Source organism: Schistocerca gregaria, chromosome 4 (assembly GCF_023897955.1).
Source record: "Schistocerca gregaria isolate iqSchGreg1 chromosome 4, iqSchGreg1.2, whole genome shotgun sequence".
NCBI lineage: Eukaryota > Metazoa > Arthropoda > Insecta > Orthoptera > Acrididae > Schistocerca > Schistocerca gregaria.
In genome coordinates, this window is record NC_064923.1 from 101,647,830 (window position 1) to 101,792,008 (window position 144,179).

The window sequence follows — 144,179 nt, forward strand, 5'->3', positions numbered from 1 at the left end:
TTATTGAATTAATGACTGCTGATTGCGGTGGTTTCGTCCCCGAGCGGTGTGTTTTATACAACTGCCATGGCCTCGTAGCTGTCGTTTCTCCATCTCGAATAGAACTGCAGGGCGATCGGTTCATTAAACCTGTCTATAATAGTCCTCACTGTACTGGTAGGTCTGCGAACGGCTTCTCCGAGTGTTTGTCTCGAAAAGCTTTTCGTTTTCCAAACAACCTGACGCAGATTTCTCCCTCGTCTTTTGTAGTTTGGCAACGTTTTGGACCTAATTTAATGAAATATCACTCGATGACTTTGGACAGGAAGAGACCGTCGTGAGGGACACCTGGGATCTTGTTTTATTAGAAGAATACTTGTTTGACACTCAATGGGGCATTATTTTACATAATGTGGATTTGTTCACAAATTAAGCAACACGTGAACTGAAACAGCGTTTCATTTCTAGCCATAGGGACTGTATTAGCCGGTGTAAGGAAACGGTTTTTGTTCGTTTCTTAGGTAGATTTTTATCATTGTGCTTGTCATATTCTGTGCGCTGCGACTGGGCGAATACTTTTTGGAGTCTCTGTACCTCGACGACACAACGGGTGTGGGACTCGAACAAATAGTAAGAGGGTAATAACGCCGCCAACCGCTGCAGCGTCCCCTATGTACTAAATACACTACTGGTCATTTAAATTGCTACACCAAGAAGAAAAGCACAGATGATAAACGGGTATTCATTGGACAAATATATTATACTAGAACTGACATGTGATTCCATTTTCACGCAGTTTGAGTGCATAGATCTTGAGGAATCAGTGCCTAAAACGACCACCTCTCGCCGTAATAACGGCCTTGATACGCCTGGTCATTGAGTCAAACAGAACTTGGGTGGCGTGCACAGGTACAGCTGCCTATGCAGCTTCAATACGTCGTCGAACCGTTCGTGCAGATGGTTGTTGTCTTGCAAACGTCCCCATCTGTTGACTCAGGGATCGAGACGTGGTTGTACGATCCGTTACAGCCGTGCGGATAAGCTGCCTGTCATCTCGACTGCTAGTGATACAAGGCCATTGGGATCCAGCACGGCGTTCCGTATCACCCTCCTGAATCCACCGATTCCATAGTCTGCTAACAGTCATTGGATCTCGACCAACGCGAGCAGCAATGTCGCGATACGAAAAGCCGCAATCGCGATAGGCTACAATCCGACCTTTATCAAAGTCAGAAACGTGATGGTACGCAGTTCTCCTCCTTACACGAGGCATCGCAACAACGTTTCATCAGGCAACGCCGGGCAACTGCTGTTTGTGTATGAGATATCGGTTGGAAACTTTCCTAATGTCAGCCCGTTATAGGTGTCGCCACCGGCGCCAACCTTGTGTGAATGCTCTGAAAAGCTAATCATTTGCATATCACAGCATCTTCTTCCTGTCAGTTAAATTTCGCGCCTGTAGCACATCTTCGAGGTGTAGCAATTTTAATGGCCATTCGTGTACAAGCAGAAGCGTGTAGCTCTGTCCCGGTTCCGGAGTTCATTATTATGAATGTCCTTTTAAGCACTCCAAATGTTCACCGTGAACATTGATAATCAGTACAAAGCGACAGCGGACAGACCATAGTTCCACAGCACGCTGAATTATGTGGACATACCAGAGCAACGGCCAGCGTTTCTGGGAATCGCCGGTGTTTCCTCGTAGACCTCGTCTTTCAATTTTCCTCACAGGTAAAAGCCCAGAGATGTTGGGGCTAGTAAACTTGCAAAATATTTTGTGTTCCCTGAACGCCCGTTACAACTATCTGTGAGTGCTCTACTTAGACAGTCTGCAGTTACTTGTGAGACTGTACGGGCAGCCGTCATATTGGCACCACGTGACCTGCCTTATGTACAGTAACACGTCTTCTGAAACTTCCTGGCAGATTAAAACTGTGTGCCCGACCGAGACTCGAACTCGGGACCTTTGCCTTTTGCGGGCAAGTGCTCTACCATCTGAGCTACCGAAGCACGACTCACGCCCGGTACTCACAGCTTTACTTCTGCCAGTAACTCGTCTCCTACCTTCCAAACTTTACAGAAGCTCTCCTGCGAACCTTGCAGAACTAGCACTCCTGAAAGAAAGGATATAGCGGAGACATGGCTTAGCCACGGCCTGGGGGATGTTTCCAGAATGAGATTTTCACTCTGCAGCGGAGTGTGCGCTGATATGAAACTTCCTGGCAGATTAAAACAGTGTGCACGACAGTTTTAATCTGCCAGGAAGTTTCATATCAGCGCACACTCCGCTGCAGAGTGAAAATCTCATTCTTAGATAAAGGCTGTTTTATCATTCTCACTATTTCACTAAACATTAAGGTCATTCTTACTTGATCGCTGTTTCTACTCAGTAGCCCCACCGTCGGCGGCCACTCTTACTGTCCAGCGAGCGGTGCGAAGAGGGATCTTTTTATTAGAGTGGGTTATGTGGATTCCAACATCTATGCAGAGTCCAAATTCAGAGTCGTGCCACGAGCATTCCATTTTATCCTTCTGATTTTGTGGGTAACGGTTCGAATTCTCATTGCGTTCTTAATTAACGTTGTAAATAGTCGCGTAGTTATAGAGCCTAAACGTATGTGTACTCTTTTTTCTCAGCAATTAAGCTGCGAGTTAGCCGATTTTTGCCTGTCAATTGTTCAGCTTCTTCCTGTAGTAGGAAGCTGCATTAATTCATATGTTCGAAGCCATGCGTTAATAACTGACGACAACCTGTCAGCAGAAGTAGAGCAGCCGGGTGCTTCATGCATTGTAGCTCTTTAATTACTTGCCGAAACCTGGACTGAAACATAACCAATTCTATACGTCTACGTCTATGTCTACGTGATTACTTTGCTATTCGCAATAAAGCGCCTGGCAGAGGACTGAGTGAAACACCTTCAAGCTGTCTCTCTACCATTCCACTCTCGAACGGCAAGCGGGAAAAACGAGCACTTAAATTTTTCTGTGAGAGCCCTGATTTCTCTTATTTGATCGTGATGATCATTTCTCCCTATGTAGATGGGTGTCAACAGAATGTTTTTGCAATCGGAGGAGAAAACTGGTGACTGAAATTTCATGAGAAGATCCCGTCGCAACGAAAAAAGCCTTTGTTTTAATGATTGCCACTCCAATTCACGTATCACGTCTGTGGCACTATCTCCCCTATATCGGGACAATAAAAAACGAGCTGTCCTTCTTTGTAATTTTCGATGTCATCAGTCAGTCCCACCTGATGCGGATCCCACACCGCCCAGCAACACTGCAGAATAGGGCGGACAAGCGTGGTGTAAGCAGTCTATTTAGTAGACCTGTTGCACCTTCTAAGTGTTCCGCCAATGAATCGCAGTCTTTGGTTTGCTCTACCCATAACATTATGTATGTGATCGTTCCAATTTAGGTTATTTGTAATTGAAATCCCTAAGTATTTAGTTGAATTTACAACCTTCGGATTTGTGTGACATATCGCGTAATCGAAAATTAGTGGATTTCTTGTAGTACTCATGTGAATAACTTCACACATTTCTTTGTTCAGAGTCAATTGCCATTTTTCGCACCATACAGATATCTTATCTATACCATTTTGTAATTCGTTTCGATCGTCTGATCGCTTTACAAGACGATAAATTACAGCATCATCTGCAAACAATCTAAGACGGCCACTGAGATTGTCTCCTGCGTCTTTACTACAGATCAGGAACAATAGAGGGCCTGTAACATTTCATTGGGTTACGCCAGATATTCATTTTGTTTTACTCGATGATTTTCCGTCTATAACTACGAACTGTGACGAACTGACAGAAGTAATGAATCCAGTCGCACAACTGAGGGGATATTCCATAGGCAAGCAGTTTGGTTAGAAGACGCTTGTGAGGAACGGTGTCGAAAGCCTTCTGGAAATCTAAAAATATGGAATCAATTTGACATCCCCTGTCGATATCACTTATTACTTCATGAGCATTAAGAGCTAGTTGTGTTTCACAAGAACGATATTTTCTGAAACCGTGCTGACTATGTGTCAATAAATCGTTTTCTTCGAGGTACTTCATAATTTTCGAATACAGTATATGTTCCAGAATCCTACCGCAAATCGACGTTAGTGATATGGGCCTGTAATTCAACGGATTACTCCTACTTTCCTTTTTGGGTATTGGTGTGACTTGAGCAATTTTCCAGTCTTTAGGTACGTATCTTTCTATGAGTGAGTGGTTGTATGTAATTGCTAAATATGGAGGTATTTTATCGGCATACTCTGAGAGGAACCTGACTGGTATACCATCTGGACCGGAGGCCTTGAATTTTTTTAAGTGATTTAAGCTGCTTTACGACACCGAGGATATCTACTTCTATGTTTCTCATCTTTGCAGTTGTTATTGATTGGAATTCAGGAATATTTACTTCGTCTTCTTTGGTGAAGGAGTTTCGAAAAACCGTGTTTAATATCCTTGCTTTAGTGACACTGTCATCAGCGACTTCACCGTTGTTAGCGCGCAGTGAAGGTATTAATTGCATTTTGCCACTTGTGTGCTTTATGTATGACCAGAATCCCTTTGGGTTTTCTGCCAGATTTCGAGATAGAGTTTCGCTGTGGAAATTATTAAAAGCATCTCGCATTGAAGTACGAGCTATATTTCGAACTTCTGCAAAACTTTGCCTGTCTTGGGGATTTTTCGCTATTTCAAATTTAGCATGCTGTTTTCGCTGTTTCTTCAACTGCGATCCGACCCGTTTTGTGTGCCGTGGGGGATAACTACCACCACTTATTAATTTATGTAGTATATATCTCTCAATTGCTGTCGATACCATCTCTCTGAAATCATTCCACAGGTTTCCCACGCTTACATGATCAGATCGGAAGGAGTGAAAACTGTCTCTTAAAACGGCGTTAAGAGCATTTTATTCACCTGCAGCAAATTCTCCTTCTCTAGAATACATCAGTCAAGCATTAAATCGTTCCTCGTAACAGCTCTATCTCAATCGATCACTCCGTCCACTCTCTGTTATCCGTTAACTCAGATGCAAGTAAGTTTAAAGTTGAATCGTTCTCTGCTCCTCCTGAAAAACATCAAATGCAGTAGTCAACTCGCGTGTATCGCTGGTACCTCAATAGACACAGAGTATAATACTGCCTCGATGGGAAAAAAATTGACTGCCTCCCTGATTCCGTTCGTTTCGATGCCGACGTTTTATAGGATTCGTCCTGTTGCTGCATACTTGTCCGCATGTACAAATTGTTAAGCGCGAACCAGAAGATACGCAAGTACTCCTTCAATTTCCCTGCATTTTTATATAGTCATGTGACATCAGTATAAGGTTGAGAACGTTGTTTGATGCGCTTGCGACGATCGCCCCCGTCTGTGCTTAGACAGTGATCTATTCCCAAACAAGGAGAATCCTCTTATGGTTTAAGGGTGTTTTCGCAAGCGTGGACGAGCGCGCAGGCCACCTTGGAGCAACTGCACTTTGAAAATAGGTCTTCTCTCCCCTGTGATAGCGGTATCAACGGCGCCTAGGTGACCACGTATTTGGATAGGAATTTCTCAGGTGTGTCTAGTAAGATGGGGATGCAGCCACCTCATACGTGCAGGGCCCGAACAGACGTCTGTGTGTGGTTTGACAGCTGACAGCGGGGTGGCCCATGGACACCAGGGCGATGCTGTGGCGGCCGTGGCCTGGTTGGGATCTCGGCCGGGTGCGATGGTGCCCATGTGTTCCGTTACAATTGCGGGCAGATTTCTATTGCAATATTTGTGACATGATTATGCATGCCACACATGCACGTCACGAGCAGTGGAACAGCGCAGTCTGTGGTAGAGAGAAAGCGTTCGAAAAGATGACAGGGATGGTAGTGCCCTGAGGTGCCGGTACAGTGTACAAGCTCAGTTAGCTCAGTTGGGGAATGGAACTGGTGGCGAACACACCGAATGACAGTAGTGGCTCAAATTGTTTAAATAAAGACTGGTGCATCATTTCGACAAGTGGTGATTAGCAAGAATGTTTGCAGAGTCTTTTAGTGGTTCACGTGTCTGTAGGCTGTGTGACGAGACCACAAGCATGTCAGATCATGTGTTTTGTATCAGTGTGATAAATGTACTCCATCCCTAAATAAAATGCTCTAAAATAATTAGAGTGCACTCCTTCCTTAGTCTCCCCAGCAGCCCAGCGCGGGCTGACTCATTTTCGCGCCATTTTCCCCCTACAGACAACCATCTGGGATTACGTCATAGGAGGGATGACAGTACCCTATGGTGGCAGTAATGTGTACTGGGTCAGTTGGAGTCTAGACCTCGTGGTGGAGATATAGCTTGCAAAATAAAAACGTATGTCCATTATAGGCAGGGTCGTTTTCCCGCCATTTCTCCCCACCATCTTGGATTATGTCATGCACTATGTCACTTGTATGGTCACAATTCCCATAATATATTCTCCAACTGATGTTTTGCATTGAAAATGACGACCCAATTCGTTGAAATCGGTAATATAATACCTTTTTTTAAGAAAAAATTTATGTACTGTGACTATGGGCCGGCCGGTGTGGCCGTGCGGTTCTAGGCGCTTCAGTCTAGAACCGCTTGACCACTACGGTCGCAGGTTCGAATCCTGCCTCGGGCATGGATGTGTGTGATGTCCTTAGGTTAGTTAGGTTTAAGTAGTTCTAAGTTCTAGGGGATTGATGACCACAGATGTTAAGTCCCATAGTGCTCAGAGCCATTTGAACCATTTTTGAACCTAGATATGATCACAACATTTAAAGCTGTGGGTAGGTATGAGTGGTTCAGAAATAAGTGCATTATATAGTCACAAAATTCTCTATTGATTTTCCCAACAATATAAAATGTCTGATGGGTTGCAACGCAAAATTTTAAATCCTTGGTGCAATCATGTCTTCGGGACAACGCGCTCCACTCCATTAATTAAACCGATGCCAGAAGTACTATAGTAGAAAAATATGTTAATTTGTTTAAGAAGCCTACATTTAACTTGTAACATGGGTAGTTAATTAAAGTTACTGTACAGTTTAGTGCTCTGTGGATGGCCAGCGTACATCAGAACACCACAAACTGTTCAGAAATACAAAGCTTTCAACTGTCTCGTTTCCATCAGTTTGACAGAAATTGCGTAAATGGTCTACTGAATATGTGGCTATCTTCTCACTGTGTGCTTAAGTAACGTAGGAGAGAGCGGCTAGTTACTGCGAAACGATCATAAATCGCGGAAGTTGCCGCCCTGCCCATTCGCTGAAGTCTCCCGGCAGCAGGATGCTGCCCCACCGTGTGGAACCACAGACTCAGTATCCGCGAAGTTCCGGAGAAGGTCCGGCTCCTGGACGAGAGTGGTGGAAAGAGGGGGGGGGGGCAGGAGGGGGGGGGGCAGTTCGGTGTAAGTGAAAGTGGTGCGCGGCACGGTGGCCGCCTCCGCCGCCGTCGCTGCCGTCTCAGGCACTCGCAACAGCTCGCCCGTGCGAGATGGTCACCCCGAAACCAAGCAGGTGGGCAGCCCGCCCGCAACAGCTGCTGCTGCCATCGCTCGCCGTCTTCACCGCCGCCGCCTCCGTGCTAACTGCTGCCGCTGGTGCAGGTATGTGCGAGACGTATGCCAGCTTGCAACCTGCGACATAGGGCGCTCTGGAGCAAAAATCTTGAATGTCTGGAGTTCTGCAAGACATCATCACCTCCTGCACTTTTGTACTACGGATTTTCGTATCCTATCGTACCAACGTAGGCATGGTTGTAGTTGGACTTCTAGATGCACGTCAAGCTCAATATCATACCCACTGTAAGTAGACTTACGTTTCTGCTATTGTACACAGTTGCTATGTTGTAGAAACTGATGTACACGCAGTTGTTTGTTTCTCTGTATCAAATGCCGCTGACGATGGGTTATAATCCCGAATACTGGTTTGGCTGATAAATATTTCAAGTGCAGCTCCTGGTGTGTAGAAGATGTCCTTCAATTACTCTGGAGTGTTGTCGATTCTTCATTCAAACAGTCGGGACGAGTTTTAATATTTATGGACATCTAACCCTGTGGCAATTGTAGACAAATTAATGAGCATCGTGAATCTCATAGAAAAGGCATCAGAATACATCTCCTACTGACGGATGTGTTTATTCCAGATACATGAGTTAATAACTCAAGCACAGTACGGATCAGCAACATTAAAAACAAACAAACGAGAGATATGGATTATTATGTACATTAAATAAATACGTCAGACACCAGATAAATGAGATTTAGCAACTTCCAAACAATGCTATCACAAACAGTCATAAAGGAAGCATAATTAGCCGCGTGGTCAGATTACGAAACTGAACACACTGGAATCCGAAGTAACAGAGATTCTTTAAAGGTAATCATGGTCCCCCTTGGTTGTAAAAATATTTATTCATAAAATAAAATGTTATGAGTACATACTTTTACTTTCTGTGGTGACAATGATGTCCTCTAAAACTGCTTACATGATAGTGAACCAGATGTTAATATACAGGGTGGTTGGACATTCCCGTTACAAACTTCTAGGACTTGTAGTGGGGAGTGAGTACATAATATTTTGAATAGGAATACATGTCCGGAAACGTACCATTTTCGTGCTACAGCCGTTTGGAAACATACACTCCTGGAAATTGAAATAAGAACACCGTGAATTCATTGTCCCAGGAAGGGGAAACTTTATTGACACATTCCTGGGGTCAGATACATCACATGATCACACTGACAGAACCACAGGCACATAGACACGGGCAACAGAGCATGCACAATGTCGGCACTAGTACAGTGTATATCCACCTTTCGCAGCAATGCAGGCTGCTATTCTCCCATGGAGACGATCGTAGAGATGCTGGATGTAGTCCTGTGGAACGGCTTGCCATGCCATTTCCACCTGGCGCCTCAGTTGGACCAGCGTTCGTGCTGGACGTGCAGACAGCGTCAGACGACGCTTCATCCAGTCCCAAACATGCTCAATGGGGGACAAATCCGGAGATCTTGCTGGCCAGGGTAGTTGACTTACACCTTCTAGAGCACGTTGGGTGGCACGGGATACATGCGGACGTGCATTGTCCTCTTGGAACAGCAAGTTCCCTTGCCGGTCTAGGAATGGTAGAACGATGGGTTCGATGACGGTTTGGATGTACCGTGCACTATTCAGTGTCCCCTCAACGATCACCAGAGGTGTACGGCCAGTGTAGGAGATCGCTCCCCACACCATGATGCCGGGTGTTGGCCCTGTGTGCCTCGGTCGTATGCAGTCCTGATTATGGCGCTCACCTGCACGGCGCCAAACACGCATACGACCATCATTGGCACCAAGGCAGAAGCGACTCTCATCGCTGAAGACGACACGTCTCCATTCGTCCCTCCATTCACGCCTGTCGCGACACCACTGTAGGCGGGCTGCACGATGTTGGGGCGTGAGCGGAAGACGGCCTAACGGAGTGTGGGACCGTAGCCCAGCTTCATGGAGACGGTTGCGAATGGTCCTCGCCGATACCCCAGGAGCAACAGTGTCCCTAATTTGCTGGGAAGTGGCGGTGCGGTCCCCTACGGCACTCCGTAGGATCCTACGGTCTTGGCGTGCATCCGTGCGTCGCTGCGGTCCGGTCCCAGATCGACGGGCACGTGCACCTTCCGCCGACCACTGGCGACAACATCGATGTACTGTGGAGACCTCACGCCCCACGTGTTGAGCAATTCGGCGGTACGTCCACCCGGCCTCCCGCATGCCCACTATACGCCCTCGCTCAAAGTCCGTCAACTGCACATACGGTTCACGTCCACGCTGTCGCGGCATGCTAGCAGTGTTAAAGACTGCGATGGAGCTCCGTATGCCACGGCAAACTGGCTGACACTGACGGCGGCGGTGCACAAATGCTGCGCAGCTAGCTCCATTCGACGGCCAACACCGCGGTTCCTGGTGTGTCCGCTGTGCCGTGCGTGTGATCATTGCTTGTACAGCCCTCTCGCAGTGTCCGGAGCAAGTATGGTGCGTCTGACACACCGGTGTCAATGTGTTCTTTTTTCGATTTCCAGGAGTGTATTTGCTAGGTAGGTTTGCAACAGGATAGTCATAGTGACGGGTGCTTACGTCAGATCGGCTGATGTCATTTAACATCCTATCCTACCTCACTGACGTGGTTGAGCCTCATTCACGCGTCTGTCAGTGGTTGAGTACAAGTTGGCAGAAAACACCGACATGATCTTCCTGAATGGCGAAGCTCACGGCAATGCAAGAGCTGCTCGTCTCCTTTATCAAGATGGTTCTCCACAACTTCAGACTACATCGCGTACCTTTTTCGTCACAATGACGCAGCGGTTTCGAGACAGGGTATCTTCACCAGCAGCAGGCGTGACTGTGGCGCTCCAGGGAGGCCCCAAACGCCCGGACTGGAAGGGGCGTTAGTGCATCACGTTGATGAGAACCCGTCAGCAAGTACACGATCAGCCTCATTGTCTATTAATGAGTGGAACTGTAAAACAAGTGATTTACTGGATCACGCCCAGTCAATTACCTGTGAAAATGATAGCATAAGCAACACGTTTTCAAATGGTCGTACCGCGGAAATAGTAAGTTTCTGAACATGGGTTCCTATTCAAAATGTTATGTACTCATTCCCCATTACAAGTCGTAGAAGTTTGTAACGGGAATTTCCGACCACCCTGTAGATTCAACTGGAGATCCTACGATCCAGTGAGAGATGAAGCTTGGCATGACCTAGTGGAGGGTGAAGGGGTGCGGGACGTTCAGCTAAAACTTGTACGGCTCCTTTTTGACGGCGCCTCACTATGCGGTGCGGTCGGCGCTAATTGGTATCGAGTTACAAGTCGCTCCTTCCAAACACCGTACCCGAGGGAGCTGGACCATTGATGTCCGGCACTGAAAAAGAAATGTAGCGTTCGCGACGCGGAAGAAGCACTGTGTTTCGTCGCCCACTCTCTCAAGGAATTTCGTAAGACGTTCTCACCGAGCGAGATCGGTGCAGAGGATAGCACGCTGGGCTCTCATACGACAGGACGACGGTACAAACCCGGGTCGGCCCATCCTGGTTTATATTTTCCGTGGTTTCCCTAAATCTCTCCAGGCAAACGCCGGGATGGATCCTATGGAAGGGCATGGCCGATTTCCTTTCCCATCCTTGACACGAATGACCTCGATATCGAAAAGACGTTAAAACCAGTCTTCCTTCCTTCAAGAAGTGCTCCTCTGTTAAATCAGTTGACCGATACGAACGGCACGACTTCTTCTTCAGCTAGCCTACCCTGGGTAGTCCTAGGTACTGAAACGGTTGCCATTATTGAGACAGTCCGTGAAAACTGGACAAGAAGGCTGTCTTGAATGAAATGTTCGTTGTAACTTTTAATTAATGGTGATTGCTGTCTGTAATTATTACGTATACATGCCCGTCGTGAAATATTACGCCCAGTTTTCTTAAATATGGTTGTCTATGTATCCTTCGTACTTGGTTAGCTAGGCAATTAAAATCAAACAAATCGTATTAATGAATTTTAGTACAAAAAGTAAATGACAATACCTAACTTTTACAATCACACAGATGTGTCGCAAGCAAAGGGCGACGTACAAAATAAGCAATCGTCTTCGGTATAAACAATCACAAGTCTGAGCTACATAGACAGTACAAGCGAAGCAACGAGGTTTGACGCTTCTCTGCAAGTCGCTAGTCTTCAAGTCAACTTAATTGAGGAGTCGCCTCTTCACATAGGGGCCGCTGCTGCCGCGTTGTCGTCCTGGAGATGGGTCGGTCAGCGAGCGATTGGCTGACGTCTTCTCACAGCCGTCTCTTCTCTATTGTTTCCGACTGGTGTACCGGCGCTTGACTTTACACCGTGACACTGATAACGTTACTAACTCTCCTTGCTCTGGCAGTGTATATAAATCAGAGATAACAATTAAACGTAATTACTTCATAAAAATTCTAACTACTACGAAATTTCTCATTGCATCAGTACATTAGAATTATATGTCGCAAGCCATCTGGAACATCCCAGTCTTTGGCCTGAGCATAAGTGGTGATATGACAATACCGAGCTAAATGACGCAATCATTAAGACACTGGCCTAGTTTGAGGGAGGATAGGTTTCCACATCTCCTGGCCCAAGAGTTCCGTGATTTTCCCAGACCACTTTATCTCATTCTTGGTTGTACCTTAAAAAGGCGGTAATCAATCTACCTTTCATATAATTTTTATATACACTACTGGCCATTAAAATTGCTACACCACGTAGATGACGTGCTACAGACGCGAAATTTAACCGACAGGAAGAAGATGCTGTGATATTCAAATGATTAGCTTTTCAGAACATTCACACAAGGTTGGCACCGGCGGCGACACCTACAACGTGCTGACACGAGGAAAGTTTCCAACCGATTCCTCATACATAAACAGCAGTTACCGGCGTCGCCTGGCGAAACTTTGTTGTGATGCCTCGTGTAAGGAGGACAAATGCGTTCCATCACGTTTCCGACTTTAATAAAGGTCGGATTGTAGCATATCACGGTTGCGGTTTGTCGTATCGCGACATTGCTGCTCGCACGTCGAGTTCCAATGACTGTTAGCAGAATATGGAATCGGTGGGTTCAGGAGAGTAATACGGAACGCCGTGCTGTATCCCAACGGCCTCGTATCACTAGCAGTCGAGATTATAGGCATCTTATACGCATGGCTGTAACGGATCGTGCAGCCACGTCTCGATCCCTGAGTCAACAGATGGGGACGTTTGGAAGACAACAACATTCTGCACGAACAGTTCGACGACGTTTGCAGCAGCATGGACTATCAGCTCGGAGACCATAGCTGCGGTTACCCTTGATGCTGCATCACAAACAGGAGCGCCTGCGATGGTGTACTCAATGACGAACCTGGGTGCACGAATGGCAAAACGTCAGTTTTTCGGATGAATCCAGGTTCTGTTTACAGAATCATGATGGTCGCATCCGTCTTTGGTGACATCGCGGTGAACGCACATTGGAAGCGTGTATTCATCATCGCCATACTGGCGTATCACCCGGCGTGATGGTACGTAGTGCCATTGGTTACACGTCTCGGTCACCTCTTGTTCGCATTGACGGCACTTTGAACAGTGGACGTTACATTTCAGATGTATTACGACCCGTGGTTCTACCCTTCATTCGATCCCTGCGAAACCCTACATTTCTGCAGGATAATGCACGACCACATGTTTCAGGTCCTGTACGGGTCTTTCTGGATACAGAAAATGTTCGACTGCTGCCCTGGCCAGCACATTCTCCAGATCTGTCACCAATTGAAAACGTCTGGTCAATGGTGGCCCAGCAAGTGGCTCGTCACAACACGCCAGTTATTACTCTTGATGAACTGTGGTATCGTGTTGAAGCTCCACTGGCAGCTGTACCTGTACACGCCATCCAAGCTCTGACTCAATGCCCCGGCTTATCAAGGCCGTTATTACGACCAGAGATGGTCGTTCTGGGTACTGATTTCTCAGGATCTAAGCACCCAAATTGCGTGAAAATGTAATCATATGGCAGTTCTAGTATATTTGTCCAATGAATACCCGTTTATCAACTGCTTTTCTTCTTGGTGTAGCAATTTTAACGGCCAGTAGTGTAATTTCGTGGTTTTATCAGGTCGGCAGAGCGTCTTTCCTCTGCCTGCGTTCTCTCATATTTTTACGTGCCAGATAGGAAGACGGCGCTAAGAATCGAAATTGAGTGCGTTTTATTCTCTTTTTTACGACGTTTTATGTTCAACACACCATGTACCTGTAACCACCTGTCTTAAGCGTGCTCGATTGTTAGAGTGAATGAATGTGGGTGCGATTACAAAGACGTGCAGCAGAAGCTTGGGGAAGCTGTTTGGGTGTAGCCCCGGAAGCCGGCCCGTCGCGCCGGTCGGTCGCTGCCTTCGATCGCCCAAGCGAAAGGCACAAACCACGCCGTGACCTGCTCAGTGAGCGTGGGCGGCAAATCAGAGCCGGCGGACGAAGCGCTTGGCCGTGGTTGCGGTTCAGACAACGCTTCAACGCGCTGGCGGTTGGTTGCGCTTTGGGCACCACTCCTATCCTTCGTTCATCGTAAGAATAAACCTGATGTAAGAAAAACACAAACGCGATGATTCGTCAGCAGCCGTAGAACACGTACACTAGTGTCAGCCCCAGATCTACCGGGGCAATAAACTGATAGTGGCGACGCCCCTCTCGAAGGTTTGAGATAGGACTTAAAATTTTAAACATGTCAATATTTCAAAAAATTAACTTCTCATGGATTAACTTCTCATTGTTGGGATCCACAGTCATCCAATATTTCTTAAAAGACATCACAGTCGCCGTTGACATTATGAAATATTTATTATTATTTATTTATTTCTGAAGGTGACAGGGGTAAAATACAGAGAGCGAAAGGCTATTTACAATTTGTACAGAAACCAGAAGGCAATTATAAGAGTCGAGGGACATGAAAGGGAAGCAGTGGTTGGGAAGGGAGTGAGACAGGGTTGTAGCCTCTCCGCGATGATATTCAGTCTGTATATTGAGCAAGCAGTGAAGGAAACAAAAGAAAAGTTCGGAGTAAGTATTAAAGTCCATGGAGAAGAAATAAAAACTTTGAGGTTCACCGATGACATTGTAATTCTGTCAGAGACAGCAAAGGACTTGGAAGAGCAGTTGAACGGAATGGATAGTGTCTTGAAAGGAGGATATAAGATGAATATCAACAAAAGCAAAACGAGGATAATGGAATGTAGTCGAATTAAGTCGGGTGATGTTGAGGGTATTAGATTAGGAAATGAGACACTTGAAGTAGTAAAGGAGTATTGCTATTTGGGGAGCAAAATAACTGATGATGGTCGAAGTAGAGAGGATATAATATGTAGACTCGCAATGCCAAGGAAAGCGTTTCTGAAGAAGAGAAATTTACCTACGTCGAGTATAGATTTAAATGTCAGGAAGTCGTTTCTGAAAGTATGGAGTGTATGGAAGTGAAACATGGATGATAAATAGTTTGGACAAGAAGACGATAGAAGCTTTCGAAATGTGGTGCTACAGAAGAATGCTGAAGATTAGATGGGTAGATCACATAACTAATGAGGAGGTATTGAATAGAATTGGGGAGAAGAGAAATCTGTGGCACAACTTGACTAGAAGAAGGGCTCGGTTGGTAGGACATGTTCTGAAGCATCAAGGGATCATCAGTTTAGTAATGGAGGGCAGCGAGGAGGGCAAAACTCGTAGAGGGAGACCAAGAGATGAATACACTAAGCAGATTCAGAAGGATGTGGGTTTGCAATAAGTACTGGGAGATGAAGTAGCTTGTACAGGATAGAGTAGCATGGAGAGCTGCATCAAACCAGTCTCTGTACTGAAGACAACAACAACAACAACAATAGGAAACTTTGTCAAATGTCGCCTTTCGTCAAAGAAATATGATCATATCTAGGTTCAAAAATGGTTCAAATGGCTCTGAGCACTATGGGACTTAACATCTGTGGCCATCAGTCCCCTAGAACTTAGAACTAATTAAACCTAACTAACCTAAGGACATCACACACATCCATGCCTGAGGCAGGATTCGAACCTGCGACCGTAGCAGTCGTGCGGTTGCGGACTGAGCGCCTGAACCGCTAGACCACCGCGACCGGCGATCATATCTAGGGGTTTGCCGTAGATTTGGTCATAAAAGTCATTCGCCTTCTGTTCACAACAGTGTGAAATGTAATCACTTGGAGCGCTGGCATCGCTACAGCTATTTGACGTCTGTAGTGTGTTTGTAAACATGGCTGCAAAGTTTAGTTGTGTGTCCCTTGGACTCCTTATAATAACCTTGTTTTGACAGGGTTGAGGGAGTGAGCAAGGGACACAATGTATGCTACTAATCGTGTGCTGGAGGGTTATGTTGCATGTGACTGTAATTCCACAATCACAGCTACAGCCATCAACCTCTGCATCGGGAAACACCAATGCAGTTTTTCAGGAAGCCGGAATAGAGGACGACACGCTACAATAAAAATTTCTTAGCTCTCCATTTCCCTTTGTTTATTTTTGAACTCTGGATGCCTTACGGCAAGTTGAAAAAGAGATAGTGAGAGAGGGTGTATTTACACGTACGTATCATAAACCTTTTATCTCAAAAATATTCCTCTCATTCCTATTATTCAACAAATTAATGAACTGCGTATTTCTGCAATTACAATGACACTGTTCTCAGCTACACGTCCATATTACCACACATTGCTAATAGTCTTAACCTGACACCGACTGCTGCAGACAACATGTCCTTCCTCCGTGGCTTTCGATCCAGCTCTGATCTTACAGCCGAACCACTTCGCCCGTCATCCAAGTTAGACGCGATCCGAAGATCACCGAAGTGTTTCGTCTGGCTTTTTGTTTAGCAGTTGTTTATTATTCTGCTGGTTGTTAATATTTGTGAAATAATGTAATGATAGCACACTACTGAGAGATGTTGTAACTTGAAATGCAAGCAAATACGCTGTTTAGTATGTCTAATATTAATAACAGAGGATTATCATTTTGGCGAGGAACTTCCGAATGCAGCAGCCAATCGCGGAGAAGGACCACAGTTAGGTGGGCTTTCTTACGATACTCGTACCTAGCAAAACTTCGGTACCTCACACCACATTACGTCCTCTTGCAACCGCTGCCTTCTCAACTGCTCTAAGAAGACCTTCTTGTACCTGAATATTATGGCTGCAAATCCAGAAATATTAAAGACACAGGTTAGAAAGTGTTTCACCCCTTTCGTACTTCTCATTAATTTTGTAATAGTTGGAACACTAATTTTATTAATTCCATATTCAAAAACAGAAATAGTTGTCAACGCACATATAGTGCACTAAACATTCATTTATCTTCAGATATTCCTCCTCCAGTGCTTTATAAATCGCTTGGCTCGTTTCTAGAATTATTTTGGTTGATGTGCGCTGTGGTATTCGAGTGCTGTATAGTAATTTAGAGAACCTCTCTCCTGTAGCAAGAAATCACAGTGTTGTTGTGAATCCGTCTTCTGCACTTGTAGGATCACTCAAGCGAGTTTTCTGCTTTGTAATATTAGGAGCCACTTTACTGAGAAAATACTGAAATGCAGTCTCTTTCATTCGTGAGTGATTTATACAAGACGACGTCCTCCACTTGCAGCTCTCGTAACACATTTTTATAAATGCCTTTATTATCTCGACGTAAGACCCACGACTTCACCCAAGTATGTTTTCCCTTTTTTTCCGCCGCTTCTCTTCCAAATGCAAACATAATGCAATTGTGGTAGACGCAACTGCAGCGAATAATAACCAGTCATTGTGGTCCGCCATCTTGAACTTGACGAAAGATGTGACGACAGTTTAACATCCCTTTTTAGCGCCACGTCAAAGATCTTTGTCGTAGAAATTTGACGAATATTTGATCATATTTTTACGGGCCTAAGGCCCGGGCCGTAGAGAGGTGCACGCACAACGTGAGGACGCAGCAGAAGAGCAGGCCGTCGAGTGCGGCAGAAGCTGAGCATCTCACTCACTCACTCTGTTAACAGCTACAAGATTCTCCTCCACACGTAGCGCACCTGTTGTCCGCATTCTCGTCGTGTGTCAGCTGTTGCCTCAGACTGCTCCCTGCATCTACTGAGCTTCCAAAAGGAATGCGCGCGTGAGGCCTCCGTTCACTTTCCTTGTTCGCGTAAAACCGTTTAATGATAATGATTCAGTTAAGTGTAACCTAACGCTTTATGATACCGGTCATCTGGACTACGTGGGAGTAAGTATAAGAAAGAAATAAGGAAGAAGATAAACGAATCGCATTACACAAAGTTAGTCATTATTATATGTATTTATTTCGTATGTATCTTCACTATAAACTTTGAACATAAACGATGTAATTTGTTCATCACTTCAATACCGACCTGTTTGTAAAGGCGCTAGCTGCCACTGAACAGAGCCTTCTACGGAACTAAAACACTCCTTTAATATTTCTTTCGTAAGAAAATATTCGTTCCTCTGCACCTACATGTAGCAGACGAGACAAGCTGGTTAGTAATTCGTGGTCCCATGTCCTCCTCAGCGAGATCACTATGTAATGTTTCCAGTTCCCGAATAACTACGCAGTAGACATATAGGCGCAGCTATTGCATCTTCAGCCCCAGTTTAAAGGATCTCTTGAACACATGAAACCTGTATGTCTGCACACTAAATGCCTTGTCTGACGAGCACGAGAAAGTCTTTCTTTTCCTCATGGCCAGTGACTTTACGAAGGTACGAATCTGGGGGGAGGGGGGGAGGTGAAATCGGGGGTGGCAACCTCAAGGGGCACGGAATTCATATTCTTGAAGAAAAAAACCTTGTTTCACAAAGCGCCTAGCATCCAACACACATTGGTCTGTCGATTATTTATATGATTTTAAACGCATCCCTGTTGGGTTTTTAATATTTTTGAACACATTATAAGTTAATTTCTGAACGAATCTTAAGTCGATTTTTGACTGTGTGCATAGTGTACGTGATGCGTCTGCCAGGGGACTCCCCGTTCCGCCGTTCCGGAAAGACTTTATGGCCTATGAAAACGTAAAGAGTTCAAACTCGCTTCAAAGGAAGTGCTTCACGTTGCAGGATACGTAGAATCATCCCAATCCGTTTTTTCATAATACTGAATTTGACAAAAATGTTTGGTCTCAGTGTATCTGTCATCGAACCCACGTTTATAGAAAGAAAGACATCTATAATGTGTAATACAGCCATTAACACTGGCGAGCTGTGCTCTTTATAATTGATATAACGGAACAGATTATTCTCACTGTGACGTGTTTCCCACCAACAGCGCCAACGTCACTGTAATTCTGCCGTTTCCCTTCAAACTCTTTGAGTGCAGCGCCACGCGCTTAACTGCGGAGACCCTGCTGCTCTGTCTGCGGCGTGCGGTGTGTCGTTCCTCCCCCTCCAAGCAATTTAATAAATAAAATAATTTAAAAAATAGAAATAAAAACCAAGAAAAGGCGACACAATCAATCAGAGCAGACGCGCGAAAGGTATGCGTTCCTGTTCCCGCCCCGGTCCAGCATGAAGTCTAACCTAGTAGGAAAAATCAGAGCTTTGTTTTTTTATATATAGCATCGCAGAAATAGCTGCCACAAAACGCATTTGTCAACATCGTCAGTGGTCTACAGTACTTACTACCGAACGCTTTCTGTTTCCAGTGGAAAACGTAAGGGGAGCACGTGTCGAAGAAAGTTAAAATTTTGAAACGGATTATTGCGTTTGAGAATATTAACTTCTTCTTCAGCATTAGGAAACGGAGCGTTAGGCTCATAAATATTCCATAATATTAAAGTCCGTATAATAGAAAAGTCACTGAATGTGGAACATACACAAATAAACTCACCCAAGGGATACACTTCGAGTTTGATCACCTTTGAATATGTTGTAGTGTAGAGTAAAATAAGAAACTTTTTTTACGTACGCATACGGCCTTTAAGAGGCGAAACAGCCACTTGAAAAAAATGAGTTCAATACACTAAGGCAAGAAAACGACGCACCAAGAAGGAGTTATGCAAATTGGTCACAAATTGATATTCATACACTTAACGTTGGAAAAAGCAAAACTATAACTTTGCCTGCAAAGGGATCGATGTGTGACGCTGCAGCACAATTTCACCACGCGGATGCGTGTACAGCTATATTTCTTGCTTATTTGTGACAAACACATGTTTTGAATATCACTTCGTAATATATGGCTGAATTAGGTGTTAAGGATGCTACGTATTTTGCTATTAGTCACCTGTAGAAATGAAAAGTAAAATAAAGGGAGGGAGAGGGGATTTCGAAAAAAACATACTTTTCGACAAATCTGGATGCACCGTTGCAGAGTACATTAAAAGCCACAGAACTTCCATTTGAAGCTTTTATTAATATGTTACCGCTTCAATGTTATTCATTCAGAAATGTGGGACTCAGTTTTTTTTGAAGGAGTGTTACACCATCTTATCGACCGTATGGGCATATATAAAAAAAATGTGTCTTATTTCGCACTCCACTGCACCATATTCAAAGCCGGTCAAAATAAAAGTGCATCCCTTGAGTAGATTTACTAGTTAGTGTTAGCATTTTATTTCTATTTATTTTGGGGGGTTCGTCGAAACATAGTCCTATTTGCTTGAACTTCGCGCGGGCGGCGCCTGCGCGTGTATGCACGCACGCACGCACGCACACACACACACACACACACACACACACACACACACACATCCACGCGCGCGCACACACACACACACACACACACACACACACACACACATTGTCCTTACCCTTCTCCGCCCATGCAGCACCTCCATTCTTTTTCCCGTAGTCAGTAAATTTATGGACCCTGGTACTTCAGCTGTGTTGATAGGTCAGCTTCGTCAGTCAACGCCATAGGATGGGCACTAGAGAATCGCCGAGTTGATCTAAACCGCACATTCTCATAGTGCCAGCGGCAATGCGACCTGTAGGTAGCTCTGTGCAACTACGCAGGTTTAAACGTCCAGCGGTTCGCTGGAATCAACTCTAGGCTCGCAGCAACAAATAACCAATCCAACAGAATAATACCCTCATGGGCACTATACGAGACTAACTTGCGCACATAACTGAACGTATTCCTCAGGAGAGCTCGCCTACAGCGCGCTACCTGTAACCTCATACTTTTTTTATGTTCACATACACCACATATGCTGTGTGGTGTTGGCTAATCCGTTGTGTATGCACAAGACACCGATAAGAAAAGAAATCATCGTGCCATTCTAGACCATAGATAATAGAGACCACACATGACATCACTATATTGTGACGAACATCTGTATCAGCATCCATTAGAGGCGAATTTCGGAGCATCGTTCAGCTTATCTTTCTCTTAATTGTAAACATTTCTTTATTACATTGCTGTTATAATATTTTGCTAGCACCGAAATATTTTTGAAAGGAAATGATATTACGTTCCACAGACAATGTTGTTTAAAAATCCAGATTAGGTCAGTGATTTTACAGGCTAAAGCTACGGAATGGCCTTCTGTTAGAGTACTAATTCGGGCCCAAATAATAAGAATTTAATGATAAGAGTCATTACACATCTCGCACATAGTTGGTCCTTTGCCCTGAAGCCGGCCGTTGTGGCCGAGCGGTTCTAAGCGCTTCCGAGCTTCTGCTGCGGTCGCAGGTTCTAATCCTGCCTTGGGCATGGATGTGTGTGATGTTCTTAGGTTAATTAGGGTTAATTAGTTCTAAGTCTAGGGGACTGATGACCTCGAATGTTAAGTCCCATAGTGCTTAGAGCCTTCTGAACCATTTTTTGACCTGAAACTCTTTGATTAACGAAGAACTGAAACGACAGACTGTTAATATCGAACTGACTGCATGACTTTCCTTTATAATCATTTTCCAATGTATTATGCTTCTTACTTCAACATTATTTCGCTATTGGATTATTAAGCAAAAGTCATTTTCATAAACGCCAAAACACAAACCCCTATTTTGTGCACAAACCGAACATTACGAATAAAAATGGATGTTACTTTTCGTAACTGTATAATAAATGATTCCACACGTACTGTTGGGGAATGGTAAGAAAACTTAACACTTCCTGCCGAACTGATATTTCGTATTTTCCTCTTCTGGAAGCGATGAACTAAATGACTCACAATGAAGCGAAAACAGCAGTTCCCTAAGAATACTGTCGTCTGTACAAAGGAACAACTCTCATACGATGTTACAAACTATTTGTCACCCTTTCGCCTGGCCAAATGACAAAAACGACCACCGTCCTATTAATGTCACGCGTTTCGAAGAAATAAGGTTAAGTGTACAATTACGTATCTCATACTAATATTAAAAGTTGTTCAGTTGTTAAAATCAATGCATCATATCAGTCACACATGAGAAAAATTGTAAATGACAGCTCAGAAATCGGCATTTTGCGCTCCGTCACCAGACTTAGACTTCGGTTTCAGACTTCAACACAGCAGATAGGCCTGTGCTTTCTGCATGTATATGTTCTGGCCTGTCATCCGCCTGAGGTGGTGTGGTCGAATCAAGGGAACTTTGAAACAGTATGGCTGCGCGGGAAACGAAGGGTCTCCGCATTCATTCCAAGGCCATTGTTTCATTGCTGAGTTCATCTTCGTGACAACATAAGCTAAATGGCGTTTTGTTAGGTGCTCTTCTTTCACTAGGGGTATCGTGGTGTTATATTTTGCAGCAAAAAGTTAAACATTTAGCAGTCGCATTAGAGACATACCTGACTACCATCGAATACTAAACATGATTCATTAATTATCCTCTGAACCGCATTACTGTAGAAAAAGAATCAGTGTTTACATGTAGGCAGTTTTATCGTATTTTACGCAAATTCTTTAAGAGTCCGTCGGACTGTCTCCACAGCGTGTTCACTATTATACGTACAAACGAAAGGGGCGCGAGTAGAGAAAAATTAAACGAGTAAACAGATCCGTTAAACAGATTCTGCAAGAAATGGTTAGCCCGTTACGACGTATTACAATTGAATACATGAGAAACTTACGAGTCCTCGAGGATCGAAACTGCAGATACACTGATCAGCCAGAACATTACAACCACCGACCCACTGGTTTCATTGTGCTGTACCCGTTTCATTTGTACCTATAATAGTGGGACAACCTGCAGAAGTGAGGAAGATTTCGCATTGTTTGCTTTCGTTCTGTCCAGCGGATCACACAAACTGCTCGAAGTCTGACCCAAAAGAGGGCCTGCGTGAGGTTAGCAAGCGCGCAGCGCTGGCGCCTGGTTTTTTGGATGCGTCACGTCCGCAGAACGGGACTCGATCATCGCTGTGCACCACCTAGCGTCGTGTCAAAGCTCATATGTCAAATATTTATGCCAAAGAAATCTGACGGTGTAATAGAGAACTTTGTCAAATTTACGCCACCTTTCTTCCACCGATTCCCATACACGTTCCCCGACCACATCTGTTAAAATTTGTTACGGGCCATACCGACCCGTTTCGATCCTAGCATAGCGTTTCCAAATTCTTTCGATGCCTGTCGTCAGGTCTGCTTGGTAAGGATAGCGAGCACATTTTTATCGCCGCTTTTTGGCCGATAGTAAACAGTCTAGTAGTTCAAACTTAATTTACGAATTTCGGGTACAGTCCGTCGTCAGAACAGCAGATAAGAGAACTTGTAGCAGAGTATTGTGTCAAATTATTTCAATCTTATCAGTTCAGAACTAATGTTAAGACTGAAAACATTTGACGTGAATTGTTTTAAGTCCTTTTCTCTGATTTTCTGAAAATGCACTGCGCTCGAAAGGAGCAGAAAAAAGTTTGAGCAACAAGTGAACTCTTTGTTATTAGCTCCCAAAAGACAGCGATAGAGAAGTACTCAGTATTCATAGTATGATGGTCGTCGGGCACCTATGAGATCTCACGTTCAAGTTAAAATGCACTTGACAGGACTACAAACGTTGTAACAATACTCTGAAACTGGTCTTACGACTGTTATGAACGCAGTTTCTGTTGCAGATCATCTTCTCTTTCACAGAACCCTTCAAAAAAAAAAAAAACTAGTTCTTGTGTTCGCATTACCAAATACTGAATTTACTTCGTCATCCAACTTTGTTTCGCTATTTGGTATTATCCCTGAACACCTAAACAATGTGGCGTCCTCATAATGCTCATCAGCAGTCTCCTAATAGGACAGTGTAGGACACATTTGCTGTCGTCATTACGTAGCATCTACCCAGCTGTCATTAATACCACCGAATGAGACTCTTACGCAAGGCTTTTCTGCATTTCCTTAAGGTCACCCGACGACGCCAGTTTTCTGCTGACGGCAGCACCGTTAGCGACCTGCTGATCAATTAATTTTGTTTCTGGAGAACACCCGCCGCGCAGTATATCGTACTGTACTCTACCAGCTGCGAGACCGCTCACATGTACCCGTGAGGTCACTAAAGCTCCTTTCGCGGCAAACGTAAATGCTGCCCGTTGTGATCTCTAAGGCCCCAAAAGTGGCAATTTGCTGAATCGCCGTACAAGACTTTTGTTTCATCAAACACAAATTTACTTTTATTTTCGACTATCTATATCCACATACATACTCGGCAAATCACATTTAAGTGCTTGGCAGAGGGTTAATCGAACCACCTCCACAATTCTCAGATATTCCTATCTGGTATAGCGCGCGGAAACTCGCTTCCGTTTTACCTTGTCGTCGGTGGGAGCTAATCTACCGTACACGATGGCTGCACCAACATTCCCCTTGGGCTCACCTTCCTCGTCACTAGCCTTTCGCTGCTTTCTGGTTTTTTTTCCGTAGCAGACGGAAGTACTGAGTTCCACTGCCGAGACGTCCGACCGCGCACAACCATTGCGGGGCAGGCAATGTGGCCGCGTAACGTAGTGTGGCCAACGATCTCGGAGCAACCTGGGAAGAAAGTTAGCGCGCCTGGTTTGGTAAGAAACGTGATATGGCGCAAGAAGCAGAGAGGCAGTGCGATCGGTACTGCAGTCTGAATCGTACTTCTAATAGCATGTTCCTAATTCCTTGGCAAGAATAAATATATCTGAACTTGATGTAAAAAAGGGGAAATTTTGTTGCGAATAAGACTCTAGTGAAGAAATCAATACTGCTTGCTTTCGCTGTAGATGTCTATCTCTTTCACTTCGTGTCATCTTACAAGATATTTTTCTGTAATGATGCATTGGAAATCGATGAATTATTTATTCCGCAGCAATTTCTTCCAATAATGCTATTAAGGCTAACGATACGATTTTCGCCCGCATCTCGTGGTCGTGCGGTAGCGTTCTCGCTTCCCACGCCCAGGTTCCCGGGTTCGATTCCCGGCAGAGTCAGGGATTTTCTCTACCTCGTGAAGGCTGGGTGTTGTGTGATGTCCTTAGGTTAGTTAGGTTTAAGTAGTTCTAAGTTCTAGGGGACTGATGACCTAAGATGTTAAGTCCCATAGTGCTCAGAGCCATTTTTTTATACGATTTTCACGTTACACATTTACACGCATGTACAGGGTGTTACAAAAAGGTACTGCCAAACTTTCAGGAAACATTCCTCACACACAAATAAAGAAAAGATGTTATCTGGACATGTGTCCGGAAAAGCTTAGTTTCCATGTTAGAGCTCATTTTAGTTCAGTATGTACTGTACTTCCTCGATTCACCACCAGTTGGCCCAATTGAAGGAAGGTAATGTTGACTTCGGTGCTTGTGTTGTAATGCGACTCATTGCTCTATACCACTAGCATCAAGCACATCAGTACGTAGCATCAACAGGTTAGTGTCCATAACGAACGTGGTTTTGCAGTCAGTGCTATGTTTACAAATGTGGAGTTGGCAGATGCCCATTTGATGTATGGATTAGCACGGGGCAATAGCTGTGGGGCGGTACGTTTGTATCGAGACAGATTTCCAAAACGAAGGTGTCCCGACAGGAAGACGTTCGAAGCAATTGATCGGCGTGTTAGGGAGCACGGAACATTCCAGCGTATGACTCGCGACTGGCGAAGACCTAGAACGACGAGGACACCTGCAACGGACGAGGCAATTCTTCGTGCAGTTGACGATAACCCTAATGTCAGCGTCAAAGAAGTTACTGTTGCACAAGGTAACGTTGACCAAGTCACTGTATGGAGAGTGCTACGTGAGAACCAGTTGTTTCCGTACCATGTACAGCGTGTGCAGGCACTATCAGCAGCTGATTGGCCTCCACGGGTATACTTCTGTGAATGGTTCATCCAACAATGTGTCAATCCTCATTTCAGTGCAAATGTTCTCTTTACGGATGAGGCTTCATTCCAACGTGATCAAATAGTAAATTTTCACAATCAACATGTGTGGGCTGACAAGAAAGCGGGGCGTGCCGGCCGGTAGTTGTATGACGTAAAAACCGCGGCCACGCAGCTGCAGGCGCCACGGTGTGGGCATTGACTATACCACAATAGGTTTGTGTAAGCACCAGAAAAGCCATTGCAAATGTGAAATGCTGGTACTTCTAACCGGTGTAACCGCCAGAATGTTTAATACAAGCATCCAAACGTGCATGCATTATGTCGTACAAGTGCCGGATATCAGTTTGTAGGATGGAGTTCCATGCCTGTTGCAGGTGATCCGTCAATACACAGGGCCGGGTGGCCGCAACGGTCGCAGGTTCGAATCCTGCCTCGGGCATGGACGTGAGTGATGTCTTTAGGTTAGTTAGGTTTAAGTAGTTCTAAGTTCTAGGAGACTGATGACCTCAGATGTTAAGTCCCATAGTGCTCACAGCCATCTGAACCATTTTTGAATACACAGGGACGGTCTGCGCTGTTTGTGTATGACGCTGGAGTTTTCAGCCGATGGTGTCCATATGTATTCGATTGGAGACAGATGTGGTGATCCTGCAGCCCTAGGCAACATGTCGACACTCTTTAAAGCATGCTGAGGAACAACAGCAGTATATGAATGAGCGTTGTCCGGTTGCAAAATACCCAGTGGAATGGTGTTCACGAATGGCAGCACAACAGATCTAAACACCAGATTGAGGTACAAGTTTTTAGTCAGGGTGCGTGGCATAACCACGAGAGTGCTCCCGCTGTCACACGAAATCGCACCCCAGACCGTAACTCCAGATGTAGGTCGAGTGTGTCTAGCTCGCAGACAGGCTGGTTGCAGGCCCTCGAATGGCCTCCTTCTAATCAACACACGGCCGTCACTGGCACCGAGGCAGAGCCAGCGTTCATGAGAAAACACAACAAACCTCCACCGTGCCAACCAATGATCTCTACATCTACACCTACATCCATACTCCGCAAGCCATCTGACGGTGTGTGGCGGAGGGTACTTTGAGTACCTCTAACGGTTCTCCCTTCTATTCCAGACTCGTATTGTTCGTGGAAAGGAGGATTGTCGGTATTCCTCTGTGTGGGCTCTAATCTCTCTGATTTTATCCTCATGGTCTCTTTGCGAGGAGGGAACAATATACTGCTTGACTCCTCGGTAAAGGTATGTTCTCGAAACTTCATCAAAAGCCCGTACCGAGCTATTGAGCGTCTCTCCTGCAGAGTCTTCCACCGGCGTTTATCTATCATCTCCGTAACGCTTTCGGGATTACTAAATCATCCTGTAACGAAGCGCGCTGCTCTCCGTGGATCTTCTCTATCTCTTCTATCAACCTTATCTGGTACGGATCCCACACTGCTGAGCAGTATTCAAGCAGTGGGCGAACAAGCGTACTGTAACCTACTTCCTTTGTTTTCGGATTGCATTTCCTTAGGATTCTTCCAATGAATCTCGGTCTAGCATCTGCCTTGCCGACGATCAACTTTATATGATAATTCCATTTTAAATCAATCCTAATGCGTACTCCTAGATAATTTATGGAATTAACTGCCTCCAGTTGCTGGCCTGTTATATTATAGCTAAATGATAAGGGATCTTTCTTTCTACGTATTCGCAGCACATTACATTTGTCTACATTTAGATTCAATTGCCATTCCCTGTACCATGCGTCAATTCGTTGCAGTTCCTTCTGAATTTCAGTACAATTTTGCATTGTTACAACCTCTCGATATACTACAGCATCATCCGCAAACAGCCTCACTAAGCTTCCGATGTTATCCACAAGGTCATTTACATATATTGTGAATAGCAACGGTCCTACGACACTCCCCTGCGGCACACCTGAAATCACTCTTACTTCGGAAGACTTCTCTCCATTGAGAATGACATGCTGCGTTCTGTTATCTAGGAACTCTTCAATCCAATCACACAATTGGTCTGATAGTCCATATGCTCTTACTTTGTTCATTAAACGACTGTGGGGAACTGTATCGAACGCCTTGCGGAAGTCAAGAAACACGGCATCTACCTGGGAACCCGTGCCTATGGCCCTCTGAGTCTCGTGGACGAAGAGCGCGAGCTGGGTTTCACCGATCGTCTTTTTCGAAACCCATGCTGATTCCTACAGAGTAGATTCCTAGTCTCCAGAAAAGTCATTATACTCGTACATAATACGTGTTCCAAAATTCTGCAACTGATAGACGTTAGAGACATAGGTCTATAGTTCTGCACATCTGTTCGACGTCCCATCTTAAGAACGGGGATGACCTGTACCCTTTTCCAATCCTTTGGAACGCTATGCTCTTCTAGAGACCTATGGTACATCGCTGCAAGAAGGGGGGCAAGTTCCTTCACGTACTCTGTATAAAATCGAACTGGTATCCCATCAGGTCCAGCGGCCTTTCCTCTTTTGAGCTATTTTAATTGTTTCTCTATCCCTCTGTCGTCTATTTCGATATCTCCCATTTTGTCATCTGTGCGACAATCTAGAGAAGGAACTACAATGCAGTCTTCCTTTGTAAAACAGCTTTGGAAAAAGACATTTAGTATTTCGGCCTTTAGTCTGTCATCCTCTGTTTCAGTACCATTTTGGTCACAGAGTGTCTGGACATTTTGTTTTGGCCGCTTTGACATAAGACCAAAATGATCTCTCGCTTGACACCACTGTAACAGCAAGTGGTGGTGGTTTGGGTCAGTGAAGTGCACGCTGCATGGCGTCTGGCTCGCAGCAGTCCTTGAAGTGCTCAATTTGTAACATTTCGTCGAGTCACTGTGTTGCCAACTGCTGCTGCAGATGCCGGAGCGATACGCCGAATATGAACGCGGCCGTTCTTGCAACCATACATTCCCGTGACCACTGCTACCAGCAGCCATGTACAGAAGATACATTCCTTCCATGTCTTTCTGCAGCACACTAGAAGGAACATCCAGCTTCTCGTAGCCTAACGATGTCGTTCAAATTCAGTGAGGTGTTGATTAATTAATGAGCCTGTGGCATTGGTGGCCGGGAGACCCCTCGCGGGACGGTTCGGCCGCCGCTCCACAAGTTCTTTAACGCCACTACGGCGACTTGCGAGTGAATGAGGATGAAAGAAACAAAACACCCAGTCATCTCGAGGCAGGGAAAATCCCTCAACCCGCCGTGTATCGAACCCGGGACCCCGTGCGCGGGAAGCGAGACGCTACCGCAAGACCACGAGCCGCGGACGAAGTGCTGGTAATGGCGGATTTGTCGCCTTAAAGGTATTGTTGACTAACAACTCTCAGCGTCCAATCTCAAAGGCAGCTAACGCTCACACCCGATACAGCGTGTATTTAAAGCAAACCTGATCTGCATCCTCACAATGGCGTTGATGGCCGCACTCTTGTACTCTCTGGTGTTGCGATTCTTTTCCTTCAGTGTATTATACATATTATGTCAATATTGTTTCGGTATCTTTACTCTCTTTCAAATTCTGAAGGTGGCAGGGGTTTTCCAATTTGTACAGAAACCAGATGGCAGTTATAAGAGTCGCCGGACATGAAAGGAAAGCAGTGGTAGGGAAGGGAGTGAGACAGGGTCGTAGCCTCTCAACGATGCTATTCAATCTGTATATTGAGCAAGCAGTACAGGAAACAAAAGAAAAGTTCGGAGTAGGTATTAAAATCCATGGAGAAGAAATAAAAACTTTGAGGTTCGCCGATGACATTTTAATTCTGTCAGAGACACCAAAGGACTTGGAAGAGCAGTTGAACGGAATGGACACTGTTTTAAAAGGAGGGTATAAGATCAACATCAACAGAAGCAAAACGAGGATAATGGAATGTAGTCGAATTAAGTCACGTGATGCTGAGGGAATTAGATTAGGAAATGAGACACTTCAAGTAGTAAAGGAGTTTTGCTATTTGGGGGGCAAAATAGCTGATGATCCAAAGTAGAGAGGATATAAAATGTAGACTGGCAATGGCAAGGAAAGCGTTTCTAAAGAAGAGAAATTTGTTAACGTCGAGTACTGCTTTAAGTGTCAGAAAGTGGTTTCCGAAAGTATTTGTATGGAGTGTAGCCATGTATGGAAGTGAAACATGGACGATAAATAGTTTAGACAAGAAGAGAATAGAAGCTTTCGAAATGTGGTGCTACAGAAGAATGCTGAAGATCTAATGGTTAGATCATATAACTAATTAGGAGGTATTGAATAGAATTGGGGAGAAGAGGAGTTTGTGGCACAACTTGACAAGAAGAAGGGATCGGTTGGTAGGACATGTTCTGAGGCATCAAGGGATCACCAATTTAGTACTGGACGGCAGCGTGGAGGGTAAAAATCGTAGAAGGAGACCAAGAGAGAATACACTAAGCAGATTCAGAAGTACGTAGGCTGCAGTAGGTACTGGAAGATGAAGAGGCTTGTGCAGGATAATCATGGAGAGCTGCATCAAACCAGTCTCAGGACTGAAGACCACAACAACAACATCTTTACTGAACAAAAGGCATGAAATTTAAGTACTTGTTTTGAATAAAACAAGGCATTGCGCACAGAAATGGATATCATTTCTAACAAAAGCTAATTAAAAATTTCGCACGTATTCTTGAGGAAGCGTCGGAAAATTCAGCCTCTCTTGTCTCACTGGTATTTCGTTTTCTTCTACTGTGGAAGCAGTGAGCTAAATGACTTGCAGAGCGACAGAAACAGGAATTCAGTCGGGGACTGTAATTCCGTCGTCTGTAAAAGGAAAAAAGTGTCAGTACAGTGTTTCAAAATATTTGTTACCATTTCAACAGGACAAAAAGTCTCTGTCGGTCTGTTTGAAAAAAAAATGGTTCAAATGGGACTTAAGTTCTAAGGTGATCAGTCCCGTAAAACTTAGGACTACTGAAACCTAACTAACCTAAGGATATCACACACATCCATGCCCGAGGCAGGATTCCAACCTGCGACCGTAGCGGTCTCGCGGCTTCCAGACTGTAGCGCCTAGAACCGGTCGGGCACCCCGGCCGGCTGGTCTGTTTGAAATTAAGGATAATTTACTAATTTCTAGTGTAAACTTCACGTTATTAACTACAAATGCAACAGTTCAAATACGAGAAACGTTACAGGATTTATTTATCTCACAATCGAGATTTCGACGTGTGAACCATTCTCAAGTTATAAGTCGACATAAACAGCTTCACTGTGGGAAGAACAACGTCACCGAATCGAGCCATATTTACATTTGTCGGTTCTCGCGTAGCCGGGCGCGGTAGCATAGCGATACAGAAAGTGCCTGACGAATCCCAGCGGGCCACGGGTTTATCAGTCTGCCTTTAAACAAACCTTCCCGTCTCAGTGAGTTGGGGATTCGCCACGAACGACACATGGTTCGCGTTGGACATCAATCTGCAGTTCCACTTTCCTCATAACAATAACTGGGGTACCTTAGGGCGACCCCAATTGAAAGACCTGTGCCAAGCCTCTGAAGCAGACGGAGTTGTTATTACTGTACTTCATCTGTACAATAATGAACAGGGTTCCTGTTCGCTCGTATTTCACAGCGCTCACACGGTACTTCCTGCAGACTTCATGGTAAACAGTGCAGCCTCGTTAGCAGGGCGCCTGCGTCACCTGTAAAGAAGCCCAGTAACCTTCGTGGTGTCACGGTACATGCTGCCGTTTCCGAAACACTGTACCGCCAGGGGCCCGAGTGGCCACAAAATAAGTAGAGTAATTCCTTCCTGTTTATAAGCTAAGAATTTTACCTTACCTGTCACGGTTTGGTTCCTACAAATGGTAGCAAAAAATCACGACTATATTATTAAATTAAAAGTGTGAAGCCACATTTACTATGTACGAGGTGTGATAGTAAGAATTTGTAGACTGCCAAATAACATTGCAAATTCAATTAAAGTTCATCCGTCGGCCGTTGTGGCCGAGCGGTTCTAGGCGCTTCAGTCTGGAACGGCGCGACCTCCACGGTCGCAGGTTCGAATCCTGCCTCGGGCATGGATGTGTTTGGTGTCCTTGGGTTAGTTAGGTTTAAGTAGTTCTAAGTTCTAGGGGACTGATGACCTCAGATGTTAAGTCCCATAGTACTCAGAGCCATTTGAACCATTTTTTTTAAAAAGTTCATCCGATTACACGTATTTTTCCCATTATATCAACTGTAATATAAATAGCAAAGAAATTGTGCTAGAAATGAAAAAAACTGACGAACGGGATTCGATCAATCGACCCACCGGTCCCGGGGACCTGAACGCTAACCACTTTGCTGCCGCAGCTTCTTACTAAAAGTGGCCTCGCACAGGTATATATACACTCCTGGAAATGGAAAAAAGAACACATTGACACCGGTGTGTCAGACCCACCATACTTGCACCGGACACTGCGAGAAGGCTGTACAAGCAATGATCACACGCACGGCACAGCGGACACACCAGGAACCGCGGTGTTGGCCGTCGAATGGCGCCAGCTGCGCACCATTTGTGCACCGCCGCCGTCAGTGTCAGCCAGTTTGCCGTGGCATACGGAGCTCCATCGTAGTCATTAACACTGGTAGCATGACGCGACAGCGTGGACGTGAACCGTATGTGCAGTTGACGGACTTTGAGCGAGGGCGTATAGTGGGCATGCGGGAGGCCGGGTGGACGTACCGCCGAATTGCTCAACACGTGGGGCGTGAGGTCTCCACAGTACATCGATGTTGTCGCCAGTGGTCGGCGGAAGGTGCACGTGCCCGCCGACCTGGGACTGGACCGCAGCGACGCACGGATGCGTGCCAAGACCGTAGGATCCTACGGAGTGCCGTAGGGGACCGCACCACCACTTCCCAGCAAATTAGGGACACTGTTGCTCCTGGGGTATCGGCGAGGACCATTCGCAACCGTCTCCATGAAGCTGGGCTACGGTCCCGCACACCGTTAGGCCGTCTTCCGCTCACGCCCCAACATCGTGCAGCCCGCCTCCAGTGGTGTCGCGACAGGCGTGAATGGAGGGACAAATGGAGACGTGTCGTCTTCAGCGATGAGAGTCGCTTCTGCCTTGGTGCCAATGATGGTCGTATGCGTGTTTGGCGCCGTGCAGGTGAGCGCCACAATCAGGACTGCATACGACCGAGGCACACAGGGCCAACACCCGGCATCATGGTGTGGGGAGCGATCTCCTACACTGGCCGTACACCTCTGGTGATCGTCGAGGGGACAGTGAATAATGCACGGTACATCCAAACCGTCATCGAACCCATCGTTCTACCATTCCTCGACCGCCAAGGGAACTTGCTGTTCCAACAGGACAATGCACGTCCGCATGTATCCCGTGCCACCCAACGTGCTCTAGAAGGTGTAAGTCAACTACCCTGGCCAACAAGATCTCCGAATCTGTCCCCCATTGAGCATGTTTGAGACTGGATGAATATATATATATATTTGACGACCGAAATTATCTTGCGACTTTCTCAGTAACGCTTGAGAAGTACGAGCTGCTGCTTACACATTTTGCTGTCCTCATGGAGTACTGCGACTGTACGAAGTTTGCAGTAAATCCGAGTTCCAATCGTTGTGACTTCCCCTTGTGAGTCCGCTTAAGGGGGTAGGACGTCAAACAGGCCGACTTGAACCGGGAGAGGCATCACAGGACAATTTAATTTACACTGTCTATAATTTTACAAATAAATTCATAAAACTTTGTCAGCAACACCAGGAAGGATTCAGGATTCACACTCATTGCAGTGGAAGTTCGAAAACATAACAAAATCATTTTTTTTTACGTGCGAAATTTCATCATTTTTTCACTTACTGATAATGGCTGCATTTGTTGCTATAGGTACCCTTTTCTTCATAAGTAAGAGAGATTCTTCGATGAATTTTGCACAGCATACATACCATACTCACAGGTGTATAAAACTCTAGAATTTATTTAATTTATGAAAAACGAATAAACTGCTGTATTTTAAACTTCATGTTTAGAAAAAAACAAATTTTTTAATTAATTACCTCAGTTTTTACCACAGTTTTTAATAGAATTAGAAAATTCCTGAGTTTCATACACCTTTAAGTATGTTTTGTATGCTGTGCAAAATTCATAGAAGAATCTCTCTTACTTACGAAGAAAAGTGTACCTATAGCAACAAATACTGTCATAGGTAAGTGAAAAAAATTATGAAATTTCACATGTAAAAAAAATCATTTCGTTATGTTTTCGAACTTCCACTCCTATGAGTGTGAATTCTGAAGCCTTCCTAGTCATGCTGACAAAGTTTTATGAATTTATTTGTAAAAGTATAGACAGTGGAAATGAAAAGGTCCTGTGGTGCCTCTCCTGCTCCAAGTCGGTCCGTTTGACGTCCTAACCCCCTTAAGGAGTGTTACCCCAGTACCTTATTAATTTGTCGTCATCGGAAGCAGTATATCTGGGCATCTACATCTACATCTACATCTACATCTACATGGATACTCTGCAAATCACATTTAAATGCCTGGCAGAGAGTTCATCGAACCACCTTCACAATTCTCTATTATTCCAATCTCGTATAGCGAACGGAAAGAATGAACACCTATATCTTTCCCTACGAGCTCTGATTTCCCTTATTTTATCGTAGTGATCGTCAACGTTCAGGAGGCGTCCCCGTGCTTCGGGGCGCTCGGCTTTGACAGTTACACCTGTTTATTGGTTTGGCTAATACAGCATCTAATTTTGGTTTCTGTGCTGACATTAGAGACGTTGTCTGCCACGATAGTGGAATGAATGGGCAAAGAGTAAGTAAAAATAAGGCGGAAATAGTTTTCTACTCAACCTGACAAAGTCACGAGATTACACTCAAGTTTTGATATGTCGCCGTTTGACACTGTTTCTTGTCTGGTAACAATGTCTAAGTGAAAAGATCTTTGGTCGGTATGGTCAGACAGCTGTAAATTGAGACCCAGTTGAAGTAGAGGTGCCGGCCGCTGTGGCCGAGCGGTTCTAGGCGCTTCAGTCCGGAACCGCGCTGGTGCTCCGGTCGCATTTTCGAATCCTGCCTCGGGCATGGATGTGTGTGATGTCCTTAGATTAGTTAGGTTTAAGTAGTTCTAGGGGACTGATGACCTCAGTCCTATAGTGCTCAGAGCCATTTGAACCATTTGAAGTAGAGGTCTGTTCGGAATGCGATCGTCCTCACAGAGACGGCTCAGTAACATGTTTGTCCAAGTGCCAGCGAAGTTCACGTAGTGTGTCGAAAGTGTCGCGACAGCGTCACAGGGCCGCCCTCAGAAACCCGTCCTGCCATCCTGCTCTTTCTTGCTGCTGCTGCTGTCTCCAGATGCGACCGCGTTGTGCAAGCGGCAGGTAGGCTCTGCGGTAATGTCGCCGCGGTCATTTCACAACTGCCGCAAACTCGCAACAGCAGAACGGGAAGACGCACCATATAGTTTTCTTTTCGCCGCCGTAACATGCTATCGTTTGTGACAGTTGCAGCGTGAAGAAGGGCACACGCAAACAGAAATGGGCTCCGTCCTGTACCGCACACATCCAACTGCCCCGACCGGTATCTCCCGACTCAAATATGCTGTTTAGACTACTCGAGTCTTATTCATAGATGCGTCCATACACTGCGGCGTGCACCCACTGAACGTCACTACAGGTATTCGTATTTAGGTTTTGACATGTTCGATCTGCCTGCCATTATTGGCGATGTTTTGGCGCAGACGAATAGCGAAATTCTCCATGATCCGCTGAAGTGTCGGAGCATCGATGCTGTCAATGATCTTGTGAGTATCTGTTTTCACCTCAGCAATGGTTCAAATGGCTCTGAGCACTATGGAACTTAACATCTGAGGTCATCAGTCCCCTAGACTTAGAACTACTTAAATCTAACTAACCTAAGAACAGCACACACATCCATGTCCGAGGCAGGATTCGAACCTGCGACCGTAGCGGTCCCCCGGTTCTGGACTGAAGCGCCTAGAACCGCTCGGCCACAACAGCCGGCTCAGCAATGGTGTTGGGGTCATTGCTGTACACTTTCTCTTTAATACAGCCCCACAAAAAGGAGTCTCGTGCGTTCATATCCGGCTAGTATGGTGGCCAATGAAGAGCCATGCCAGTGGCCTGTGGGTACCCCAGAGCCAGAACGCGGTCCCCAAAGTGCTCCTCCAGGACATCAAACACTCTCCTGCTTCGATGGGGTAGCGCACCGATTATTCTGTGACTCGGCATTGCACACCACACAGGCAGCCGTTGAGGGTGAAGAGATTCTCGATCGTGAAATGCGGATCCTCAGTCCCCCAAATGCGCGAATTTTGCTTATTGACGAACCTATCCCAAAGAAAGTGGGCTTCGTCACTAAACCATATTCACATCAAAGTCCCGGTCGTCAATTCTGCGGACAATAGTCTTGTCGAAACAAAAACGACGTCCCATGGCCCTGGGGCTTAATGGCTGATGGGTTTGAATTTTGCGTGGGAAGAGATGCAGTTCTTCAACAACAATTTGTCGCAGTGTCTCCTGGTTGATTCCCATCTGTTGTGCAGCTCACCTGATCCATTTGCTGCGGCTGGTTTGAAACACAGCGCTTGTATTCTCGATGTTTTCAGGCGTTTCCACCCTTTTTGGATGACCGACATTGCCAACACTCATCATGAACACAGGTTCTCTCTAACTTGCGAATCAACTTCTTAATTGTCAGCACTCTTGAACCGCTTGTCTTCATGCTGCTGTCTCCAGATGCGGCCGCGTTGTGCAAGCGACAGGCAGGCTCTGCGGTTGAACTCCTGTCGCAAAGGCCCTTTGAGCCGCAGTCGGGCTGTTATTGCTCGCACAGTAGTCCTTCATAAGCGTTATATGCTCAGGCACGCTGTACCGTTACATTTTTACGTGCAGATGTCCGACAACAAGGTGCGTGTGTGTGTTCATAGTAATTTCCATCATGCATTCGGACACGGATACATACGTCCAAAGGAACAGGCGAGTTCAGGTTGTAGATGTATGTCCGAAGGAAAAGGTGAGTACAGGTTGCAGACACATGGTTGGTGACATATGGAAATTTCGCTCTGGCCGTGAGTCTGCTCGGACAGCACAAAGGCTGAACGTGTTTGAAAAAACTGCCAAGCAAGACAGTACACGTTCAAAGAACGTTTGTCAGTTTAAACTCACTTTGAAGCAGACGCGTGCGTCTTCGTAAATATTTTGAAAGTAGTGATAACGGCCACAAATTCAGACAAACGAGTCGTTGCATTAACATTGGCATTCTGTTTAAAGAAGAACGATTCAAGACTCTGGTCCAGGGAAAAGCTTAAAGTGAGAGATTTGCCCATGAATATCTGCTAAATGAAATATTATCCTCAATTGATTGCATCAACTTTCTTCAAATGGGCAATGAACTTTTTTGAAACTTGTTTAGGCCCTCCTAAAGGAGCAAACTTGTCTGTCGAGTGTGCTGTTATCTAGCCACGAATGTGTCTAACAAGCCCGTACGCTTGTTGATTTAACAATACTTTTGAAGAAGAAGCTTTTCGTGTATGCTGTATTTTGGTACTAGTGGGAATAGCCACAATTGCAGATCAAGCATTTTTAGCAGCATGCAGAGCTGTATCAAACCACTCGCCAAACAACACTGATTCTATCTTGGTGTTTAAAGAAGAAGAAAGCGAAGCGATGGTCGGAGAAACGGTTTAAAATGAGAGAGAAATATACAACTGAAAACATATTAATGGAAATGTTACATTCAGAACCTGATGATTACGTCAACTTTCTGCAGATGTCCAGTGAACTTGTTTAGCGCTACTTCGCCCGCAGACTGAAAGGGAAAACACAAGTATTCGAAAATTTATTGTCTTGTACTTATTCCTGTAAGACACTTCATTAAAATATCACAGTATACGAACGTGTAGCCCACATCGTACACGGAAGAACCGCAGAACTTCGATTTCCTTATTTCATTCCACTTCCGGTTGTTTGTGACTGTACGCGCAAAATATTGATTTTTTCATAACCTTTTCACGCACAATATTTACATCTGCATCTACATGGATACTCTGCAAATCACATTTAAGTGCCTGGCAGAGGTTTCATTTCGTACAGCGCGCGGAAAGAATGAACACCTATATCTTTCCGTACGAGCTCTGATTTCCCTTATTTTATCTTGGAGATCGTTCCTCCCTATGTAAGTCGGTGTCAACAAAATATTTTCAAATTCGGTGGAGAAAGTTGGTAATTGAAATTTCGTGAGAAGATTCCGTCGCAATGAAAAACACCTTTCTTTTAATGATGTCCATCCCAAATCCTGTATCATTTCTGTGACACTCTCTCCCATATTTCGTGATAACACAAAAAGTGCTGCCTTTCTTTGAACTTTTTCGATGTACTCCCTCAGTCCTATCTTGTAAGGATCCCACACCACGCAGCATAGCTCTAAAAAACGACAGACAAGCGTAGTGTAGGCAGTCTCTTTAGTAGGTCTGTTAGATTTTCTAAGTGTCCTGCCAATAAAACACAGTCTTTGGTTTGCCTTCCCCACAACATTTCCTATGTGTTCCTTCCAGTTTAAGTTGTTCGTAATAGTAATACTTAAGTATTTAGTCTAATTTACGGCTTTTAGATTAATTGATTTATCGTGTAACCGAAGTTTAACGCGTTCCTTTTAGTACTCATGTGGATGACCTCACACTTTTCGTTATTTAAGATCAACTGCCACTTTTCGCACCATTCCGATATTTCTTCTAAATATATGGCTGGAAAATATGTTGTACCTCTACTATTTTGGTGATTGTCAGTGCTAGTTTGTTTTTATACCTGACCGCATTTTCCATAACGTTCGCCATCTTGTCAAACTTTCCGTCATTCAGAATTTCTGTCATACACGTCAAACAGCACCGTAGCGGTCAAATATTTGGCAAGGATAGTTAAGTCTGACAAAGTCTTTAATCGTTTCCGACTGCCGTAATGGTAAGGCGACCACTCGCGATAAGCGGAAAATCCGGGTTCGAGGCCCGCTGCGGCACAAATACTCATTCCATTACACAGCTCATGGTTTCCCATATTTTCAAATGCGAATACATTTCATGTATTTCGTAACGACTGTATTCGCAGCAGTGCCTGTTCCTTTGGACGTGCGTGCATGTTTGAAGGAACATTGCTTCAAAATTCGGAACAACGTGGACCTGGCAATATCGTATCATTGCGAAAGGCCATGGTGTTTCTGGCATTGCCGTTATGTGCTGCTGAGAGATGACGCTCGTAACAGGGCACACTATCGGAAACCTCTGCCGAGTTTACCAAAAGCTGCCGAGACCAGGAGTAGCAGAAAGGCGTCCGGGGTTGTGTTTCTGCACCGCGTCGACGCCCCAGCTCATTCTGACGCTAAACAGCCGCACAGCTGCTTGCCCAGGCTGTCACTGTTCCTCGGCCCTGCATCCCACTGGACAGGTGTGCTCTCACTTGTTGTTCGTCCCTGAAATGGACAAACCATAGTGAGGGGCAGGCTTTACCAGAACGACAGAGAGGTGATTTTCAGGGTAGAATGTTCCCTTAACACCTAAAATGTTTCTACAACCACGATCATCTCGTGAATGCAGCCGGACCTTTTTTTTTTTTCGAGGCGACGCACAGAGCTCTGTCTGAGTGGCGCTCACAGCAGCTGACTAGTTGTGCCTCGTCCAGTGCCACTCCAGACTGTCGCCCTCCCCCTGTTCTCCGCCATGCCGCTCAACAGTGTGGGCTCAACACACACGTCCAAGATTTCTCGAGTAATAGAACCCAGTATTTTATCCTCGGCTGCGAATGCCCGTCGGAGACGAGGGTACCGTGAGGAGTGTCCCGAGATACAACTGCTATTGACCTCTATATACACAAACCATCTGCCGGATAGGCTGAACAACAATCTATGACTGTTTGCCGATGGCGCTGTAGTGTACTGGAAGGTATTTTCGTTGAGTGGCTGTAGGAGAATACAGGTTGATGATGGTGGGTTTGTGGGGCGCTCACCTGTGCGGTAATCAGCGTCCGTACAAAGTCCCAATCTTTACAAAGTCCCATCTTTACACATTTCAATCTATCCACTGTCACGAATGATGAGGACAATTGCATTGTATGAAACTTCTTGGCAGATTAAAACTGTGTGCCGGACCGAGACTCGAACTCGGGACCTCTGCCTGTCGCGGGCAAGTGCTCTACCGACTGAGCTACCCAAGCGCGACTCACGCACCGTCCTCACAGCTTTAATTCTGCCAGGACCTCGTCTCCTACCTTGCAATCTTCACAGAAGCTCTCCTCCGAACCCTGCAGAACTAGCACTCCTGGAAGAAAGGCAAAAGTCCCGAGTTCGAGTCTCGGTCCGGCACACAGTTTTAATCTGCCAGAAAGTTTCACATCAGCGCACACTCCGCTGTAGAGTGAAAATTTCATTCTAGAAGCAATTGTATTGTATGTTAACCGGGGACCTAGAAACGACGGAGAGGCTCCGCCCCCGCCGCAGCCGCAGTGGACCACAACCCCACGACGACTACCGCAGTCCACCCCTCCGGCACGCCACACCGAACCCAGGGTTACTGTACAGTTCGGCCCCCGGTGGACCCCCCAGGGAACGTTTCACACCAAATGAGTGTAACCCCTTTGTTTGTGTGGTAGAATAATTGTGGTGTACGCGTACGTGGAGAGCTTGTTTGCGCAGCAATCGCCGACATAGTGTAGCTGAGGCGGAATAAGGGGAACTAGCCCGCCTTCGCCGAGGCAGATGGAAAACCGCCTAAAAACCATCCACAGACTGGCCGGCTCACCGGACTTCGACACAAGTCCGCCGAGCGGATTCGTGCCGGGGACCAGGCGCTCCTACCACTCCGGAAAGCCGTGCGTTAGAGCGTTCGGCTAACCATTAGGACAATACAGACACCCAGTCCCCGGGCAGAGAAAATCCCCAACCTGTCCGGGAATCGAACTCGGGACCCTGTGATCCAGAGGCAGCAACGCTAGCCACGAGACCACGAGCTACGGACAGGATACAGGATGTCTTGGAATGTTTATTTCGTGCCATGAATCGCAACTTACTCTAAAGTAAAGAAAAGTGTGCTCGAATGCAGATAAATAGGACAGATAATGCTGTAATGTTCAAACACAGAGTTAGAGATATGCTGATTCAGACGGCCATGTACATTAAATATCGAGGCGTAACTTTGCAAAGCGATATCCAATGGAATGACTACGTCCACGCAATAGCGCAGGGAAGGCGAACAGTTGAGTTCGCTTAATTGGGATAATATTAAGAGAGTGTAGCTCATGTATGAAGAAGAACGCTATTGCGACCCGTTCTTCAGCACTGCTCCACTGTTTAGGATCCGGACCATAATCTCACTAAAGAAAGCCAACTCAGATTTATTAGCCGTAGGTTCTATCAATGCACGAGTGTTACAGATATGCTTGGGGAAATCAAATGGAAATCCTGAGAGGGTAGACGGCGTTCTTTACGCGAAACAGAACTTGAAAAGATTTAGAGGACAGACATTTGTGATTGACTGCAGAATGATTCTACTGTAGTCAATGTAGATTTCGCTTAAGGACCAAGGAGATAACAATAATTAGGGCTGGTACGGAGCTGTAGAGACACTTGTTTATCCCTCGCTCTATCTGTGAGTGCAAGGTAGTGACTATACTTCGTCCATCATAAGAATAAACCTCATGTGAACTGTTATTTGGCAGAAGAGCCAACACCGTGTTACTAGTGGAGGCCGAAATGCACTCGTTTTAGCTCACTCAGGCTGGCGTGAGGAGGGAAAGGCTATACTGACGTGATGTCTGGGACATGACAAGGAATTAGAATTCAGAAAGCGGACGTAATTAGTTTGATATTTAACTTTAATCCATAAATGCTGAACGTCGCTCTTGAAGGTACATGATTCACAATATTATCTGTTCAGAACACATTCATAGTAACTGGATATGGCGCCTTGCTAGGTCGTAGCAAATGTCGTCTCTGCAAATGAGAGCGTATGTAGACAGTGAACCATCGCTAGCAAAGTCGGCTGTTCAGCTGGGACGAGTGCTAGAGAGTCTCTCTAGACTAGACCTGCCGTGTGGCGGCGCTCGGTCTGCATCACTGATAGTGGCGACACGCGGGTCCGACGTATACTAACGGACCGCGGCCGATTTAAAGGCTACCACCTAGCAAGTGTGGTATCTGGCGGTGACACCACATAAACATTACACTATGTATTCTTCCGCGGTTGCTGGAACCTCATTGGTTTTCGTTTCACGTGGAGCAAAATCAAAGGTGTCCTGAATACAGTCAAGTACGATAATGAGGATACGTTTTATACTGTGCGTTGCGCGTCCATTGACTCAGGGATAATACGGGACAACATCTGTACCGGCGCATTTAACTTGGAAAGCAATGGCCAGTCACTTGGTCCAACTAACCTGCAGTGATGTGAACAGTTGTAATACCGAAGCAAAAAGAGACTCATAGAGAACAATGTTGCCTTGAATGTCATCTAATTTTTGAATGGAAGGAAACAATGGTAAAACTCAGGCGATACGCTTCTTAGGTGATATTCTGGAAAACATAACATGCTGTCGATCTTAGCTAACATAGTAGTACAATTAGAAACGAGAATGATGAAAGTTCCTGACTTTAACAAGGGTAATTTTTCTGCATGAGCTATATGCGGCGAAAAGCTGCGCTGCTGTGATTTCAACCTGTAGTTAAATATTGAAGCCACTGAAGTATTAGTCAGTCGTCTGTTAACATCCGAGCTTCTTCCATATCGGACTCCGTGGAATACAGTACATTTCAACGCTGCTACTTTGACAACGAGGCGATTAGCAATAGAACGTCAAGAGACGAAAAAGTCCACATTTTCTCCTCCTCTTTTATGACATGTTGTTCTGCAATTCGCCATCGCTTGGCAGTGACGTGACAGCAAGCTTCGTGTATTATTTTCAGTAAGTTTGGCAGCTTAAATGTCTTGTTATTTCTGGCGATGGCAGCTGACATGTCGTCATTTCTGGTGACATATCCCTTAACTTGGCTCCAGATCAACTCTCTTGGATTCGTATTGCGGTGTTAAGGTGACAACTGTAAAAATCCAACATTTATACCGTGTGCTTTCGCGGTACATATGATTAGCGGGACAATCACAGGAAAAGTAGCGCTTACGGAGACTGTGACTATACGCGACCTTTGAACTAAAAACTACGTAGCTAATGTATGATTAAGAAAAACGTTGATGGCTGTTAATACATCAGAAAGTGAAACATGGACGATAAACAGTTTGGACAAGAAGAGAATAGAAGCTTTCGAAATGTGGCGCTACAGAAGAATGCTGAAAATTAGATGAGTAAATCACATAACTATTGAGGAGGTATTGAACAGAATTGGGGAGAGTTTGTGGCACAACTTAACTAGAAGAAGGGATCGGTTGGTAGGACATGTTCTGAGGCATCAATGGATCACCAATTTAGTACTGGAGGGCAGCGTGGAGGGTAAAAATCGTAGAGGGAGACCAAGAGATGAATACACTACGCAGATTCAGAAGGATGTAGGGTGCAGTACGTACTGGGAGATGAAGCAGCTTGCAAAGGATAGAGTAGCATGGAGAGCTGCATCAAACCAGTCTCAGGACTGAAGACCACAACAACAACAATACATCAGAATGGCATAATTATAAGGTATCTAATACGAAGTTGAACCTACTTCCAAGAGCACAACAACACCAGTGTACAAGAGTTACGGCTGCTGACTAATCACCGCGTTTGTGTTTGTTTACATCAGGTTTATTCTTATGATGAACGGAGTATAGTAGAGGTACAAGGTATCCTCCTCCATGGACTCAGCCACTCGACAGGCTCAGCTACGAAGCTACAGTAGCAGTAATTACAAGTTTCTCTGGATAACGAAGATACAGGCGTGTGAAATCTGCATGCGGCTTGAGACCCAGTGACTAAAGCGTTAGCGTTTACAGTAACAGCTGAAGGACGAGGCCCTCCGCGGACGGAGAAAGCTGACCCGTGGTGCGGCACGCAGCTGCGGAGGGAATTCCGAGACGCGATTCGTTGCGTCACGTCGCTACGGCATTGCCTTAACGAGCCGCGAGGCGCTCAAGAAACGAGGTTATGACGCGGTCTCTTTTAAAGGGCAGCGTTAACAGTTAATTGCTACAGAATAACAGCGACTCTTTGCGTGTTTTCGCATTTCTTTCTTTCACTGCCGTATCTCACAGAACTATTGTTGCAGTGCGCAATTGTTGAGGCTCTCGTGACCAGTTAGTTGTTGACGACGTGGAATGACTGCGCAGTTACCAGTTTTCGTCCAAAGCGCTGGGCGAGTTTATTCGTTTGTTCGGAAGAGGGGTCCGGCAGTTCTGGTCTCTTTCGGCTAGTCGACAATTGTAATATTTCTGGGTTTGCAGTCATTATATTCGGCTACAAGAAACTCTTCTTAGAGCAGTTGAGATGCAGGCTGTGGAAAGATGACGTAATGTGGTGTGAGTTACCGATGACAAATGATTTGTTCGCTACGGGTAACGTGAGAAAGACCGCCTAAATTGTGGTCCATCTGAGCGATTGGCTGCTAAGTTCGAAAGTTGCACGCCAAAATGGTGGTCTATTATTAATATCTGAAGAATTAAACAGCGTATTTACTTGAATTTCAGATTAAAGCACCTCTAAATAGCGTGCTATCATTCCGTTATTTCACAAGTATTAATAACCAGCAGAATAATAAACTGCAAAACGAAAACACAGGCGAAGCTCTTCGGTGATCTTCGGATCGCGCTTAACTTAGATGGCAAGCGAAGTTGTTCGGCTGTAATATTAGAGCTCGTTCGGCAGTCTCGGAGAACGGACATGTCCGCCGCGGTATCAGTTAAAACTTAATTAACTTGCAATTTCTAGTTGAGAACAGTGTGACTGTAATTACAGCATTAGGCAGTTAATTATTTTGTTGAAGAATTGAAAGTATTTGTTACTCTAAAGTGGAATGTAGTTTTGCAGTTTATCGTGTTCCGCCAATAAAAAAGCGAGTAGCATCCCGTACAAACAAACTGATCGGAATGTTAATGATTTCTAAAACAAAAGTTCCTCGCTAAGAGTTTCTTGCAGCCTCAAGATTATGGATTCACGACCTACGTGCTGTTTTCTGCGGTGAACCTTTATTAGAACTTCTGTATTCCACTCTGGCCGGTGGAAGCAAAAGAGACCTTGCGTGTACTGCAATCTTAGTACAAATGAGATCAGAGACGCGTCATCTCTGGTAACGCAGAGGAGGCATGAAGTAGAGAAATGCTTTTGAAGGAAGGGATTTATCACAAACACGTACACATCACTTCTCCCTCACTGTCTCTTTTTCAACTTGCCGCACAATGACGGAATCGAGGCGCACGCCTTGAAATCGTTCTCAAACGATTTTACAGAAACTATTTAGTAAAAAAATAATGTTTGCTTTACTTGTAGCTTTATAGGTCAGTTTCATAACGACTTGCCCATCATTTCGTTAATGGTCACAGATATTGTGATATTTGCATGGAAGTAAGAACTGAGCGAAAGTCGAAAAAATTGGCATGAAAATTAGCGGTCGCCATGAATTTGCATTTGGTGCATATTACATAATATGCTGCTGTGTATGAAATTTTGCTAACGTGTCGAATTTTTCTTTAATCTTGGGTGCAGGTCCTCTATCTATCACCAATCTCTAGAAAACTGATCTGTTGGAGCACGCTCACTTGCGATCGCGCGCCCCAGCGATAAGGCCAGAATGAAATTTCCACAATAGTCCTCACATTTTGCCACATGGTTATTATGAAAAACTTGGTTATCGATCGTGTCAGTCCAGTAACTACAGACTACTTCGATGAAAGAATGTTATTATAAGGGCCATCGACAACTGGTGAAACAAGAAATGATGTGGGTTTTGTAACAACGTAAGTGAAGATATTTATTTTTGTCCGGAGGATTTTTTTTTTTCGTAAGCTATTGACTTAACTTCGCCTCAGTTCCTCACTTAATAAACTTTTTTTAAATTTCACTGTTTCAGAAATCTCTCGCAGTTATATCTGCACAATGTGATAAGCCGTCACCACACGGGACGAACTAGCTGACGCTGACGTGCAGGATGACGCGATATTCGAAGTCACGAGACATCGGCAGGAGGCGCGAGCTGGTTGACGTGATTTTTTTCCTCGGAAACCCTACAGTTTGTTCACAAAGATGGACGCGCCTAGAATTCCTGCGTTAGCTCTAACAAAATGAACATATCCTTCCCTAACCACGTGATTATCAAGTTGCTCTGTGTGGTATACTTAAAAACTTCAAGATCCGTGATCGTGTAACGTGACAAAAATGAAAGACACATGTCCACTCAGTAAAGACATCACCGTATAACAGTTTACCAAATCAAACAAACTCATTCCTGACAGAGAGCACCCTTATACTTACGTAATGTCAAATATTACATAAATTAATTCCATACGAAACTACCAAAACCTTTTGGAAACAACGAAAGTGAAAAAAAAAAATTGTGACACTGCGGCGCGAAACAATTCCCAACATATGCACGATCTCATATCACCTGCCTCAACAAACTACACCATGCCGTTCCACGAAGTTCAGTAACTGCGTTTTCTGCACTTAATCCGTAAGATGATATTCACATTTAATTAAGTAACAAATCCTAATAAGAAAGACACGTTTTCATGAATCTTAAATGGGTCGTTGTCTTAAAACGGCTTGCTCTCATTGCACGCGAGTTTTAAAGCGAAAATAACTAATACGCAAATTCTTTAACCACCAACATGACGTTCCCTGTCATTATAACAAATCATACGTATAACGATTCGTTCTCCAGACATTCAACTCGCTCGTGCTTAGAAACAGCCTCTAATCATGGCATGTAATATATAAAACGCATCCAATATGAGCCTCTGCTGAACATGACAATTCAGTACAGCGTCTTCCTTTCGGCTTGTGACGTAGGGAGCGTTCTTGCTTCCTGTTGGGTCTACTTTACGTGGTACGTTGCCGAAATATCGCGGGACGTATTTTGTGTTTCACGTGATGGAATGGCCTCTGAACGAGAAATAGCAGGAAGTGACGTGACAAAACTCGTAGGGCGTGACGTCAACGCTAGCTAACTCGTTCCGCGTGCCGACGGCTTTAGTGAGAACTCCGCTGTGTTTTGGCCAAAGAAGCAAATTTTAGCATGGCCACAAGAAAAACGAGTAGGTTTTACTGGAAATTCACCACGCATGATGCTTCTCTGGAAGCTTACAAATGGTTAACAGGCCATGAAAAATAAAACGCTGCTTTCGTTGCATGTTCAGTGGAATTATTTTTAGATACTAATAGAAACAGAGGTGACAGACCTTTTTGAATGGTCACCATGCAAGTGTGGGTGTGGAGGGGACCCACTTAATATGTACAAAAAATGGTAGAACAGGCTTCAGTTTGGAATGGCACCACCCCTACTGCACTCGGCATTTCCCCCTACAGCGCCGGACCGTAGCAACCACGACCACTACTTCTCCCCCCTCGTGTCTTACCGATTGCGCATGTACCGGTCACGTTATTCTGCACGGACTCAACTGCTTGTTGGCTTTCGTCCCATGATCTTTGTCTGACGCTTTGCCCGTACAAATGGCTGGCATTGTCAAGGGTTCATCCCCCATTGCTGGCGGCATATTTACTGACGAAGCGCCAGAAAAATTATTAAACGAACGTCGCCAAACATTGGAGGCGAGAGCCAACAGACATTACGACGCAAAGATGAATGAAATAAAAACGATGCTGCAAACGTATTTTCATTCTAAATACAGTACTAAACATCTGTTGCTAAGTGCTCAGTTCGCTCAGTTACTTTGTAGTGTTCTTAGATTCAGGCAAGGTGAAACGACTGCAGAACAGCGGTGGGGGGGGGGGGGGGGGGGGAGGGGACGCTCAGATGCCAGACTGACGAGTAGCGACTCCTAGGGTGACGGCGTGCTCGCTCCTTGGCCCTCCACATTGCTTCACAACGACGTCACGGCACGGTGGCCAGTCAGTATTGTCTGACTGTTTTTTTTTTTCCTTTTAAGCATCCTATTGCCTGAACGATAAAATGGTTTAGTTCTTTCAGGATAGCAATCGACTTATCCGATTATCTGAAGAAAAGCTACTATTTGGGCAACCCATATAACGGCGTCTGTACACAGATCTGCTAGAACATATTGTTGTGGTTGGCAGGAGAGACAACACCGTGTTACTGAAGGAGGCCGAAAAGCACGCGTTTTTGCTCAGGCAGGCTGGCGTGAGATCTGGAACATGACAAGGGAATTAGAATTGAGAAAAACGGACGTAGCTGGTGGAATACTTAATTTTAATCCATTAATGATGCACGTCGCTCGTGACAGTACATGATTCACAATATCAATGGTAACTGAATATGGCGCCTTGCTAGGTCGTAGCAAATAACGTAGCTGAAGGCTGTGCTAACTATCGTCTCGGCAAATGAGTGCGTATTTTGTCATTGAACCATCGCTAGCAAAGTCGGCTGTACAACTGGAGCGAGTGCTAGGAAGTCTCTCTAGACCTGCCGTGTGGCGGCGCTCGGTCTGCAATCACTGATAGTGGCGACACACGGGTCCGACGTATACTAACGGACCGAGGCCAATTTAAAGGGTACCACCTAGCAAGTGTGGTGTCTGGCGGTGACACGACACATATCACCACCTATCTAATAGCCGGTATGTCCACCTCTGGCAGAAATAACAGATGCGATGCGTCGTGGTATGGAAGCAGTGAGGCCTTGGTTGGTCGCTGGAAGGAGTTAACACCACATCTGTATGCGTAAGCCAGCTCCCGTAAATTCCGGGAAGGAGGCCCATGAGCTCTGACGCCACGTCCAATCACATCCCAGATGTCTCGAATGAAAAACAGCCCACAGTTACACTAAATTATGTTTATTTTAAAACTTGACCATGGTTTCTGCGGCACACTTGACGACCTCGCGCCCAGTATAACAGAGGTAGTGCCAGAGGGCGTACGGTCCATATGTAATTTTACTTAAGTTCGAAACAGGCTTACGTCTGTTGAAGTTATTTAATTGGTCTTGACGCAGCCACTGGGCTAAGACATTTTTCATTTATTCGTATGTTTGTACGTAATATGTTATCACTTACGTTATTTTGAAGTTTATGTGTAAATTGTATCACTGGTGTAGATGTTATTTTGATCATTTTTTACGACTTTTGAAAAAGGCTATATTATTATAGCAGAAACCATGGCCAAGGTTTAAAATAAACATAATTTAGTGCAACTGTGGGCTGTTTTTCATTCGAGGCAATTTCGTAACGGTTGCTGTTGTCGCTGCCATAATGAAAATAGTGACATCCCAGATGTGTTCGATTCGGTTCAGCCGTGAGGGATTAGCCGAGCGGTCTGGGGCGCTGCAGTCGTGGACTGTGCGGCTGGTCCCGGCGGAGGTTCGAGTCCTCACTCGGGCATGGGTGTGTGTGTTTGTTCTTAGGATAATTTAGGTCAAGTAGTGTGTAAGCTTAGGAACTGATGACCTTAGCAGTTAAGTCCTGTAAGATTTCACACACATTTGAACATTTTTTATTCGGTTCAGATCTGGCGAACTCACCACTGTGTTCCTCGAACCACTACATCACATTCCTGCCCTTGTGACATGGCGCATTGTCTTTCTGAAAAATGCCGCTGCCGTTGGGAAACATGACCGTCACGAAGGAGTATAAGATGCTCCTTAGCCGTCATGGTGCCTCGCACAAGCTCCACTGGACCCATTGATTCCCATGTGAATGTTCCCCAGAGCATAATGGACCCACTCCCAGCTTGTCTCCATCCCGCAGTACAGGTGCCAAGGAGTTGTTCCCTTGGAAGACGACGGAATCGCGCTCTCCCGCCTGCACAATGAAGAAGGTACCGGGATTCATCAAACCATGCAACTCTCTGCCAGTACCGATGGTCACGTGTCCCTTCCAGTGTTAGTCGCCAATGCCGTAGTGTTAACATTGGCACATGCATGGCTCGTCAGTTGCAATGCCCCTTCGTTAGGAGTGTTCGCTGCACTGTGTGTTCAGACACGCTTGTAATCTGCCCAACATTAAAGTGTTCCGCCACAGTTCGCCACCTGTCCTGTTTCACCAGTCTGCCCAGCCTACGACGTCTGACATCTGTAATGAGGTATGGCCGCACAACTTCACGACGTTTCGGCTTGGTTTCACCTTGGTTTCGCGAAATGTACAAGACACTCACCACAGCACTCCTGGAACACACGACAGCTCGACAAAAGATCCGTACCTAAAAACTAGAAAGTAGCACACGTCACATCGATACTCAAGAAACGAAATAGGTGTAATCTGATGAATTATAGACCCATGTCATTGACGTCAATTTCCTGTAGGATTTTGGAACATATACTGTGTCGGAATATTATGAATGCCCTCAAGGAAAACGATTTGTTGACACACAGTCAGCACGGATTCAGAAAATACCGGGTGATCAAAAAGTCAGTATAAAATTGAAAACTTAATAAAACACGGAATAATGAAGATAGAGAAGTAAAAATTGACACACATGCTTGGAATGACATGGGGTTTTATTGGAAGCAAAAAAAAAAAAAGTATAGCTAGACCCGTGCAAGATCTCTTGCGAGCGTCGTTTGGTGATGACCGTGCGCTCAGCCGGCACTTACGTCATGCTTGCCCTCCCGAGTCCCCAGACCTCAGTTCGTGCGATTATTGGCTTTGGAGTTACCTGAAGTCGCAAGTATATCGTTATCGACCGACATCTCTAGCGAAACTGAAAGACAACACCCGACGCCAATGCCTCACCATAACTCCGGATAAGCTTTACAGTGCTGCTCATAACATTATTCCTCGGCTACAAAAAAAAAAAAAAAAAAAAAAAAAAAAAAAATAGTTCAAATGGCTCTGAGCACTATGGGACTTAACATCTGTGGTCATCAGTCCCCTAGAACTTAGAACTACTTAAACCTAACTAACCTAAGGACATCACACAACACCCAGGCATCACGAGGCAGAGAAAATCCCTAAACCCGCCGGGAATCGAGCCCGGGAACCCGGGCGTGGGAAGCGAGAACGCTACCTCACGACCACGAGATGCGGGCCTCGGCTACAGCTATTGTTGAGGAATGATGGTGAACATATTGAGCATTTCCTGTAAAGAACATCATCTTTGCTTTGTCTTATTTTGTTATGCTAATTATTGCTATTCTGATCAAATGAAGCGCCATCTGTCGGACATTTTTGAACGTTTATATTTTTTTGGTTCTAATAAAACCCCATGTCATTCCAAGCATGTGTGTCAATTTGTACCTCTCTATCTACATTATTCCGTGATTTCTTCAGTTTTCAAATTTATATATATATATATATATATATATATATATATATATATATATATATATATATATATTTACATATTTTTCAAATTTATACCTGGTATACTCTGTGTGAAACAACTATTCTCACGAAGAGAACCTTGTCGGTGGGGCAACCTTAGCTATGAGTATTCATCTTGGGTATTGACAACCGCTTCAGCTGTATTTAGTTCTTTATTATTGGATCACTGCCGGTTTCTTGGCACTAAAAGCCACATCATCAGGTGGACGTCTGTATAAAAATAAATCCAGAAGGAATAACAACCGTGATACGTACACTGGTATTGTAAATTATTTTAAGATTTTCAGTTTTTTAAAAAAAAATATAAAAAACTTTTACATGAGGTTATCAAAACATTAGAATGGAAAAGCCGTGGGAACCTTTTTGCCCAAAATTCGATGTCCATCAAAACAGAACACCACTAAAGACGGCATTTCATAGGAAAAAACAGTCAGATTCCTACACACTGGATGAGTCCTAAACAAATCGTACCATAGTGATCTATTAGTAAGGAGAAAACAAATGAAAACTATTAAGACCTATTTATGAGCCAGAATGAGAAAACCAAGAAGTGGTTGCCACACAATGGAGGGATGTTCTACCTCGACAAAACCGTCAAGTAAACAGCTTTTGGCGGAAAAGCAGAGCCTGAAAAGCGCACTTACCGCTACTCCGATCCATGTACAGGTGACACGGCCGCATGCTGTGAAGTACTGACGGCAAGAAAGTAAACAGCTTGCTTGTGGACGGTTCGCTCATGCGCTGATGATGCGCGAGCTCGGCCGAGTGATTGGTGGCCTTTTGGGGATTATACGAATGGTGAATGAGAACAATGAATATTGGGACAAAAAGTACAAATCTTTTTTGAAAAACAATTTGTAGAATATCAGTGTGATAGTGACAGATGACCTTTTCATTAATAACGCCCATAAGATGTGCGAAAGCTAGAGCGCAGAAGAGGAACATCGTGTAATGGCCCGACTTACGGTGGTAAATATCGATACTGGTGTCCGTTCATCAGAATTCACAGTCGACAACGGCTTACGACTGAGTGACATGCCAACTTTATTGTTTCCAACGGAATAACATCACAGGATTGCTCAATTTGCTCTCTAAGATCATCCAGTGTGTGTGGTCTCGTAGCGTAAACAGTGTTCTTGAGAGAACCAGGCAGAAAGAAGTCTAGAGGATTTAAATCTGGAGATCGAGTGGGATACTCTACACTCCCTCTTCGTCCTATCCATCTGTCAGGGAATGTACGATTGAAAAATGCCCTCACATCCAGGTGAAATTGAGGTGGCGCCCCACCGTGTTGAAAGTAATAATCTTCATTTCCAAACACAACGCATAGACTAGGAGTTATCATTTCTAACATTTCCAAGTACAAGTCGCCCGTGACAGTGTTGTCAAAGAAGTATGGGCCGATTAACCTTCTAGAAGACTGGTGGATTAACATGCCTTTGCTCGATTTCGTATGGATTCTCCCTGGCCCAGTACAAGCTGGCCCAGTACAAGCAATTATGGCGGTTCCATCAAGTTTAAACGTCGCTTCATCTGACCAAATAATTCGATCTTGGAAACGTTGCTCCTTCTTCACATCTGTTAGTGAACTACTCACAAAATTCGCTTGGCCTATCAGGATCATCCTCGTTAAGAGCATGGAGAAGTCCTGAAATGTAAGGCTTTAAGTTCTGAGACCGCAAAATTCTATGAACACTGCCTCTGCAGATCCCAGTCTCACAAGAGCATCGCCTCACAGATTTCTTCGGGGATCGAGTGTGTACCTGGATTTACTGCATCAACGCTCTCATTGTCTGTTGAACTTCTCTTTCGTCCGCTATGTCCCTTCTTCATATCGTGCACCGTTCCTTCGACTTCAAACGTATCTCTGATTCTTGTAATTGTTACTCTTGACGGTGGTGCTGTTCCAAATTCAGCTCTCCAAAGTCGGCGTACCGCACTCACATTCTCTGTTTTACAGTAACACTGTATCACCCATTCCCGTTGTTCAAACGATAACGCCATGTATGCTGACACTCCTGAAACCAAAGAAAGCATTGTTATGTTTTTTCTTCGTAAAAATTCGTTAAAAAATTCTTCAGTTTCATAGATGAGACAATCCAAGCCTTTGTGAATTTTGATACTTATTAACAGTAGATAAAATTTAAGGAAATTTACAAAAACTTTAAAAAGATACTTGAAACGAAAACGCGAAAAACCTAAGATAAGACAGATGCATAGGAGGTGGGGAGGTGAGGAGAGGAAAATGGAAAGGCCGAGGGGGAACAGAGCTGGACTCAGTGAAGACAGTACAGAGTACTAACTTAGGTCGAATTTTGCCAAAATGCTACGGTGTCTCAACTCCGTTTATCCATTCAGGATTTTGTGTGGAAAACGACTAATTGATCTCATAATTTCTGCCTCCTCCATAATGCTTAAAGTGTGTCCCTTATTTTCTCGATGTAAAATTCTTAAGTTACTAGTGAGATCGGTAGCGGAACTCCTCTGCTCACGAAGGTGGCTACTCAATGCAGATTCTGAGCTGGAAACCCTAAGATGTTCTCTAAGCCTAGTGCTAAGGCTCCTGCCTGCATTACATTTGGCCTACCAGTGTGGCCGAGCGGTTCTAGGCGCTTCAGTCTGGAACCGCGCTGCCGCTACAGTCGCAGGTTCGAATCCTGCCTCGGGCATGGATGTGTGTGATGTCCTTAGGTTAGTTTGGCTTAAGTAGTTCTAAGTTCTAGGGCAGGGGTCTCGAAACTTTTTAGTCCGTGGGACACATTGACTCCTCCACGAAGTCAAAAGCGCCAACATCTTCCTAGTGGGATTAAAGCACCCTAGCACTCCATGATCACCGTAATGTAAGGCTAAAGGAAAGATGAAATCGCAGAAATCTAAGGTTGTGGGAATAGCTAGCACTGAAACGAACTACGATTTTTATTTAATTGCATAATTTTGATTGGTGGACGTACCTGACCGCAATTCTGGAGTATTTTATTCTGGCGAATTTCACAGACAAAAAAGTATGTCACTGCATATTCTTCACGAATGCGTCCTCAAAAGTTAACGAAATCTCAGAATCATTGTTAGCAACAATATTACTGCAAGACGTAACATAGGTAGAGTATGTCAACGCATTGTTATTTCAAGCGGCGCAACAATAAGTTTAGTTATGTAGTCTTGTAGCGAGTAGCAGAGCAAATGTCGCGATGTATTGGTCGCGATAGGCCTCGAAACTCAACTGCTGGCAGTGTAGGTACCACCTCAAATATTTGGCGGGCCGGATAGCGGGGATGTCCGGCCAGCTAACGCGGGCCGGTTTGCCGGCACTCGCGGGCCGGTTTCGGCCCGCGGGCCGTAGCTTGGAGACCCCTGTTCTAGGGGACTGATGACCTCAGATGTTAAGTCCCATAGTACTCAGAGCCATTTGAGCCATTTTGCGTTCCATTTGGGACAAGTGGCATGTTCTTTGTGCCTGTACCTTGTGCCAATGTTGCTGGGGATGAAGAAAGCCTGTTCAGTATTTTCAGACGTTAACTGTCTGCCGATCCTTTCGGAAATATTGCCGAAATATGGAATTTTATTCCAATTCTAAAGGTGGCAGGGGTAAAATACAGGGAGCGAAAGGCTATTTGCAAGTTGTACAGAAACCAGACGGCAGTTATAAGAGTCGAGGGGCATGAAAGGGAAGCAGTGGTTGGGAAGGGAGTGAGACAGGGTTGTAGCCTCTCCCCGATGTTATTGAATCTGTATATTGAGCAAGCAGTAAAGGAAACAAAAGAAAAATTCGGAGTAGGTATTAAAATCCATGGAGAAGAAATGAAAACTTTGAGGTTTGCTGATGACATTGTAATTATGTCAGAGACAGCAAAGGACTTGGAAGAGCAGCTGAAGGGAATGGACAGTGTCTTGAAAGGAGGATATAAGATGAACATCAACAAAAGCAAAACGAGGATAATGGAATGTGGTCGAATTAAGTCGGGTGATGCTGAAGGAATTAGATTAGGAAATGAGACACTTCAAGTAGTAAAGTAGTTTCGTTATTTGGGGAGCAAAATAACTGATGATGGTCGAAGTAGAGAAGATATAAAATGTAGGCTGGCAATGGCAAGGAAAGCGTTTCTGAAGAAGAGAAATTTGTTAACATCGTTTCTGAAAATATTTGTATGGAGTGTAGCCATGTATGCAAGTGAAACATGGATGATAAATAATTGGGACAAGAAGAGAAGAAAAGCTTTCGAAATGTGGTGCTACAGAAGAATGCTGAAGATTAGATGGGTAGATCACATCACTAATGAGGAGGTATTGAATAGAATTGGGGAGAAGAGGAGCTTGTGGCACAACTTGACAAGAAGAAGGGATCGGTTGGTAGGACGTGTTCTGAGGCCTCAAGGGATCACAAATTTAGCATTGGAGGGCAGCGCGGAGGGTAAAAATCGTAGAGGGAGACCAAGAGATGAATACACTAAGCAGATTCAGAAGGATGTGGGTTACAGTAAGTACTGGGAGATGAAGAAGCTTGCACAGGATAGGGTAGCATGGAGAGCTGCATCAAACCAGCCTCTGGTCTGAAGACCACAACAACAACAACAATGATACGTGATACGAATGGCCTTCCGACTATCGCCTATGGGCAATGATGCTGCTGTGGTTTTTCTTGTCTTTCTTAGTATACTCAGATTTATACCACTGACAAACTCACTGTCATAACCGCTTTTGTAGGCCATGGAGTGAATGATTCAAAACTCTCCACCAAAAGTCCTTTGAGAACTGCACACGATGGAGCCTATATGGAAACGACCTGAAGGTCGACAATTTGTACTTGATAGGGTGATTGCAGGAGCTATGAATCACTACATTGGTGTTGGTTGCTTTTCTGTAAATATAGAATCCGACTTTAGTACCACATAAGGTAATTTAAAGTCCAGTTGCGGTAACGTCCCCCCATCGTTGTGATGAGCATAAAATTGTATGCTCTCGTGTAAGCCATTTAACTCGCCCACGAACTGACAACATTCCTTCCGTGTCCCATTGAAAAGAAAGCCAATGTCATCTACATATCTATACCAATTTACGAGCTTGCTAGCATATATTGGAAACTGAGTCATAGCATCCGACTCAAAAGGTGTCATGAATATATCGGCAAGACAGTATAACAAGTGGTATCCCATTGCATGACTTTGTTTTTGTAAAAAGATATCGTCCCCAAATCTGAAGTAATTGAACCTTAGAACCAATTCCGATAACTTGAATACGTCATTGATTTCGTTGCTGCGTCGTCCGCCATACGCTCTTAAATTATGAGCCACAATACCCTGAACCTGATCTGTTGGACTATTGGTGTACACGTTCTTGACCTCCAGGGAGACTTCCTGAGGGGATGGTTAAGCTAGAAAGTTTTTCAATTGGTTGTCTCCTATCGCGGATGTTGAAGCATACAGGGTGGCGGCAGTGCCGGTCGAGGTACTTTACAATCAACTTCTCAGTGTCGCAGCCAACCCCACTACGTACGTTAACAGTTAGACGAGTTAGAAAGTCGTCCTTATGTAGGTTGGAGTCTTCATGCTGCTGGGTTCATAGGAACAGTGTTTTTCTTTTTGAACGGATTTGGAAAGGTAGTGGTCGTATTAATGGTCTTTTCTACAATAGCCAAATATCTATTCGTAGGGTCTACATTAGACTTAACAGTTCCATTATCTACAAAGAGGGATTGCACTTTATTCGCATACTGATCTTCATTTAAGATAACGGCGATTTTTCCCTTGTTCGACAGGACAATTAGCGCTTTATGTTCATCGACTTTTTTTGTTAATAGTGTTCAAAACAGCCTTGTCACTATGAAGTCGTTCCTTGACTAAACGAGACCCACCGTAGGCTGTACGGCCTAGCTCGATTTTTATTGACGGCAATATCTATATCACTGCCTTGGTTAGGTTGGCACCATCTAGCGCAGAGACGGTGTGGGACAGCAACGAACTAATCTGTTGTTGATTGGCCACATGATTGATGCTGTATGATAATCGTTTCTCTAAAATGATGTTTCTGTCTCATTAAAAGTGATATCAGAAAGGTTGCGCAGCGTACGATAAAAGTCAAGACAACGTTCTATGACATCCTGAGGAACAATCTGGTGGCCCTTATGATGTAACCTACTTACTTTATCTTGATGTATAGCACTAATACGATCACGAAACTGTCCCACGGTATTCTCAAGGTGCTCGTGGTCCCAGTCACATTGCTGCTGGCTTACTAACCTAGAAAACACTAGTTGGGCTAAATACAGTCCCTTATTTACGTGACCCTATTTTGCATACAAACAACGTATTTCACATCGGATCAATATGTCATAACTTTGCGAACATAGTGTTCAGCATATCCACTTCTTGTCGAAACAAAGTTTTATGTAATTTGGAACTCAACCATTCTTGAGACTCATCATATTGAACTGGACATGTGTTTTAACTTTAACTAAGGCTTTACTCTTATCTGAAAGTCTAAAGAAGGCTCTTTTCGCCTCGCTTGGCATGCTTCCACAGACAACCTTGTAGGTGGGGCAACCACAGCTTTGAGTATTCATCTTGGGTATTGATAACCGCTTCAGATGTATTTAGACCTTTATTATTGGATCGCTACCGGTTTCGTGGCACTAAAAGTCACATCTTCAGGTGAACATCTGTTTAACAATAAATCCACCAGGAATAACAACCCTGAGACGTAGACTGGCTTGATAAATTATTTTAAGATTTTAAAAAAGATTTTTTAACACTTTCGCATGAGAATATCCAAAAAGTTTTTACTCACATGACTAAAACAATAGAGCAGAAAAGTACGTCCCAGTTTAAATTTTCATCGATTATTAACCCAAGGAATTTTGTGTATTTGGAATTTTCTACTAGGCACCTATCTACACAAATGTTGATATCTTCAATGTGTTGGTTTTTTTAGTCAGAAATTTAAACAAAGTGTTTTAGCAATGCTGTTATGCAGATTTATTTCAGCAAAGCTTTGGAAATATTACTTATTTCCAAGTTGACTTTTATTTCCAGATTTTCTGTGGTTTTTTCTTGAGTAGCAGAGTTATATCATCTGCATAAGTAATTATATTTCCATAATTTACAGTATTTGGGATGTGATTTGTGTATAAAATGAAGAGCAATGGTCCAGTATGGATCCTTAAGGGACAGAGAAGTGTAAAATTCTTGCTTCAGTTGAGATGGCAAGTGTTTTTTCTGTACCAAAATACTTGAAGTAGTAAGAGTGCTGTGTTCGTTATTTTCTGTGTGTTCTTGTAGCTAGAATACATTGGCAATGAGTAGAGTCGTTTTTTACGTGTTACGAGTGTAGTTGTTTTTTGCTATCGGTTGTCCCATTTTTCTTCTTATGACATGGAAGCACTCTTCAAACTTTGGCGCAACAGACAGGCTGTGTCGGTGTCGCTCTCTTCCCCTGCGTCTCCGTCTACGTTTCCTCCTCGGTTTGCGACGTTTGACGAGCGGCGGAAGACTGAGAGGCTTACGGACACCTCCTATGGCAACATTCCCGTGTCATCCACGTGACGGATGTGGAGGTATGTCGTGCACTGTTTTTGTCCTGTATCTTCCCGCCTCACATCGGTGTTGCGGCAGGTGGCCCGTTACAGGAACCTTCTTCGTTGTCTTTTGATAATTTACGCTCATTGTTGTCCTCGTATTATCTCCGCCACACACACGTTGTGGCCGCTAGGGTAGAATTCTACCAATGCGAGAAGCAGCCTCATCAGTGTTATCCCGCCTAGGTGGCGACTCTCCACGGCCTTAGCCGCAAGTGCCGTTTCGTCACGTCCAAGTCAAAAGGATCGTATGTCGACCTCACTGTCTGCGATGTTATCATCCGCTCTACACCGTATAAGGAAGTCCGGCAATGGTCGCAGCGGCGCGAGCCAGCCGATCCGCCGGTTTCCCCGCAGCACGTAAACACTGTTACAGCCATGATAGATCAGAGTGTCCCCAGTGGTGCCGTATCAGGCGTCCGACAGACGTTTCAGCGAGGTTTCGGGTCTCTCGGGGCAGCCGGTGGACATCGGCGCGGCAGTTTCGGTGCTCAGTGCCCGAACATATTCAGACCTCTGGTCTCCTCTGCTGTTGCCAGTAAACAGGCGCCTACGGGGATATGATTAACAGCAAATTCCCTTGCTCAGTCAGTCCACAGCTGATGTTACCTACAGGTCACTAACTCGGCCTATTACCTTTGTTGTTCTTCATAATGCTAGTTCAGCAAACCTTTTCGGATTTGATTCCTTTCAGGCCTTTGGATTTTCCTCACAAACTTCGAGATATTCTTTCGGAAGTCCTACGGTGCGCTGCAGACTTTAAAGCCTACATAACCTTGAAGCAGTCGGCTCGGCAGATTCCAATAGCCCTCTGCTCCCAAACCGAAGCAGAGTTTGTTTGACTCGCATCTCTCGGGGTCGTGGTTCCTCTTTAACTTGTTATCGTTATTCAACCCTAAGGTAAACTGCGACTTTGCGGTCATTTTAAGGTCACCGTGAATTCACTGTCCACACTCGACATGTACCCTTTGACACATGCCGCATCCACAAGAGCTGTTCACATGGTTAGCAGTGGATCAGTTCTTCTCCAAACTCAGGGACCACCGTCGCCCATCGGACTGCAGCCGGCTTGGCCCAGCCGCTGGCGTTTTCATCCAAAACTCCGAATCCAGCACAGATCTGCTAGTCTCAGGTCAAGAAGAAAGCTTTGGCCATTGTGTATAGCCACCTAATTTCACATTCATACGGCGCCAGATTCCAACTCATTAAGGACCACAAGCTGCTACTTTCGTTATTAAGTATGTCCACCCATGTCTCCGGTAAGGTGGCCCATAGGATGCAGTGCTAGGCATTATTCCTCTCCAAATATCAATAAACTATTTTCGCCCACCTCATGCTTGCCAATGTGGACACCTTATCCAGGCTGCCTGTGGGTTCAAACTGTGAGTTTGATAGAGAGGAGCTTGTGTGTTTGTGTGTTCCCATCTGGATGCAGCCTCCTACCAGATGGTAGACAGCTTTCTGATCACTAGTACCCAAGTCACCAGGGCCACAGCTTCTGCCTCGACCTCAATCAAGTCATCCACTTCGTCCAGCAGGGTTGGCCATTTTGTCCTCCGGGAACGCTTCTGATTCGTTTTGTAACTATTTTGTCATGCACGATCGTGTCTCGTTCTTGGACAGGATTCTCCTCTTCTCCACAGACAACATAGCTCCCAGAGTTGTCATTGCCAGGAGTTTGTAGCTAGAGGTCATACAGCTGTTGTATTAGACCTTTCCCAATCAAAACCCTGGCTTGCAGATATGTATACTGCCCAGCATTGACCAACAGCAGGAGAATTTTGTGGCTGTGTGTCCCCAGTGTGCTACTCAGCTGGTGACTCCTAAGGCTCTGCTTTCCCCACGGGCTTCAGCAACCCATCCCTGGGAACACATCCATGGGGAATTTACAGACCTATTTCTGAATGTGTTTTGACTGATTGTCACTGATGTGTTTTCACATTTTCCATGTTTGGTCCAGTGATCCTTGGCCATTAAGAAGATTACTATCCAGGCTCTTTCAAAAAAATTTCTGTGGACAGTCTTCCAGTTACTCTCATTTCTGACAACAGGTCTTAGTTCCTGTCCCAGACATTCTGTGATTTCTGTGTGTATTTGGGCATTCACCATGTTCGCTCCCCTCCCTTTCACCCAATCTAATGGGGAGGCTGAGCACATAGTTCACAAACTTTAAGACCCAAATAATAAAATATCTGCAGGACTTTCTCCCCGAGGAGGAGCTACTGTTTTTTCTGATGGTGGCCTGCAAAAGATCTCACATTCACAATCAGGTCGTGCAGCTGTAAAGCACACCATATAAGCTGCAAGACTCCAGCACCAGCAGAAGCCCCCCACTCTCTGATGCACACGTGCCCTCTCTGTAGTGCAATCTACTGGCTAGCTGGTGGCTTATAGAGTCAGGTCAGGCCACCCTCGCCCTCAGTCTGATGTTCGATTAAGCTCATGTGACTAGGGGTTGTTGAGCAGCCACTCAGTGGCAAGTGTTTTTACTGTACCAAAGTACGTGAAGCAATAAATTGTTGTGTTCATGTGACATGGGCCCCCCTGCCCTCTGGACATGGGTACCCTTAGAATCACTAAATGTGAAAAATTGAAGGTAAATTAGGAGAAAAGCAGTTTCATTATAGGATGTATGATGGCACTCAAAAAACAGTTTAGCACGCTATTAACGACAGAGAGCAAATTTGTGGAGAACAAGGAAATGTATTCTGAATTTGTAGATTTGGAGAAGGCTTGTCATAAAGTCAGCTAGAATTTTAATTCTTAGGTAGTGTAGAAGGGTAGGCCACTTTCTTTCTCGAATATAGACAGAACTAGTCAATATTGATGCAATAAATACAAAAGGCCAAAATCAGAAAATATGTGATGACAGGCAGGGCAGATTATGGTCATGGTCACCATTATCCCTTAATTTCTTAACAGATGAGGCAATGAGGGAAGTAAAGGACTGTCTTAATAATCCCTAAACAGGCAGCATGCACACATGTTGTTGTTGTTATGGTCTTCAGTCCTGAGATTGGTTTGATGCACCTCTCCATGCTACTCTACCCTGTGCAAGGTTCTTCATCTCCCAGTACCTACTACAACCTACATCCTTCTGAATCTGCTTAGTGTATTCATCTCTTGGTCTCCCTCTACGATTTTTACCCTCAACGCTGCCCTCCAGTACTAAATTGGTGATCCCTTGATGCCTCAGAACATGTCCTACCAACCGATCCCGTCTTCTGGTCAAGTTGTGCCACAAACTTCTCTTCTCCCCAATCCTATTCAATACTTCCTCATTAGTTATGTGATCCACCCATCTAATCTTCAGCATTCTTCTGTAGCACCACATTTCGAAAGCTTCTATTGTCTTCTTGTCCAAACTATTTATAATCCATGTTTCACTTCCATACATGGCTACAGTCCATACAAATATTTTCAGAAACGACTTCCTGACACTTAAATCTATACTCGACATTAAGAAATTTGTCTTCTTCAGAAACGCTTTCCGTGCTATTGCCAGTCTACATTTTATATCCTCTCTACTTCTACCATTATCAGTTATTTTGCTCCCCAAATAGCAAAACTCCTAATCTAATACCCTCAGCATCTCCTGACTTAGTTTGACTACATTGCATTATCCTCGTTTTGCTTTTGTTGATGTTCATCTTATATCCTCCTTTCAAGATGCTATCCATTCCGTTCCACTGCTCTTCCAAGTCCTTTGCTGTCTCTGACAGAATTACAATGTCATCAGGAAACCTCAAGGATTTTATTTCTTCTCCATGAAATTTAATACCTACTCTGAATTTTTCTTTTGATTCCTTCAGTGCTTGCTCAATATACAGATTGAATAACATCAGGGAGAGGCTACAACCCTGTCTCATTCCCTTCCCAACCACTGCTTGCCTTTCATGCCCCTCAACTCTTATAACTGCCATTCAGTTTCTGTGCAAATTGTAAATAGCCTTTTGCCCTCTGTATTTTACACCTGCCACCATCAGAATCTGAAAGAGAGTATTTCAGTCAACACTGTCAAAAGGTTTCTCTAAGTATACAAATGCTAGAAATGTAGTTTGCCTTTCCTTAAACTAGCTTCCAAAATAGTCGTAGGGTCAGTATTGCCTCACGTGTTCCAATATTTCTATGGAATCCAAACTGATCTTCCCCGAGGTCAGCTTCTACTAGTTTTTCCATTCGTCTGTAGAGAATTCGCGTTAGTATTTTGCAGACGTGACTTATTAAACTGATAGTTTGGTAATTTTCACATCTGTCAACACCTGCTTTCTTTGGGATTGGAATTATTATATTCTTCTTGAAGTCTGAAGGTATTTCACCTGTCTCATACATCTTGCTCACCAAATGGTAGATTTCTGTCAGGACTGGCTCACCCAAGGCTGTCAGTAGTTCTAATGGAATGTTATCTACTCCCGGGGACTTGTTTCGACTCAGGTCTTTCAGTGCTCTGTCAAACTCTTCACGCAGTATCATATCTCCCATTTCATCTTCATCTACATCCTCTTCCATTTCCATAATATTGTCCTCAAATACATCGCCCTTGTATAGACCCTCTATGTATTCCTTCCACCTTTCTGCTTTCCCTTTTTTGCTTAGAATTGGGTTTCCATCTGAGCTCTTGATATTCATACAAGTGGTTCTTTTTATCCAAAGGTCTCTTTAATTTTCCTGTAGGCAGTATCTATCTTACCCCCAGTGAGATAAGCCACTACATCCTTACATTTGTCATCTAGCCACCCCTGCTTAGCCATTTTGCACTTCCTGTCAATCTCATTTTTGAGATGTTTGTATTCCTTTTTGCCTGCTTCATTTACTGCATTTTTATATTTTCTCCTTCCATCAATCAAATTCAATATTTCTTCTGCTACCCAAGGATTTCTACTACCCCTCATATTTTTACCTACTTAATCCTCTGCTGCCTTCACTACTTCATCCCTCAAAGCTACCCATTCTTCTTCTACTGTATTTCTTTCCCCCATTGCTGTCAATTATTCGCTTATGCTCTCCCTGAAACTCTGTACAACCTCTGTTTTAGTCAGTTTATCCAGGTTCCATCTCCTTAAATTCCCACCTTTTTGCAGTTTCTTCAGTTTTAATCTACAGTTCATAACCAATAGATTGTGGTCAGAGTCCACATCTGCCCCTGGAAATGTCTTACAATTTAAAACCTGGTTCTTAAATCTCTGTCTTACCATTATATAGTCTATCTGAAACCTGTCAGTATCTCCAGGCTTCTTCCATGTATACAATCTTCTTTTATCATTCTTGAACCAAGTGTTAGCTATGATTAAGTTATGCTCTGTGCAAAATTCTACAAGGCAGCTTCCTCTTTCATTTCTTATCCCCAATCCATATTCACCTACTACGTTTCCTTCTCTTCCTTTTCCTACCACCGAATTCCAGTCACCCATGACTATTAAATTTTCGTCTCCTTTCTCTATCTGAATAATTTCTTTTATTTCATCATACACTTCTAAAATTTCTTCATCATCTACAGAGCTAATTGGCATATAAACTTGTACTACTGTAGTAGGCATGGGCTTCATGTCTATCTTGGCCACAATAATGCGTTCACTATGCTGTTTGTAGTAGCTTACCCGCATTCCTATTTTCCTATTGATTATTAAATCTACTCCTGCATTACCCCTATTTGACTTTGTATTTATAACCCTGTATTCACCTGACCAAAAGTCTTGTTCCTCCTGCCACCGAACTTCACTAATTCCCACTATATCTAAATTTAACTTATCCATTTCCCTTTTTAAATGTTCTAACCTACCTCCCCGATTAAGGGATCTGACATTCCACACTCCGATCCGTAGAATGCCAGTTTTCTTTCTCCAGATAACATCATCCTCTTGAGTAGTCCCCACCCAGAGATCCGAATGGGGGACTATTTTACCTCCGGAATATTTTACCCAAGAGGACGCCATCATCATTAACCATACAGTAACCATACATGCCCTCGGCTGTAGTTTCTCCTTGCTTTCAACTGTTTGCAGTACCAGCACAGCAAGGCCGTTTTGGTTAGTGTTACAAGGCCAGATCAGTCAATCATCCAGACTGTTGCCCCTGCAACTACTGAAAAGGCTGCTGCCCCTCTTCAGAAACCACACGTTTGTCTGGCCTCTCAATAGATACCCCTCTGTTGTGGTTGCACCTACGGCATGGCCATCTGTATTGCTGAGGCATGCAAGCCTCCCCACCAACGGCAAGGTCCTTGTTTCATGGTTGGGGGGGGGGGCGGGGGGGGGGGGGGGGGAAATAGCCTATATATCAAATAGCCTATTACCAAATAGCCTATATACTAAAGAAACTGGGCAAATGGTCTGTTAACTAAGGAATTAATTATTCTGTATGTTGTAAATGATAATAAACAGCAGTATGTTTAGTTATGCATGATCAAACCTGTAACATACTGGTTCATCAAATGTTATACAGTGATGACGATGATGATGATGATGATGATGATGATGATGATGATGATGATGATGATGATCAGTCAGCGTGCACAGTATTCGTTCGTTTGTTTCGGCAGTTGACTCAATGGAATCAAGTTATTGAGCATCTGTACTTTTCTATGTAGCACACACGTCTGTGTCATAGTATTTTAAACGTTTCTGTCTAGCACATAGATAGCTAACACATACCTACGAGGAAAGTCGTGGCCATTATAGTGATCCCAATACGTTATTCTGTCTGGCATTTGTTTAAGAAAAGTTGTGAATGTTCTACTGTTTTGTGATTAAAAAGAGACTAATGGGAGAGATTCCTCAATACAAGCAAACGAGTATAAATGCCCTTAATGATTGTGATTCTGTTATGCAAGCTATGTCTGTCTGTCCTAGATCTGACTATCCTACTTTGCACATGCCGTACAAAATATTTTCATGCCTGCCTGCATCTACTACTACAGCAGAAAGCAGTTTTTCAACATTACAGCATACAAAGATATGGCTGAGGTCAACAATGAAGGAGAATCGACTTAATGGCTTAGGTCTGTTGAACACTAACCCTGACATTGATTGTCCTAGTGACATTGTAATTAACCAATTTGCCAGGAGGAAGAGGCACATAGAATTCATCATTTCAGGAAGAGAATCACAATTGTATCATAAGATGGCATTGTGTGGTGTATTTGTATAATCAGTTTAAATAAAACTTTCTTAAACTTTGTATGTGACTTGATTATTTTTTATTATGGTAAAAGTAAATGTAGCTGAAGATATCTTTACTGCCCCCTCCTTGTGGTTTTTCTGTATCTGCCACTGGTGCTCCGGGACTGTTACATTTGTAGGTTCAGACGTCTTGCAAGTGTTATGGAGATGCTTCAGGAGCTCAAATGGGACTCCCTGGACGGAAAGTGACGTTCATTTTGAGAAACATTATTGAGAAAATTTAGAATACTGGCATTTGAAGTTGACTGCAGAATGATTCTGTTCCCTCCCATATTGCATGTAAGGACCATGAAGATAAGATATAAGAAATTAGGGCTCATATGAAGGTGTATAGATAGTAATTTTTCTCTCGTTCTATTTGCAAGTGGGACAGGAAAGCAAATGGCTAGTAGTGGTATGGGGTACCCTCTGCCATGCGCCACAAGGTGGACTGTGGAGTATGGATGTAGATGTAGATATAGATGGAGACCAAATAACTGGATGAGTAAAGACACCTCTCAAAGTGTAGTGGGTTTGTTGAATGGATAGGCACACATGCAAAAACATTTAAGATTGATGCCAGTTGTGGAAGGTAACACACTCTCAAGGTGTGTCTTTTTGCATTTACTACTGTCTTGTGCCTCTTTTTATAGTAGTGTCCTCATATACATGGAAAAGTTAATGAAAAAGCTCAGTTCTGCCTACTTTGCACTCACAAGTCTCTATTGCTTTGTTCACCTGCAGATACTGTTGTCAGCATACTTTAACATAGTTGTTCCCTATGGCATAAGCTCAGGGGGCGTTACACCTAAGGAGAAAAAAAGTGCTCATTTGCAGAAGCATGTGATAATGACATTGTGTAAAGTTAATAATTAGCCATCTTGCTGAAGTCTTTTCAGGGACTTACATGTTCTTAGAATTACATGCCAATGCGTATACTCCCTGTCAGTGTTTGTGGTTGATAAATATTAGTCCAGAAGTTTTTAGTGATGTCAGTACCAGCCACGAAAGCTTACATTGTATGAACTAGAGTAAATTTAGGGTGAACCCAGTAATTCACAACTGCCGTACATAAAGAAATACTTTCCATGTAAACTATGCACCCCTCTCTAGAGTTCACAATAGAGTTTTAACAGGTTGCCAGTGGTCATCAGGGAGGAAACTGAAAATCCCCAAAGATTTCAACACAACATGAAAGAGTACATCATTAGCCACTTCATCTAGTATGTGTCTCAATACTTGGGAGTTAGTAATGTAAGTTCTGCCTGACTCTAATGTTTGTGTCGGATAGATCTAGATTTTACCAGTGTGTAGACTGTTGGTAGTCGTCTGTGTAAAGTTAAAATGGCTTATTTGAAACAGGATATCAGATAATAATGGAAACTGCATAGTATAGAAGAAGCAACAGTGGCTTTGTTTTCAGAATAGCTGTTTTTCTCCGAGTTTACATATATAAAGTAATTATCTTAATTATCAGTTTGAGTGTATTAGCACTGGTCATAATTGGTTGCTAACCTCCACCCCAACCTTTCCACCCTCTGACACCCTCAGGACACAGTTTATTCCTTATTACAGTCCTAGTGCACTTAGATGTGGTACAAACATTTAAAATTTATTCTTAACCCACCTAATTTAATAATATATGTTAATTTTATACCATAAGACATAATTTTTAACAATCTGCAATTTTTCCATCCCCTGCAGTGTGGAAATTATTAATTCTAGAGAAACTATGATTAGGACCTTTTTGCAGGAAATTTAATGTAGTTTTATTTTGTATTGGGTAAGACTTTTGCTAGAAGCTGCAGTCTTTTAGATAATCAAGAAAAACATGTAAAAATAAAGACTATTAAATGCCCATCTCCCCCCCCCCTCCCACTCTCTCACCTCCCACACCCCCTCAAAACCCCTCCTCACTCATACCCAGACAGTCAGGATTTTTGGTACATTGTTCATTGCCACTGTCACTACACAAATTTTTTCCTCCAGTTGATATGAAGAACAGAAACGTACAATTTGGTGTAGGAAAGGAAGGACTTAGGTGTCTCAGTTTCTATGTATATGAGTTTCTATGCATATCAGTTTCTATGTATATGTGAATTGCACTGGGGTACACTTAAACCATTAGCGCCGGAATTAATTTTTTCATTTTTTTTTAAATTGCTTTATTATGTCTGTAAAAGGCATAAACTACACAACAGAGTTGTTTCGACAAAAGTCAATACCGCCATTAGCGAGATATTTGATGTTTCCAAATGGCAACGCTAGGCGCTTTCACTACCTAAATTTATATGGATTACAGCTTTGACTACAATAAGTAGGTTATTGAAACTTCTTATTACATATACAAGTTTTGTGCAAATTTGTTATTCAGTCTTGATCATACAACTGATACTTTATAACACAGTACAATTGATAATCAAAAATCAAACCTTGAACTCAGCATTATTTTACATGAAATGGAATAAAACAGTCAATACACAATCCCACATTACACTTTGAACACATTGTTCTCACAATAGATTTACAGTCCTTGTGCGCACAACTTTTCTTCTTTTTTCCTCCTGTGTGCTGGACAAGGAGGTCAGTCTTATCCAACCTAATTGAATCTGACATGCGGCTGTCGGAACATGACCTTGATGCAGATGGTCTCCCGGCTCCTTTTGGTAAAGCTTGGTGTCTTTGCAAGTACACTGTTGCTACTTCTCTCTTGAAATCAAGCTGAGAAATAGTTTGGTTTCTTGCTTTATTATACAAAATCCAACTGTTCTGTATGGCGACATCTAAGATCCATGCAAAGAGACACCAGTACCATTTCTCGCTTCTTATTGCAATGCGATAGCATGCTAGATTCTGATCCACCTGGTCAGTACCTCCCATATATGTATTATATTTGGCTACCAGTTTTGGTCTGGAAATCATTATATTTTGCTTTTTTACTTGCGAGAATCTCTGGACTTGGCCAACTTCTTGTGCACCATATGAAGGAGAGATCATTGTGACAACTGAGTTGTCCAGCCACCACACATACAATAATCCATCATTCTTCTCTATTGAGATCTGGGGGCTCAACAAACACATCACCTTCAATATCATTATTATAAAGAATCTCCAGCGCCTCAGCAAGTGAGAAACCTCTTCTAAAACAAAAAAGAGAAAATTCATCCTTTTACTGAGTACAAGCACCTAGCATTGCCATATGGCAACACCAACGTTCAAACGGCCTAAATGAATGTAATTTATTTCACAGCAAGCAGTAACCTATAAAGAATATATATTTGAGTATTTAAAGCACAACCATACTCAAAAACCAAATTATATATAGTAAGTTACTGTGTAAAACATACTTACTCGAACTTATACTCCATTTTTCTTCATCATTCAGCAAAAAACAACTTCCAACACTGCCTACACTGCAGAATTTGTATTGTTAAAACTGTTGCGTTGTAGTGATCTTTACAGTCTTGCAGAACGGAATCCAGTGCTGCCAACACTCTCGCTTTGTTGATGTCGTGGAATCAATGATTTTAAAAAAGTGTTACAAACATTGCCATATGGCAACGCACAGCGCTAATGGGTTAACATATTTTCCTTACCATTAGGCCAAAACTTTGTACAGATGTTGATTGACAATTTTTGCTGGCTGCTCACGACAGCTGATTTAATTTAAAAGTAGAACACCAATTCCCAATGACTAACATAATGTGAAGAAAGACAAGCATTTACACTCTGGTTATTAGCAATTGGAGAAATTTACATTAGTGATTGTTTTACCTTTTAATAGCTGCTATATATTTGATAATTTCTAATTCTGCAGTGACATGTGCAAAGTGCTTCATGGATTTTATTAAAGTACATACACTATCCAGTCACATTTTACCCAATCAAATTAATGTGCTCACCTGTCAAAAGCCTGAACAACTACATTTTGCAGCACAGACTGCAGCAAGATGTGCAGGAAGAGAGTCAGTGAGTTTCCAGAAGGTACCAACAGGGATGTTGAGCTATTCTGACTCCAGTTCCATGGCCAAATGCACTATGTTACTCAGTTGAGGATCTGTGGCACATATAACCCAATTGAGGTGGCCCCACAGATTCTTGATTCGGTTTAAATCTTGGGGGTTTGGTGGCCATGGGACTATGGTAAACTCATCCTGGTGCTCTTCAGACCATGTACATACACTGTGAGCTGTGTAACAGATTGCAGTGTCCTGTTGGTAATTGCCATCATGCTGCAGAAAAATAAACTGAATGTAGGCATGTTCACTGTTCTCAAGGATAGATGCATACTTCTGTTGATCCACTGTGTCTCCCAGAATGACAAGATTAACCATGGAATGCCACAAAAATATTCCCCAGACCATAATGATCTCTCCTCCAGCTTGAACCCTTTCAGTAATTGTTCCAGTGTGTTTGCTTTCAGTCATATGGAGCATAAAACATGACTCATCTGAAAATGCTACCTGTTGCCATTCAATGGGCATTCAGTTACTATATTGTTGTGCAAATTCCAGCCATCATCACCAATGTATAGCAATCAGCATGGGTGCAAGAACCAAGCACCTGCTGTGGATGCCCATTCATAGCAAAATTCACTGAACTGTTGTTGAGGAGATGCTTTTGGTAGCCCTTGTTTCATGTGGGTGGTCAGTTACTCTACAGTTGTACATCCGTTCACCTTAGACATCTCCACAGCTGTCATTTACCCTTGGCATTTGTGGCCCATGGTGTACTGTTGTTGCCTTGCACCAGCTTCGGATAGTGCAATTTTGCAATGCACAGTATACTTTATGCATGGCAGCACAAGAAAAGGTTTAAAAACTGAGCCATTTTGGAAATGCTTCCATCCTTGGCCCAAAAGCCAATGATTACGCACCTTTGGATGTCAGATAAATTGCTCCATTTCCGCAATAAGACAATGACTGCACTGTGTTGCTCATCCCCTGACAGGCTTTTATGCCCAACACAGATAGTGCTGCCACCTGCCATTTGTGAGTGGTTATTGCATGTTGATGCTGAAAATAGGCAATGATCACATCAACGTGGCTGGATCGTGTATAAGGAAGATAATGTCAATAAAAGATTTTTAATGAAATGTGGCATACACATATGAGCTGTCACACAGGTTAAATGATAAAATCTTCTGTGGTATATAGTTTGCTACAGAACAGATAGTACGATATGGTGTAAACCACTTTTATTTATTATCAGAAATATGTAACATAACAGTGATGCACCTGCCATGAAATTATAGACACTGTGAACGTGAAGCGTGAGAATGATAAGGTCTTTCTATATGTTTAATCAGGGTTATAGATGGATGTTCACACATATTTACTTTCAAGGAAATTTATTGTGCTTTTTTCTTTTTAATAAAATGATTACTAAGCTTGTACTTATTCACTCGGTTCCAGCTAGATGCAAGCGTCTAATGAATTTATCCCCTTTCTCACATTCTCACTAGATGCTCTGAATTTTTTCCAGTTTTTTTACTAATTACATTTCTTTTTGTTTGAGATTAGTGCTGGAGATCTTGTTGGATTTTTGATGCATGTATGATATCTACATTCTCCTAAGTATTCAATTGGTGTACATATTTCTTACTGTGGTCTTCCTTTCAGTGTTTCTTCTATCAATTTATAGTACTCAGTAAAGTATTGAATAAACTAATTCTGAGTATTAAGGTGGCATCTTTAATGTAAAAATATTAAATTTATACAGATAAATAAAATATAGCTTCCTTCTTCTTTGCCATCACCAAGATGAAAGTGCCACCCATTGCACTGCCATAAAATCAGTGTCTCTCACCTCTCAATAAGGCCTCTTTTTACATAGCTGCACAACAACATTTCTGTATAACAACTAGAGAACTTAGTTTAGTTATAAAATCATTTTACGAATGTTAATAAAATGAACGTCTTGTCAGGGGCTGTCTTGTGCTTACCAATGAAAATATTCTCCTTTTATGTTTCCTTAGTTATAAAATCATTTTACGAATGTTAATAAAATGAACGCCTTGTCAGGGGCTGTCTTGTGCTTACCAATGAAAATATTCTCCTTTTATGTTTCAGAACAGACCGACAACACTACCAGTCTAATATGTCCCTCTGCAACCAGCAATATACCTCTATTCAGTCTTCCATGCAAAAATGATGGTGACTGTAAAGCATTCAAACTACAATGCTGTGAGGTACAAGGTAAAAGACGATGTCTGAAGGGAATTCCTAGACCAAAGCCAGAGCCTATTCATAAACGTAAGTGGTTTTAAACCTCTTACTCACAAACATTTTAGGAAAAAAACTTTTGAGAATTTTATGTAAGATGCTCATTGGTTTACATTTTGTATTATTTACTTCAGTTGTTTTAGATTTTCATCATTCAAATATTAATATCACAGTCACCAAAAACTGTTCTGCTCTATGGTTCCAAATAGTTGTGTGCTAAAGTATGTTTCTTTGTTTTGTGTCCAGCATATGGAACATGGTGATGCAATTTCCATGACTGTAGTATTACTTGGAACCAAATGACAGCACTTTTATTTTTGTTTTAGATTACCAAAATCAATCTTGACCACCAAGTGCATTTTCCGGTGGTTATACATCTATTTTATTTATTGTTGTAGAAGTATATGGAGATACAAACATGTACTCCCACAATGATATAATGACTAGAAAATGGCCTTGGTCACAGAAACTGGTCACAGTAATCAAACCTAGAAGTAAAAAGGCAGCTGGTCCTATCATTTGATTGCAAATCTTTCTTTTATGTTTCTAATGCCAGTAAGGTTACCTACAGTACCAGTCACATTACCTTGTATTTAGGTGTGCATAAATAAGAGACACAAAGTAGAAAAGAGTCACAGTTTTAACAAAGACTCATTTAATAACTTTCAATTGCATTTTATATTAATCCTTAGCCCCCACAAACTGTATGGTGCTCATGTACCAAACAGGAAACAGGATTCAAGATCTGAATGTATTGTTTTTCAGCTTTTCGTAATGGTGTGCCACGAAATTGCCCCAAAGAACAAATGGTTGAGCCATTTCCAATTAAAAACTGTACCACTGACGAAGATTGCTGGCCCCGTATATGTTGCCCAGATGGACAGGTCAATTACTGCCGTATTCCTTTACCTGAATGGAGCCAAGTTCCTCAACTATCAGGTAATAGCATAACAGTAAAAGCAATATAGATTAAGTGTATATTGAATTTTTAATTTTCTCCAGTGAATTTTCCTTTTGATATATGATGAAGTAATGAGACTCAACATACATAAATGCTTATGGTATTATTTGATTGAAATGACAATTGAAATTTTGAAAAATTAAGGCTGTTTGAGATGCACACACAAGCTAAACTATTGCCTGATGACAGTGAGAAGATTAAAATATTATTAAAACTACTGAAACAATGTCTTAGAAACAGATTTAAGAGGAATGGCAATCATGCAAATTGGTCCATAAATGTACTATAAAAATTAAACAAACTGCAATTGGAAATTACAGATCTGCAATAATAAATGGATTAATATAAGTTAAAAAATGAAAAATAATTATGCTAAAAGGGCTATTCAGAAACCAGGATATAATTTTTTATTCTACATAGATGCCTCCTACATTAAGGCATGAGTTTGCCGTGTTTTCATTATAGAATTTTGCCACCTGTGAGTTATCCCATGTTCTGACACTCTCCTGTATCTCCTCATCACTTTCAAAAAACTGTGACCCTAGCCATTTTTATATCTTTGGAAACAGGTGAAAATCACTCAGTTACAAATAAGGGCTACATGGAGCATGGTCAAACTATTCCAAGTTGAAACATGTGCAGCATCAACCATTGGTGTATGACAGCATATCACCTACAGAGTAATGGTCTTGTCAAGAGGTGACACAGAACAGTGAAAGCAGCGCTCATGTGTCACAATGATGCATGGACAAAAGCGCTCCCTTTGGTCTTGCTATGGGTGCACACCACTGCAATAGAGGATCTATGGGCATTGTTTGCCAAATTACTATCCAGAGTGACACTGTGATTACTGGTGGACCTTTTCATGCCATGCACGGATGACGACCCACAGCCATTACCTTAACTACTACAAGTGGTACAAAGAAGAATTCAGGGCATTACCATCCAATTATCATGGCACCGCACAGCACCGCCTAGCTTCATGTACAAGGTGTTGGCCACGATGCAATTCACCATACTGTGTGATGACACAGTTCAACCTGCACTCTCACCCCCTTAAAAGGGCTCATGCCAAGTCATCAGCTGCAGCAATAACATCTCCTGAATTGACATCACCAGCAAACTGACAATGGTGGCCATCAACAATCTGAAGCCTGTGTGGATTCTGGAAGGTCTCTCTACCAACACCACACCACTTTTGTCATTGTCACACATGACAACAGAACGTGAATGACCAGTGTCACCCACATGACAGCCGATGACAGTGGACGAAGAAGTGCTCCACTTCCCACATCACAGTGTTCAGCGAACCACAATGCCTCCTGCAAAAAAAAAACCAACATTCTTTCTTCTGCTCAGTATGGTTTCCAAGAAAATAAAAGCACTACTGATGCCATATCTGAATTTCTTGATGCTACATGCTACTCTACATCTTGTTGACAAGAAATGCCCAGCTATAGGTTCTGTCTTGACCTCACAAGGGTTTTTGACATGATAAATCACAAGTTGGATTCTTATTGGATAAGGGGAACTACCCATGGCTGGCTCAGCAGCTATGTGAAAGACCCAGCACAGTATGATCATATAAATAAGGTCAGTCAATCAGGTATCCTAAATGAGGTGCATTCATCTACACAAGTTATTAAAAATGGTGTGCTACAGTGCTCTATTCTAGGTCCCTTGTTGTTTCTACTTTATGCAAATGACCCCCCCCCCCCCCCCCCCCCCACCTTGCACCCTACCCACTAGCAAAGCATTTCTCTTTACTGATGATATTAATATCCTTATATCAAATAAAGATGAATCTCTTCAGTCAGCAGTTAATAGAAATACAACCCAACTAGACTCATGGCTTGCATCAAATAGACTAGTCCTAAATCCAAAAAAGACAGTATGCCTAACCTTCCACACCATTCAGATCAGAATTCCTCACATCCCAACAGTAACACTAAGTGACAGCAATGGACAATTTGACAATGAAACAAAATTCTTAGGGATTAAAATCAGTGATACATTCACATAGAAAAGCCACACTGACATGATTAGTTCCAGGCTAAGCAAAATTTGTTTGTCCGCAGCTCGTGGTCGTGCGGTAGCGTTCTCGCTTCCCACGCTCAGGTTCCCGGGTTCGATTCCCGGCGGGGTCAGGGATTTTCCCTGCCTCATGAGGACTGGGTGTTGTGTGCTATCCTTAGGTTAGTTAGGTTTAAGTAGTTCTAAGTTCTAGGGGACTGATGACCATAGATGTTAAGTCCCTTAGTGCTCAGCAGAGCCATTTGAACCAAAATTTGTTTTATGCTCCGCTTGGTGAGGGACAAGTTAAATGCCAGCACATTGACATCCATATGAAACCTGGTAGTCAAGGAAAGGCAGGATTCAGTAACGATTGTGGACAGGGCCATAATCAGTTACTATTGGTTGCCTCTTACAGTTACACACAATTTATTTTAAAGCAGTAATTCCAGACTCAACTATAAATAAACGTACCACACATCATCAATGAAGGAATAAACAAATGTGTAAATAATATTGTTTTCAGTGAGTTATAATCTAGCAAATCACCATTAAATACAGGTACAGCAGATAACGTTTTACAAGCAACTCACTGTGATCTGTGCAGAAGTCCTTACATACCAGGAATGGCAATAAATTAAGAATTGCTTAAAACTTGATGCAACTTACAAATTACAGGTATTGAAATATTAAGGCAAGTCACCACATACACAGCAGAAGGTATCAGACGCCAGGAATGGCAGTAACTCAGTAACTAAGGCTTTAAGGCTTACTGCTAAAATACAAATACCAAATTAGAATTTTAAGACAAATGACCACAATCACGGCTGAAGGCCTGACATGCCAGGAATGGTAATGATATAAAAAAAATTAGAAACCTGCTGTAAAACAGAAAATATAATAGCAAAGGTTAATTACAAAAACAAGCAACTGATCACCAAATGGGTGAAATAAGATTATGATAAACTTTATAACACAACCCTTAAATCCACTGAACACTACACTGCTAGATCTATTCCAGAAGGTGACCAGAACTATTAACTAGACATTTATAACCTTTAATGTGGGCATTACAAGGCATTGTAACAAATAATACAATAATAAAACACAAGATCCAGTACATAGGTCCCTTAAAGGGTACTGAGGCAGATTATATCTGCAGAAGGCATGGGCTGAAGGAGCTTTACACTGAATTACTGGCCATCAGACCTCCTTTTAGAACACATGTCTTACAAGAACCAAGGGGCCACAGACAGTGCTCCAGGAATCGACCTCTGAGAAGGTCCGGCAACAAACACTTTCATGAGTGATGAGATAGGCAGCCAAGAGTTGCATTCACTTCACAAGATGGTAACTCAGACTAGTGGCGTCTAACAAATGACTAATGATAATCTTCCTGAAGCTATCTGATGTCCAATAAAACAAATACAACAGTGGAACAATACGCCAAAGCTGGAACTGGCAGTGTGCACTACGACCCCAGAATACTGTGTTTAGAGTGCCCACAACCAGAAAGGAATCACTAATACCAGAGTAGAAGAATCACCAACAGGCCTACAATCAAGAAAGCTGTCAAACTGCATGCCTTACCAGACAGCAGTTGAAAGCCGTGGAAATATACACTGCCCTTACATACACTAACCCCCAGGGCAGGTATGTGGGGCGTTGGTGGCCACCAGGCAAGAAAAATTACTGCTGGTTGAATTTAAAAACTATAACAAGTTGAACTAAGTAATTAGTAATAAGAAGTTGAGAAAAACTAATCAGATCCGCCTTCCCCAAGAACTCCACTTGCTGCTCTTTGCCTCGGTGACACTATGAGCAGCAACATGAACCCAAGTCACTGGAGATTCTTGAGATAACACAATAGTGAAGGTTTCTCTACTTGGATTGAAATGCACTCATCTTAAAGCTTGCTGGATCTGATTTACGATGAGGTCGTACACCCTCGTGACCACAGCCCTTCCATCCGGCAGTCCATGTGTGCCACCAGTGGTCCCGGCATGTTCTGGCACTGCACAGGCCTGGCGCCTCCTGAGTCCCCAACCGAACTGGCCCAATCACACGATCTAGAAAAACAACGACATTGGCCCAAAGATAGGGCAACAGTTACTACATACCAATAACTGCCACTGCTGCCACTAGCAGACAGGACATGCTTGCAAAACTGAGTGGCACCAGTCAATATGAGACAAGACAAACAACCACAACCATGCCAACTAAACGATACCGTCTGGCCTCGAAGAGAGGGCGGAAACCTACAAACAGCACCAACGTGAGCCACAGCATGGCTCAGCATGTATTATGCTCTTTTCCATTCAGTACTATGCTATGGAATTATTTTTTGTGTCACAGTACTGAATCAAGGAAATTATTTATACTGCAAAAAAGCAATTGTTTATTTAAAAGCAATCAGAATAACCCTGAACAAAAAGCAAAGAGAAATATGTGAAACGCTGTTTAAAAAATTAAACATAATGCCTTTCTCTAGCCAATATATATTTGAAGTCCTCTGTTTTATAACCAAACATCACAGGAGTCTCGACAGTCACTATCATGACACAGGGTCAAAAAAATTGTTAAGAGTAGTTCCTCATTTTACTAAACTGTATACCAATAGTGTTAAGTTTATGGGAACCAACTCTACAACCATCTCCTGAAATGTGTAGAAAGTATTCAAGAATAAAAAAAAATTATAAAAAGATAAAAAAGAACTTAAGAGCCTCCTAACCATTCCTTTTACAGCATACAAGACTTTCTTAAATCTGATCTATCATAAACTAAATTATTTATTTTCATTATGTTTCAAAATCAAACTGTTTCATTAGAAATAACCTATTGTCCATTAATGAACTTTTGCTGTTTGATTATGACCAGCATTATTATTTGAACTTATTCTTACTCTGGTATTATTACTTATAGGTACTTAATATATCTTCAGTGAGATGTACACTATAAGAAACAGTGCTATGTCTATATATGTTTTCATATCATTTGTTTGAATTGTCCCATTCATGTTGTACACTTCTGTGCATTGAAGGATTGAGTGGATCAATAAATATACAAATACAAATATCATACCAAAGTTAACCTTTGGCTGCAGAAAACTGTTACCAGTGAAGAGCTGTCACAAGATGCATCTGTTTATAAACCAGTTAAACCATGGACAAATACATTAAGGAGTAATTCGCATGCCACTGAGCACCAGGAAGCTGTTTTGAGTGAGGAGAAGGACCAGAAAACTAAACATTTTGGGGAAATTCAGTTGGAAGATTAAGTGGGACTACCTGTCAAATTTTTGTGATTGGTAGTGCTGTAAGTGGTTTTCTTGTGTGAATGGTTTTGGGAGTATGTTTTATGGTAATTCATAGGGAGAACTGTTGTTGAAACTCAGATTTTCACTCTGCAGTGGAATGTGCACTGACATGAAACTTCCTGGCAGATTAAAACTGTGTGCCGGAACGAGACTCGAACTCGGGACCTTTGCCTTCCTTGGGCAATTGCTCTACCATTTGAGCTACCCAAGTACGGCTCATGCCCCATCCTCACAGCTTTACTTCTACCAGTACCTCGTCTCCTACCTTCCAAACATTACAGAAGCTCTCCTGCGAACCTTCCAGAACTAGCACTCCTGAAAGAAAGGATATTGCAGAGACATGGCTTAGCCACAGACTTGAGGATGTTTCCAGAATGAGATTTTCGCTCTGCAGTGGAGTGTGCGCTGATATGAAACTTCCTGGAAGATTAAAACTGTGTGCCAGACCAAGACTTGAACTCAGGATATTTGCCTGCCTCGGGCAAGTGCTCTACCATCTGCCAGGAAGTTTCATATCAGTGCACTCTCTGCTGCAGAAAGAAAATCTCATTCTGGAAACATCCTGAAGACTTTGGTAAGCCATGTCTCCACAATATCCTTTCTTTCAGAAGTGCTAGTTCTGCAAGGTTTACAAGAGAGCCTCTGTAAAGTTTGGAAGGTAGGAGACGAGGTATTGGCAGAAGTAAAGCTGTGAGGATGGGGCATGAGTCATGCTTGGGTAGCTCAGATGGTAGAGCACTTGCCCGCAGAAGGTGTTTAAGAATAGTCAGTCAATTAGTGTTTATTTGTCCTACAGATTAACAATAGAAGTAGTTACAATTTAGAACAATACCTGAAGGGCTGGGTCTCCTACTTGGAGGGGCACAGAGTGGTGTCACTACCAAGTTTCGAGTGAAATTAATATGAAATGGTAAGAAAGCCATCATGAAAACTCCAATGGCAACCACAGGCTGACAGCCACTTTGCGGCAACACATGGGTCAGTATAACATTCTTGTAGAAGGGTTGCGGGATGGTTAAACACCCATGTTATGTCCTTTATTGGGTTTTGTGTGATTTACTGAAGCTGCCAAACAGTTAAGTATTATGAAGATATGACCGTGTACTTAATGGATGAAAAGCCATCAGTTTTTCTGCTGTGGTTTCAGGGATATTTCAGCAGAGTGCAGCTGTTCTGAGATGGAATAGTTAATGATTGAAAATTTTTCTATTATTAAAGACCACAAAGGTTGTGATATACAATCTGACATGTATTTTCTATTAACACACAAATTCTGAGGCCGTTGCTACCTTCACTTTACATGTTTAATTATGGTTATATCCTTTGTTGGTTGCTGATTTTAGGTGCTTCGTCACATGCAATGATGATGGTTAACATTCACAACAATCCTCCCTGCAATCCATGGTTGTTGCTGGCCAATGCAGTTGATGCGAAACACACAATTTGGTACTTGTCAATTTTGGTTTTATATCACTCATGAATTAGTATTCATGAGGGTCAATTCCACAATGATAAGGGGAAGCACTCATTTGTCACACTCTGGTGAATTTACAATTTACTCCTCACTTGGCACATCTGCCATTGACACCGTACCCAGCTCAACTGCTATTTTTTCTTTTTTGCGAGTCTTCCCAGTACTGCTTTCACTCAACACTAATCTCACTGCCTCCTGCAGTGCTCGACAATCGACTTCTGTGTGCTATCGACCTGGGTGTCGGATACTAATATCTATGTTCTTGGGATCACAGATCCCTTACAATGGATCGATGTCACCACACTGGGGGAAGACTTTTGTGACAGGCCACATGACTGGGTGCCAGGTTTTGGTGTAACAAATGCATGCCAGAGCCATAAAAATAGATCTGTATTTAGGAGCAGAGAATTTGGGAGTCTGACAGTACCCCCACAGTACCAGGACCACACCAGATGATGAGAAGACTGTGTGTCACCAGTAGCAGCAAGTACCCAGTTCCTCATTGGACTCTGTGCCTCACACCACTGACCTGCCATCCAAGCTGCCCACCGTCTGACTCCACCAGAAGATGGCAAGTTGCATCCTGCACATAGCAGTCTCTGTGCTCTGCTGCAGTAAATGTGACCAGGACAAAGTCATGAAGAAAGACCACACCCCCCAGGGTAATACCATCGCAGCATGACAAGCGGTACCACTGGCATTGTGGCTGTGGCCTACCAAGGCTGCCGGGCAACCTCTGGCATGTTGTCAGCATCACAGGGTGCCTACATGAGCATCAGAGCATCATCTTGCTAGATAGAAGCAGCTGGCCATGAGTCAACCCCAGCCCAGTCAGTGGAGTGAGGCGTGTTTAACTTGCTATGCTAATGATGTGATGTGTAATTTAAGTTGAAAAAATGCCTTTCTTTCGGTCAGCAGTATATCCATTCCCCACCCCCCTCTGGCCCATTGTCAACACCACTCATCCTGCTGAATGCAACCACACTTATCAACAGTATAAATGCTTTTCTATTAGATAATTTTGTAGGACATTCCTGAAGGCCTGTATTTGAGTTTTGTCTTTGATCATTTGTGGAAGTTTGTTGTATCAGTTATTTCCGTTATATAGTACACTAATTTGGATTTCTGTTTTATTTTTTGTGTTGAGCTGTAAGTGATTGCAGCATCTGGTCTCATGTTAATGTAGAGACCTGCTGTTTTGGTACAGGTCTTTATGTAGATTACTGTTCACAAAATGTATTCACACAGAACAGACAAGATTCCCACAAATTTAAATATCTCGATGGAGAGAGTTCTCTTGTTACTTTATATAACCCTCTTCAACTGCATTCAGGAGGATGATGATTCAATCCCATGTCCGGCCATCCTGATTTAGGTTTTCCGTGATTTCCCTAAATCGCTCCAGGCAAATACAGGGATGGTTCCTTTGAAAGGGCACAGCTGACTTACTTCCCTAATCTGATGAGACTGATGACCTCATTGTTTGGTCTCCTCCACAACCCAACCCAACCCTCTTTGACAAAACTAAAAATTTGTTTACATATTTTGTTCATTTTTCTCACAGAAAGTTATAGCATAACTAATTATTTAATGAACAGATTAAATACAGGGTGAGCACAAAGTCTTGCCCTGATTATGACAATTTATTACAAAATAACTGCTTGACATAATAATTTACACTTGATTCCATTACATATGTTAGTGTTACTAGATTTTTTTTAAGACCACTTACATTAGTAAACCTCAACGTGTGCTCTCTTGGTAACTTGGAGTATGTCGAGGCAGTATTCCAGTTCCCGCCAGGCGTTTCGTAACATGTTCTGTCACAGTACCCACAACAGCTTGTATGCTAGCTTTCAGTTCATCAACGTCATCAACTGATGTGATGAAGACATAGTCCTTGATATAGTCCCAGAAGAAAAAAAAGGTCAAGGGACGTAATATTTGAAGAGCAGGGTGGCCAGGGTGTTGAACCATTCCTTCCAATCCACCAATCTGGAAATGTTTCATCCCATCCAGGAAATGGGAAGGAGAGGGGGCACCTGCTCCATCTTGCTGGAAAATTATCCATGGTTGATATTCTTCTAACTGAGGGGCAATGAACTGTTGCAAAAGGCATAAGTAAATGTTAGCAGTAATGGATTATTCCACAAAGAAAAATGGTCCAAAAACCTTGTTATGCATGTGACTGCACCAAACATTCACTGTCTCACTGTAACTGTAAAGTAGCATGTGTAGAATCTGAACCCCATATAAGGACATTATGCCTATTTACCATTCCAATAACATGGATGGGGGATTCATCAGTAAAGCTTATGCGATTTAAGTAATCGTTAGCGCCATCAATACTGTTGAGAATCTCTCTTGCAAATTCAGCACATGTCAGCGAATCATTGGGTTGCAAGGCCTGCACAATTGGCACTTTGTAAGCATGCAACCTAAGCCTTTCATGAAGAATCTTCACCACACTTACTTGCAGTATTTGAAATTCACATGATGCTTGATGAGTTGATTTAGATGGACTCCGATGAAATGATTGCCGAACACGATCAACAGTTGCATCACTCACGCGAGGCCTGGAACTTCAAGGGTGATCTTCAACGCTCCCTGTTTTGTTAAACTTTACATACCATCTCTTCACTGATTTAACATCATAAGGGCTGCGTCCATAAGAAGCCCAACATTTACGCTGAACACTGATGGGTGATTTCGTTTCATGAAACCAAAGCACACATTGTGCTTTCTCCTGCTTCAATGCCATTTCACCAGCAACTAACGTGACCTAACAGATCGCTTCGGTGTTGTGGAGTACTAGCACTAACTATTGGTCATGACAGCTAGTAACACTAACCTATGTAACGGAACCAAATGTAACTTATTATACCAAACAGTTATTCTGTTATATTTTTTTTTTATAATCAGGACAAGACTTTGTGCTCATCCTGTACATTATTCTAGTGCCTGAGCAACTACACACTGAATTTATTGTTCTAAGTGCATAGCATGCTGAACCGATTCACTCCCTGAAGGCAATTATGTGATCAGTACATTTTAGTTTGGTGTCAACATGCATCCCTAGAAATTTTGTTCTCAGAACACATTCAATTGACTTATCTTTCAGTTTTATACAATTACTGAAGGGTTTTTTGCCATTTTTGTTTTTGTACACTTTGCAACTCATCAATGATTAAAATGTTACTGTCATCAGTTGGTAGTTCTTTCTTACCACACTGACAAAATTTTTGATATATATCAAGAACAGTATTGCACCAAGCTCACTTCCTTGGGGGCTCCAATAGTGTTGTGCTCTATTCTGGGTTTAAAGGGTGTTTATGGTACAACTGAATTAGTCTGAGAGATCTTCATGTACTGTGCTCCATTTTTCAGATATGAATGAAACCACTTACTTGCTACCCTCCTTATACCTAGTGCATCCAATTTATTTAGCAGAATTTTGTAGCCTTCTGTATTGAAGGCTTTGGTAACCCCAAGGAAGAATCCTGTTATACAACCTCCTTTGTCTAGTACTTTCAGAACAATATTTGTAAACTGAGTTATGGTTGATCCTGTGCTTTTACCAGACCTGCAACATACTGTTCTTTACACAGAAGACCATACTTTGTTAAGTACGCCATGAGTCTGTTTTTCTTTATGGTTTCTACTACTTTTGAGAATGATGACAGTAAAGAGGTGGGTCTATGACTTCATTATTGTTTAATCACAGAATAATGGTTATTACCTAGCTAAGCAAGTTCATGACCTGGACAGATGGCAGCACCATCATTTTTATACCTGAAAAATGGAGGGGAGGCTGTGATAGCATGCACTCCAGTAGTCTTAGAAATGGTGTACTGTCACCCTCTACACATCTGTGTCATTGTGTTATGTCAGTAGTCTTAGAATTGGAGTACTGTCATACACTGCACATCTGTGTTATGTCAGTGTGCTGCCTGGCAAGATTTGCACAATATTGTAACACTGAACAGGGCGTAGTGAGAAACTTGTGGCGTTCTATGGCAGCATAGAGCAAATACAAGAAAATTTGGCATTGTAAATGTCTCATAATCCACCTGAAGATGATAGAATTATCATAACAATGCATAGCGGTGTTAGAAATATAAGTCACTGAAACAGTGCACTGTTAATTTTTTGTATATTACCTAATAAGTTATAGATTTTTACAAGGAGTCATTTATGGATGGTATATTTGAAAGTAATTTGCTCAGCTTGATACACAAAATGAACCATAAAAAGTCACATCTACATCTGTTATATGAATTGCTTCCATTTTGCAAGTCACACAACACTTCCAAACATGTCCATCACATCAGTCTGTGTCAAAAGCTCCCCAAAACCACAGACAGAAAATTGCTGATTTGAAATAAAACCACTGCTCTTCCTTTTGTACTATCAGCTGTTGTTTTAATCTGATACTACAAACAAGCTATTAATTTAATTTTACACAGACCACTATCCACATGTTTGGTTATCAACTTGACACAGTCATTTTACTGCATACTTCTGTGCAATAAACAGTTTTTTGACTATAACTGCACTGCCCCAAAATATTATGCCACAGTACAGTATTAAGTGAAAATGTGTAAAGTATACTAGCTATCTCATCTGTTGATAAACACAGTGGGAGAGATTTCTAAGTGCAAAGAAGCAGAAATTAGTTTTTTTGCTGACTTTTCCACATGTTGGTCCATTCTTGGTTTATTATCCATCTGTATAACTATGAAATTCACACATGAAGTCTTGTCCAATGTGTGTCCATTCATGTCTGCTTCTGTCACCTGCAAATCATGTTACTTAAGTACAAACTATGAGTCTTTGTAAGATTAAGGGTTAAACTGTGTGCCGTGAACCAGCTGTAACCCTCTTTTTTCTGTTGATAAGCTAGTGCTCCATTTATGCAATAGGAATGCCTCTAAGGTTATACCTTTTCTAATTGCCTTGTACAATTTTGTTGTATACAGAGTGGAAGGACTTGGGAAGCTCAGAGAAAATGTCAATAGAGTGTACAAGAACTGATTTCATGAGATCGAATATTGCCTTTATGAAAGCGAATCTGTGCTGCTTTTAAAAGTCTATTCTCTGAAATTTGGCTATATACAGAGGAATCCAGTTAATATTTTTGAAACAAAATGACATATCGTTGCAATTTTATGTGATAGCATAGTCCATTGTTTCCTCAACAGATCTCAGTGTGCATTGTCCATCTGATGACAGTGTAGCAACACACAAAGTAAAGTTGTTGTTTGAGCAATGCAAGACATATTGAAGTGGTACTGGAAGTATGAAAACACGATGGAAGTACAACAGCAACAATGTAATGTCTACAGAACTCAGTCACCAACAAGTATGACAATTTATCATATTGGGGTAAATTAGAAACCAATGGTAGTGTTAAGGATGTGGATAAGGAAAGGTCTGGCTGACCAAAAATATTAATAAGTCTAGCTTTCAGTGCTGCTGTGTTGCAACAGTTTACTAGATCACCTCAAAAATCTGTGAAGCAGGGTGCACCTGAAAGTGGCAAAAGCCAGTCAAGTGTGTGACAAATTGTGAAGGCTGCAAAGTGGAAAGTGTACATGCCAAGATCTCTTCGCACTATGAATGGAAACGATCTGGATCAAAGGCTGGAGTACTGCAAGTCATTTGAAGACATGCTTTGCAAGAGTGAATGGTTAGCAGGGAAGGTTATCTGGTCTGACAAGGTCTGAGGAATGTACTATACTAAGAGGAGCAAATTACAGGTCACAAGTTGTTGAGCTGAGGTCATCCAACAATCTTCACAACTTTAAACTCATATCTGAACCAAAACAAATTGAAATAGGTGTTCCACAGGGCAGCAATCTGGGCCCATTGTTATTTCTAATTTATATCAATGATATACAGGCTCCAGACAGCTCAGCCAAAATTCTACTATTTGCAGATGACAGGAGTATCATAATTAGTGATATAAAAGAATCATTGTGTACTACAGCAGAAAAAATGCTCTCATACATATAGTCATGGTTTTATTCAAATAAGTTGACATTAAATTCAAAGAAAACAAACTCTATACAGTATGGAAGCAAGTGTCAAGGGGAAAATATGTGCCTTATGCTGGATAGCAAACAAATAGAAAAAGTGTGCACCACAAAGTTTCTGGGAATGCAAATTGACTAAGATTTAAACTGGAATGAACACAGTGTATATCTCACTCAGAAACTTAGCTCAGCATGTTTTGCCTTAAGAATAATATCCAAGGTATGTAGCAAGGAATGTATTAGAGCAGTGTACTTTAGTTATTTTAAATCAGTTGCAAGCTATGGCATAAGTTTTTGGGGAAAAACAAGGTCAAGACTAAATGCCATTTTTATTATGCAAAAAAGCTATTCATATCATGACACACAACCCACCACAAACTCACTGTAGACTCTTATTCAGACAACTAAAGTTACTGACAATACCATCAATATGTATTTTTAAATGCCTGGAAATGATCAGTAAAAATAACTGTGATCTCCAAACCAACTCAAGCTACCATGATCACAATACAAGGCATTGTAAAGACTTTCACATTCCCTATGTGCAAAACCTAGAAGTCAGAAACATTTTAGCCACTTAGAAATAAAGCTTTTAAATGCACTTCCATCTCAAATTGAAGAGTTGAAAGACAAAAATAATTTCAAGTGTGAAGTAAAAAAATACTTGATGGAAAATGCTACTACAGTGTAAATGAATACCTGTCTCAGACTGCGGATTGAAACCTGTGCTTATTTTTTTTTTAAATAAACTAATTTAATTATGTTTTCAACTTTGTAATTATGGTACATATGAAAAATCTGTTAAATATCTGTAATACATTTTAGGTATAAAGCATAGTTCATGATCTATAATTGTTTATCATGAGCACGTATTTTGTTTTTGTGTAATAAGTTCTTGTAACTACTTATGTCTTATGTGTATGTAATTTGTTTTGCTGTTTGTATATGTTTGCCCATTTATTATGTGTATGTGTTGTCATGTGTTACGAGTAATCAAATGACAAATCCTATATCACATGTGTGGTCTATTGGATGCTAGGCATCTGAAACTAGGCATCTGATAATAGCTGTAAATTTGAACACACTTATATGGTAAATAATGGATGTTGGCTGATAGGGTGCACATACAAATTGCACAGGTGGCAAATGAACTTAGAATCACTTTGATGGATTGACTGATTCATTCACATAGCATAGTTGATGTGGCCTCACTTTTTGATTAGAAAGCACTGAAAAGTGGAAAATTGAACAAATAGGCTCCCAGACATGCTAGATGCCACACCCACTATGGAATGTCCTAGTGCTGGTACTGGTGAAGTGGCTAAGGCAATGGTAAGACAACTGACTCATTTTTGGGAAGACTCTGGTGTGATTCTCCTTATGGCTGTCCAGCTTTAGGTTTTCTGTGATTTTTGAAGGCAGTGAACCCTGGTCCAACTGAAGCTCTCTCTTTTCCCTAGAGTAGAAAGTGGCACTACGCAAAAGACAAGGATGACTTGGACTGCAGGAACCTGAACGTCACTATAGTGGAGTTCTTAGGCTGTTTATGTCATCTGGTACCATTGCATCACAATCCAAACAGACAAACACTGTTTGATGATTTTGATCCAGAAGTGGTTATATGAGGAGAAGAGATCTTTACATTTAGTCTGTTTGACAACAATATAATTTTTTCAAATTAATGACGATGTAAATAAAACAGAAAGAAACTTCCACATGGGAAAAATATATTAAAAACAAAGATTCCAAGACTTACCAAGCGGGAAAGCGCCGGCAGACAGGCACATGAACAAAACACACAAACACACACACAGAATTACTAGCTTTCGCAACTGGCAGTTGTTTCGTCAGGAAAGAGGGAGGGAGAGGGAAAAATGAAAGGATGTGGGTTTTAAGGGAGAGGGTAAGGAGTCATTCCAATCCCGGGAGCGGAAAGACTTCCCTTAGGGGAAAAAAAGGACAGGTGTACACTCGCACACACACACACATATCCAACCGCACATACACAGACACAAGCAGACATATTTAAAGGCAAAGAGTTAAGGGCAGAGATGTCAGTCGAGGCGGAAGTACAGAGGCAAAGAAGTTGTTGAAAGACAGTTGAGGTATGAGCGGCGGCAACTTGAAATTAGCGGAGGTTGAGGCCTGGCGGATATCGAGAAGAGAGGATATACTGAAGGGCGAGTTCCCATCTCCGGAGTTCGGATAGGTTGGTGTTGGTGGGAAGTATCCAGATAACTCGGATGGTGTAACACTGTGCCAAGATGTGCTGGCCATGCATCAAGGCATGTTTAGCCACAGGGTGATCCTCATTACCAACAAACACTGTCTGCCTGTGTCCATTCATGCGAATGGACAGTTTGTTGCTGGTCATTCCCACATAGAAAGCATCACAGTGCAGGCAGGTCAGTTGGTAAATCACGTGGGTGCTTTCACATGTGGCTCTCCCTTTGATCGTGTACACCTTCCGGGTTACAGGACTGGAGTAGGTGGTGGTGGGAGGGTGCATAGGACAGGTTTTACACCGGGGGCGGTTGCAAGGGTAGGAGCCAGAGGGTAGGGAAGGTGGTTTGGGGATTTCATAGGGATGAACCAAGAGGTTACGAAGGTTAGGTGGACGGCGGGAAGACACTCTTGGTGGAGTGGGGAGGATTTCATGAAGGATGGATCTGATTTCGGGGCAGGATTTTAGGAAGTCGTATCCCTGCTGGAGAGCCACATTCAAGGTCTGATCCAGTCCCGGGAAGTATTCTGTTACAAGTGGGGCACTTTTGGGGTTCTTCTGTGAGAGGTTCTGGGTTTGAGGGGATGAGGAAGTGGCTCTGGTTATCTGCTTCTGTACCAGGTTGGGAGGGTAGTTGCGGGATGCGAAAGCTGTTTTCAGGTTGTTGGTGTAATGGTCGAGGGATTCAGGACTGGAGCAGATTCGTTTGCCACGAAGGCCTAGGCTGTAGGGAAGGGACCGTTTGATATGGAACGGGTGGCAGCTGTCATAATGGAGGTACTGTTGCTTGTTGGTGGGTTTGATGTGGACGGATGTGTGCAGCTGGCCATTGGACAGATGGAGGTCAACATCTAGGAAAATGGCATGGGATTTGGAGTAGGACCAGGTGAATCTGATGGAACCAAAGGAGTTGAGGTTGGAGAGGAAATTCTGGAGTTGTTCTTCAGTGTGAGTCCAGATCATGAAGATGTCCTCAATAAATCTGTACCAAACTTTGGGTTGGTTACCCAAGCCTGCCAACCCAAAGTTTGGTACAGATTTATTGATGACATCTTCATGATCTGGACTCACAGTGAAGAACAACTCCAGAATTTCCTCTCCAACCTCAACTCCTTTGGTTCCATCAGATTCACCTGGTCCTACTCCAAATCCCGTGCCACTTTCCTAGATGTTGACCTCCATCTGTCCAATGGCCAGCTGCACACATCCGTCCACATCAAACCCACCAACAAGCAACAGTACCTCCATTATGACAGCTGCCACCCATTCCATATCAAACGGTCCCTTCCCTACAGCCTAGGCCTTCGTGGCAAACGAATCTGCTCCAGTCCTGAATCCCTCGACCATTACACCAACAACCTGAAAACAGCTTTCGCATCCCGCAACTACCCTCCCAACCTGGTACAGAAGCAGATAACCAGAGCCACTTCCTCATCCCCTCAAACCCAGAACCTCTCACAGAAGAACCCCAAAAGTGCCCCACTTGTAACAGAATACTTCCCGGGACTGGATAAGACCTTGAATGTGGCTCTTCAGCAGGGATACGACTTCCTAAAATCTTGCCCCGAAATGAGATCCATCCTTCATGAAATCCTCCCCACTCCACCAAGAGTGTCTTTCCGCCGTCCACCTAACCTTCGTAACCTCTTGGTTCATCCCTATGAAATCCCCAAACCACCTCCCCTACCCTCTGGCTCCTACCCTTGCAACCGCCCCCGGTGTAAAACCTGTCCTATGCACCCTCCCACCACCACCTACTCCAGTCCTGTAACCCGGAAGGTGTACACGATCAAAGGGAGAGCCACATGTGAAAGTACCCACGTGATTTACCAACTGACCTGCCTGCACTGTGATGCTTTCTATGTGGGAATGACCAGCAACAAACTGTCCATTCGCATGAATGGACACAGGCAGACAGTGTTTGTTGGTAATGAGGATCACCCTGTGGCTAAACATGCCTTGATGCACGGCCAGCACATCTTGGCACAGTGTTACACCGTCCGAGTTATCTGGATACTTCCCACCAACACCAACCTATCCGAACTCCGGAGATGGGAACTCACCCTTCAGTATATCCTCTCTTCTCGATATCCGCCAGGCCTCAACCTCCGCTAATTTCAAGTTGCCGCCGCTCATACCTCAACTGTCTTTCAACAACTTCTTTGCCTCTGTACTTCCGCCTCGACTGACATCTCTGCCCTTAACTCTTTGCCTTTAAATATGTCTGCTTGTGTCTGTGTATGTGCGGTTGGATATGTGTGTGTGTGTGTGCGAGTGTACACCTGTCCTTTTTTTCCCCTAAGGGAAGTCTTTCCGCTCCCGGGATTGGAATGACTCCTTACCCTCTCCCTTAAAACCCACATCCTTTCATTTTTCCCTCTCCCTCCCTCTTTCCTGACGAAGCAACTGCCAGTTGCGAAAGCTCATAATTCTGTGTGTGTGTTTGTGTGTTTTGTTCATGTGCCTGTCTGCCGGCGCTTTCCCGCTTGGTAAGTCTTGGAATCTTTGTTTTTAATATATAATTTTTTCACTTACAGATGAATGATTATTCCAAAAATTAAAATTTATATTAACTTTTATAAAATTGATTCAAGGGGCCCTCACACACACATTGTTTACTGTACATTACTGAGTACCATGCAATAATGCTCACCATCTCAGATTGGTACTGATGATTTGCACAGTATACTGAAGAAGACTGCAGAGCTTTGAAAATTTTGACGTATGCCCAGTATATTCTGCAATACATTGTACCATGTTAGGTTAGTATTACACAATTAATGGCAGTTGTTGCTGAGACAGAGCGAAGCTCAGTTCACTGTCAAAAAATTTGTGCAACGTATGAAAAAGTAAATGAAAAAGGAAGAGGGCCAGAAGGTGTGCATGAACACATCGTTCGTTACACTTTGAGAAATAACATTCCTCATTGATCAGGAGATGCCAGATATCTCCTTCTGTACAATAGCAGAGGAAACTGATGATTGTACTGCAAGACAGTGTTCATGTTGCTTGTAGTCTTTCCCAGAACTGACAAGCAAGGTCAGGTTGGCTGTCCAGTGAGTGTATGTGTTTATTCCTCTTGCACTAGTAGCCAGAGCACAGACTTAACATCATGTAAGCTTTCAATCAGCATAATTGTTTTATTTGGTTTGCAACAGTACATTAGTGAAATACATATAAAACAGCATATGTACGCGATAAATTACACAGTTCACTTGTTTAATTTGTGATTAGTTTTCATTGTGGTTTGCTAATCTATTCTGCTGTGAGTGATCTTGTGGTCCTTTGAAATGTTCACTGGAAAATTTTCAGATTTATTTTGTCCATCCTGCTCAATTTCTGATTGTGTTTTCAAGGCAAGAAACAAGATTGCAATATGTGTGAGTTCCGTATTGTCGAGTCAAACATGTTCTCTATGAATGCAGAGTTGTAACTGTTACTTCCCAGATGTAAATATTGCACTATGCAGTTGGGCCATTCTTAGGTAAAACATATTGACACAAAGGACACTTAAGACAATGTGAAATGTCAGGCTTTGGTACATTTGTTGAAACTCCACTACAATGTTACACTGGGAGTTGTGTGGGAAAAAAAGATGTATTTGGAAAAGTAAAGTGTTTGCTTATAGTAGATAATGCATGTCTATTAAAAAACTAAATGTGTTCAGTAGTTTTTATATCCAGTACATTTTGACAAAGTAATCACAAAAATGAGTCACTTGTAGTTCTTTGTCGTGGCTCAGAAATGATTTGAATTGTGTGGAAAGGATGCTAAAGTGCTTAATGAAAAGAACACAGAATGTGCAAAGCAAAGATCATTTGTTTATGTGTGTTATGGGCACTGTTATGTTTCCTATATATTATTGAAATCTCTTACAAGGACACACACTGTAACTACTATTAATATGTGAATAATCTGTAATTGTTTCTGAATGCCCCACTATAAAATCTCATCACAGCTATAAACTCCATCAACAAAGCTCTTCAAGAGGGCTACAGAAAACAGGAACTAAGCTGAAAGTTACTCAAAAGCAAGAAATCCTCACAGTTCAGCAGCTCGTCAGTTCAGTTACAAGTGAATCCTTTCTAAATGACATAAATACCTGCCTCCGTGACTGAGGTCACTAACACAAACTCGTGTAAGGGCACTCGACCCAGTGGTAAGCTGGGCTTCAAATCCTGATGGTGGAAAAACTTTTCACTGCTAGTGTTTGGCCACAGGGGGAGGAGAGGTGGTGTTGTAAAGTTCCTGATCACCAGACTTTGCTCCAATGTCTTGGTTTAAATACAAAACCTCTCCACAGCATGTCATGAATTGAGGGCATGTGACACTGCTGACAGTGATCTGTCCATCATATGGGGACATTGAGCATGACATTTCCCTTGGTGCTATTTGCAAGGAGTGGGCTATGTGCCAGCACCAGGCTTTACTCTCTCTCTCTCTCTCTCTCTCTCTCTCTCTCTCTCTCTCTCTCACACACACACACACACACACACACACACACACACACACACACACTTTACAAAAGTGCAAAAAACTTTCTTCTGTATATTCCAGTCCATTCCATAATGGCAGGTGCAGCAATAGCAGATAAATGATTCAAATGAGTGAACAGTCTCCATTGCAATTACATATTCTTTAATTCCAGTTACACATTTTATGTGGTTAGATCATCAGACTAGAACAATAAGTAAATAATTACAGCTCAGATACATGAATCTAGTGAGCAGCACCCTCTAATACTTCTGAAAGGAGAGTAAATGTGGAAAACTTTAGAACTTACTTGGTTAAAATGCTGAAGGCATTCGGTATGGGGTCTAGCTGTCATGTAAAAGGATAGTAGAAAATACCCTTGTCATAAACTAAAAGTTAGTGTAAGGGAACCCTATAAAAATGTAAGAAAGATAAACAGCAAAAACATTGTGAATAGCAAAGTAGTGAAGAAGAGTGGTGAGAAAGGACAAATAAAATATAAAAGTAATAAAAAGAGAGGATGCCATGTAATTAAAATTCACCATAGTAAAAGAAAGTTCTGGTGCAGTGGTATATATACTTTTACAACCGTTAAACTGAATGAGGTGGAACTGCAGTGCCCTCGCTAACTGTAAACACAGAGGAGTTATCACAACATTATACTCCATCTACATGAACCTCGTGTCACACTATTTCCTCTTTTATCCTCTTTGTTTCCTACTCTTTCATGTAAATGTATAAGGTTTCCCATATATTCAACCTCCTCTCCTTTTCCCTCCCCCCACTCCCTCCCCATTCCCATTCCCATGTATATCATTTACATTATTGTTACTCCAGTGTCACCCTGTGGTTGTTCCTCAACTTGAGAAGTTCCCTGTCCTTAGCCTTGGTGTACAACTTTCATGTTTACAGGTGTTGGGATTCCACCCCATTCAATTTGGTGGTTGGAAACATGTACCTACCACTGTACCAGCTCTTCCTTCAGTTGTTCTGAGTTTTAATTACATGACCTCTTCTCTTTTTATTACTTTCACATTTTATTCATCCCCCTCCCCCCTCCTTCCTAATTTGATATTATCAGTGTTTTTGCTGTTTATCTTTTTTACCTCTTTTCAAGTTTCCCCTGTGTTAACTTTTAGTTAATATCAAGGGTGTTATTCACAGTCCTTTTATATGGTGACTGGGCCCATACCTAACACTTTCAGCATTTTAGCCAAGTAAGGTCTAAATTTTTTTTCAAATTTACTCCTCTTTTAGCATATTAGATGGCGCTGCTTGTTAGGTTTATGTGTTTGAACTGTTAATTATTTCCTTATTGTTCAGTGTGGTGATACGCTAAGCATGTGAAATGTGTAACTGGAATTAATAAAACAGTAACATAATTACAACAGAGAATGTTCACTCATTTGAAACTTTTCTCAAGATGCATCTAAAAGAAAATGGTTCTTGTTTCTAGTTTTGCCCACATTGTAATGAAATACAAGAAGATTGAAACAGGAATAGCTGCCAGCACCTTGACCTTATCATAAATTCCTGTGTGAAATATTTTACAAAAATGATCACATTATCCCTTATCACATTCATGATATAGGACTTACCAAAATACAAGACAGTAAAAAACTTTAGGTATATGTATGTACAAAATATAGGCAAATATAAACCATAATTTAACATACAGACTGTTAGCTTTCTTATTAACACATCTTGGTTCATCATCGTAACAATAATCAATATTGTACATTGTTACATATAAGAAAACAGAAATTTGTGTACACACATATAGACACAAAAGACATACAGCTGAAAAGTTATTGACACATCGTAGCTGGCTGTACTAAAGAAAGCAATATTCTAGTAAATCAAACAATGGAAAATCCAGGATGGAATGTAACAATATAATAGGAGGAAAGTTGCTACACACCATATAATGCAGGTGCTGAGTCGTGAAGGGCACAATAAAAAGATTCACACAATCATAGCTTTCTTTGTCAGGAATAGACACACACACACACAAACACACACACACACACACACACACACACACACACACACACACACACACACACACACACAAAAAGCACAACTTGCACACACATCAACAGTCTCAGAGAGCTGAAACTACACATGTGTGAATCTTTTTATTGTGCCTATCGTGACTCAGCACCTCCACTATATGGTGAGTAGCAACTTTCCTTCTCTCGTATTGCAATACTCTAGTTATTGCTTGTGTCTGTGTATGTGCGGATGGATATGTGTGTGTGTGTGTGTGTGTGCGCGCGCGAGTGTACACCTGTCCTTTTTTTCCCCTAAGGGAAGTCTTTCCGCTCCCGGGATTGGAATGACTCCTTACCCTCTCCCTTAAAACCCACATCCTTTCGTCTTTCCCTCTCCTTCCTGAAGAAGCAACCATCGGTTGCGAAAGCTAGTAATTCTGTGTGTGTGTTTGTGTGTTTTGTTCATTGTGCCTGTCTGCCGGCGCTTTCCCGCTTGGTAAGTCTTAGAATCTTTGTTTTTAATACTTTTTCCCATGTGGAAGTTTCTTTCTATTTTATATAGACACAAGCAGACATATTTAAAGGCCTTTAAATATGTCTGCTTGTGTCTGTGTATGTGCGGATGGATATGTGCGTGTGTGCGAGTGTACACCTATCCTTTTTTTCCCCTAAGGGAAGTCTTTCCGCTCCCGGGATTGGAATGACTCCTTACCCTCTCCCTTAAAACCCACATCCTTTCGTCTTTCCCTCTCCTTCCTGAAGAAGCAACCATCGGTTGCGAAAGCTAGTAATTCTGTGTGTGTGTTTGTGTGTTTTGTTCATGTGCCTGTCTGCCGGCGCTTTCCCGCTTGGTAAGTATATATATAAGAAAATAGACTTTCACATCCACATAAAAGGTCACAAAATACACATAACTACACACATTAACAATAGTATATTTGTAAAAGGTCTCTAGCTTTATCTAAAAATATTTTGATAATTATAAATTGCCAAGTAGTGAAATTACGAGACAGAACCTACAGATCCTAGCAGTACTCCAAATATCAATTATAGCTACAGAAGCTGTGGAATAGTAGTAGAGTTTTTAAATGTATTTAAGTTTGGTATTCTTTTGATCTTATCTGGCAATATACTGAAGAGAATTTTTTGTTTGTGTAATAGATTGTTCTGGTGTATATAAAGAGATCTCTACTGGCTACATACAATCTGAAGGTCGGCTGATTTTGTTTTAGTTACTCATTTTTATGGTTATGACCAAGTAAGAAGATGGATACATGATGTATTTAGGGGGTAGAGAGATGGGGGAAGCTTTGCAGCATTGCTAGTGTGTTCCTTGCATTTGTCCCATGCCACACACTTCAGCCATTGCCTACTTCAGTAACTCACAACATTGGGGTAGACACCACACTGAGCCACAGTTTTTGGTTACGGTATTCCATAGAAAAATTGTGTCCTCAGAAAAACTCTCACAGTCACTTGTTAGTGTAATATTTAATGTGTATACTTTACACCAGCCAAAATGGATATTACAGATGCCAAGTACCTGTCTCTGACAACTTGGTGTCAGAGACACAAAAGCTTATTTGTGACAGTCTTTTTGTTATGCATATCTGCGATTTGGCACCTCTGCTATATAGTGAGTAGCAACTTTCCTTTTCTAATATTATCACAGGGTATATGTTCACAAAAAATTCCTCTCAAAATTTCTAACATATATTTTAACTATTTTTTTCTATTCTCTTTTTTATTCTTCTCTTTGTGAGTTCTGATCACATGTTATATTATAAGTAATTTATATTCTCATGTAATGTCTTTAATTTTCAAGCAAAATATGTATGTCTGCATTTCTAATTGAAAGATGTATGGAGCAGTGTAAGAGATGTACAGGAAGCTTAACACTTTGCTACAACTGCAAGGAAAAAGATTAGTAGCAAAAATATGTGTGATATTTACCTAAATAAGGGGACACACAGTGGAGGCTTACAACATGTATTCTGCTTACTACTAATAATAATACTAACAAAATCATGCAAAGAAGAAGTTGGTTGCTCAGTTGGGCCTAATTTCTATTCGAGAAGAATCCTGACATAGTTTCTGTGTTGACTGTTGCACATTTTAATCCAAAGGTAATCTGGTTATTGATAACCAACATCACAGAAGAGACCATTATGGACATAGTTGTCTTATGGCAGTGAATGTTCGATACACAAGTGTCCATCCTAGAGTTTGAAATTAAAGCACAATGCGCTCAAAGATATCAGGATACCATCTTAAATCAATATGTTTGCCTTTTAAGTCATACGGGGAAATTAGAATTCATGTAAGAGATATCTATATTGCATGGCCACCACTTATGATTGCTTGGAAACAGGAGCTATAGTGTGGATTGAATGGCCACCGTAACCTTTTATTTATATGTATGGTGTGTGGATGGGATACACTTGTACAGTTTGTTCTATTGTGGAATGGTGAATGGCAAATCAGTCACCGCAAGTATAGTCATTATTTATAGTAATAGATATGATGCCAAATCCAGATGAAATTCATAGAACATACATGAACCAGCTAACAATTCATGATAGAGGAGATAATCTGCAACAGTCATGTATACTATTTTAAGACTGTAGTACCATGTACTCTGATACAAAGGGACAAACATCTCAGTAGTAACAATTCACTTTTGTGATTCACATACCTTGGAGAAGGAAGATCAGGTTTTAAAGTCTCAACAATGACACAGTAATTAGTGAGGGAGCACAAGCTCAGATTGTGGAAGGATGGGGAAGGAAATGGGGATGGGGGGAGGGAAGGGGGTTCTATTGAAAGGGGCCATCAGTCTCTGGATTCTGAATGGCTGGCCAGGCATTTGAACTGTCACCATTCAAAAAGGTCGTGCAAAATTGTGATGCTTATTTGTTATACGCTAGCAAAACTAAAAGCCTGGCAGGCAGATGTAAACTAAGCTCTATGAGAGCTGAGGTCAGTGTTGGTGGAAAACTGAGATGCTGAACCATGAAAACAACTGGGCTGTGATCAATACATCATGCAAAATGTATTGTTTTCTATTGTCTATGTTACAGTAATTTCAGACCTATTAGTGGCTAATTATATGCGGTGTTCTGTGTAGTTGGAAATATTTGATTATATGCTGATATAATAAAATGTTGTATTAATAATGATTTTTAATTTAGAGGTGAAAGTGTGTTACTTGCAACTTGTTAAAATATTGTTAATAGTACAAATCATTGACTTATGCTATTGATAATTATTTTTCTGCACTTTTATGGTCATAACATAAACGATTTTATGTTCTTCATTAGCTTCATATGTTGCTTTTTTAATACCTGCTGTAAATTGTTAAATAAGAACTAAAGTTGTTCACATAATAATTATTTATTTCTCCTTGCATCAGCTTTAATGAACATGATGAGCTACCTGCAATGCTCACCACCACCACAACGGCTGTTATTTAATCTGCCACCTAAGCCATGTCAGACTGTACTGGATTGCTTTCCTAACCTGTGTTGTCAAGAGAGAGGAACCAAAGTATGTCGTCAGCCTAAAAAGTCAATTCTTCCACTGGTTGCTTCAGTCATGCAGGTACAGTAAATTATTGCAAAATGAATAATCTTACTATATACATTACTACTAAGTTATAAAAAAAAAAAAAGGTTGTAAATGAAGAACACACTTTGCCCCTTACAGACAAGCCCATCCAATAACTAACCACTGAAGTAACAGCAACAACTGACAGTAACACACAATATTGGAGGACAGGCAATATCAAACATCAAATATGTCTTGTCATTGCTTGAAGTAAAAAGCAGGAGAGACGGTTAATTGCTGTTGTTGTGGTCTTCAGTCCAGAGACTGGTTTGATGCAGTCTCCATGCTACTTTATCCAGTGCAAGCTTCTTCATCTCCAAGTAACTACTGCAACCTACATCCTTCTGAATCTGCTTAGTGTATTCATCTCTTGGTCTCCCTCTACAGTTTTTACCCTGCACACTTCCCTCGACTACTAAACTGGTGGTCCCTTAATGTCTCTGACACAATTACAATGTCATTGGCAAACCTCAAAGTTTTTATTTCTTCTCCATGAATTCCTACTCCAAATTTTTCTTTTGTTTCCTTTACTGCTTGTTCAATATACAGATTGAATAACATCGGGGATGGCACAACTTTGTCTTACTCTCTTCCCACCCACTGTTTGCCTTTCATACCCCTCAACTCTTATAACTGCCATCTGGTTTCTGTTACAAGTTGTAAGTAGCCTTTCACTCCCTGTATTCCACCCCTGCTACCTTCAGAATTTAAAAGACAGTATTCCAGTCAACATTGTCAGAAGCTTTCTCCAAGTCTACAAATTCTAGAAACATAGGTTTGCATTTCCTTAATCTATCTTCTAAGATAAGTCATAGAGTAAGTATTGCCTCGCAGGTTCCAACATTTCTACGGAATCCAAAATGATCTTCCCCAATGTCGGTTTTTACCAGTTTTTCCATTTGTCTGTAAAGAATTCGTGTTAGTATTTTGCACCCATGACTTATTTAACTGAAAGTTAATTTCCACACCTGTTGACACCTGCTTTCTTTGGGACTGGAATTATTATATTCTTCTTGAAATCTGAGGGTATTTCACCTGTCTCATACATCTTGCTCACCAGATGGTAGAGTTTTGTCATGGCTGGCTCTCCCAAGGCTATCAGTAGTTCTAATGGAATGTTGGCTACTCCTGGGCCCTTTTTCTGACTTAGGTCTTTCAGTGTTCTGTCAAATTCTTCATGCAGTATCATATCTCCCATTTCATCTTCATCTATACCTTCTTCCACTTCCATAATATTGTCCTCAAGTACATTGCCCTGGTATAGACCCTCTATACACTCCTTCCACCTTCCTGTTTCCCTTCTTTGTTTAGTACTGGTTTTCCATCTGTGCTCTTGACATTCATACAGGTGGTTCTCTTTTCTCCAAAGGTATCTTTAATTTTCCTGTAGGCAGTATCTGTCTTACCCCTAGTGATATATGCCTCTACATGCTTACATTTGTCCTCTAGCCACCTTTGCTTAGCCATTTTGCACTTCCTGTCAATCTCATTTTTGAGATGTTTGTATTCCTTTTCACCTGCTTCATTTACTGCATTTTTATTATTTCTCCTTTCATCAATTAAAATCAGTATCTCTTCTGTTACCCAAGGATTTCTACTATCCGTCATATTTTTACCTACTTGATCCTCAGCTGCCTTCACTACTTCATCTCTCAAAGCTACCCATTCTTCTTCTACTGTATCTCTTTCCCTTGTATTTGTCAATTGTTCCCTAATGCTCTCTCTGATACTCTCTACAGCTTCTGGTTCTTTCAATTTATCCGGGTCCCATCTCCTTAAATTCCTACCTTTTTGCAGTTTCTTCAGTTTTAGTTTACAGTTCATAACCAATAAATTGTGGTCAGAGCCCACATCTGCCCCTGGAAATGTCTTAAAATTTAAAACCTGGTTCCTAAATCTCTATCTTACCATTATATAATCTATCTGAAATCTTCCAGTGCCTCCAGGACTCTTCCACATATAAAACCTTCTTTCATGCCTCTTAAACCAAGCTACAATTAAGTTATGCTCTGCACAAAATTGTATGAGGCGGCTTCCTCTTTCATTCCATACCTCGAGTCCATATTCACCTACTACATTTCCTTCTCTTCCTTTCCCTACTATTGAATTCCAGTCCCCCATGACTATTAAATTTTCATCTCCCTTAACTATCTGAATAATTTCTTTTATTGCACCATACATTTCTTCAATTTCTTCATCATCTGTGGACTTAGTTGGCATATAAACTTGTACTACTGTGGTAGGCGTAGGCTTCGTGTCTACGTTGGCAACAATAATGTATTCACTATGCTGTTTGTAGTAGCTTATGTGCACTCACATTTTTTATTCATTATTAAACCTACCCCTATCTGATTTTGTATTTATAACCCTTTATTCACCTGACCAGAAGTATTGTTCCTCCTGCCATCAAACTTCACTAATTCCCACTATATCTAACATTAACCTATCCATTTCCCTTTTCAAATTCTCCAACCTACCTGCCCAAAAATGGGATCTGACATTTCATGCTCCAATCTGTAGAACACCAGTTTTCTTTCTCCAGATAACGACGTCCTCCTGAATAGTCCCTGCAGAGAGATCCAAATGGGGGACTATTTTACCTCTAGATTATTTTACCCAAGAGGATGCCATCATCATTTAACCAGACAGTAAAGCTGCTTGCCCTCGGGAAAAATTACAGCTGTAGTTTCCTCTCGCTTTCAGCTGTTTGCAGTACCAGCATAGCAAGGCAGTTTTGTTTAATGTTACAAAGCCAGATCAGTCAATCATCCAGACTATTGCCCCTGCAACTACTGAAAAGGCTGCTGCCCCTCTTCAGGAACCACACGTTTGTTTGGCCTCTCAACAGATACCCATCCATTGTGGTTCCACCTATGGTATGGCTACCCGTATTGCTGAGGCATGCAAGCCTCCCCACTAATGGCAAGATCCATGTTTCATTGAGATGGCGGGGGAGGGGGATTAATTGTATAAAGGCAAAAGGCAAAATTCTACTGAGGAAGCTATTAACATTACAAGGAACAAAATGACACTCTACTATTTACTGTGAGTAGAAGAAAGTTCAATTAGTGCTGATAGAATAACTTAAAAAACAAGAAACACTAATCTTAGTTTTCAGGACTCTGGTGTCATAAGGCATAAGGGATCTGCATCCTTGTTTCGCTCCTACCTTTCAAAAATTCCACAACCAATCCCTCCAACCTTTTCAAAGAAGGAATGTACAGGTTCCAATAGCTACTATTAGTATTACCTACTTTCTTTCCGGAGTGGGAAGGAGCACCTGGTTCCTAGCACAAATCCGCCCAGCAGACTTGTGTCAAGGTCTGGTGAGCCAGCCAGTCTGTGGATGGTTTTTAGGTGGTTTTCCATCTGCCTAGGTGAATTCGGGCTAGTTCCCCTTATTCCGCCTCAGCTACACTATGTCGGCGATTGCTGCGCAAACAAGTTCTCCACATACGCGTACGCCACCATTACTCTACCACACAAACATAAGGGTTACACTCGTCTGGTGTGAGATGCTCTCTGGGGGGTTCGACCGGGGGCCGAACTGCACAATAACCCTGGGTTCAGTGTTGGGTGGCGGAGGGGTGAAGTGGACCGCAGTAGTTGTCATGGGGTTGTGGACCACTGCGGCTGCAGTGGGGAAGGAGTCTCTCCGTCGTTTCTATGTTCCCGGTTAACATACAATACAATACAATTTCCTACTTTGAATGTGCACATTCACCACAAATTTCATGAAGAGAAGTACTTGCCTGATATTCTAGCACTATGTATTGTACAAGATAGGACAAATATTCACACTGTCAGCAATAACAGACTCAAAAAAGTAAAATAAGTGTGAATGCCATTTAGGTGGACACGGAAATGGCACAGCAAGCGAGGAGAAGTAGAAGAAACAAGCACATGTCCTCAAGATCATTTGTAGGGTGCTGAAAAGATGCTGCAGGGGAGGGTGCAACTAAACCTGTGAGATAAAAAAAAGCAATGTGTTTCTCCTATTACAGGGGATCTAGTGAAGGAGTCCCTGATATTAAAATTAAATATCTTGAAAATTAAGCTCATTAGGTGAGTGCAACAACTGGTATGTTTATTGCGCAAGCTGTAATAATTTTATACCGAAGTTGTACAAAAGTTTTGAAATAGCTCAGAAAGCTGCTAAGAGGTGGTACTGAGGAGCTCAAACAGCATTAGTGTGCATAATTAAACTTGTCTTCTGTAAACAGACTTTTTAATTGCATCACAATCTTTGTGAAATGTCCACCAGTGGCAGTATGAAAGTGGTGCAAACAAACAGTGATATTTGCTGTCACATCTTGTAGTGTCTCACCAGAAATTGATTCAGATGCCACACAAAATCCTAATCTAAGCTCATCGAGGGATGGTTCTTGTAGACAGTATCTTCCAACGTGCCACACAAGAAGTAGTCCCAAGGGGTCAGAGCAGGTGAGCATGGTGGCCAACTGGAAAATTTACAGTAATCCAATGCAAGAACTACTCCCAAAGTTTTCATCAAGAAAGCACAACACCTGTTTGATGTGATGGGGTCTGGCCCCATCTGGCATGAATTACTTAGCACCTGGTCAATCCTACAATGTGACAAATTGTTCCAGAATTTCAACGTAATGTTCACTAGTGTTTGTTTATCACTTGAAAAATGGGCCAATACGGTGTTTGCTGCATACCGTAGCCAAAACAGTAACTTTGGAAGAATACATTGCTTTAGCTTCACACAAATAGCACATTGGATCCTTTTGGAACATTAAATCATGTATGAAAACTGTGCCTTGTTGACATATGACTGTGTTGTATTCTGTGGTATTCCAGCACCAGAAAAACACATTGGTCAGTGGAATACATGATTTTGATCTCCTTCTTTGGTAAGCTAATCTCCTTTCATGTTTCAATGGTGAAACTGATCGCTCTGAGCTGCAGCACACTATTTACAGGCATTCATATTGTGATTACAGTGCCAACTGTTAGTAACTTATGAACTATTTCAAAACTTATGCATAACACCTGTATAAAATTCTCACAGCTTTAACAATCAACATTCTGTTTTTTGCACTCATCTATTGCTCTTAGTTTTGGAGATATTTCATTTTGAAATTAGGAACTCCTTCTCTGGACACCCTGTACGTTTCAGTGTATTTTTGGCTACAGACACTATTCATAATGTCGACATAGGTACTCTTTCTGTGAATATTCATTGCTACTGATAGCTTAGCTTAGTGTCTCCAATATGGAGCATTAAATACATCTAGCAGATGAACTAATTAATACCATCATGTATGGTAATTGCTTGCTTGGGCAAAATTGACTAGCAGCATTTCTGAAAGAGGGAGCAGTAATGATGTATTGAAAAGTGGCATAGAACTTGTTGAGTGCAGCATGTATGGCACATAAAGGAGACGGAATGAATGATGGATTGCAGCTAAAATGTGTAAAAATGAATTAAGCTGGATAGATTAGGTGTTGGTTTCAAAGCTGCACATAGTACCATATTCCTCAGTCAGCACTGGGCAAAATGCTGTAATCCAACATTTTTGTCCTGGGAAAGGACCTATTGGAAATGGTTTGCTTTTGTCTTCCTCCAATCTGTTACAAGCTGTCAAGTATGGATAACTATTACATTTTTGTGCAGTGTTGTGTTTCTAGCCCTTTGGATAGAATTGTAACAAAGAGAAGTACATCGTGAAATCCAGTTATCAGTACATAGTCTACTCCGTTCACTGATGTCCAGGGTCCAATAATCTCAAAGTCAAAGGTGTTGTTGAACCATACACCTGGCAGCTATAATCCAACCCCTAGTAAGTGTGGAGTAGAGTACCACAAACACAGAAGGCAGAGAGCTTTAAGCTTTCCTGTACAGCTAGACACGTTGACAAATATGAGGCAGCCATGCCAGTTTTTTTATTAATGAGAAATGCCAGAGATCAGGGCTGCATGACACTGTTCAACCACTGAATACCCACATAGACATCTGGGCTCAGGTGAACTGCTGTACAGTGACAGAAATGTATGACTCACCTTTTCACAGCAAGTAAATGGAAGCAAGGGAAAGGGTCCAAACAGAGGCTGTTCAGAGGGATCATCGGGGCTGACATTCAGTGAAGGTCACAAATTGGAAAGTATACCAAATATGAAAGTCATCATCGTACAGAAGGTAGTTGGATGTTACTAATGGTCATACAGAGATCACTAGCCCATTAATGATGTTAAAGAATAGTGTAACACTAAGTGTAGAGCCTTGATGGTCACCATTCTTTCGGACCCACAGGGATGAGCAATTTACCGACCCTAACAAGAAACAGTTGGAGGGATTAAAAAATGATGAAAAAGTGGTAGAAGCCTTCCAAAGTTCCAGTCGGGGACACTAAGTAAAATGTGATGGGATCAAAAGGTGTCATATGACTTATGTAGGCCAAAAAGACTGCGGTGATGTGATGGAATTTAGAAAAAAGCCTGTCGGATTGTTTTTTCCGACCTAACCAGATGGATGTTGGTTGTTGATCATCCTTTCCTGAAAGCAGACTCACAGGGGGAAAAAAAGGCCCCACGGCTTGAGAACCCAATACAGTCATTGAGCAGCAGTCATTTTGAGCACTCTGCAGATCACGTTGGTGAGGATAATCAGTTGTTAGATGTTGATGGACATTGGGTTTAAAGCTTGGGATGGCAATAGCACCTTTCCAATGTGAAGGTAGAATACCTTCTAGCCGAGATTGTGTGTAGGTGGAGTCCGTGAGCTGCATATAGATGTTGGCTCATCTGATTACAAATCTTATCAGGGTCTTGAGCAACATCATGTGAGCCTGAAGTAGTTCCCAGTCAGTGGAATGTTCATTTTATAATTCAAACTTATAGTGGGGGTGTAAAGGATAAAAGAATGCCTTCAAGATGTGTTTTATGCATTTGAGGTATAGCCAGATAAGAAGAGGATGCCGACACTTTCGCAAAGTGGACAACAAGGTGTTCAACAAGGATGAACACATTTTTAGAAATACCACTGTGAAGGAGGAGGCCTGGAGCAATTGCTGATCATTGGCAGCCCAGTAGACTATGGAGCTCAGCCCACGTGTGAGGTGGAGAGGCACATGTTCATAAACAGGAGATGTATTGCTCCCAGCATTCTTCATTACTGTGTTTAATTAGTAAGTGAGTTTTTGTACAGCGTCACCTAAGAAGTGATGAGGAAGCCTATGAAGGATTCTGCTTGAGACATTTCAGGGCTGATCAGCAGTCATGAATAGCTGTTGCAATATGGGACTACTTGTACAAGGGAGGACAGTAGTGGTAGTTCAAATGGTGCAGGTGATCACATCAGACATATCTAGATGTACATTGTTGATACAATGTGATTGGAGGAGATGAAGGTGATGTCAGAGATGTACAATAGCCAGTTAGCACTTCCGAGAGTCCAGTGTGGGAACTGGTCTGCCAGGTGTCAACAAGAAAGTGACAGGATCAACAGAAAATGATAATTGTTACAAGGACTGTAGGACCTTTATAGCCAAGGCACATGATTGATAGAAGAAATCATAAGATTGAGAGCTCAGTCCGTTTTTATCCCTCTGATTGTTTCTCATTAAAGTTGGTATGCCATGGACTGGTGATCCCCATAAGGCCAGACATGTGTGGTACTAAAGCAAGTAGGGGTACCACCACTGAGAAGACACAGGGTGAGATTAGAAAGAAGTTGGTTCAGTCAGAAGGTCCTTACCAGACAATAGGGTATGCCCCAAAAGTGTGTCGTGTGCATTGAAATCACCGAGTAGGAGAAAGGTGTGGAGAGTTATCAGATCAATGTTGCCCTCTCAAGGTAGGTAAGCACCTTGCTTGGGGGTAAATAATACCAACAGTGATTGCTGGTTCGTTCACACTCACGCTGATATCAGGATAGTGATTACAATTTTTGATTGATTCAATAAATTACCTTTAGTACACTGTACAGCTATGTTGTAACATAGGACACATCATTAAGTGTGCGGTCTAGCCAATATACAGATGTAGTAGCTTACGCAGTAAATAAATACTATAGCTTCAACAGTACATCCATAATATTATGTAATGCACTACAATTTACAGTACATAATGACTTACAGTACCAGAGTCAAAAAATACAAATTTGTGGCATAATATTATCATATTTTATACACGAATGGTTCAAATTCTAGTTTACTTTCTAACATTAATTTCTAATTTCTCTTAACGGGGAACATCAAATTTCTCCCTCACAGGATGAACTTTTGCTCGTTGTTTGCTTGTGTACTCAGCCACACTACAGAATTCTTCTTGTATCAGGAAATTTTTTATGGTTGCAGTGATCATCATCTCAGTTTTGAGGTTTTGTAATTCTCTTGGCAATGTCTGTATCAACTTGATATCATAGCATTTAGGCCCTGTTCTGATAATCATTAGTCTGTGTGAATGCACATTTTTTTCTTTTCCTTGTGTTATGGGTATGAACAATCTCATAATGAAATTGCTGTGGTCTTGAGTTTATACAATGATGGAAGCCTCAATATATTATGATCTTTCACACAATTTCTACCAGATTCTTTTAGCTTCTTTTTCCATGTAATTTATATGGCATTCTTTTGTAGTATGAATATCCTTTTAATTTCTGTGATTCCATGCATCACACATGGTTAAAAAATTCCATGATGTACAGTGCACAAGAGGTCTTGATAAGCATATTGAGCTAGATTTTTCATTACAAATGTTGCTGAGCATAGTTTATTGGTAACAGTATTTATCTACTCTTTCCAACTTAGCTCAAAAGAAAGAAAAAAGATCAATAGCGTCTTCTTTTGGTTTACTGTTGAAAACCATGTACACTGTTTCATTCTTTTTCGGATTAATAATTAACTCATTTTCTATCAGCCATTTTTTCATCTTAATGACTGGTACTTTTTTCCCCCAAGTGCTACAACATTGTTGGAAACATTTACTACAGTCATATAATCTGCATACAGTATCCTGTTTCGATTTTCATATGTTTATACATCATTTACAAATAAACTGAAGAGGTTAGGTCCCATTGCAAGTCATGAGGTACACCATACTGAATGCTTCTAACTTCTGATCTGTACAAGTTTTTAATGATGACATATTGCCTCCTGTTACTGAGATATGTTGTTATCCAATCTGCCACATGTCCATGAATCTGTATTCTCTAGTTCTTTACTAGGACTGCATGACTAATTGTATCAAATGTCTCCTGTTGTCCTTGAGCTACACAATAAATTCTGTTAATAATTCAATTGCTGTTTTTGTTGATTTCTGTTTCTGGTATCTGTGTTGTGCTAGAGTTACTACATTATGCTTTTCCAGGTAAGCAGTTAGTCTATTGAGCATTAGCACTTATAATATTTTGGAGACACCTGGAACTAAAGGCAGTGGTCTGTATTGTTAGGATCATCAGCCTTTCCCTTTTTGTACACAGGCACTACTTTGACTACTTTAAGATGATCAGGAAATACTCCTCCTTGGAATGAATAGTTGATTTCTGCTGCCACCTGCTTGGTTAGGTACTTTGACACATCATCATCTTCAGCAGACTTTTTTGCCTTTAGCTTTTGTGTAACCTTTGTCACATTTACATTACATACATACATACTCCAATGGCCACCATACCGAGCATGGTGACGGATACCCTGTCCCACTAGTAGTCATTTCCTTTCCATGTTCCACTCACAAATAGAGCAGGGGAAAGATGACTACCTGTACTCCTCTGTATCAGCCCTAATTTCTTGTATTTTATCTTCGTGATCCTTAAGCGAAATGTATATCAGCAGTAGAATCACTCAGCAATCAGCTTCAAATTCTGGTTCTCTAAATTTTCTCTATATTGGTCCTCAAAAAGAACTTTCCATGCCTCCAGGGATTCCCATTTGAGTTTCTGAAGCATCTCTGCAATATCTGTGTGTTGTACAAACATAATGATGATAAATCTAGCAGGCCATCTGTGAACTGCTTCGATGTACTCCTTTAATCTGATCTGACGTAGATCCCAAACAATCGAGAAGTATATAATCCTTTCATATTTTTGGGTCACAGATGTAATAGTATTTTAATATTTCTACCATTTGACTGCACAAATTTCTTTATTTTATATTACTATCATGATTTTGGCCTTAAGCTATTTATCGAGTACAACAATGCTGGTTATCTTTAAAATTCGTTGTGTAAAGTCATCGTCTAGATCTATTGAACTGGGTGTCCCAGTCTGGTATAAAATCACTTAAAATATGTGGAAAATAGGTAGTAGACATGTTTTCCAGCCGTATAACAACTGAGCCACAAAATTAATTTCAATACAGTAGTTACATGTAAAGTCAACATGTAACTACTGTTCTGATGTTCAGTGTGTGACTTAGTTGTTGTAAGGCTGGCAAATGTGTTTGCTACCTGTCTGCCATACATTGTGGTGATTTTATGCCTACCTACATGCTGAGACACCCAGTTCAATAGATCTAGATGATGACTATACTTAGCAAAGTCTTATTATATCCAACACAGTTGTATATATAAAATAGAAAGAAACTTCCACATGGGAAAAATATATTAAAAACAAAGATTCCAAGACTTACCAAGCGGGAAAGCGCCGGCAGACAGGCACAATGAACAAAACACACAAACACACACACAGAATTACTAGCTTTCGCAACCGATGGTTGCTTCTTCAGGAAGGAGAGGGAAAGATGAAAGGATGTGGGTTTTAAGGGAGAGGGTAAGGAGTCATTCCAATCCCGGGAGTGGAAAGACTTCCCTTAGGGGGGGAAAAAGGACAGGTGTACACTTGCGCGCACACACACACACACACACACACACACACACACACACACACACACACACACACACACACACACACACACACATCCATCCGCACATACACAGACACAAGCAGACATATTTAAAGGCAAAGAGTAAGGGCAGAGATGTCAGTCGAGGCGGAAGTACAGAGGCAAAGAAGTTGTTGAAAGACAGGTGAGGTATGAGCGGCGGCAACTTGAAATTAGCGGAGGTTGAGGCCTGGCGGATATCGAGAAGAGAGGATATACTGAAGGGTGAGTTCCCATCTCCGGAGTTCGGATAGGTTGGTGTTGGTGGGAAGTATCCAGATAACTCGGACGGTGTAACACTGTGCCAAGATGTGCTGGCCGGCACCAAGGCATGTTTAGCCACAGGGTGATCCTCATTACCAACGAACACTGTCTGCCTGTGTCCATTCATGCAAATGGACAGTTTGTTGCTGGTCATTCCCACATAGAAAGCGTCACAGTGCAGGCAGGTCAGTTGGTAAATCACGTGGGTGCTTTCACACGTGGCTCTCCCTTTGATCGTGTACACCTTCCGGGTTACAGGACTGGAGTAGGTGGTGGTGGGAGGATGCATAGGACAGGTTTTACACCGGGGGCGGTTGCAAGGGTAGGAGCCAGAGGGTAGGGAAGGTGGTTTGGGGATTTCATAGGGATGAACCAAGAGGTTACGAAGGTTAGGTGGACAGCGGAAAGACACTCTTGGTGGAGTGGGGAGGATTTCATGAAGGATGGATCTCATTTCGGGGCAGGATTTTAGGAAGTCGTATCCCTGCTGGAGAGCCACATTCAAGGTCTGATCCAGTCCCGGGAAGTATTCTGTCACAAGTGGGGCACTTTTGGGGTTCTTCTGTGAGAGGTTCTGGGTTTGAGGGGATGAGGAAGTGGCTCTGGTTATCTGCTTCTGTACCAGGTCGGGAGGGTAGTTGCGGGATGCGAAAGCTGTTTTCAGGTTGTTGGTGTAATGGTCGAGGGATTCAGAACTGGAGCAGATTCGTTTGCCACGAAGGCCTAGGCTGTAGGGAAGGGACCGTTTGATATGGAATGGGTGGCAGCTGTCATAATGGAGGTACTGCTGCTTGTTGGTGGGTTTGATGTGGATGGATGTGTGAAGCTGGCCATTGGACAGATGGAGGTCAACGTCTAAGAATGTGGCATGGGATTTGGAGTAGGACCAGGTGAATCTGATGGAACCAAAGGAGTTGAGGTTGGAGAGGAAATTCTGGAGTTGTTCTTCACTGTGAGTCCAGATCATGAAGATGTCATCAATAAATCTGTACCAAACTTTGGGTTGGCAGGCTTGGGTAACCAAGAAGGCTTCCTCTAAGCAACCCAAAAATAGGTTAGCATACGAGGGGACCATCCTGGTACCCATGGCTGTTCCCTTTAATTGTTGGTATGCCTGGCCTTCAAAAGTGAAGAAGTTGCGGGTCAGGATGAAGCTGGCTAAGGTGACAAGGAAAGAGGTTTTAGGTAGGGTGGCAGGTGATCGGCGTGAAAGGAAGTGCTCCATTGCAGCGAGGCCCTGGACGTGCGGGATATTCGTGTATAGGTAAGTGGCATGAATGGTTACAAGACTGGTTTCCGGGGGTAACAGACTGGGTACGGATTCCAGGCGTTCGAGAATGTGGTTGGTGTCTTTGATGAAGGATGGGAGACTGCATGTAATGGGTTGAAGGTTGTTGATTTACGTAGGCAGAGATACGTTCTGTGGAGGCTTGGTAACCAGCTACAATGGGGCGGCCAGGATGTTTGGGTTTCTGAATTTTAGGAAGTAGGTAGAAGGTAGGAGTGCGAGGTGTCGGTGAGGTCAGGAGTTTGATGGAGTCAGGTGAAAGGTTTTGTAGGAGGCCTAAGGTTCTGAGGATTCCTTGAAGCTCCGCCTGGACATCAGGAATATCCCGCACGTCCAGGGCCTCGCTGCAATGGAGCACTTCCTTTCACACCGATCACCTGCCACCCTACCTAAAACCTCTTTCCTTGTCACCTTAGCCAGCTTCATCCTGACCCACAACTTCTTCACTTTTGAAGGCCAGACATACCAACAATTAAAGGGAACAGCCATGGGTACCAGGATGGCCCCCTCGTATGCCAACCTATTTATGGGTTGCTTAGAGGAAGCCTTCTTGGTTACCCAAGCCTGCCAACCCAAAGTTTGGTGCAGATTTATTGATGACATCTTCATGATCTGGACTCACAGTGAAGAACAACTCCAGAATTTCCTCTCCAGCCTCAACTCCTTTGGTTCCATCAGATTCACCTGGTCCTACTCCAAATCCCATGCCACTTTCCTAGAAGTTGACCTCCATCTGTCCAATGGCCAGCTTCACACATCCGTCCACATCAAACCCACCAACAAGCAACAGTACCTCCATTATGACAGCTGCCACCCATTCCATATCAAATGGTCTCTTCCCTACAGCGTAGGCCTTCATGGCAAACGAATCTGCTCCAGTCCTGAATCCCTCGACCATTACACCAACAACCTGAAAACAGCTTTCGCATCCCGCAACTACCCTCCCGACCTGGTACAGAAGCAGATAACCAGAGCCACTTCCTCATCCCCTCAAACCCAGAACCTCTCACAGAAGAACCCCAAAAGTGCCCCACTTGTGACAGAATACTTCCCAGGACTGGATCAGACCTTGAATGTGGCTCTCCAGCAGGGATACGACTTCCTAAAATCCTGCCCTGAAATGAGATCCGTCCTTCATGAAATCCTCCCCACTCCACCAAGAGTGTCTTTCCGCCGTCCACCTAACCTTCGTAACCTCTTGGTTCATCCCTTTGAAATCCCCAAACCACCTTCCCTACCCTCTGGCTCCTACCCTTGTAACTGCCACCGGTGTAAAACCTGTCCTATGCACCCTCCCACCACCACCTACTCCAGTCCTGTAACCCGGAAGGTGTACACGATCAAAGGGAGAGCCACGTGTGAAAGCACCCACGTGATTTACCAACTGACCTGCCTGCACTGTGACGCTTTCTATGTGGGAATGACCAGCAACAAACTGTCCATTTGCATGAATGGACACAGGCAGACAGTGTTCGTTGGTAATGAGGATCACCCTGTGGCTAAACATGCCTTGGTGCACGGCCAGCACATCTTGGCACAGTGTTACACCGTCCGAGTTATGTGGATACTTCTCACCAACACCAACCTATCCGAACTCCGGAGATGGGAACTCGCCCTTCAGTATATCCTCTCTTCTCGATATCTGCCAGGTCGCAACCTCCACTAATTTCAAGTTGCCGCCGCTCATACCTCACCTGTCTTTCAACAACTTCTAACTTCTTTGCCTCTGTACTTCCGCCTCGACTGACATCTCTGCGCTTACTCTTTGCCTTTAAATATGTCTGCTTGTGTGTGTGTGTGTGTGTGTGTGTGTGTGTGTGTGTGTGTGTGTGTGTGTGTGTGTGTACACCTGTCCTTTTTTTCCCCCTAAGGGAAGTCTTTCCGCCCCCGGGATTGGAATGACTCCTTACCCTCTCCCTTAAAACCCACATCCTTTCGTCTTTCCCTCTCCTTCCTGAAGAAGCAACCATCAGTTGCGAAAGCTAGTAATTCTGTGTGTGTGTTTGTGTGTTTTGTTCATTGTGCCTGTCTGCCGGCGCTTTCCCGCTTGGTAAGTCTTGGAATCTTTGTTTTTAATATATTTTTCCCATGTGGAAGTTTCTTACTATTTTATTGTATATATATCACAACACTGTTGTATAACAGCTTAAGGCTCAAATGGCAGAAATATCATTCAAACAGACACAAAGAAATTACAGACATTGCCTGCAAGTGGGCACTGATTTAAATCAATGGGAAAAGTTGAAAATTTGTGCTGGACTGGGATTCAAATCAGGGTTTCCTGCTTACTAGGCAGATGTTCTGACTACTAGCAGTGCTTTTTGCAACTGCAGAGACTACCATAGTATGCCTCTCAGCAGACTGCAATCCTCAACTTATCCACACACTACGATTGTAGTGCCCTTTGCCCATTATCCTCATTACTTGCAGCATTCTACACCTATAGTCTGCAAACCACTGTGAGGTGCAAGGCACAAGGTACACCCCATTGTAACAGCTATTAGAGTTTCTTCCTATTCCACTGTCATATAGAATATGGGAAGAATGACTGAGTAGCTCCGTGTATGCAATAATTATTCTAATCTTATCCTCATGATCCCTATGTGAGTCATACATAGGGAGCTGTGGTATATTCCTATAGTAATCATTGTGCTCCCTGCCGCCGTTGGATAAGCAGCTGCAGCAGCAAGTCGTATAACCCTAGCTTACTTATTTGTTAGATAGTTTAATTAATTTCTTTGCGTGTTTTTGGGTACTTGCATTGTTTAATTCATATATTTCGGGCGTATTATAGTATTTGAGGGTTGTAGCATCGCGCCTTAGTACCTGAATAGTGCAAATTCGCGTAGTCGTCTGTCTTCTGTTTTTGTTGTGAACGGCCAGTGTCGGTTGGTCAGTCAGTGTGCTCCCTGCCGCCGTTGGATAAGCAGCTGCAGCAGCAAGTCGTATAACCCTAGCTTACTTATTTGTTAGATAGTTTAATTAATTTCTTTGCGTGTTTTTGCGTACTTGCATTGTTTAATTCATATATTTCGGGCGTATTATAGTATTTGACAGTTGTAGCATCGCACTTTAGTGTTTACTTCATAGATTCTTATTTAAATTGCGTGCGAGTTTCGTATAGGAGGTGCAATTTCGAGTTTTAGTTACTGTAATCGTAAATTCAGCAGATTGTAGCGCAGTCGTTAGGCATTTGTACAGGTTAGTTGATACATTCTTTGCGTGTTCCGCTTGCGTTATCTAGGCACGGACTCGTGTTTCGGTAACTGTTGTTAAACATCGATTAGAATGGACAGGGACTGCGATTGCTGTGTTCAGATGAGGGCTGACTTGGCATCCCTTCGCTCACAGCTGCAATCGGCACTGACTTCGGTCGTGCAGCTTGAGGCTGTTGCCAATGGGCACCACTGTGGGGAGCCGGACTCTGGTATCACGGGGATGTCAACCTCGTCCCGTCTGTCCCCAGATCGGTCTGCCACTGTGGTTGCCCCGGTTGCTGCCCGCAGTGGGGCTGAGCCCTCGCCTGTGGTTGATTGGGAGGTCGTTCCAAGGCGTGGCAGGCAGCGAAAGGCGTCCCCGGAGGCTGATCAGAAAGCCTCCCCGGTGCGTCTGACAAACCGGTTTCAGGCACTGTCTCTGGCTGAGCCAGATGCAGCTGCCTGCCCTGTTTCAGAGGATCAATCTCAGCCTTCAAGGTCCGGGAAATCGCAGAGGGTGGGCTTACTGGTAGTTGGGAGCTCCAATGTTAGGTGCGTAATGGGGCCCCTTAGGGATACGGCGGCTAAGGAGGGGAAGAAATCCAGTGTGCACTCCGTGTGCATTCCGGGAGGAGTCATTCCTGATGTGGAAAGGGTCCTTCCGGATGTCATGAAGAGCACAGGGTGCAGCCAGCTGCAGGTGGTGGCACATGTCGGGACTAGTGACGTGTGTCGCTTTGGACCTGAGGAAATTCTCTCTGGATTCCAGCGGCTATCTGATTTGGTGAAGGCTGCCGGTCTTGCTTACGAGATGAAGGCACAGATCACCATCTGCAGCATCGTTGACAGAACCGACTGCGGACCTTCGGTGCAGAGCCGGGTGGAGGGTCTGAATCAGAGGCTCAGACGGTTTTGCGACCGTATTGGCTGCAGATTCCTTGACTTGCGCCATAGGGTGGTGGGGTTTCGGGTTCCGCTGAATAGGTCAGGAGTTCACTACACTCAGCTGGCGGCTACACGGGTAGCGGAGGCTGTGTGGCGTGGACTGGGCGGTTTTTTAGGTTAGAAGGCCTCGGGAAAGTGTGGGATGGGCTGCAATGTCAAAGGGTGCTTGGCAATTACAGGACGTGCTTGGATCAAGGAACAGTCGGAATTATAGTTGTAAATTGTTGTAGTTGCGCTGAGCTTCAAGCGCTAATAGAAAGCACAGAAGCTGATATCATTATAGGTACAGAAAGCTGGCTAAAGCCTGAAATAAGTTCTGAAGAATTTTTTAAGAAGTCTCAGACGGTGTTCAGGAAAGATAGATTAGGCAGAATTGGTGGTGGAGTGTTTGTGTCTGTCAGTAGTGGTTTATCTTGTAGTGAAGTCGAAGTAGATACTCCGTGCGAATTGATGTGGGTGGAGGTTATACTTAACAGCCGAATTAAGTTAATAATTGGCTCCTTCTACCAACCCCCAGACTCTGATGATACAGTTGCGGAACAGTTCAGAGAAAGTTTGAGTCTCGTAACAAATAAATACCCCACTCATACGGTTATAGCTGGTGGGGACTTCAACCTACCCTCGGTATGTTGGCAAAAATACTTGTTCAAAACCGGTGGTAGGCAGAAAGCGTCTTCCGAGATTGTCCTAAATGCATTCTCTGAAACTTATTTCGAGCAGTTAGTCCACGAACCCACGCGAATTGTAAATGGTTGCGAAAACACACTTGACCTCTTGGCCACAAACAATCCAGAGCTGATAGAGAGCATCATGACTGATACAGGGATTAGTGATCACAAGGTCATTGTAGCTAGGCTCAATACCATTTCTTCCAAACCCATCAGAAACAAACGCAAAATAATTTTATTTAAAAAAGCGGATAAAGTGCCACTAGAAGCCTTCCTGAAAGACAATTTCCATTCCTTCCGAACTGACTATGCGAATGTAGACGAGATGTGGCTCAAATTCAAAGATATAGTAGCAACAGCAATTGAGATATTCATACCTCATAAATTGGTAAGAGATGAAACGGATCCCCCGTGGTACACAAAAAAGGTCCGAACGCTGTTGCAGAGGCAACGGAAAAAGCATGCGAAGTTCAGAAGAACGCGAAATCCCGAAGATGGGCTAAAATTTACAGAGGCGCGAAATTTGGCACGTACTTCGATGCGAGATGCCTTTAATAGGTTCCACAACGAAACATTGTCTCAAAATTTGGTAGAAAATCCGAAGAAATTCTGGTCGTATGTAAAGTACACAAGCGGCAACACGCAGTCAATACCTTCGCTGCGCAGTGCCGATGGTACTGTTATCGACGACTGTGCCGCTAAAGCGGAGTTATTGAACGCAGTTTTCCGAAATTCCTTCACCAGGGAAGACGAATGGAATATTCCAGAATTTGAAACACGAACATCTGATAGCATGAGTTTCTTAGAAGTAGATACCTTAGGAGTTGTGAAGCAACTCAAATCGCTTAATACGGGTAAGTCTTCAGGTCCAGATTGTATACCGATTAGGTTCCTTTCAGATTACGCTGATACTGTAGCTCCCTACTTAGCACTCATATACAACCGCTCGCTCACCGATAGATCTGTACCTACAGATTGGAAAATTGCGCAGGTCGCACCAGTGTTCAAGAAGGGTAGTAGGAGTAATCCATTTAACTGCAGACCTATATCATTGACGTCGGTTTGCAGTAGGGTTTTGGAGCATATACTGTATTCAAACATTATGAATCACCTCGAAGGGAACGATCTATTGATACGTAATCAGCATGGCTTCAGAAAACATCGCTCTTGTGCAACGCAGCTAGCTCTTTATTCGCACGAAGTAATGGCCGCTATCGACGGGGGATCTCAAGTTGATTCCGTATTTCTAGATTTCCGGAAAGCTTTTGACACCGTTCCTCACAAGCGACTTCGAATCAAGCTGCGGAGCTATGGGGTATCGTCTCAGTTGTGCGACTGGATTTATGATTTCCTGTCAGGAAGGTTGCAGTTCGTAGTAATAGACGGCAAATCATCGAGTAAAACTGAAATGATATCAGGTGTTCCCCAGGGAAGCGTCCTGATCTATATAAATGACCTGGGTGACAATCTGAGCAGTTCTCTTAGACTCTTCGCAGATGATGCTGTAATTTACCGTCTAGTAAGGTCATCCGAAGACCAGTATCAGCTGCAAAGCGATTTAGAAAAGATTGCTGTATGGTGTGTCAGGTGGCAGTTGACGCTAAATAACGAAAAGTGTGAGATGATCCACATGAGTTCCAAAAGAAATCCGTTGTAATTCGATTACTCGATAAATAGTACAATTCTCAAGGCTGTCAATTCAACTAAGTACCTGGGTGTTAAAATTACGAACAACTTCAGTTGGAAGGACCACATAGATAATATTGTCGAGAAGGCGAGCCAAAGGTTGCGTTTCATTGGCAGGACACTTAGCAGATGCAACAAGTCCACTAAAGAGACAGCTTACACTACACTCGTTCGTCCTCTGTTAGAATATTTCTGCGCGGTGTGGGATCCTTACCAGGTGGGATTGACGGAGGACATCGAAAGGGTGCAAAAAAGGGCAGCTCGTTTTGTATTATCGCGTTATAGGGGATAGAGTGTGGCAGATATGATACACGAGTTGGGATGGAAGTCATTACAGCATAGACGTTTTTCGTCGCGGCGAGACCTTTTTACGAAATTTCAGTCACCAACTTTCTCTTCCGAATGCGAAAATATTTTGTTGAGCCCAACCTACATAGGTAGGAATGATCATCAAAATAAAATAAGAGAAATCAGAGCTCGAACAGAAAGGTTTAGGTGTTCGTTTTTCCCGCTCGCTGTTCGGGAGTGGAATAGTAGAGAGATAGTATGATTGTGGTTCGATGAACCCTCTGCCAAGCACTTAAATGTGAATTGCAGAGTAGTCATGTAGATGTAGATTTAAAGCCCGTTCTTGAAACTTTGTTAATAGACTTTCTCGGGGTAGTTTAAGTGTATCTTCAACAGTCTTCCAGTTCAGATCCTTCAGTATCTCTCCGACACACTCCCATAAATCAAAAAAAGCTGTTTGCCCTTTTCTGTATACATTCGGTATTCCCTATTAGTCTTATCTGATATGGGTCACACACACTTGAGCAATATTCTAGAACTGGTTGCACGAGTGATTCGTTAGCAATCTCCTTTGTAGATTGATTGCCCTTCGCCATTATTCTACCAATAAACCAAAGTTCACCACCTGCTTCACCCACGAATGAACCTATGTGATCATTCCATTTTGTATCCCTACAAAGTGTTACACCCAGGTAATTTGAGTTGGCCAATTCCAACAGTGACTCAGTGATATTATAGACATAGGATACTACATTTTACATTATTGAATATTTAAGGCAAGTTTCCAATCTCTGCACCACTCTGAAATCTTATCAAGATCTGACTGAATATTTATGCAGCTTTCTTCAGATGATGTTGTTGTTGTGGTCTTCAGTCCTGAGACTGGTTTGATGCAGCTCTCCATGCTACCCTATCCTGTGCAAGCTTCTTCATCTCCCAGTACTTACTGCAACCCACATCCTTCTGAATCTGCTTAGTGTAGACATCTCCTAGCCTCCCTCTATGATTTTTACCCTCCAATGCTAAATTTGTGATCCCTTGATGCCTCAGAGCATGTCCTACCAACCGATCCCTTCTTCTTGTCAAGTTGTGCCACAAACTCCTCTTCTCCCCAATTCTATTCAATACCCCCTCATTAGTTATGTGATCTACCCATCTAATCTTCAGCATTCTTCTGTAGCACCACATTTCGAAAGCTTCTATTCTCTTCTTGTCCAAACTAGTTATCGTCCATGTTTCACTTCCATACATGGCTACACTCCAAACAAATACTTTCAGAAACGACTTCCTGACACTTAAATCTATACTTGATGTTAACAAATTTCTCTTCTTCAGAAACGCTTTCCTTGCCATTGCCAGTCTACATTTTATATCCTCTCTACTTCGACCATCATCAGTTACTTTGCAACACTCTTTTACTACTTTAAGTGTCTCATTTCCTAATCTAATTCCCTCAACATCACCTGATTTAATTCGACTACATTCCATTATCCTCGTTTTGCTTTTCCTTCTTTCAAGACACTGTCCATTCCATTCAACTGCTCTTCCAAGGTCTTTGCTGTCTCTGACAGAATTACAATGTCGTCGGTGAACCTCAAAGTTTTTACTTCTTCTCCATGGGTTTTAATACCTTCTCCAAATTTTTCTTTTGTTTCCTTTACTGCTTGCTCAATATACAGATTGAATAACATTGGGGAAAGGCTACAACCCTTCTCAACCACTGCTTCCCTTTGGTGCCCCTCAACTTTTGTAGCTGCCTTCTGCTTTCTGTACAAATTGTAAATAGCCTTTCGCTCCCTGTATTTTACGCCGGCCACCTTGATAATTTGAAAGAGAGTATTCCACTCAACATTGTCAAAAGCTTTCTCTAAGTCTACAAATGCTAGAAATGTAGGTTTGCCTTTTCTTAATCTATTTTCTAAGATAAGTCATAGGGTCATTATTGCCTCATGTGTTCCGATATTTCTACGGAATCCAAAATGATCTTCCCAGAGGCCGGCTTCTACGTTTTCCATTCGTCTGTAAAGAATTCGTGTTAGTATTTTGCAGCTGTAACTTATTAAACTGATAGTTCTGCAATTTTCACATCTGTCAACACTTGCTTTCTTTGGGATTGAAATTATTATAGTCTTCTTGAAGTCTGAGGGTATTTCGCCTGTTTCACACACCTTGCTCACCAGATGGTAGAGTTTTGTCAGAACTGGCTCTCCCGTGACCATCAGTAGTTCCAATGGAATGTTGTCTACTCCTGGGGCCTTGTTTCGATTCAGGTCTTTCAGTGCTCTGTCAAACTCTTCACGCAATATCATATCTGCCATTTCATCTTAATCTACATCCTCTTCCGTTTCCGTAATATTGTCCTCAAGTACATCACCCTTGTATAGACACTGTATATACTCCTTCCACCTTTCTGATTTCCCTTCTTTGCTTAGAACTGGGTTTCCATCTGAGCTCTTGATATTCGTGCAAGTGGTTCTCTTTCCTCAAAGGTCTCTCTAATTTTGATGTAGGCAGTGTCTATCTTACCCTAGTGAGATATGCCTCTACATCCTTACATTTGTCCTCTAGCCATCCATGCTTTCAGATAGTGCTTCATTATAGGTAACTGCATCATCTGCAAAAAGCCAGATTATACTATTAATATTGTCTGCAAGGTCATTAATAAACAAGATGAGCAGCAAGGGTCCCTACACACTTCCCTGGAGCACACCTGAAGTTACTTCGACATCTGATGACTCTCCATCTAAGATAACATAGTGCATTCTCCCTACTCAGCCTAGTCACAAATTTCAGTTGATACCCCATATGATCGACAGTAAGTGTAGATGTGGTATTGAGTCAAAGACTTTTTGAAAATCAAGAAATACAGCATCTTCCTGACTGCTTTGATCCATAGCTTTCAGTATATTATATGAGGAAAGTGCGAGTTGGGTTTTTCGCAAAATCGATGTTTTTGAAATCCATGCTGGTTGCCGTTGTGAATTTCATTCTGTTCAAGATACCTCATTATGTTTGAGCTCAGAACATGTTCTATTATTCTACAACCAATCACTGTCAAGGATATAGGCCAGTAGTTTTTTGAATCATTTCTACTGTCCTCCTCCTAGGCAGGGGCAACCTGTACCTTTTCCAAGAACTGGGTATGGTTTTTTGTTCGGGGGGATCTATTCCTCATGTTTGTATGTTTCTTAGCAGTCTGCAGTGGGCACCCTGTCAAATGCTTTTCTGAAATCTAGAAATATGGAATTTGCCTATTGCCCTTCATCCATAGTTCGTAGTATTTCTTGTAAGAAAAGGGCTAGCTGATTTTCACGTGATCCACGCTTTCTAAAACTGTGCCAATTCGTTGCTATAAACTACTTGGTCTAATACAAATTTATCATATTCAAATTCAGAATACGTCTGAGAATCCTGCAGCAAACTTATGTTAAGGATATTGACCTGTTATGTAACAGGTCCATTCCTTTACCTTTCACCACTTTTTACACAGTACAATAATAGAAATTCTTCTACAGAACAGAAGCAGAAAATTTTTCAGTTTGTTTTCAAATGTTGCTTTGTCATCTGTCAGACATTTCATGTCACTGAATGAGTGACAAATTTTGGTTGCAGCATTGTGCATGCCTTTTTGTATTACAGACAATATTACTGTGAAGTTATGAATGTCATATTGTAATTATGTACATAATTGTTCCTTGTGAACTGCAGTGGCTTATTTACAACAAACTTCATCACGAAATAAATATACTGTGAAGCAGTAGTCAAAACGGCTGATTCTTAAAACTGATGTTTACAAGCTGAATGTGCATGAGCAGCACGTAGTATTCTTACAGAATATTTTCCAGTAATGAAGACTTTCTAAGTTACCCCAGGACATTACTCCATACACAGTCACTGAATTAAAATGTGCAAAATGTCAAATGTCTTTCTCTCTAAAACTGACGAAGATTCTAGAAGTAAATGTGGCTGAATGAAGTTTGTTTTTAAATTCCAAAATGTGCTTTTCTCCAGTCGAAATCCTCGGCAATGTGTACACTTAACAATTCTGAAGTTTTCACCCAATTTATTACTTCCTCACCATGTGTTACACGTATCATTGGTATAGTACTCTAGATTTGTAAAATTGACTATGTCATGCTTTTTTTTAAACTGAGAATGAAACCATTCGCAGAGATCTCTGGCATTTCTCTTTAATAAAAAAACTGGCATGGCTGCCCCATACTTGTCAACATGTCTAGCTGTATAGGAAAGCTTAAAGCTCTCTGCCTTTTGTGTTTGTACTACACTACTCCACACTTACCAGGGGATGTATTATAGCTGCCAGGTGTATGGTTGAACAACACCTTTGACTCAGATTATTGGACCCTGGACATCAGTGAACGGAGTAGGCTATGTACTGATACTGGATTTCACTATGTACTTCTCTGGTTTTGAGCAGCGGTAAAGGCTGCCAATCCTGCTTCCGAGATGAAAGCAGAGCACAGCACAGTCAACAGGACCGATTGTGGACCTCTGGCACAAAGCCAAGTGGTGGGTCTGAATCTGAGGCTTCAGATGGTTCTGCGACCCTGTAGGCTGGATATCCCTCGACTTGCACCATAGCGTGGTTGGGTTTTGGATTCCACTGAATAGGTCAGGAGTCCCCTACACGGGTAGCACGGTCTGTGTGGCGTGGACTGGGTGGTTTTATAGGTTAGAGGGTTCCAGGAAAACACAAAAAGGCCTTCAGTCACAAAGGGTGCAGGCCGAACACAGGAAGAACATAGATACAGGAACCATCGATATAACAGTTGTCAACTGTTGGAGCTGTGTTGGGAAGTACCAGAGCTCCAGGCACTAGTAGAAATCACTGATGCTCAAATCATTATAGGCACTGAAAGCTGGCTAAATCTGGAGATAAGTTCAGCGGATATTTTTGCAAAGAACCTAATGGTGTTCCGGAAGGATAGGCTAAACACAGCTGGATGTGGCTTGTTTGTTGCCACTAGAAGTAGTTTATTTTGTCACTAAATTTAAGTAGATAGTTCATGTGAATTAGTATGGACAGAGGTCATTCTTAAAAACCAGAATAAAATAATTGGATCCTTTTACTGACCTCCAAATTCAGATGATGACAACTGCTGAAAGATTCAAAGAAAACTCGAGTTCAATTTCAAACACATACCCAGCTCACATAATTATAGTTGGTGGCGAGTTTAATTTACCCTCGATATGTTGCCAAAGATACATGTTTAAATTCAGAAGTAAACATCAAACATCATCCAATATTGTGCTAAATGCATTCCATGAAAATTATTTCAACCAGTAAGTTCATTAGCCTATGCGAATAGTAAACTGTTGTGAAAACACAATCTACCCTGTAGCAACAAATAATCCTGAGCTAATAAGACGCATCAGAATGGATATAGGGATTAGTGAACATAGGGATGTTGTAGCAAGATTGAATATTGTTAACCCCCCAAATCCTCCAAAAATGAACAAAAATATACCTCATCAAAAAGTAGATAAAGACCACATGTGGCTTGAATTCAAAGAATTATTCCAAAGATTTATTCCAAATAAACTAACATGTGGAGCTGATCCCATGGTACACAAAATGGGTCAGAACATAGTTACAGAAACAATGAAAAAATGCCAAATTTGAACAGACGCAAAATCTCCAAGATTGGAGATCTTTTACAGAAGCTTGAAATTTAGCGCAGACTTCAATGCGATATGCTTATACCAGTTTTCACAATGGAACTTTGTCTCAAAACCAGGCAGAACATCCGAAGAGATTCAGGTCCTTCTTTTTTGGTTTTTTTTTTAGGGCGCACAACTACAATGGTCATTAGCGCCCTGACTAATTTAGGAATGTACCGCGAGGCACAAGGTTAAAACAACAACTAAAAGGGACAACACTATAAAAGACGTATTAACAGACATAGGATTAAAAAACTACAGCATAATCAAACGTCCTTAGACAGGTGTGTCAAGTTGATAAAACGAAGAACGCGAGCAGCAACTCCTGGGTCATCCGCTAAAATGGCATCCAGAGTACATGGCAGGCCAAGATCAAGAGGCAGCATAGTAAAATCCGGACAGGACGTTAAAATGTGACGGACCGTCAGCAATTGCCCACATGGACAGAACGGCGCCGGCGCTGCCGTCAGCAGATGGCGACAGCTGAACTGGCAGTGTCCAATTCGTAGCCGGGCCAAAACGACCTCCTCCCGCCGAGAAGGACGTGAGGAGGACGTCCAAGCTATGGGAAGAGGTTTCAAGGCCTGAAGCTTGTTGTCCCGAAGTGCAGCCCAATCGGCATGCCACAGCGATAAAATGCGCCGACAAATGATCGTGCTACAATCTGATGAAGGTTAACAACAAGAAGCCGTCCGAGGCTGGAGGACCGCAGCCTTGGCCGCGGCATCTGCAGCTTCGTTGCCAGGGATACCGACATGGCCAGGAACCCACATAAAGCTAACTGGAGACCCGTCGTCCACCAGCTGCTGAAGAGAGCGTTGGATCCGGTGCACGAAAGGGTGAACCGGATACGGATCACTGAGGCTCTGGATGGCGCTCAGAGAATCGGAGCAGATGACATAAGCAGAATGTCGGTGGCGGCAGACGTAAAGAACAGCCTGATAGAGGGCAAAGAGCTCAGCTGTGAAGACCGAACAATGGCCATGTAGCTGGTATTTGAAACTTTGTGCACCGACAATAAAAGAACACCCGACCCCGTCATTGGTCTTAGAGCCATCCGTATAAATGAAGGTCATATTAATGAACTTCGAACGAAGTTCGACAAAACGGGAGTGGTATACTGAACCGGGGGTAACCTCCTTTGGGAGCGAGCGGAGGTCAAGGTGAACGTGAACCTGAACCTGGAGCCAAGGTGGCGTGTGACTCTCGCCCACTCTATAAAGCTTGCAGGGAGCTAAAAATCAAGGTGTTGAAGGAGACGACGAAAGCGAACTCCAGGGGGTAGCAGGGCAGAGACATACAACCCATATTGACAGTCTAGAGTGTCGTCAAAAAAGGAACGATACGATGGGTGGTCGGGCATTGACAGAAGCCGACAGGTGTAACGACAAAGCAGCATATCGCGCCGGTAGGTGAGTGGCAATTCACCGGCTTCAGCATGAAGACTCTCAACGGGACTAGTATAAAACACTCCGATAGCAAGCCATAAACCCCGATGTTGTATGGAGTTGAGGCGGCGTAAGATGGACGGCCATGCAGAGGAGTATACAAAGCACCCATAATCCAGCTTGGAGCAGACGATCGACCGATATAGGCGAAGTAGGACGTTTCGATCCGCTCCCCACGACGTGCCACTGAGAACACGGAGGACATTTAGAGAACGGGTACAACGGGCAGCCACATATGACACATGTGGAGACCAACTAAGTTTCCTGTCAAATGTAAGACCTAAAAATTTTGTTGTCTCCACGAATGGGAGAGCAACGGGGCCGAGTAGTAAGGACGGTGGGAGAAACTCTGTAGTGCCAGAAGTTAATACAGACCGTTTTCTCAGCAGAAAAACGGAAGCCATTGGCGACACTCCAGGAGTAAAGACGGTCAAGAGAACGCTGAAGAGAGCGCTCCAGGAAACATGACGCTGCGCGCTGCAATAGATGGTAAAATCGTCCACGAAAAGGGAGCCTGATACATCATCTGGGAGGCAATCCATTATTGGATTGATCCCTATGGCGAAGAGAGCGACACTCAAAACGGAGCCCTGTGGCACCCCATTTTCCTGGCGAAAGGTGTCTGACAGGACAGAATCCACACGTACCCTGAACTGTCGATCCATTAAAAAGGAACGAATAAAAGAGAGACGACCGCGAAAGCCCCATGTATGCATGGTGCGGAGAATGCCCGCCCTCCAACAGGTGTCGTAAGCCTTCTCCAAATCAAAGAACACAGCCGTGGTCGGGCGCTTCCGCAAGAAGTTGTTCATAATGAAGGTCGACAAGGTAACCTGATGGTCAACAGCAGAGCGGCGCCTACGAAATCCACATTGTACATTGGTAAGTAGGCGTCGAGATTCGAGCAGCCAAACCAACCGAGAGTTAACCATTCGCTCCATCACCTTACAGACACAGCTGGTAAGCGAGATGGGTCGATAACTGGAAGGCAAGTGCTTGTCCTTCCCCGGCTTAGGAATCGGTACAACAATAGACTCGCGCCAACATGCGGGAACATGTCCCTCAATCCAGATGTGATTGTAAGTACGAAGAAGGAAACCTTTACCCGCAGAAGAAAGGTTCTTCAGCATCTGAATATGAATAGAATCAGGTCCCGAAGTGGAGGACCGTGACCGGGCAAGTGCATTTTTGAGTTCCCGCATGGTGAATGGGGCATTGTAGTTTTCACAATTCGAGGAGTGGAAATTAGGTGGTCGAGCCCCCTCTGCCTGCTTTCGGGGGAGGAAGGCAGGGGGGTAATGAGTGGAGCTCGAAACCTCTGCAAAAAAGCGGCCAAAGGCATTGGAGACATCCTCAGGGGCCACAAGGACGTCATTCGCGCCCGTCAAGCCAGAAACTGGTGAGTGGACCTTAGTGCCAGATAGCCGGCGCAGGCTACCCCAGACAACAGAAGAAGGAGTAAAACTGTTGAAGGTGCTTGTGAAAGCAGCCCAGCTGGCTTTCTTGCTTTCTTTAAAAATACGACGACACTGCGCACGTAATCGTTTGTAAGTGATACAATTTGCCACTGTAGGGTGGCGTTTAAAGGTGCGTAAAGCACGTCGACGAGCACGTAAGGCGTCTACATGCTGCGGTCCACCAAGGACAGGTACGCGGCGTGGAGAAGTAGTCTGAGGGATGGAATATTCAGCAGCAGTGAGAATGACTTCCGTGAGGTGTGCTGCCTGACTTGCAGCTTGTGAAGGTTTGATCCTTAAGGGTCACCCTGGAAGAGAAGAGCCCCCAGTCTGCTTTGGAGATGTTCCAACTAGTTGAGCACGGAGAGGGGGTATGATGCAGGAGATGGATAACACACGGGAAGTGGTCGCTACAATATGTATCAGAACGCGCACACCACTCAAACCGGCATGCAAGTTGGGTAGAACAGACAGAGAGGTCTAAACGGGAATAGGTGTGAGAGGTGTCTGAAAGGAAAGTAGCGGCGCCAGTATTAAGGCAGACTAGATTGAGCTGGTTGAAAACGTCTGCTAACAGGGAGCCCCTCGGACAGGATGCTGGAGAGCCCCAAAGAGGATGGTGAGCAATGAAGTCTCCAGTTAACAAAATTGGTGTAGGGAGCTGAGCAATAATTTGCAGCATGTCTGCCCTGGTAACGGCAGACGACGGAGTGTAAACAGTACAGATGGAAAATGTAAAATTGGGGAGAGTAATGCGGACGGCAACTGCCTGCAGGCCGGTGTGCAATATGATGGGATCATAGTAGATATCATCCCGGACAAGCAACATAACCCCTCCATGAGCCGGAATATCTGCCACAGGGGGTAAGTCAAAATGCTCAGAGGTGTAGTGTGCCAAGGCAATTTGATCGCATGGGCGTAGCTTCGTTTCCTGGAGGGCTACGACGAGAGGACGGTGCGAGCGGAGCAGCAATTTCAAGTCCTCTCGGTTGGAACGAATGCTGCGAATATTCCAGTGAATAAGTGCCATCGTGAGAAGAAGAAGGCGCAAGAAGGGGTCATCGAGAAGGCCGCTCAGGGCCCGACTTCAAGCGAGCACTGCCGCCGCTAGCAGGGGGCGGACAGTCATCGTCCATTTGTTCTAGAGGTTCATCGGCCATCTTGTGAAGATGGCCAGAAGGGGGAGCTTCCTCCGCTGGTGAACGGCCAGATGTTCGGCTACCAGCGGTGCGGCCAGGCGAAACGGATGACGGCCTGGGGCGGCAACCGCTGGGAGGTGCAGGAGGAGAAATGCGCCGTGGCGGGGAAGGAGAACTGTGATTCCTATGAGCCTTCTTGGAAGGCCGTTTTGTGGAAGGATTGGTCGATGGCTGAGAATTCGAGGTACGTAGAAGATCTGCACGAGACGGTTCTTTCTTGAAGGCCCATGCTTCTGACTTCTGGGTCTTCGTCCTGGCAGAAGCTGATGAAGGTGCTTGTGTCGGAGGGGCGACGGGAGGAAGAGGAGACGTTGACCGGGCGATCTTAGCACTGGCCGAAGGGACGACCGTAGTGCTGAAGGTCAGATCGCATGTCTGCGTCGCCACCTCCCTGGTAGTCTGAGGAGAGGCGAGGACAGTACTGTACTTCCCCGCTGGGAGCAACGTGGGCTTCCTACTAGCGAATAGCTTGCGAGCAGCCGAGGTAGAGACTTTCTCTTTGACCCGAATTTCTTGGATACAGCGTTCTTCCTTGTAGACGGGACAGTCGCGGGAGGACGCTGCATGGTCACCGCAACAGTTCACACAACGAGGAGACGGAGGTGGACAGTCACCCTCATGGGCATCCCTGCCACAAGTCACGTGTAGCCGCATTGGAACAAGAATGACGAGTGTGATTAAAACGCTGACACTGGTAGCAGCGCGTAGGTGTCGGGACATAGGGGCGAACAGAGATAACCTCGTAGCCCGCCTTGATGCGTGGCGGCAGCTGAACACTGTCAAAGGTCAAGAAAAGTGTCCGGGTCGGTACAAGGTCATTGTTGACCTTTTTCATGACCCTATGGACAGCCGTCACGCCCTGCTCAACGGGGAAAGACTGAATCTGCTCGTCAGTCAATCCGTCAAGTGATCTAGTATAGACCACTCCACGAGACGAATTCAAAGTGCGGTGAGCCTCCACCCGGACAGGGAACGTGTACAGGAGTGTGGCCCGAAGCAGTTTTTGTGCCTGAAAGGCGCTGTCAGTTTCTAATAACAAGGTACCATTACGCAACCTGGTACAAGACTTGACAGATCCGGCTTGGCATCTACGCCCTTCTGGATAACGAAAAGGTTGACAGAGGAAAAAACCTTTCCGTCCTCAGATCGAGAAACTACGAGGAACTGTGGGGCAGGCGGTAGTACTTTTGTCACTGGTGGCTGGTCAAGTTTCCGTTTGTGGGCAGAAGTTGAGAAAGAAGAAGAAATCCATTGCGGAGGAATCCCCCATGATTGCCAGTGTCTCCGATGGCACGCTCCTTCCTTGTGGGGACCCTCTCAGAGGGCACTCCCGCCTTAGGTGATTGTTCACACCTCAGGTCACACCTCCCGAGAAACGGACGGAGGGACCAATCGGCACGGTCGGAAGGTGTCAGCTCAGGCAATCACCCCTCCCTGGGCCTGGCCTTTACCAGGGGGTACGTGCGTGCCTTACTTGTCTACCCAGGGCGGGGAATTACGCGTTACTCCGTCACCGGCTATGCGTGCGAACGCGTGGGTCGGCCTTCAGGCACGCACAGGGAGGAAGGAAGAAGAGGAAAAAGAAAGGAGAGAGGGAAAGAAAGGACATACTGTCTCAAACGCCGAAGCGGAGACCAGAGAAGGAGAAGGAGGCGAGGAGGAGGAGGAGGCGAGGAAGAGGAGGAGGCGAGGAAGAGGAGGAGGAGGAGGCGAGGAAGAGGAGGAGGAGGAGGCGAGGAAGAGGAGGAGGAGGAGGCGAGGAAGAGGAGGAGGAGGAGGCGAGGAGGAGGAGGAGGAGGAGGAGGAGGAGGAGGAGGAGGAGGAGGCGAGGAGGAGGAGGAGGTGAGGAGGAGGAGGAGGCGAGGAGGAGGAGGAGGCGAGGAGGAGGAGGAGGCGAGGAGGAGGAGGAGGAGGAGGAGGAGGAGGAGGAGGAGGAGGCGGAGGAGGCGAGGAGGAGGAGGAGGAGGCGAGGAGGAGGAGGAGGAGGCGAGGAGGAGGAGGAGGCGAGGAGGAGGAGGAGGCGAGGAGGAGGAGGAGGCGAGGAGGAGGAGGAGGCGAGGAGGAGGAGGAGGCGAGGAGGAGGAGGAGGCGAGGAGGAGGAGGAGGCGAGGAGGAGGAGGAGGCGAGGAGGAGGAGGAAAGGAGTAGAGTAAGTAAGACAGTGAGATGGAGAAGAACAAAGAAAGGAACCAAGCAAAGGAAGGAAGAAACCAGAAAAAGTGAAAAACCAAAATGAACACAAATATAGGTCATGAAACCGTCCATCTCTGGACGCAGGCGCTAACTACCCCCTTGAGGGGGACTCCTTTTAGTCGCCTCTTACGACAGACAGGAATACATTGGGCCTATTCTAACCCCCGGACCCGCAGGGGGAATTCTGGTTGTGTGTTAAGTATGCTCTAGTGGCAAGACAATGCCTTCTCTGCACTATAGCAAAGGAGATACAATCGACAACACTGCTGCCAAAGCAGAGTTACTAAACACAGCCTTCCAAAATTCCTTCACCAAAAGCAACGAAGTAAATATTCCCAAATTCAAATGAAGAACAGCTGCCAACATGCATAACATACAAATAGATATTATCTGAGTAGTGAAGCAACTTACATCACTTAAAAGCGAGTCTTCTGGTCCAGACTGTATATTAGTTAGGTTCCATTCATAGTATGCTGATAAAATAGCTGCATACTTAAGAATCGCATATAATTCTTTGCTTGACGAAATCAGTACCCACAAACTGCACAGGTCACATCAATATTCAAAAAATGTAGGAATAACCAACTACATTACAGCCCAATATCATTAACATCAGTATGTAGCAGCATTTTTGAACATGTGTTGTATTCTAACATTACACATTACCTTGAAGAGAACAGTCTATTGACATGGATTTAGAAAACATCGTTCTTGTTAAACACGACTAGCTCTTTACTCACATGGAGTGTTGAGTGCTACTGACAAGGAACTTCAAATTAATTTCGTATTTGTAGATAACCAGGATTTTGACACTGTACCACAAAAGCTGCTTGTAGTGAAACTGCGTGCTTATGGAATATCGTCTCAGTTATGTGACTGGATTCCTGATTAGTGTTATAGTCAGTTTGATGTTCCTTACCTGTATAAACAATTTAGGAGACAATTTTAGCAGCTGGCTTACGTTGTTTGCAGATGATGTCATTTTTGGTCTAGTAAAGTCTTCACAACAAACTGCAAAACAATTTAGAAAAATATCTGTATGGTGCAAAAATTGGCAACTGACCCTAAATAACAAAAAGTGTGACGCCATCCACATGGGTGCTAAAAGAAATCCATTAAAATTCGGTTACATGATAAATTAAGTCAAATCCAAAGGCTGTAAATTCAACTAAATATCTACGAATTGCAATTACAAATGACTTAATTTGGAAGGAACACACCTAAAATGTTGTGGGGAAGCCTAACCAAAGACTGTGGTTTATTGGCAGACACTTAGAAAATGTAACAGAGCCACTGAAGAGACTGCCTACACTATCCTTGTCCATCCTCTTTTAGAATGACACTGCAGTGTGGTATCCTTACCAGATACACTTTCCGAATGGAAAAATATTTTGTTGACACCGACCTACATAGGGAGAAATTACCACCATAAGAAAATAAGGAAAATCAGAGCTCACATGGAAAGATATAGTGTTAGTTTATTCCGCATGCTGTATTGGAGTAAGACATAATTATTGTGATGGTGGTTCAATGAATCCTCTGCTACACACTTAAATGTGATTTGCAGGATATCCATGAGATGTACTAGAATACAAAAAAGTCTATAAAAGGCAGTACTGTACAGTGTACTTGAGACAGTCCCAACTCCTGAAATCCATCTCCCATGGCCTCTGGCCTGCCAAGGAGCACCACAGTTCTGGGTCCATAAACAAAACACAAAAATATGCCGCATTACACCACATACAAACAGACCCGACCTGCAGGCAGATAAGTGAGATTAGGTCAGACAGTCAGGGCCTGCAAATTAGTGGGAAACTATGGGCTTCAGATCGGCACACCCACAGAAATGGCCTGTGGTTATGGCCCTTTATGCAAGTCCACTCGTGTGGCCAGCTAGACACGTGTCACATACCATGTTGAAGAAATGAGACTGGTTATCCATCCTACAGAACATGTGCAAATGCTGAGAATCAATACTAATGGGGATAGGTAGCAACTTGTGGTAAAGATGATCTCTGAGCCACAGACAGGCACATAGAAAACTTTCACAACTAAATTTTTGGCCACAGGCTTTGTCAGAAAACAAACACGCACACATTCATACAATCACTCAGCCAACTCTTGCACAAATAACTACCACAACCACTTCTCATGCCTCCCCACTTCTCATTGGCAGTGAGAAGCACTAAGGAGCAGGGGAAGGGTGCACACACTCAGCTGCACCCAGCCAGCAACAAACCATTTCATATACTGAGACAAGAACGAGGTTTTCTTCTAGTGTTTTTTTCATATTTCCTCACACATTTGAAATTCCCTGATTTCCAGAACTTGTTGCAACTTTGAATACAGTGCCGAACTTAAAATTAAGAACAATTTAAGTCCAATGGAGTAACTGATAATGATCTTAAGGTTTTAGAAGTTTTGTCTCTTGTCTGTGCATGACAGTTTCAATCAACAATGCACCGTTCTGCAGCCTCTCGCTGAATTCAGGTTAATCAGGCCCTCCATATAGTGTGGGGACACCAAATTTAAGATTCTCCACCACGTCCTTTACAACAGTGAAAGCATTCTGACAACTCACAACTGTGATGTAACTATTTCATATTTTAAATGTGTGTAACTTGGCTACTCTTTCAATATATCTTGTTGGGGGTGAGTTATTACGAACCACCAGCCCAAAGAGCTTTTATTTGATAATGTAATGTCTATGAACATCCTATGAGCAATATCATACAGGGTGCAGTACACATCATAGAAATTGTGTCCCAAAACCAATCCTGTCCTAGATGCTCTTTACCGAGTTTAGTACCACCATGGCACCCTGGACAGTTAAGCCAAATCCCAGTACCCTTTTACAATTTTTTCTTGCAACACACAGCAATTCCTGAAGCATATCTCTATGCTCAAACAACTTAGTACTAAGCTCTGAGGTGCTCGCCACACACAAGACACATAACAGTACACTGTGTGTGTGGCAAGCATTACTACCACCAGTAAAACTGGCATTACTGCACAATTGCACAGACGCAAAATGATCATCAGAAGCAGTACTAGCCACAAAATACCTACAAGTACACATTTTCAGTGATTTCAATATAACAATTACAAAACTATTGGCAGGTAAGACCGATGCCAATCATTGGCAGAATCCTTAAGAAGCATAGCCCACGCAATCTTCTTAACCAGTATTTTAATACTGCTTAAGAGTCGGGCATCCATACCAGATAGGGTTGATAGAGAAAACAGAATACCCAAAGGTCAGTACTTTTTGTTATGTGTTCATATAGTGAGCACGAAAGCTCAAGCAAACTCCAATGGCCAACACTGCACGTAAGCATTTTGTGCAACAACAACACTCCTAGCAGAATTGCAAAAAGAGCTTTAAGGTAAAATTAGATTTTCTAACTTCACAGGGGTTTACCAGCAACTGTTCTTCCAGCAAACCATTAACAACTGGATCAGGAAAAAGCAAAAGGGACAGTGGTACTTGAAGTAGCTCCCACCAAATACTCCAGTGGCTTCTTCACTATGGATGTAGATGTGATCTGTTTATACTGTATAGTAAGGCCCACAGTTGAAACTAACTTCCCTGACATAATTAGGGAGGTGCATCTGAGATTTTTGGTGTTCTCCAGTAGCTCAGAGTAATGATGTAATTACAACTTATTCGGATTGTAACCCTAGTTATGTCTGTGTTACTGTGAAAATCTACAGAAATATCCGGTTTCTCATGGGTGCAAATGCAAAAGTAGTGTCACTGTGCTGCTCTTCCATGGCATTTAGTGACCAGATACATGACATGCATAGCAGCGAATTCGTCATCAGTAAAGCTATTCGTACTGCTGCCTGTCAATGTAAAACTGTCACTGACAGAAAAACTTGTACAGTACTGAATGCATGCTTGAGGACTACAAATGAATGAGTATTACTGTCAACAAGTACTACGAGTTAATCTAACAAGTTTGCTCCCTAGCACAACATGCAAGACATACTGTCATCGGGACGTACCCCTGAACAACATCCAGAATTTTTGTCGGCTCTGTGTTTACTCTGCAACTGTCTTTTGGAAACTAGCGGAATCAATGGGGCAGTATGGATACCCTGAGGCCAGACTGGATGCTACTGACAGTGTGTTACCAGGAGACTCCCGGTACAAAACCCCATTGAATGGAACAAGGACTGAGTGGGGGGGGGGGGGGGGGCTGCATCAATTACACCACGTTTGGAGGCCCCTCTTCCCAAATTCCACAGTGCACTATATCAAAGGATTTGTCATCCCACTCAGTTACATGTCTTTCCATTACCATGTGGAGCTTTGTAGTAGCACTGATGTACTGGTGTCACCTCAATTGAGTATGCTGTTGCATGAAACCCCATCCATATATGACTACCTTTACCTACATATTTCCCTTAATAAACACAAGTCTTCCAGTCCAGGAAATATACCAATTATGTTCCTTTCAGCTTATGCTGATGCAATAGTTCCATACTTAATCATATACAGCCATTCGCTCAACGAATGATCCACACCCAAAGACTGGAAAGTTGCCCAGGTCACACCAATATTCAAGAAATGTAGTAGGAGTAGTCCACTACATTACAGGCCCATATCATTAACGTCGATATGCAGCAGGATTTTGGAACATATATTGTGTTTGAACATCATATATTACAAAGAAGAAAACAGTCTATTGACACACAGTCAACATGGGTTTAGGAAACGTTCTTGTGAAACAACTAGCTCTTCACTTGGCACAAAGTGTTGAGCACTATTGACATAGGTTTTCAAATGGGTTCCGTATTTCTGGAAGGCTTGACTGCCACACAAGCAGCTTGTAGTGAAATTGCGTGATTATAGAGTATCGTGTCAGTTGTGTGACTGGATTCGTGATTTCCTGTCAGAAGTCACAGTTCGTAGTAATTGACGGAACGTCATTGAATAAAGCAGAAGTGGTTCCTGGCGTTCCCCAAGATAGTGTTACAGGTCTTTGCTGTTCCTTATCTATATAAATGTTTTGGTAGACAATCTGAGCAGCCATCTTAGGTTGCTTGCAGATGAGGCTGTCTTATCGACTAGTAAAATCGGAAGAGCAAAAAAAACTGCAAAACAATTTTAGAAATCTGTATGGTGCAAAAATTGGCAACTGACCTTAAGTAACGAGAAGTGTGAGGTCATTCACGAGTGCTGAAAGGAATCCATTAAAACTTCAGTTGCTCGAGAAACCAGTCAAATCTCAAAGCCGTAAATTGAACTAAATATGTAGGAATTACAATTACGAACAAATTAAATGGAAGGAAAACGTAGAAAATGTTGTGGGGAAGGGTAACCAAAGACTGTGTTTTATTGGCAGGACACTTAGAAAATTTAGTAGATTTACTAAGGAGACTGCCTACACTTTGCCTGTCCAGCCTCTTAAAATATTGCTGCACACTGTGGGATCCTTACCAGATAGTATTGATGGAGCACATCGAGAAAGTTCAAAGAAGGGCAAGCACACTTTGTATTTTGCGAAATAGGGCGGAGAGTGACTGAAATGATACAGGACTTGGAATGGACATCATTAAAAGAAAGACATTTTTCACTGCAGAGGAATCTTCTCACGAAATTCCAATCACCAACATTCTCCTCCAAATGCGAAAATACTTTGTTGATGCCGACCTACATAGGGAGAAATGATCACCGTGATAAAATAAGGGAAATCAGAGTTTGTACAGAAAGATACAGGTGTTTGTTCTTTCCACATGCTGTACAAGACTGGAGTAACAGAGAAATGTGAAGATAGTTCGATGAACCCTCTGCCAGACACTTAAATGTGACTTGCAGAGTATCAATGTAGATGTAGACATTTCAGTTCATTGGTAGATTTCTGAAAATAATCTAATCAGTCTACAAAGGAGATTGTTTACAAGGCACTAATGTAACCCTTAACAAACAAGGGTAACAAAAGGCATTGAATGTACACAAAGAAGGGTCACATGTTTTGTCTCATAGAAATGGATCACAGACATGCTGAAAAACCCAGCCATATGACAGACCCAACATCTATCCCCATTCACTACATCCATACCACAGCTACACCTCTAACACATACAGAGCGACTATAATGTCAGACATTCAGGGGCAAACTTCTCAGTCTGTAATAAGGGACCCTGGTCTGGAAATGACAGTCAAAGTTATACGCAAAAATTGTTCTGATGCCTACAATGGTGGAATGTATGTACTGGTACTGTTGTTGCTAAGACTGTAGGGTAGGCAACTTTCAGATGATACAGTACAGACCAGACCAAGGAAAAAAGTTTAATAAATGTAAGCTCCACAATGCACATCTTCAGAACTATGGACACTTGTTCAGTACAAGAGGTGTTTCAGAGGACTGAAGAACAGTGTTCATACCTCAAAGTACACACTTTAGAAACCATAGTGACTGGACTTTTCTCTTGTTTTGATATATACTATCACCTCTGAAAGTTGCCTACCCTACAATCTCAGCAACAACAGTACTGGTACATGCATTTTATTGTCATAGGTATGGCTTCAGAGGACCCGGTAAAACATGCCTAGCCTCTAAAACTGACCACTGGTGATACTCATTGTAAAATGCTGAAACCATCATGGGAAATTTCACAAGGATCAACTATAAACAATTTGACAACCACTAATCAACAAAATCAAGTCAATGATCACACAAGAAAGCAATCTGCCCATTCAAATCTCAAGTATGACAATTTTCATTCATGTACACTTTCAGCTTGTAGATGCAACTGGTTGGAAGTGGCTCTAGCAAATGTAAAGGAACCAAAAAATATAGTTCTCTGATAGAAAGGATTCTAAGAAGCTTTTCCATGTGTTTCATAATCATTAGCCACCTGATTGTACAACTGTTTATTGAAGACATGGGAATTTGTTAAACCCAAAACAAGCACAATTAAATGTAAACAGTTATTTCTACTCTATCTCTTTATAATCTTACATTTCCTCCTCAAATATCTTGTTTTTGGGCTTATTGGAAGTCTGCCACTGATAAGTTTTTCCACACACTCATTTGACACTAAATTTATGTTACCCTGCAATCATATCACTTATTTTCTCATTAATATATCTTATATCAAAACTGGAGGCAGAAATACCATGTTCTGTGTAGCTAATTACGTCAAGTGTGTGTCAATATCAAGAAACAAAACAGCTTAGATTCTCTATAGCAAAACAGAATACAGCAAATGGCATTGTTTGATTTTAAGAATCTACACAGAAAGTTTAATATTGCAGTGGCAATGTATATTTTAAAGTCTGCAACCATTCAGGCAATAGACATGTACTACAATTTTAATTAAATGTGTAGTCCACCTGGAATTCTAACTAACCCTCCCTTAACCATTCGATTTTGACTCAAATTTGGGAATATTTACAAAAGGCCACATATCAAAGGTAAAATGGAATTTATGTGATCTCTCAAGTAAACTTAAGGTTTGTAACGACAAAGTCTCATATGCCAGACACATTTAAGCATGCACATACAAAGTGAACACAGTAATATCTGCAATCATTAAGACAATTAAGAGAATGGCAGCTCACACATCTGTCTCTGACAATTCTTTTGTACTTCTATTCTCGCTATCTTATCAAAATCCCAATATAACAAATACATATACAAAGACAAGGTAGGTACACTGTAATCCTAAAAGTTGACACCTTTAGTCTGGATCAATTCCATGTCTGATGTGGGATTTAAAGCAATAAAACAACACATTTAGAGGTTTAGTAAAATTTTAATAAGAAAGTTGTTGGTTCTTTTTCAGGCTATAGGAACAGGATGAAAGTGATCTTTTGATACAAAAGTATTCATGAAAACATTTTTCATTTAATACTCTGAACCACCTGAAAATGTCTCGATGGTAGCAGCCACACCGGGAATGCAGTTAGTCAAGCTGAAACAAAATTTCTCGAATGAGCTATATTTAAAACATTTGTATTTAAAATTTGAATTACTTGCAAATACTTAGATAATTATTTTCTATGTATCATGCTGTGTGTATCTATATATGATGAGAGAAATATTAAATGTTTGTGTTGAAACTTTTTAATTACTACAGCTTTAATTTTATGTAACTTAGATTGAACATAACCCTATAAAATGTACATAATATAAAACTGAATTGATATGGTAATCACATCGCAGAAGAAATTGTCAAGCACTAAAAACTAAGTTCACAAACTTCTTAGTGTATGTAAATGATCGATATAAAATCACAGAATGCAATTAAAAAACTTAAAAGATCAGTTACAGGTGCTAAAAAACAAAGGGTTTTTCATGAAGAGGCATCACACTACATAGTTTTATGATATCTATAGCAATTTTATAATGTGTGCTCTGAAGTCAGAACCATCACTGTTCAAATACTACTGTAGGTACTCAAACTGAAATTTATGGATAGTATTGTACATGCTCAAAAAATGGCACCTGTGACAATTTATAGACTGAATAAATCATGGATACTGAATAAATCATGGATACTGAATAAATCATGGATACTGAATGACAGTGCACAAAGCTGATATCTAGTTTACTCTATCTATACTGTAAATCATATGTTGTAAAACCAAAAACAAGACACCTGAAACTAGAGAACAAAAAAATTTACTCTAACATTTTTTAGCACTTGCATGTGTTTTTCTTTCTACTGCCCTTAACAGTTCTGGATCCACCTGTCCTATCAAAGTATCCATTCCCAAATATAGTATGCTATGTAGTTATGCTGCTTTGCATTTTTTCCTTCAGTATTATTCACAGAACAAATTTAAGACTAAATTTGAGTCCATGGTACAAATTATTGTATACTTTTCCTCACACCAAAATAAAATTTAAAGAAAGGTGTGATTAGCAGTAAAGTTTAGCTTTGAGTTTCTTCTGGCAGTTTATTTATTTTTTTTAAATTCAGTAGCAGAATTGTTGGTTGGATGGTCTGTAGATTAAAGGGACTAAAGTGCAAGGCTGCACGTCTCTTTCTTTAGTCACACAGGTCTCTGATTAAAACCACACCCCAAAAGAATACTGACACCTGAAACCTGGGCAAGAAACAAAATGCGTTAAACTGTAACTACACAGAAGTAGAAAACTTAAGTACCTTAACTGAAAGGAAAAAGTGGTAAAGGGTGTTTAAGCAATATAGCAGACAACCTTGGCTCGCTGATCGCAAGAAAAAGAAATGAACCAGCCACTCTGCAATACACTAAAATCCCCAGCCTACAAGGGGAGTTAGAAAAGACCGTGCAAAAATAAAAACTACGTATGTGTTTGGGTAAACCTTTATTATTTTTCGACAATCTCCTTTTAGGTTTACACACTTCGTCCAACACTGTTCTGTCGATCCCTTCCAAATAATAGGAATTTGCTGGTGTATTGTCACGATGAAAAAGGACTTTTTTGTGCTCCAATCTTGCTCATATAAAGATTGTTCTTAAAGATGTTACACTGCAGATGAATGTGATGGTTCCCTGGCAACTATTTCTGAGTTTACTGGATAGCAGGAGCTCCTATTATGGCACAGTGGTATATCTGCTATTAGATCATGTATACTTATGTTCTGAACACAAGGAACTATATTAAGATTCTCACTACATAAAAAGCGATGCATTGACCCTTTCAGTTGTCACAAAGAACATGTATCTTCTGGTTTGCATGAAGTGACGTTACAGCAAGCAAAGGAATTAATAATTAAAAAAAAGACTATGTTGTTCCCAGTGAAAAGCTATGACCAACTGTAGAATGAAAATTAAAGAATATATGAAAGGAAACGAAAGAACTTCAGAGTACACTGTCAGTGAGACTCTAGATGTGACTATTTAGTCTCTAGGAAAACATAAGCTAGACAAGTTTAACATATTTGAGACTGTCTAGGTAAATTTAATTCTATTTCTCTCCACAGAAGGGCTGCAATAGCCAAATGTAAACTGGAATCTGCAATGGGGGCATTACAAAATAAACTTTCACAAGTTAACAATGTTGAACTGAGAGGTAAATACAAGCATGGAAATCATGAACATGAACAGAAAGTAATCCATTTTGATAAATTAATGGAACAAATGAAAGAAAATGAATCATTCCAATATCGAGAAAGATTCTACCTTTGACTTGTGCCAGAAGCTTGGGTTCAACAAGAAGTATGTGGAATGTCTTGTCTCAATATTTGGTAGGTCAGGTACATACTCTTGAAACAAAAGGGAAAGTTATTACTATCTGAACAGAAAAGGGGAAAGATACTTCCACAGGAAACAACTGGCAGGTAAAAACTGCTATTTGGATGATGAAAACTCAATGGCAGGAAAGAAACAGAGCATCAGGGAAAATGTATGTGAACAGGAACAACTGATTTTAACTAACTTAACTGAAGTGTACACTCTACACAAACTAATTTCCTATAAAAAAAAAGTAGGGTATTCTACATTTGCTGATTTTCAACCAAAACAGTGTACTAGCAGAAGCATCTGGTACTCATTCTGTATCTGAGTGCACCATTTATCAGAACGTTCAGTCGCTACTGCATGCCATCAATCTTAAAAAACCTACCGAGATCTAATGGGAGTAATATCTCTCAACATTAATCATACAACATGTATGCTTCGTCTCTAGCAAATGACCTACATCCCTACTTCAGGAATACCTGCAAAATCAGAAGCTTTTGCGCCTAATAAAAGAGTTCAATAGAGCCAATGTGTTTCAACTGACATGATGAATTTGGTTCTTCAAGTTCATTGTCAGAAATTTGTGAATTGCTGCAACAGAAGATAAACTTGCACCTCATCTATTCATAGCAAAATCTGTGTAATTATTTGAAAATGAGGAAAGAAACACTTTATGAAGGGTCTGTTTTAATGTTAAGTTTCAGTGAAAATTTCAGCTCTGTTGTGCAAGATGAAGCACAAGGTTATCACTGGTATAATGGTAGTAGAACTCTTCACACAGTTTGTGTGTACTATAAGAAAAACAATAATGTTAACTGACTGCAAGTGATATTGGATATTTCACAGATGGTTGTGCTGCAAAAAAATGGCACAATTTTTCAGAATATAAGCAATCACAAACATGACTTCAGAATTAAAAGCACCTGGTGATTTTTTGCAACTAGCCACATTAAATCCCTCTGTGATGGAATCGGTTGCCCTTTGAACAGGCTTATTACAAAAGCAAGTCTGCAAAGACCATTTTATGGACAAATACTTAAGTGTTGTGCAAGTTTTTCAATTTTGTCAAGAAAACCTTTTCTTTATTTCAAACTGGGAGGTAGCTAAGTTTATAGTCATCTTTCTGCACATTTTCATCTGCAAGACCTGTTCCTGGACTAGGTCCATGCACCAGTTCTTAGCACTTTCGGCAAGTCAGATTGGAGCCAAACTCTAAGCTGTGACACCAGTTTCAGTGTCATTTTTTATTTCTCAAAATGAGTTGCTAATGCCCGAAGTTCACATGCATGCTAATTGCTTGCATGTACGAATCCTTCTGGTATCCAGGTACTGGGTTGAAAGTTAATTATGAGGGAAGTGAAGCAACAGATTTATGCATTCACATGAACCATCATTTTACTGGTCTGAAAATGACGCTTGTAATGTTCCAGTCTCTCACATTTTATGTCGGTGAAAAATCAACACAATGACAGGAACTACTTATACTTTAAGTCAAGTCTCTTCTAAATGGAAGCAAAATCTTCCTTAAGAGTAAAATTAATGTGCAATGAGACATTACAGATCAGTGTTGCTAAGTCACTTGTGATTTTATTGCAAAATTGACTAACAGCTGACTTATAATATGCGTAATTGGGGGTCGTACCTGAGCAACATGCATGAAGGGCTTGAAGCTATGTAGTGACGAGCCACATTTTTGACATGCACATGATTCTTGGTATATATACCAAGACAGGCAATCACAACTTACAATACACTCTCCTGAATAAATTAACATTTTTGTGGCATGTCGTCTTTTCCCAAAGCATTTTCATATTATAATTTTTAAATTTATCCTCTTGAAAGACAAAATTCAGGTCTGAAGAAAATTGTGCTATTCTACATCTTTGTTAGAAGCATAGGCTCTGCTTGTTTGTCCTCGTTTTCAGTTTTCTAAAAGAAAGTATTATACCCTCTTATTTCTCCACCTTCAATTTTTTCTGTAAGATGTGTGCTGTTTATGGAACATGTAAAAAACCTTTACATTCTGGAAGGGGAACACTGAAAAAAATTGATTTTTTCTTTTTAAAACTCAAATAAACATGTACTCTCTTTCCAACAATTTTTACCTTATATTATACCTCAGTTTATGACAAATGTTCAATGCATGTTCCATAATTTTAGAATAATGTATGTGAAAACTGTGGTCATTTAATTTTAAAGTTTTCAAATGAATTGTGCATCACATTACATTTGATTTCATTACTATGAATATAATTAAGGTAAAAATTGGCTGTAATCCACTACATCATATAGCAAACTATAGAGAAAGTTTTAACATGCTTCATACGTGGGTGCCATGACCTGGAAGATTGACATGGAATGACACATACAGGACTGAAGATCTGATGGCTACTAGGGTTTGTGTAATGCCAACACCTACAACTAATGTGAGCCGTGGTGCTACAGTTTTGCTGCTGAAACAACATTTGGTTGATCTGTCACCACTTTCAGGTAAAATTAGTAATGAGAAAGTTGTAGATAATTGTGGGCACCAACTAAGATTCGTACAGAAAGAAAGCTTGGTATTAAAGGACATCTACACACTATGAGCTGCACTTTCAATGTTATTTGCCAAACTAGTATTCAGGTGAATAAACCATCAGTGGCATCTGATGCAAAAGAACAAATATCTATGTATATCAGCTTCTACAACGTGGTAACTGTATATATAATAGCAGAAAAGATACGTGGTCAGCAAGAAGCACTAAACAGTTAATAACTGACATATTGCATAAGGCACCATGCCTGCTTCCTTAACTCTAACATTCCCCCGCCCCCCCCCCCCCAGAATGTGATACTTGCTTACATACATTATCTTAATGCTCAAGGAAAAACTGTAGGCCCTTACACAACATTTTAAAATACTTCAGTCATGCTCAACAAAAGAATGCACAACAGTAACTGCCGAATTAAACATTTAAAATATTAAGTAAATACAACAAATACCTTACCTTTTTGAAGCCAATGTCATTTGCATATTCCCTGAAGCACTGCCGGCATAAATTGAGCCCGTACTTCCGTATCAGACCATGGCCATTAGCACATGCTCGGCTAGAAAGAGTAAACAAAACAACTTACATCACCTTCAACATTACAAAAAATGAAGCAATCAAGTTATATAAAACTCGGTACATTAAGAATGAACAGTGTTGAAGGGGAGGGGGGAGGGAGAGGACTATGTGGCAATGTCTCAATATACATTGTTTCTAATAAATCTACTATTTCAATTATTCACTCTGAACTCTGGACCCAGTGCCTGATTAAAATAACTTGTTTGTTGACAATTACCCAATTGGACCTCACAAATTGATGCATAATTCTGATATTGTCAATATGCCACAACACATCATTAGTCCAGCTATAGTGAAGATGGCACAAGATCGCCAACAGCTCATAGCACTGTTGCACACTTTCAGCTGGAAAGTGTGAATGAGTGCAGGCAAAACAGTAGCTGTGACAAGACTGCAGCACTGCCATAGACATTTCCAAAACCACCTTGTTTATTGGTTGAGGTAGGCCAGCGAAGCTGCCATGCCCAGCCCACAGCAACTATTAGGGATCAACTTATGCCAGCTTAGCTATAGTACTCTAGCAAAGCATCAAGTTTTTACAACAGACAAATGGGTTTTCCCAGGCAGTCAACTCTGATCAATCCACTGTTAACTGGCACTAGAGCCCTCTTGCCACGTGGCAGACTCAACTAACAGGTAACGTTAATCAGATATTTTGTTCAGATGATAGGAAGACAATTTTGAGTAATAAATTTAACTATGTAACCTTTACCTAGTCAACATTCCAAAGGAAGTGTGTGTGTGTGTGTGTGTGTGTGTGTGGTGTGTGTGTGTGTGTGTGTGTGTGTGTGTCCGTTTCACACATGCACACAGTCAGCAAAAGAAAAGATAACCTGTACTGTGATAGCTGGCAGAACTGTTGCCTACAGCTGCAAAGCACAAACAGATAGAGGGGAGTTATGAAAACATAGATGTTGCCAAAGAGATCACTACATGACTGGCTGAGATAGACACACGATGCAGCCACACAATGTCCAATTTGACTGTCAGATACTCTTTCACAAACTCTACGACAGTATTACTGCTAGCATTTTTGTACTGATGGGGAAACTTAAGAAAATTAAAAACTGAGCATAAACGAATTCGGCTATAGGGAAGGAGAGAATCTCACAAAAAATACCACAACCAGCCACTTCTTGTGTAACTATATTTTAAACTACAAGATAAATGCTCCAGAACATATTACAACAGTTGAAGCTACAAGTGAAAACCTGAAATGTGTGTTCAGGCTACTACACAGAAAGTGGCTCACTGTGTCATTGTAACTTAATCCACCTACAGAGCTCAACAACCATCAATGTGAATAAATTAAGGCGGAAAAGAGTTTGCCCAATATTTATAAGGACAAATGTACATAAATGTACATAAATGATGTGGCACCTGCAACCTGTCAGTAATAGATAGGCAGAATTGTGTGAAGTTACATAACGTATTCAACATAATGATACAATAGAAAATGTGTTGGATAATACCTCTCCTCATGTGAAACAACTTACAGGTACAATATTCTCAGAATGTAAAAATGTATTACAAGAATTATATTTG

The 144,179-nt window shown here is 42.6% G+C and overlaps 1 protein-coding gene across 1 annotated transcript; it reads left to right on the plus strand.

The window, feature by feature from the left end:
• Positions 1 to 7,455: 7,455 nt before the first annotated feature.
• Positions 7,456 to 98,189, plus strand: LOC126267621 (uncharacterized). The gene is made up of 4 exons (XM_049972919.1): positions 7,456 to 7,575; positions 71,938 to 72,120; positions 72,856 to 73,029; positions 97,993 to 98,189. The coding sequence occupies exons 1-4, from the start codon at positions 7,464 to 7,466 to the stop codon at positions 98,187 to 98,189; spliced, it is 666 nt and encodes a 221-aa protein (XP_049828876.1). The 5' UTR covers positions 7,456 to 7,463.
• The last annotated feature ends 45,990 nt before the right edge of the window (positions 98,190 to 144,179 follow it).

Bases quoted from the DNA above. Each gene is read 5' to 3' on its own strand.
- LOC126267621 (XM_049972919.1), top strand. From the start codon at position 7,464: ATGGTCACCCCGAAACCAAGCAGGTGGGCAGCCCGCCCGCAACAGCTG. The intron at 72,121-72,855 runs GTAAGTGGTTTT...ATTGTTTTTCAG, and splicing joins GCCAGAGCCTATTCATAAAC to CTTTTCGTAATGGTGTGCCA. The intron at 73,030-97,992 runs GTAATAGCATAA...TCCTTGCATCAG, and splicing joins CCAAGTTCCTCAACTATCAG to CTTTAATGAACATGATGAGC.